The sequence below is a fragment of the Pantherophis guttatus genome, chromosome 1 (genome assembly GCF_059756535.1).
Source record: "Pantherophis guttatus breed Tessera chromosome 1, ASM5975653v1, whole genome shotgun sequence".
NCBI classification, from domain to species: Eukaryota; Metazoa; Chordata; class Lepidosauria; order Squamata; family Colubridae; genus Pantherophis; species Pantherophis guttatus.
The window spans coordinates 340339090-340461754 of NC_142063.1; the positions used below are offsets into that span (position 1 = coordinate 340339090).

Here is a 122665-nt window from a genome sequence, read left to right on the forward strand (position 1 = left end):
ATAATTAAAAAAATATTCCTTGACAATCTATTTCATCAACCCTGTAATCCTTATGACATATGTGCTCAGTTCTCATTCTTAATTATTAATTTAAATAGCTAATACGGAAGGCTCTCTTATTTATTAACTGAAACAATACTTTAATTTTTAAGCTCAATAAATCTATAGAAAAGTGTTTATCATTCAAGGCACATACACATATGGCATCACGCACAAATACAAAAGTGTAAGACTATATTTTATTGACTACATTTGTGTGAGTGTGTGTTTGCACGCATTTGTGAGAGATGGTTCAAAGACAATCAATATAGTAAGTTGTATTATTACATACATGGACACATGTTACTTATACAAAATAACCTTCACTGGAAGACTGATCACAGCATGCTAATAAATCCACTTTATGGGATTTTAATTTCCAATGATCTTCTGAATAAAAGCAAGTGAATTGTACTTCCCTTTGTTAGATTCATTCTGTACCTAACTTCTACAAGGAGGAGAAGCGGTCTGGCCTCTTCAAATCCCTACCAGCAAAAATAATTAAATATATTAATAGCTCTGGACTCATACAAAAATTCACGAGTATTTATCAGTTAGAGAATGACAGATAAGTAGACAGAGCTACTTCCCTGAGCCCTTCAATGGCCTCGGTTCCAAAGATGGATGCGAAAAGCATTTCAGATTTTTTAAGTAGTGGGTTTCAGTTCAAAAAACAGTGTACTGGTGATGTCTCAAATTAGGGGAAATTTTGATTTTAGAAACACGCCGATTTAGCTTCCAAATATTTCACCCAACGTTTTTGGAAGGTGGGATGGAGGTTACAGTGCTGTCCAAAGAGATGTTCAAAAGTTTAGATTTCTACTTTCAAACTTCAGGAAAGGCACAGCCAAACAATGGAGGTAAGAATTAAGAACAAAATAAAAAGGGCTTAACTGTTTGTCCTGTAGCACTCGCTGAGATTGGCAGCTCTTTCTCTATAAGAAACACATGCGCATACACACACACACACATACATATAGAGAGAGAATCATTATTTTTCTAAAAAAAAAACTAAAAAAAAAACCAATTTTATTCGACGACTTTTGGGGCCAATGTCATAACATCCACTTATGCAACATGTCACCAAGTTTTTTCAGGAAACGTGAAGGCCTTTTTTCATCAAGCAAATTGCTTTGGCATCCATCCATCCATCCATCCATCCATCCAATCCATCTATCCCTCATCCATCCATCCATTCTCCATCCATCCAATCCATCTATCCCTCATCCATTCTCCATCCATCCATCCATCCATCCATCCATCCAATCCAACCTCCCACCATCCAAACCATCCATCCATCCAATCCATCCATCCATCCAATCCATCCATCCATCCATTCTCCATCCATCCAATCCATCTATCCCTCATCCATTCTCCATCCATCCATCCATCCATCCATCCATCCTCCATCCATCCAATCCATCCTCCCTCCATCCAAACCATCCATCCATCCAATCCATCCATCCATCCAATCCATCTATCCCTCATCCATCCATCCATTCTCCATCCATCCAATCCATCTATCCCTCATCCATTCTCCATCCATCCATCCATCCATCCTCGATCCATCCAATCCATCCTCCCTCCATCCAAACCATCCATCCATCCATCCATCCATCCATCCATCCATCCAATCCATCCTCCCTCCATCCAATCCATCCATCCATCCTCCATCCATCCATCCATCCATCCATCCATCCATCCATCCATCCGGATGCAGTGACAGTGGTGATCTTTGGCAACAGTCTTGCCCTGCCAGAATGATGAGGAAAATCCAAGCTGGCTTCGTGCTCGCTGTGTCCTTGAAGATCCCACAGGAAACAGCCTGACTGAATTGACATGGCTCATCTTGAGGGGAGTTCAGAAAGAGAGATGGGGGGAGGGGAGAGTAGGACAAAAACATTGTCCCGCTTCCCAAGGTGATCATGGATGGCAGCTTCCTTAAGGTTCTTCTCCATCAAATGGACAGACTCTACCTTGGCTCTCCTGAGCGAGGCCTGTAGGGTGGTGGGACTATCCAAACAGGAAAACTTCTCCCACATTCCAGAACCTCCAAAGGTCTCCTATGGATCACTAGGTTTGGTGTCCTTCTTCCAGGCGGGCCTGCTTGCCAAACAGTGACCGATATAATTCTGTCCTGGAGGGGAGGGGAGGGAGAGACAAGAGGCAGAGAAAAGGAAACAATTCGAAGTTATTAGAAAGTTATTCACATTTGTAAGCCTTAGCTCATTCCAGAACCAGGAGAAAGCAAGAAAAGCAACAAAATAAAGTCAATAAAATAAGGAGGAGAAAGAGAGACCGGTTTCCACAGATTTCGGCACCTGGTCCACTATGTATTTGGGATAAATAGGATTGGACCCAGTTAATTCTTGTTGCTAAAATTCTTGACAGCATTCCAGAGTTGCAGAGGCAAGATTGAGAAATCAAAATATCTTCCAGATATAAATGCACTGACAGTCTGTAGAGATTCTTGGTCATTCGGGTCATGATTGTCTCGGGACCTGGATGACTGAGAATCTCTACAGTAGGGGTCTCCAACCTTGGCAACTTTAAGACTTGTGGACTTCAACTCCCAGAATTCCTCAGCCAGCTTTGCTTTGCTGGCTGAGGAATTCTGGGAGTTGAAGTCCACAAGTCTTAAAGTTGCCAAGATTGGAGACCCCTGCTCTACAGACTTTTAGCTATACAATTTGGGATGAAGGCCCTTTGAATAGTGCGGGAGTAGGAATGGATTTCCACAGGGAAAAAATAAAAATAAAAAATTGCAGACTACAGGAACTGGGAGCACCACTCCGATGACCCTGAGGACACAGATAAACCCCCAAGTGCTTCATCCTCTAAAAGGATGCAAATGACCAGCTGTCTGCAAGGAGTATAAATCCTTCCTCCACCATCCAGTCGGAGCCGAAGAAGCTTCTTCGAATGAGAAGCAAAATGTCTTCAAAAGAAAAAAACAAAAAAGTCCAGTTGCCTCTTGAAAAATTCTGGGAGTTGGAAGTCCGCAGGTCATAAAGGAGCCGTCTTTCCCCACCCCTGCTCTAGAACATGGCCGATTGGGGAATTCTGGGAGTTGAAGTCCACAGGTCATATAAAGGGCCATCGTTTCCCACCTGCCGGGAACGACAAGATCCAGAGACTCCCTGAACGAACGCGGCTATCGGGTGGCTTCTGCCCTTTGCGATTGTGGTGACATGCAGACGACGACACTTACGTATACCTGCTCTTAGCGCCCTGATCAGTGTACACTTGAGGAATTCATGGCAGTTGCAACGGAACGCAATTAAATGTTGCAAGTTTCTGGGCAAGAGCTGTTCAATTTGTACCTATTTTAAACTTGTATTTTAAATTTTTATGTCGTATGGTGTGCCCTTATTTTAATTGGGATGCTTCCGACACGAATAAACAAGCAAACAGCATCTCCACAGCCCCCGTGAAAATGATGTTGCTGTAGGCGCCTTCTGAAGGGATTGGAGGGGGGAACGACAGGAAAAGTAACTTCTCAAGGACAATTTGATACAAGGCAGGACCTGCCACCTACGTCATCTGGTTCTTCGAGCAAAAAGGCCACCCGATAATTAAAAAGGCATCTTTATTAATAAACACCAGGACTGCAGAGACCTTGCGCAAGGCATCTCTCTCTCTCCCCTCACTCTTTCTCACTTTCTCTCTCTCCTCTCACTCTCTTTCCTTTCTCCTCTCTATCTTTTCTCTCGCCTCTCACTTTCTCACTCCCCTTTCCTCTCACTCTCCTCACTCTTTCTCTCTCTCCTCTCTCTTTTTCTCCTCACTTTCTCTCTCTTCTCGCACTTTCTCACTTTCTCTCCCCTCTCGCTCGCACGCTCTACTCTCACTTTCCTTTCTCCTCTTTCTGTCCTCTCCCCTCACTTTCTCTCTCCTTTCTCTCCCCAACACACTTTTTCTCCTTCTCTCTTCCTCTCTCTCCCTTCTTTCTCCTCACTCATTCCTGTCTTTCCCCTCACACTTTTCTCTCCCCCTTTTCTCTCTCTTCTCACTCTTCTCTCTTTTTCTATCCTCACACTCTTTCTCTCCCTCTCCCCTTTCTTTCTCCTCTTTCATTCCTCTCTCTTTTTGTCTCCTCTCTCTCTCCACTTCTCTCTCCTCTCCCTATTCTATCTCTTTTTCTATCCTCACACTCTCTCCCTCTTCCCTCTTTCTCCCCTCACTCTCATTCCTCTCTCTCTCTTTCAGTCTCCTCTCTCTCCCTCTCTCCTTCCCTCCCCACTCCTCTCTCTCACACACACAGCCTCCCAATATGTAAATACGACACGAGCCTTAGATCCCATCTCTCCAGGGAATGGCGTTTTTTTGTTCCTCCTCTAAGTTTGCCCTTTCCAAACAAGGCTTTTCAAGGAAGGAACAAGATTGAATATTTTAATAGGAATGTATGAGAACCGGGCCATGAAAGGACGGGCGATTCAATCAGCCAGGTTGTATGGGATTGTAATTTCGTTTTCATATATGTTATCCTTTCTTCCTCGAGACTGACATGATACTTGAAGGAGAGACAATCAACTGAAGCCCGCAACGATGTTCAAATTGATTGCGGTTTTGGACAAGCGGAATGTTGCTCGCTGAATTAAAATAAAAATTGGTTTGTTTTTTTCGGGGGAACAAAAAGTTACGTGCGATAAAGAAGTGGTCATAGGACCAAATGGCAGGAAGGTAGAACAGATTCAGGAAAACAATAGCTGTGCAGATATCATATAAAACATATAAATATGCAATTGGAGATACTATTTAGGTCAGGGGAATCCAAGCCTGGGGACTTTAAGGCTTATGGATTTCAACTCCCAGAATTCCCCAGCCAGCATGGCTGGCTGGGGAATTCTGGGAGTTGAAGTCCACAAATCCGACATGTGTCTGGCTAAGGAATTCTGGGAGTTGAAGTCCACAAATCCGACATGTGTCTGGCTAAGGAATTCTGGGAGTTGAAGTCCACAAATCCGACATTTGTCTGGCTGGGGAATTCTGGGAGTTGAAGTCCACAAACCCGACATTTGTCTGGCTAAGGAATTCTGGGAGTTGAAGTCAACAAATCCGACATTTGTCTGGCTAAGGAATTCTGGGAGTTGAAGTCCACAAATCCGACATTTGTCTGGCTAAGGAATTCTGGGAGTTGAAGTCAACAAATCCGACATTTGTCTGGCTGGGGAATTCTGGGAGTTGAAGTCCACAAATCCGACATTTGTCTGGCTAAGGAATTCTGGGAGTTGAAGTCCACAAATCCGACATGTGTCTGGCTAAGGAATTCTGGGAGTTGAAGTCCACAAATCCGACATGTGTCTGGCTAAGGAATTCTGGGAGTTGAAGTCCACAAATCCGACATTTGTCTGGCTGGGGAATTCTGGGAGTTGAAGTCCACAAATCCGACATGTGTCTGGCTAAGGAATTCTGGGAGTTGAAGTCCACAAATCCGACATTTGTCTGGCTGGGGAATTCTGGGAGTTGAAGTCCACAAACCCGACATTTGTCTGGCTAAGGAATTCTGGGAGTTGAAGTCAACAAATCCGACATTTGTCTGGCTAAGGAATTCTGGGAGTTGAAGTCCACAAATCCGACATTTGTCTGGCTAAGGAATTCTGGGAGTTGAAGTCAACAAATCCGACATTTGTCTGGCTGGGGAATTCTGGGAGTTGAAGTCCACAAATCCGACATTTGTCTGGCTAAGGAATTCTGGGAGTTGAAGTCCACAAATCCGACATGTGTCTGGCTAAGGAATTCTGGGAGTTGAAGTCCACAAATCCGACATTTGTCTGGCTAAGGAATTCTGGGAGTTGAAGTCAACAAATCCGACATTTGTCTGGCTGGGGAATTCTGGGAGTTGAAGTCCACAAATCCGACATGTGTCTGGCTAAGGAATTCTGGGAGTTGAAGTCCACAAATCCGACATGTGTCTGGCTAAGGAATTCTGGGAGTTGAAGTCCACAAATCCGACATTTGTCTGGCTGGGGAATTCTGGGAGTTGAAGTCCACAAATCCGACATTTGTCTGGCTAAGGAATTCTGGGAGTTGAAGTCCACAAATCCGACATTTGTCTGGCTGGGGAATTCTGGGAGTTGAAGTCCACAAATCCGACATTTGTCTGGCTGGGGAATTCTGGGAGTTGAAGTCCACAAATCCGACATGTGTCTGGCTAAGGAATTCTGGGAGTTGAAGTCCACAAATCCGACATTTGTCTGGCTGGGGAATTCTGGGAGTTGAAGTCCACAAATCCGACATTTGTCTGGCTGGGGAATTCTGGGAGTTGAAGTCCACAAATCCGACATTTGTCTGGCTGGGGAATTCTGGGAGTTGAAGTCCACAAACCCGACATTTGTCTGGCTAAGGAATTCTGGGAGTTGAAGTCAACAAATCCGACATTTGTCTGGCTGGGGAATTCTGGGAGTTGAAGTCCACAAATCCGACATTTGTCTGGCTGGGGAATTCTGGGAGTTGAAGTCCACAAATCCGACATGTGTCTGGCTAAGGAATTCTGGGAGTTGAAGTCCACAAATCCGACATTTGTCTGGCTAAGGAATTCTGGGAGTTGAAGTCAACAAATCCGACATTTGTCTGGCTGGGGAATTCTGGGAGTTGAAGTCCACAAATCCGACATGTGTCTGGCTAAGGAATTCTGGGAGTTGAAGTCCACAAATCCGACATGTGTCTGGCTAAGGAATTCTGGGAGTTGAAGTCCACAAATCCGACATGTGTCTGGCTAAGGAATTCTGGGAGTTGAAGTCCACAAATCCGACATTTGTCTGGCTGGGGAATTCTGGGAGTTGAAGTCCACAAATCCGACATTTGTCTGGCTAAGGAATTCTGGGAGTTGAAGTCCACAAATCCGACATTTGTCTGGCTGGGGAATTCTGGGAGTTGAAGTCCACAAATCCGACATTTGTCTGGCTGGGGAATTCTGGGAGTTGAAGTCCACAAATCCGACATGTGTCTGGCTAAGGAATTCTGGGAGTTGAAGTCCACAAATCCGACATTTGTCTGGCTGGGGAATTCTGGGAGTTGAAGTCCACAAATCCGACATTTGTCTGGCTGGGGAATTCTGGGAGTTGAAGTCCACAAATCCGACATTTGTCTGGCTGGGGAATTCTGGGAGTTGAAGTCCACAAACCCGACATTTGTCTGGCTAAGGAATTCTGGGAGTTGAAGTCAACAAATCCGACATTTGTCTGGCTGGGGAATTCTGGGAGTTGAAGTCCACAAATCCGACATTTGTCTGGCTGGGGAATTCTGGGAGTTGAAGTCCACAAATCCGACATGTGTCTGGCTGGGGAATTCTGGGAGTTGAAGTCCATAAATCTGACATTTGTCCGGCTGGGGAATTCTGGGAGTTGAAGTCCACAAATCCGACATTTGTCCGGCTGGGGAATTCTGGGAGTTGAAGTCCACAAATCCGACATTTGTCTGCCTGGGGAATTCTGGGAGTTGAAGTCCACAAATCCGACATTTGTCTGGCTGGGGAATTCTGGGAGTTGAAGTCCACAAATCCGACATTTGTCTGGCTGGGGAATTCTGGGAGTTGAAGTCCACAAACCCGACATTTGTCTGGCTAAGGAATTCTGGGAGTTGAAGTCAACAAATCCGACATTTGTCTGGCTGGGGAATTCTGGGAGTTGAAGTCCACAAATCCGACATTTGTCTGGCTGGGGAATTCTGGGAGTTGAAGTCCACAAATCCGACATGTGTCTGGCTGGGGAATTCTGGGAGTTGAAGTCCATAAATCTGACATTTGTCCGGCTGGGGAATTCTGGGAGTTGAAGTCCACAAATCCGACATTTGTCCGGCTGGGGAATTCTGGGAGTTGAAGTCCACAAATCCGACATTTGTCTGCCTGGGGAATTCTGGGAGTTGAAGTCCACAAATCCGACATTTGTCTGGCTGGGGAATTCTGGGAGTTGAAGTCCACAAATCCGACATTTGGCTGGCTGGGGAATTCTGGGAGTTGAAGTCCACAAGTCTTAAAGTAACCAAGCTGGGACACCTCTGACTGAGATAGCTGTCCAAAATTCCCAAAGAGCCCACAGATAATTAGCCGAGCGTTGCAAAGCATAAGGTCAATAATCTTCAGGAATTTATAAATTTAGCCAAGCCTGGTTTTTAAATCCTCAGTTTCCTAAATGTTTTCTTCCACAATAAGTATTTGGTTTGAATGTTTTATTGTGGTATGGAAAGAGGTGCAACCCATTTGCCGGGAATAATTCAAACATTATTCATAGGAAGCCATCCCCGACAAGCCAAACTACACACTACGCAAACAAGACATGTTTTCTATTTTAAAACTAATGAAATCCGGATGAAAGGTACTTCCAAAATTACTTACAACAGCAGTGCTGGAATAAAAAAAGAAAAGCAGTGAACCGACCCAATCTTCCCAACTTAATAAATAAACAAGGGTGCAGGATGGAGAGAGAAATCTTCTATTTTTTAGGCAACTCCCGTTTCCAAATTGAAACTGGAAAGGAAGAATTCTATGTTTGCTTCTTTGCCCTCTCTCTACTACAGTGACTTTGGGTGGCTTACAAAAATGACAAAAATGAGAATACAAAACAATTAAAATTAAGAAGATTAAAAAAAGAAACCATAGGGATTAGGTTGAGGGAAGAGATGTGGAAAGGATGGGATCTTTCAGAAAAAATATATATATGAAACTTTATTTTTTAACTTCCTCAATCAGGTCCAAGGTAGCAATTATGAAATTAAGTCTAGGTCAACATATTGGACATGTTGACGTAGACTTGTTGCTGCTATCAAGGTCAACAAATCTGGGCTGATAGTAGCAAGATTTCTTACAATGATAGCCTGGGAACCTTTGAATCAAGGGTGGGATTCAGCTGGTTTGAACGGATTCTGGCGAACCGGATGCTAAACCGGTAGTTGCAAGGACTGGTGGCCCCACCTACCCCTCCCCGAAATTTCTGGGAGGCCCACTCCGGAGCCTGGGGGAGGCCGTTTTCGTCTTGAGGAAAGCCTCCAGAGGCTGGGGAGGGAAAAACCGGGCCTCCCGGAAGTGAGCCCATTTCCGGCCTCTGGAGCCTGGGGGAGGCCGTTTTCACCCTCTCGGAGGCTCGAGGAAAGCCTCCAGAGCTTGGGGAGGGCAAAAAAGCACCCCCCCGCCATCGTGCAGGAAGCCAAGTAGGCCATGCCCGCCATGGCCACGCCCGCCGAGCAACTGGGCAGGGAACTGATTTTTGAGTTCCCTGCTTTGAATATCAACATGTTTCTTTGAGGCACAATTTTGGCACTCGTGTTTCACTCTACAAAGAGAAAGATGAGAACGAATTGAGGGGTTTTACGATAGTTTTACAGCTTCAGAAGGACTCAGCTATATTCTGAGTGGCAGGAGAAATCCTTTTATAGACCTACACGTCTGCCCTAAGGAAAGCGCGCAAAACTCTGGAAATCAAGCTGTTAAGTGAATCGCTGCAGTTGTTAAGTTAGTAACATGGTTGTTACTAACAACCATGGTAAGTGAATCTGGCCTCCCCGCTGACTTTGCTAGTCAGAAAGTCGCAAAAGGGGATCGCGTGACTCCAGGACACGGCAACTGCCATAAATACAGGCCAACTGCCAGGCATCCGAATTTTGATCATGTGTCCATAGGGAGGCTGCCAAGGTCGTACCGTTTCCCCTAAAATAAGACATCCCCTATAATAAGTCCAATCGGGCTTTTGAGCGCATGCACTAAAATAAGCCCCCCCTGAAAATAAGCCCTCCTCAAAAATATTTAAACGCATGTGCAGCCAGTCCCCGCCATTTCTTCTGGTTTCCTTCATGCCCCCCAAAATAATAAGACCTTCCCAAAACTAAGGCCAAGTGCTTATTTTGGGGTTAAAAAAATATAAGAAAGGGTCTTATTTTCAGGGAAACACAGTAAGTGTGAAAAACGGACATAAGTCACCTTTTTCAGTGCCATTGTGACTTTGAACGGTTACTAAACGAATGGTTGTAAGTCAAGGACTACCTGTATTTTAATGGGATTGGAGCCTCATTCCCCTTGAATTCTCGTTTACAAAATGTCAGACGTACGTAGTGCAGGAAACTAAGTGCAGGGTCTGAATCAGCAGAATTTTTATGTTCTTAAAGAGATTGAAACAACTGCTTCTAACTACATGGCGGTAGTCCTCGATATACGACCATAATGGAGCCTGCCCATTATGTCATAATGGTTGCAAAATGGGTTGGTCACACAAGCAGCACAATTCTACAATCCGTGTGTGTGTGTGTGTGTGTGTGTGTGTGTGGTGGTTTTTCAAGTGAACGCCACAGTTCATTAAGTCAACCAATAAACACGGGTAGCGGTTTTGCCGAAAACAGGAAGTGCCAGTTTTCCGGCAAAACCATTGTAAAACGTGATCACATGACCGTGGGACGCCGGAAATGGCTATAAATGTAGCTGTCTTGCCAGGTGCCCGAAATTCAGTCACATGACTGCAAAAGAAGGTCCGTCAGAAATTTGAAGCAGGGTCGTAAATCCTCTTTTTTGGATCGGTCATAACTTCGAACGGTTGCTGAGTGACCGGTCGTAAGTCGAGTACTACCTGTATGGAGGACAAACCTTTGATTTATTAGCAGGACTGCACCTCTAACAAGCTTAGTATACTAGCTATGTTTCACTTGTTTTTGATTTTCTGGAGGGGGGGGCAGGAGGATGGGCCCCCCATCAATTTGCCAATCTCCGTTTCCTGTCCAGACAAAGGGGCAGGGACCATTAGTAGCCACGAGGGGTGAAGGGAGGAAGAAAAGAAGGAGTAATAAGACCACCCAAAGGCCAGGAGGAACTTACAACGTCCGTAATTGCTGGGGCTTTCAACTGGGTGGAAGGCCCGCCCGGGGGTTGAATCGAGACTCGCCTGAATTAAAATTTAACTTTATCACAATCTGAGAACGCAAGTAATGAGCAGTAACATTTTTATTTCTTTTAAACTGTCATTTTAGGCTGAGCTGGGAATAATTACCTATTTCCACTGCAGTAAGGTTTTATCACCTCGAGTGAGGCATTTTCTAATTTAATATTTTTACTATATTATCATAAAACCTGGTTCCGAGGAGAGGCGGGGAAAGTTATCGTGAGTCATTGGCTGTAAAACTCAGTGAGTGCCTGGGCTTAATTATTTATGTCAGCGTTTCCCAACTGTGGCAGCTTGAAGATATGTGGACTTCAACTCCCAGAATTCCCCAGCCAGCGTTGCTGGCTGGGGAATTCTGGGAGTTGAAATCCACACAAACTACCACAGTTGAGAAACATGGATTTATGCCTTTACTAAAGCCTGAGGAGAGAGAAGCTTGGACCAGTTACCTGCATGGGGGCACTCTTGACATGCCCCACAGCCCACAGCAGTGAGAGGGTCGTGTATAGGCCAGAAATGTTGACAGATTAAAGGAGAGCAAATTTTTCCTGCAATTTAGGCCTAGCAAAGAAACTGATAACAAGGAGGAAGGCCAGTTTGGTGTGGTAGTTAAGGTGCTGGACTAGAAATCAGGAAATGGCGAGTTCTAGTTCTGCCTTAGCTGTACAAGCCAGCGGGGTATCTTTGGGCCGATCACCGGGAGACGGCGAGTTCTAGTTCTGCCTTAGCTATATAAGCCAGCGGGGTAACTTTGGGCCGATCACCGGGAGACGGTGAGTTCTAGTTCTGCCTTAGCTATACAAGCCAGCGAGGTAACTTTGGGCCGATCACCGGGAGACGGTGAGTTCTAGTTCTGCCTTAGCTAAAGCAAGCCAGCGGGGTATCTTTGGGCTGATCACCAGGAGACAGTGAGTTCTAGTTCTGCCTTAGCTATATAAGCCAGCGGGGTAACTTTGGCTGATCACCAGGAGACAGTGAGTTCTAGTTCTGCCTTAGCTATATAAGCCAGCGGGGTAACTTTGGCTGATCACCGGGAGACGGTGAGTTCTAGTTCTGCCTTAGCTATACAAGCCAGCGGGGTAACTTTGAGCCGATCACTGGGAGACGGTGAGTTCTAGTTCTGCCTTAGCTATACAAGCCAGCGGGGTATCTTTGGGCCCATCACCGGGAGACGGCGAGTTCTAGTTCTGCCTTAGCTATACAAGCCAGCAAGGCTTGGGCCGATCACCAGAAGACGGTGTCTTGCTTAGAAACAGAAATTTTGGGCTCCATTGTGGTCGTAAGTCAAAGGCTATTTGTTTTCCAGATTTCTAAAGCTTGCGGTCTTTGTGGATTTCCGCTACCACAGATTTTAAACGTTGTTTAGACGAAGCAGGCAGTTTGTTCCTGGCGAATACAATCTGCTTACTTTCCGTTTTCCTTTCTGCTTGCGCTCTTCCCATCTCTTAAATTTATATCCAGGCTCTGGCCTAAATCTATTCCTTCCCATAAATTCTCTGGTTCATTGATCTCCTTTGTTTTTGCATTTTTCAGACAAAGGGGCGAAGACTTGGGAACGCACTGAACTCCGCTTGCAGAACGGAGCCGAGGCGGCTTCCCTTCATATCTGCATATGCGGCTTTGGTGAATCACATCCACAGAAGGCAGTTAAGACTTTCGATTATTACTCAGGATGAGTTTCTACACATTTTAAAAATCCGAACGGAGATGAGTCTTGTTTTTGTTGTTGTTGTTGCCGCTGCTGATGTTGATTTGTTACAGTGATTCTTAGGCCATTATGTTCCCATGCTTTTGGGACAAGGCAGAAGATTAAGCCAACTTCCAATTGTGGTTTTATAAACCCTGATCTGTTCTGAAAACTTCCAACACCTTTTCCCACTTCAAATGGACTAGGAAGCTATGATTAACTGAACCTGGCTTGTTCTTCAACTCATGGGAAGAACGCCTCTGTTTGTGTATCTTAATTTTGGGATAAGTTCGTTAAACAGAAATCTGAAGCCAAGTGCAGAAAAAACAATTAAGGCCTGTGAAAATATCTACAGACCCCTCACATCCTGGACATAAACTGTTTCAACTCCTACCCTCAAAACGACGCTATAGAGCACTGCACACCAGAACAACTAGACACAAGGACAGTTTTTTCCTGAACGCCATCACTCTGCTAAACAAACAATTCCCTCAACACTGTCAAACTATTTATTATGTCTGCACTACTATTAATCTTCTCATTGTTCCCAGCACCCATCTCTTCCCACTTATGACTGTATGACTGTAACTTTGTTGCTTGTATCCTTATGATTTATATTGTTAGTTTCCTGATTGCTTATTTGTACCCTATAACTATCATTAAGTGTTGTACCTTATGATTCTTGACAAACGTGTCTTTTCTTTTATGTACACTGAGAGCTTATTCACCAAGACAAATTCCTTGTATGTCGAATCACACTTGGCCAATAAAAAATTCTATTCTATTCTATTCTATTCTATTCTATTCTATTCTATTCTATTCTATTCTATTCTATTCTATTCTATTCTATTCATTCCTTTCCTTTCCTTTCCTTTCCTTTCCTTTCCTTTCCTTTCCTATCCTATCCTATCCTATCCTATCCTATCCTATCCTATCCTATCCTATGAAATAGCTAACATGGGACAGGAACAATGATGATGATGATTTCTATGCTTGGAAAGCGAATATGCCAAAAGCACACTCCCTCTGCCTTTTAACTTTGCAATTATTCTTTTTAATCCTGTTTTAATATTGTTTTTAACTTCGGCTTTTATATCATTTTATCTGCAAACTGCCTAGATTCACACAAGTGTGGCGGGCAGCACAGAAATTTGATGGAAAGATGGATGGATGGATGGACGGACAGACAGACAGACAGACCAGAGAATATAGTTTGTCTGCCCAAGCTAGAGAAGACAGATTAAAACTTTTCTTGTCTCACTTGCCATTCTAAATTATATTTAGATAATTAATCACTGCTTCTGTTTTAGGTTTAGAATTTTTCTGTTCCGTGTTGAATTTTTAATATTTGTAGCTGTGAAACTTTTGCAATGTGGCACAGATTCATTAATTTAATTTATTGCAATCGGAGCTTAAAACCATGAGGCCGCCTCTTGAAAAAGGTGCTTTTTCAAGAGGCAACTGGATTTTCTGGTTTTTCTTTGAAGACATTTTGCTTCTCATCCAGGAAGCTTCTTCAGTTTCTTGGATGAGAAGCGAAATGTCTTCAAGGAAAAACAAAGGAAGTCCAGCTGCCTCTTGAAAAAGCAGCTTTGGGACAACAAAGACCTGGATGACTGAGAATCTCTACAGACATGAGGCTGAGTTGGGTTTTCCTGTTTTGTATCACACATTTTACAACTGATTTTAAGGCTTACGTTATACATTTACTTTTGACTGCTGGTTATTGCAAAACCTAATAGTGAGAGGTATAATCCCCCTTTTAAAAAAGCGTTTCAGATTTATCTATAAAAGGTGCTGTAGATACGTGGGACTGCAAAAACAGCAAAATCTGCACCTAAAACTTTAAAGCATGTGAGCCTTTTCTTGGGATTACAGAGTTACAGAACATTAAACGGAGACCGAAATCAAAGCATTGCACAGTCCTACTTAAAGTATGCAATAAACAGGACAACCCCAAATTAGTAAAAAAAAAAAATTTTTTTTAAAAAATGACTTCCTACTAATGCATGATCTCATTCTTTGAGTCCCATGCTCACCTGATCCCCTCTGTCTTCTCTAACTACTAGGAACTACTGAGGATAATTCTAAGTGCTATGGATAATAAAAGTGATTTTCAGAGATTCAACGTTTTTATAATATGCAATTCTAGACTAGAGATGACAAACTACATTTAAGGCTACATTTCGAATATAGAGAGTTTAAATTTTAGTTTGCTACACATACCGAAAGCCTTTGGTTAACCCTTGGTTTCCAGTTCTCTTCCAGACTTGAACAGCACAAATAATGGCAACTGACAATTTTGCCCATGTTCGCCAGTAAGTCAAGCTTCCTATTATTCCTAAATATAAACTAGGTCAGGTTGGTTTCATGGGTGCCAAGGATGACCCCAGATTGTCAAAAGGACCCTAACTGAAAGCCATTTAGTTATGTTCACCACCCAAAGCGCTGTTTCTCCACCTTGGTAGCTTTAAGATGGGTGGGCTTTAACTCCCAGAATTCCCCAGCTAGCATGCTTAAAGGTAAGATGATAAGGACAGCAATAGCACTTAGACTTATACACTGCTTCTCAGTGCTTTACAGCCCTCTCTAAGCGGTTTACAGAGTCAGCATATACAGGCCCTCAACAATCCGGATCCTCTCTTTACACACATTCGGAAGGATGGAAGGCCAAGTCAATCTTGAGCCTGGTGAGATTTGAACCGCCAAATTGCCGGCAGCCGGCAGGCAGCAGAAGTAGCCTGCAGTACTGCACTCTAACCACTGCGCCACCACAGATGAGGTGAGGTGAGGTAGGCTAGGTTAAGTTATGCTAAACCAGGGGTCGGCAACCTTAAACACTCAAAGAGCCACAAAGGTCCTAACCAGAAGCCCCCCATTCAATTCTGGAGCCGACTGGAAGTCCGGTTCCCCCACCATAGAGTCTCCTCCTAGTGTGGCATCCTTTTTCCTCTGTCGACCGGAAGTCCGGTTCCCTCACCATAGAGTCTCCTCCTAGCGTGGCATCCTTTTTCTTCTACCTGTCCTAACCAAAAGACCTATAAATTGTGGAGCCGACCAGCAACAGGGAGCCACAGCAGAGGGATGAAAGAGCCACATGCGGCTCCAGAGCCGCGGGTTGCTGACTCCTGGGCTAAACTAAGCTAAGCTAAGCTAAACTAAGCTAAGCTAAGATTCATTGTCACTTTTTTCTGTGGATACCCTGGCACACATTAAGAAATGAAATTCTGCTGCCTGCTGTCAAAAGAAATACACACGCACAGAGCATAAATGCCAGAGTTCCAAGTAATACGCCCATAGCAAACAGAACTTCAGCAACACTGAAGCCCCCAAGATGGCCTCAGTCAGGCCCACTTCAGAGTTGACAATATATATCCATACACATACATGCACATACAGTGCATATATATCCATATGAGTCACGGTGGCACAGTGGTCAGAATGCAGTACTGCAGGCTAACTCACTGCTCACTCCAGGAGTTCGATTCTGACCGGCTGAAGGTTGACTCAGCCTTCCATCCTTCCGAGGTGGGTAAAATGAGAACCCAGATTGTTGGGGGGCAAGATGCTGACTCTGTAAACCGCTTAGAGAGGGCTGTAAAAGCACTGTGAAGTGGTACAGAAGTCTAAGTGCTGTTGTTATATACATATGCATTTACATATGTATATCTACTGGTATACACACACATATATTAATTGCAGTCCACTTTGAAGAGATAGTGGTGGGAAAAAAGAGTCTTGAGAGTTAACAAGGTTGATACTATATGGCACAAAGCTATTACAGAATCTAGTTGTTCTGCTTCGGACACCGCGAAGAACCAGAGAGGATTGTGTAGTGTCCCTGACAATATTGTGGGCCCTGCTCAAGCAACCTGTCCTGGATAGAAGGAAGGGTCCTTCCAATAATCTTTTCTGCTGTCCTCACCACTCTCTGCACTGCCTTCCTGTCCGATACTCCCAAACTACACAATAATACAATGTGACAGGATGCTTTCAAAGCGCCACACATCTTAAAACTGCCAAGGTTGAAAAACACATTGGCCCAAAATATATTACCCAATTCCTATCTACCCAATTCCTCCACTATTTTGATGCGCTCATGTTCCGAAGACTGAGATTATGCAAGCTACAATCCTGCCCATATGAAGATGACTTGACTAGGGGAAAACTGAGGCAATACCGTAGGAATGCTTGGTTTTTATACCCACTTGGACTTCTCCAAGCTGTACCGATAGGTTTTACAGTCTCTCTTCCAAGGTTACAAATCAAGGGGAACTGGACAGCCATTCTTGGATGGATTTTTATACATCCCTCTCCTAATGCTACCCGTTCACTTTTCTGTAACCTATCCATAACAAACTAATGGGAGATGGTAGATCGTTGTTTTATTTACAACCAAGTTGTTCCCCAGCTAGAAAGAAAGAGAGGGGGGGGGCGGAGAAGGAAGAAAGACTGAGAATAAAGATTTTTTGTTAATAGCTGCTTCGTTATAGGAACATTTTCTAGAGAGCTGCACTGATGCGCAGGTAAGTCCCATTGGTTAAGTCCAGGGGTGGGCTTCAAAAATTTTAGCAAGGGGTTCTCTGCCCGGTTTCTGGGTGGGCGTGGCCTAGTTGGCCTCCTGCACCACAGCGGGGGGGATGGATGTTTTTGACCTCCCCGGGCTCCGGAGACTTTCTTTGAGCCTCTGGGAGGGCGAAAACAGCCTCCCCAGGCTCCAGAGGCCCTCTGGAGGCCAGAAACAGGCCCGTTTCCAGACTTCCTGAACTTCTGGTAGGCCCGTTTTTCGCCCTCCCCAAGCCTCCGCACATGCCCTGCACTTACCTGCATCCAAAATGGGCCACGTGGGGACTCCTGGGAGGGGTGGGGGGGCGGGACCAGCCAGGAGTGGGATTTGGGGGTTCTCTGAACCGCACAGAATCTTAGCTAGAGGTTCTCCCGAACACCTGCGAACCCCCAGCAGCCCACCCCTGGTTAAGTCTCGAAAGGCCCTAAAATCAGCCCAATAACTATTTTCACGGGACTTCAGGGAGGTACTTAACAGAATAGCAGATTTGGAGATCTTCTAGTCCAACCACCATCCACCCCCACCCCCACACTCAAGCAGGGGAGGGAGGGAGAGAGAGACACCCAAAGCAAACAGCAGCCCTACATCCCAGCCAATGGGGTGATCCCCGCTGCAAGGAAACCTCCGACACATAAGGGAGGAAGTGAATTTTCCTCCTCCTGCTTTCCAGCTCACCTGTCTTCCCCAACTTTGAAAAGAAAAAAGAAATGAACGCTAGGTGGCACTGTCACCCTCGGGAAGCCACGGCAGCTTCACAATTGCACACACATCCACAGAGAAACCCACGGAAGAACGTGGTCAAAAGAGGGGCCATAAATTAATCCACAAACTGCCTAGCCCTGCAGGATCTCTAGCTCCCCAAGGGAAGGCTGATCTTCCCAGCCCCACACAGATCTGCTCTTACAGATCCCCAAAGTCAAGCCCTGACCTCCCATCGGCCTGGCATTCCTGCCTGGATAAAGAATAAGATTTATATGGACTTTGCTGAAAAGAGAAATGGGGAGGGAGGGAATGAGGGACCCTTATATTCCAATGATGCTGCACAAAGGGGAAGTGCTGGTTATGCCAAGTGCTCCTTTTCCCCCCCTCCCCACCGCCCTTCACGCTTCATGCAATTTTACCCTCCAACGTGTCTCGTCCCACCCCAGAGCCATGATTTCTTCGCCAGCTGGGCTGCAGGGCACCCGAGTGGGCTGCCGTCCCACTCTAATTATAGACTTGCACATGGCCATTCTTGAAATCGCCTGCTTCCTTTCACTGCTTTGGAGAGGGGAGGGCTCCTGGTCGGGGACAGGGAGAGCAAAGTAAAGAGGACTGTCCAGGGGTGAAATCCAGCAGGTTCTGGAGAACCTGTAGCGGAAATTTTGAGCGGTTCGGAGAACCGGCAAATACCACCTCTGGCTGGACCCCGAGTGGGGTGGGAATGGGGATTTTGCAATATCCTTCCCCCAGGAGTGGGGAGGGAATGGGGATTTTGCAGTATCCTTCCCCCTGGAGTGGGGTGGGAATGGAGATTTTGCAGTATCCTTCCCCCCGCCACGCCCACAAAACCGGTAGTAAAAAAATTTGGATTTCCCCACTGGGACTGTCGGTCCTCTTCGTTTCTGTTTCCCAACCCCCCACCCCACCCCTTACGGAACTTTGGCCTAAATGATGTGACTGAAATTCGAACCCAGGGCTGGGCTCTCCTTCCCCACAGCGGTGGATTCTCCAGGACAAAATTTGGGGACGGGCGAAAGATGTCTTTCCTTCCTTCTAACTTTGATCTCCCGCCTTTCAGCTTGGCTGATGACCCTCGCGGTGGTTGATTTGGTTTGAAATCAGGGTGCAACGCAAGCTGTTTATTTATTTAATTTGTGTCCTGCATTTTCAAGGTGGTAAACGTATCCAATATTCCTCTTTCCTCCTATTTTGTCCATAACGACAATCCTGAGGGGTAGGCTGGACAGAGAGAAGAGTGGTTGGTATAAAGCAGGGGTGTCAAACTGGTGGCCCACGGTCCGGATGCGTCATGCGCAGGCCACGCCCACCTCAGCTCCGTGAAGGGGGAAAACATCATGAAATATCACGTGACAGAGTGTGACACCCATGGTATAAAGTCACCGAGCTGTCATTAATGCCTAAGGCAGGTTAGAACTCACGGTCACCGGATGATTGGCCCAAAATCACCTCATCGTCTCCTGATTTCTAGCCTTGTGTGATGATTTCCCCGGATGCTTCCCCAGTTATCTCCCCAGATGTCAGCTCAGAGGAAGATGAACCAGTTGAAGGCACATCTGGAGGGGAGTTAGTCAATGAGAAGGATTTGGCTGAAGCACAGCTGCAGCGGGGCAGCCCAGAGGCTTCAGATGGGGAAAGCATGCAGCTGCAGCCAGTCAAGTGATGAAGAAGAGGAACTGCCTGCTGCACCTGATCCAGCAACACGTAGGGCAGAGAAAAGGCAGGAGCAGTGAAGGTCAGCCTGATTGCTCACGAGGAGGCAGCCTCACCCCTATTAATGGGCCGCAGCAGAAGCTGGCTATTTAGCACAGCAGACAGATGGAGGCTTCTGCGCATGTGCAGATCACTCATGATGACATCATGGCGGGTGGGCAGAGCCTCCCGCCGGTTTTACTACCAGTCCTATAGAACCGGGGGCAACGCACCACTGATGTGCGCCAGAAACCCGGAATAGGAACAGGCGATGCCGTGCGTGCCAGGCAACATGGCTCCATGTGCCACCTTGGGCACGCGTGCCATAGGTTCGCCATCACGGTCCTATCCCAAACAAGGAATGGTGATTTGGAAGTACAGGTAGTCTTCGACTTACAACAGTTCATTTAGTGACAGTTCGAACTTAAAATGGCACCGAGAAAGTGACCTGATTATTTTTCACATGTACAAGTTTTGAAGATCCCCAACGGTCATGTGAGAAAAATTCAGATGCTTGGCAACTGACTCATATTTATGACGGTTGCAGCGTTCCCAGGATCGTGTGATCACTTTTTGCGACCTTCGGACAAGCAAACGTAACGGCAAAAGCCAGATTCACTTAACAATAGTGACCCCCCCAAAAAAAGAGTCGCAAAATGTGGCGAAACTCATTTAAGAAATGTCTTGCTTAGCAACAGTAATTTTGGGCTCAATAGCGGTCGTAAGTTGAGGACTACCTGTACTTCCCTGAGAGATTTCTTTTTCTCTCCTTCTCTTTTCCTTCCCTTGCACTGAAATTTGGATAGATTAATCACTGTAAAGAAATGGCCATGTCTAAAGAGATGCGGAGGGGGGGGGGAGAGAAGCACCTTCCTTTGTGTACTTTAATATCTCCTGTGTCCGGGATGAATTCTCCTTTTCACAGCTTGACTGTTTTGTTAACAGATTCCAGGCAAAGGGATGACAAATTGTCTCACTGGGAAAAGATGACAAATCACGTCGGCCGTTCTTAAAACAGGTTAGCTTTTTATTTATTTTATTCTTATTTGTTTTTTTCAGGCTTTTAAAGGATAGAAATCACGGTAATGAAAAAGGGGTTTGGCAAATATGTATGGCTGGATTTTTACCAAAGGGAGGGAGGGAGGGGGGGAGAGAGAGAGAATGAGAGAGAATGAGTGTGTGAGAGAGAAAGAATAAAAAGAGAAATACAGAGAAAAGAGGGAGAGAAAGAGGGAGAGAGAAAGAATAAAAAGAGAAAAAGAGAGAGAGAAAGAGAGAAAGAGAAAGAATAAAAAGAGAAAGAAAAAGAGACAGAAAGAGGGAGAATGAGAGAGAATGTGTGTGTGAGAGACAGAGAAAGAATAAAAAGAGAAATACAGAGAAAAGAGGGAGAGAAAGAGGGACAGAGAAAGAATAAAAAGAGAAAAAGAGAGAAAAAGAGAGAAAGAAAAAGAATAAAAAGAGAAAGAGACAGAAAGAGAAAAAATAAAAAGAGAAAGAGAGAGAGAATGAGAGAGAGAATGTGTGTGTGAGAGAGAGACAGAGAAAAAATAAAAAGAGAAACAGAGACAGAAAAAGAGGGAGAGGAAGAGAATGAGTGTGTGAGAGAGAAAGAATAAAAAGAGAAATACAGAGAAAAGAGGGAGAGAAAGAGGGACAGAGAAAGAATAAAAAGAGAAAGAGAGAAAGAGAAAGAATAAAAAGAGAGAGACAGAAAGAGAAAGAATAAAAAGAGAAAGAAAAAGAGACAGAAAGAGGGAGAATGAGAGAGAGAGAATGTGTGTGTGAGAGAGACAGAGAAAGAATAAAAAGAGAAATACAGAGAAAAGAGGGAGAGACAGAGAAAGAATAAAAAGACAAATAGAGACAAAGAGACAGAGAAAGAGGGAGAATGAGAGAGAGAGAGAATGTGTGAGAGAGAGACAGAGAAAGAATAAAAAGAGAAATAGAGACAGAGAAAAAGAGAGCGAGAAAGAGGGAGAGGGGGAGAGAGAGAGAGAGAAGCCAACAACTTCACAAATAATTAAATAAACAAATTTACTGCCTTCTTTATTAGGTCGGGTGAGTTTACTCGGTCAGGAACAGGGGTTGGTCAGGACCAAGAATCTTGTTTTCAGCATTATATGACACAGAGAAACAACACAGTCTATTTCGGATTTCTCTGACCCAGTCACTTTTATGCCACGGAAATGTATTGAGGCATTAAAGGCTTGGATTTGGGGTATAGGTCCTGACTTTACAGCAGGGGTATCCAAACCTGGACTTCCAAATCCCAGCTGGGGAATTCTGGGAGTTGAAGTCCACAAGCCTTAAAGCTGTCAAGGTTGGCCACCTCTGCTTTACCGTAAAAGGACAGGACAGAAACAATGGCGAATCATCACCCGTTTTAAAAACAGGATCAGCTCAATTGGCACCATCGTGCTCCATCAGTGGACGGTGTAGCTAAAATCCTCCAGGCTCTCCTGCCAGGGATTCTGCCCATGAGCCCTCTCCTCTCTATCTCTGCCCTTCAGGATACCCCCAGGATCCCAACCAGTGGAGGGATTCAAATAATTTAACAACCGGTTCTCTGCCCTAAATGACTGGCTGGGTGGGTGTGGCCATGGTGGGTGTGTGACAGGTAGCACTCGGCCTCCTGCACCCCCCCTGGGAGCAAAAATGGGGCGTGGGGGGGATGGACGGATGTGCCACCCCCCCGTGCCCCATTTTGGGCCTAGTAGGCTTCCCTGCAGCCTCCTGGGAGCAAAAACGGGCTGTGGGGGCCACGCCCCCCCCCCCGTGCCCCATTTTGGGCCTAGGAGGCCTCCCTGCACTTACCTGGGACCCACCACTGAGCCCAACCTTAAATGGCGAAGCACAATTTGGAGCACAGAAGAGTCATTCTGTTGGCATGATTGATAAGCCATGAGGATTCAGCTTCCGAGCTTCCTGCATCTCACCTAGCAAATCTGAGGCTAGATCCAGAATTGCCTTCTGCCCAGCCATGATTTAGATCAGCTGCCAACTAAGGCCATTCAAGAGACCACCTGTTCTCTATAAAGCAGCACCCAGAAGCCAGCGTGCCACTCTCCCGAAGCCTCCGGGGCTTTGGGGGAAAACATCTGAGTCCTCACCTGTGATGCTCCAACCTGCTTTAAAGCCCCAGGTTGAAGTGGTTTCTTGACCTCTCGGGCAGGTGAGGGGAGAGGGTACCTCTGTGCTTCATCGCTTGATTGGTTTTTTTATCTCAGCTGTTTTGGGTTGTTGCAACTTCTCCCACCTGAATGCCTTTTGCATCTTTGTCCTTTAAAGCAAGGGTGAAATGCTACTGGTTCAGGCTGGTTCGCCTGAACCGGTAGTAAAAAAAAATACTAAAAAAAGTAAAAAAAAAGTTCCGATGATCAGCTATGCGACAATAAACTGTCACCACACTATAAAAAAGATGTTGAGACTCTAAAAAGAGTGTAGAGGAGAGAATCCAGGATGATTAGGGGACTGGAGGCTAAAACATACAAAGAACGGTTGCAGGAACTGGGCATGGCTAGTCTAGTGAAGAGAAGGACCAGGGGAGACAGGATAGCAGTCTTTCAATATTTGAGGGGCTGCCACAGACAGGAGGGGGTCAAGCTGTTTTCCAAGGCACCTGAAGGCCAGACAAGGAATAATGGATGAAAACTAACCAAAGAGAGATTCAACCTAGAAATGAGGAGGAACTTTCTGACAGTGAGAACAATCAACCCATGGAAGAGAAGTTGCCTTCGGAAGTTGTGGGGGTTTCATCACTGGAGGCTTTCAAGAAAAGATTGGACTGCCATTTGTCAGAAATAGCGTAGGGTCTCCTACTTGAGCGGGGGGTTGGACTAGATGGCTTATCAGGTCCCTTCCAACTCTGTTATCTGTTTTTATATTCGCTAGAAAGCAGGAAATCCTGCTTTCTAGCGAATCTAAATCGCGCGGCACAGCTGTCCGTCCCCGTCCCCCCCATTGCTGTTTTACTTATCTTTGCAGACTCAGTAAAGGCTTCTTAACGCCTGCGGTGTGCAATGCACCCGAAGCAAACCGGTAGCAGACCTCAGAGCATTTCAACCCTGCTTTAAACCGTAACTCCGGGGTGGGGTGGGGTGGGGAAGCAACCACATAATATATTATTCCAATTAACGTTTATTAGTAACCAGAGTGGATTGCTGGAAAAAGTGAAATTGTAAAGTCTTTAGGAAATACAGATTCTAATCATTTCTTCCAGAAAATCAGGAGCCCTGGCAAGGGGAACGTTGGCAAGTATGCACGTGCCAGAAACCAGGAGAAGGTGTGGCTTGAAGCGCTACAGCCAATCAAGCGTTGCAGGACATGTTTATCAATCACAGAGGAACTTTTTCCCCTTTAGCTGCTCCTTCTCTCCAGCTCTCTTCTTGGTCCCCAAAATCTATCCACCTTGCAGGTATACAACTCCCATTTTAGTCATGCTTGGGATTTTTAAAACTCGCTAAGCTCCTTTGACCTAAGTCGGGGAAGCTTGCTGTGGGGGTGAAGTCCTTTGTGAAGATGATGATCCCCTTTTAAAATATCACTTTTTAAGCCATCATGTGAAACTCCAAGGAATTCCCAATGCACTCCATTCTGCAATTAATAATGACTTATTCTATATAATGGGGTTTTAATGGGAATTTTAGTTTTTATTGTTGAATTTTAATTGGACTTGTTGTTGGTTATTGCTGTGAGCTGCCCTGAGTCCTTGTGGAGAAAGGGCGGCATATTTATTTATTTTTTATTTTATTTTGAATTTGTATACCGCCCTTCTCCCTGAGGACTCAGGGCGGTGAACAGCCAAGTAAAAACATCAAATACAAATATTAAAATACAGTTAAAATATACATATATAAATTTGGCCCCATTAATTAAAAACAATAAACAAAACAGTTAAAAACACTTAAAAAAAATTAGGCCAGCCCGGCTTGCTGGAAAAGGAAGGTTTTAAGGGCACGGTGGAAGGCACCGAGGTCTTGGATTCTCCTTATCTCTGGAGGCAATTGATTCCAGAGGGTAGGTGCCCCCACAGAGAAGGCCCTCCCCCTGGGGGTCACCAGCCTGCACTGTTTGGCTGATGGCACCCCGAGGAGGCCCTCTCTGTGGGAGCGCACGGGTCGATGGGAGATCGTCGGTGGCAGCAAGCGGTCTCGAAGATAGCTAGGCCCTATGCCATGGAGCGCTTTAAAGGTGATAACCAACACCTTGAAGCGCACCCGGAAGACCACTGGGAGCCAGTGCAGCTCGCGCTGGAGCGGTGTTACATGGGAGCGCCAGGCTGCTCCCGTCACTACCCGCGCTGCTGCATTCTGGACCAGTTGGAGCCCCATGTAGAGAGCATTGCAGTAGTCAAGGCGAGAGGTGACGAGGGCATGAGTGACTGTGCACAGGGAATCCCGATCAAGAAAGGGCCGCAACTGGCGAATCAGGCGAACCTGACAAAAGGTCCTCCTGGTTACAGCCGTCAGATGTTCCTCCAAGGACAGCTGCCTATCCAGGAGGACTCCCAGATTGCGAGCCCTCTCTGTGGGGGCCAACGACTCGCCCCCAATAGTCAGTGATGGAGTCAACTGACTATATCGGGATGCCGGGAGCCACAGCCACTCAGTCTTGGAAGGGTTGAGCCTGAGCCTGTTCCTCCCCATCCAGATCCGCACAGCCTCCAGGCACTGGGACATCACTTTAAGGGCATCGTTGGGGTGGCCTGGGGTGGAGATGTACAACTGGGTGTCATCAGCGTACTGGTGGTATCTCACCCCAAAGCCACGGATGATCTCGCCCAGCGGCTTCACATAAATGTCGAACAGGAGGGGCGAGAGGACCGACCCCTGAGGCACTCCACATATAAGAGGCCTTGAGGTCGACCTCTGCCCCCCTGCCAACACGAACTGCGACCGGTCGGAGAGAAAGGAGGAGAACCACCGTAATACGGTGCCCCCCATCCCCAACTCTTCCAACCGGTGCAGCATGATACCATGGTCGATGGTATCAAAAGCCGCTGAGAGGTCTAACAGGACCAGAACAGAGGAACAACCCCTGTCCCGAGCCCTCCAGAGATCATCAACCAACGCGACCAATGCCGTTTCCGTGCTGTGTCCAGGCCTGAAACCCGACTGGAACGGATCTAGATAGGATGTTTCCTCCAAGAATTGTGGAAACTGTCGCGCGACCACACTCTCAACAACCTTCGCCAGGAAGCGAAGGTTGGAGACAGGACGATAGTTGGCCAATATTGCCGGATCCAGGGACGGCTTCTTGAGGAGAGGCCTCACCACCGCTTCTTTCAAGGCGGCGGGGAAGTGACCCTCACTCAACGAAGCGTTGATAACACCCTGGAGCCAGCCTCGTGTAACCTCCCGGGAGGCCAGTACCAACCAGGAGGGACACGGGTCCAGTAAACATGTGGCCGCACTAAGTCTCCCCAAAATCCTGTCCACATCATCCGGAGTCACAGCATCAAACTCCTCCCAGGTAACATTCTCAAGACTATTCCTCGTCACCCTGCCCTGATCTACCCAGTCAGAGTCCAAATCCCCCCGGATCTGAGCGATTTTGTCATACAGGTATTGTCCGAAATCCTCCACCCTGCCTTCCAAGGGATCCTCCCGCGCTCCCGGATGGAGCAGGGAGCGGGTTACCCTGAACAGGGCGGCCGGACGATTCCCTGATGACGCAATAGAGGCGGAAAAGTAGTTAAACTTTGCCGTCTTTATCGCCACTAGGTAGGTCTTAATATGCGACCTTACCAGCGTTCGGTCAGATTCAGCGAGACTGGCCCTCCAACCGCTCTCTAGGCGTCTTTTCCGGCGTTTCATCTCCCTCAGCTCCTCGGTGAACCAAGGAGCCGCGAGGGATCGACACCGGGTCAGAGGCCGCAAAGGCACGACTCGATCCAAGGCCCCACCAGCCGCCCGATCCCAGGCAGCTACCAGGTCCTCGGCCGAGTCGTGTGCCAGATCTTCAGGAATTGGCCCAAGCTCCGTCTGGAACCTATCAGGATCCATCAGGCGCCTGGGGCGGATCCATCTAATTGGGTCCGCCTCCCTGCGGACCCAATTAGATGGATCCGCCCCAGGCGGGGTGTAGCGGTCCGATAATTAATTAATAAATAAATAAATAAATAAATAAATAATGCTCAACCTGAGCAACTTTAAGAAGTGTGGACTTCCAGAATGCCCCCAGCCAGAATGCTTTAAGAAGGGTGGACTTCTACTCCCAGAATTCCCCAGCCAATATCCTTTCAGAGTTGCGGACTTCAACTCCCAGAATTCAGCATGGCTGAGGAATTCTGGGAAATGAAGTCCACCCATCTTAAAGTGGGCTGGGTTGAGAAACAGTGTTTAGAATGCTTTTTACTATTAGTATAGTTATCTACCTCAAAGGCACCCTTAAGCAATAAAGGTTTGGCTTGGTGGTCTTTCCCTGGACAACAGTCTAATTCAGTGATGGCGAACCTATGGCATGTGTGCCGGAAGTGGCACGCAGGACCATCTCTCCGGGCATGCCAGCCGTCGCCTGTTGCTCTTCCGGTTTCTGGCACATGCATACATGCTGGCCAGCTGGTCTTCGCGTGTGCATGCCTGCCAGAAACCGGAAGACGAGGTGACCGGTGCGCTTGTACATGGCGGAAACTGGAAGCTGAGCTTCCTGGCATGCGCATGCGCACCAGGGAACTGCTCTTCCGGTTTCTGGCGCTCACGCACATGTGCACCAAGGAGCTGCTCTTCCGGTTTCCCGCGTTCCCGGCACTCGGTGCCGAAAAGGTTCGCCAACACTGGTCTAATTTATATCATGGCTTAGATCAGGGGTGTCAAACTCAAGGCCCACGGGCCGGATCTGTGGGGGACTGGCCATGTGGCCCACCCGAGCTCTGGAGGCCGTCACAGGCGCCCCCAGAGGGCTTGGGCCGCCACAGGCGCCCCCAATGTGAGTGACATTGAGCTGGCCACACCCATTCTCCCCCCCCCTTTGAGGTCAAGCACAACCCTGATGCAGCCCTCAATGAAATAAGAGTTTGACACCCCTGGCTTAGATGGTTCATTAACCCCATATAGGTTTTTCGGCTTCCCCACGTTTCAGTCTCTGGGAACAATCTCTGGTTTAAAATCTGGGCAAAAGGGAACCATTCATGAGTAACTGTTTTCCAACAAAGGGCTCCGGTCCCAGATGGATTGCTCCTACATCTGAAGATTATCTGGTTTTCCTTCTTTAGTTGGAATTCGGTGTTGTCAGCCATCCCGGTACAATTAATTTATTTTATAGGCAGTAAGCACAACTCTGTTTTTCTGATTTTTCACACTATAAACATGCAGCGCTCCCCGCTGTACGAGACTTTATTTGTTTTGGGGTGAAGCCTCCAAACTAACGGAGCAAAAGGCTGAGTGCATGATCGCACCACTGTGAAATGTGTATTTGCATTTTCAATCTAGTAATTCACACTTGCAAACAATGAAATTACCTTCCACTGCCGCTAAAGAAAGCAGTGTTATTATTATTACTGTTCATGCATATATGAGCTTTGCATTACCACACACACACACACACACAAACATACAGGAACGGAAAGGTATAAACTAGAATTTAAAATTGGACAGTTGTCTTCACATGCATTGTAGACATCAACAGCACTGGCTATACATCTCACAATTGTATCGTGAAGCAAAAACCAGTGCATGGTTAGCAACCAGCATCATTTAGCATTGCCGATTTTTATTTTTAATTTAAGGTCTCCCTGGCGAGCAGCTGTGTTAGTCTGCTGAAAACACAACAGCCATATTCAAATGACACCTGAGTCACTGTTAGGAGTTGCTGAAAACAGTGGTTTGTTTCAAACACCATTACACAAAGTTTCCTGGGTTGGCTAAAACAAGGAACTGTAGTTAATGAAAGACTTCATGAAGACCTGGTTTTATTATTGGATAGTTCACCAAAGAGAGAGGCAGGGAGGAAAGAGAGAGGGGGAGGAGAGGAGAGAGAAAGAGGAGAGAGAGGGGCAGGAGAGAGAGAGAGATAGAGGAAGGGAGAAATAGAGAGAAATGAGAAAGAGGGGGAGGAGAGAGAGAGAGGAAAGGAGGGAGAGAGAGAGGAGAGAGGGAGGAATGAGAGGAGAGGACAGAGAGGTGGCGGGAGGGAGGGAGAGAGAGAGGAGGGAGATGGGGGAGGAGAGAGGGAGAGGAAGGGAGGGAGAGGAGGAGGGAATGAGAGGAAAGGACAGAGAGGTGGCGGGAGGGAGGGAGAGAGAGAGGAGGGAGAGGGGGAGGAGAGAGGGAGGAAGAGAGGGAGAGAGGGAGTGGGAGGAAGAGAGAGAGGAGAGAAGGAGAGAGGGAGGAGGGGAGAGAGAGGAGGGAGGGAATGAGAGGAGAGGACAGAGAGGTGGCAGGAGGGAGGGAGGGAGAGAGGGGGAGGAGAGAGGAAGGCAGGGAGGGAGAGAGAGAGGAAGGAAGAGACGAGGAGAGGGGGAGAGAGAGGAAAGGAGAGAGAGGAGGGAGGGAATGAGAGGAGAGGACAGAGAGGTGGCAGGAGAGAGGGAGAGAGAAGAGAGAGGGGGAGGAGAGAGGAAGGGAGGGAGAGAGGGAGAGGGAGGAAGAAAGTAGAGAAGGGGGAGAGAGAGGAAGGGAGGGAGGAAGAGAGAGAGAGGAGAGAGGGAGGGTGGGAGAGAGCGGAGGGAGGGAATGAGAGGAGAAGACAGAGAAGTGTCAGGAGGTAGAGAGAGAGGAGAGAGGGGGAGGAGAGAGGAAGGGAGGGAGGGAGGAAGAGAGAGGGGGGGAGAGAGAGGGGGAGAGAGGGAGCGCTCTTAAGCCAAGAAATTATTGTCTGATCTTTCGCAAAGTGTCTTATGGCACCTTAAAACCTAATAAATTCACCATGCCAGGAGCTTTCACGGACTAGAATCCATTTTATGCCTTTGATTAAACGGACTAAGCCCACAAGAGTCGCATATGTTTATCTTGAACTTGCAACAATATCCTGTCCAAAAAAAAAGAAAAAAAAAAAGAAAGAAAAAAAGAAACCCCCCCTCCCCCCACATAATCTAATCCCAGAGGGATCACCACAGGTAACATCTGTTCCAGCCAAAGAAAGGAAGGATGGAAGAATTTGGTGGCAACTTTGAATGGAAATAATTGGACGCGTGCATTTTGCGGGCCTCGCGCTTACGTCCTTGTAAATCTCTTCTTTTAAGATGTCACAAAAGGCGCTATAACGCTGCAATCCTCCGCCCCACCCACCCACCCCGCTGAGGAAAAAAAAAAAAAAGGAAATTAAAAGCACACGCGCGCCACAAACTCAGCTCTCCCTGAAGCACTGAAGCGGCAAATATCAAGGGCACAGGCCGGGCTGAACTGTGGAAAAGCGCCGTGGTGACTATTTGGCAGGGGGTGCGGGAGTGTGTGGGAAGCGCAGGCGGCTGGCTCAGCCTGGATAAAAGGGGCGGCCTGGCCTGTGACAAATGGCCGGCTGATACAAAAGAACCCGAGACGGTGACAGGCTGAAGAACAGGTCAATATCAGGCTGTCACAAAGCCCTTCCAGAAGCGTAATTAACTGCTTACTAACCTGGCATCATCATTCATTGTGCAGTGGTCAATGGGTGCCATGAAGCTCACCAGCTTGCTGTGGACATGATACCTGGAAGGCCGGGGAGGTGGGTTGTGGGGGGGGAGGGATGAGAGGAAGGAAAGGAAAAAAGAGAAGAGAAGGCGTTAAAGGAAGATCTTCCAATAGAAAAAGCTTTGCCCATCCTGGGAAAAAGGGGGCTTTGAGGTGGGGGCTCCGTGGAAGAGAACGTTTGGGGCTCCCGAGTTGAAGGGTGGGCTCCTGGGTGCTTCCTGAGCGTGGCTGTTTTCTTGCAGAGGTTTCATGAGCCAACTAGGTAACAACATCGGGGCTAGAAGGGAGTGCAGGGAAGAGGAGGAGGGGAACGGGGAGGACTCCTCTGGGATGCTTGGTGCTCTCTGGGTTTGGTTGTTTTCTTGCTAGACGTTTCATGACCCAACTAGGTAACATCATCAGGACTAGAAGGGAGTGGGGTTTATGGAAAGGAGGAGGAGGAGGAGGAGGTGGAGGAGGAGGAGGAGGAGGAGGAGGAGGAGGAGGAGGAGGAGGAGGGAGAGGATGATTTTGGGATCCCTGATGCTCTCTCAGCTTGGTTGTTTTCTTTCAGATGTTTCATGACCCAACTAGGTAACATCATCAGGACTAGAAGGGAGTGGGGTTTATGGAAAGGAGGAGGAGGAAAATGACTCTGGGATCCTTGGGGCTCTCTTAGTTTGGTTGTTTTCTTGCTAGATGTTTCATGACCCAACTAGGTAACATTATCAGAGCTAGAAGGGAGTGGGATTTATGGAAAGGAGGAAGAGGAGGGAGGAGGAGGAGGAGGATTTTGGGATCCCTGATGCTCTCTCAGCTTGGTTGTTTTCTTTCAGATGTTTCATGACCCAACTAGGTAACATCATCAAGTCTAGAAGGGAGTGGGGTTTATGGAGAGGAGGAGGAGGAGGAGGAGGAGGAGGAGGAGGAGGAGGAGGAGGAGGAGGAGGAGGAGGAGGAGGAGGAGGAGGAGGAGGAGAATGACTCTGGGATCCTTGGTGCTCTCTGTTTGGTTGTTTTCTTGCAGACATTTCATGACCCAACTAGGTAACATTATCAGAGCTAGAAGGGAGTGGGATTTATGGAAAGGAGGAGGAGAAGGAGGAGGAGGAGGAAGAAAAGAACTATGGGATCCCTGATGCTCTCTCAGCTTGGTTGTTTTCTTTCAGACGTTTTATGACTCAACTAGGTAACATCATCAGTTACCTCTCTACTTACCTACAACAACTTCAATTTGCGAACCTGAATCCCTTTTAACACTGGTGGTGCTACCTAGTTGTGTAATGAAAGGTTCCTTATACATATTATTGTGGTTCTCCAGGCTCAATCAGATCAATATCCTCACAAGAGTCCAGAAATGGAGTCTGACTTGTGGCACTTGAATTCTGTGAGGTTGTTTTGGGGGGCGGAGAGTTCGCTGGATGTTTTTTTTTTGGAAAGTTTTTGACTGATGGTTTGGAACGATGCATCCCGCAAAGATTAATAACGCGGATGGTTTGGCTGAGGTCAATTTGCTCAAATACGAGGTAAAATGTCTACAGAAAACCTGACCTTGGTGTTAATCTTTCCAACCATGAAGGACCCCAATAAAAACCATGAAGTTTGAAATATTTCATCGTTTATTTCAGGGGTCTTCAAATTTGGCAACTTGTGGACTTCAACTCCCAGAATTCCCCAGTTGGCATGGCTGGCTGAAGAATTCTGGGAGTTGAAGTCCACACGTCTTAAAGTTGTCAACTTTGGAGAACCCCTGATCTATTTTATAGCACTCACAGAAAACCAATGATTTAAAGAACTAAACAGAATTGTTTGTCACAGAATTATTTTTTATAAAAGGGAGGGGGGGGGGGCAGAATCCAGAAGTTGAGAGAACAGAAAACGGTTGTGCCTCTTTCTACTCACCGGATTTTTCTTCCTTTACTGGCCTTGGTGTCCACTTTCTTCCGAATTTTACTCCTCAATTTCTGGATAGCCAGCCATTGTCTATGGAAAAAGAATGACAGGGTGGCATTCGGGCTGCACGGTGAAGAAAGGGCCTTCTATCTCCTTCTCAAAAGTGATGGAATCAACAATTGCAATCCAGTCAGCTGCTGCCTCCATCTTCTGAGGCGCCTTCGCGGTATAGGTAGTCCTTAATTTATGACTGCTTCAAATTTATGACGGATCTCCCTTGGGGATACTTAACAATCCAGTTCCAAAGTTCTGATAGTCACGTGTCCCCCCCCATGGTCATGTGACTGCAGGTGGGTTGCTTGGCAACGAACGTGTGTTTGCGGCCATTTTCAGCGGCCCATGATCACGTGACTATATTTTATGATGGTTTTGTTAAAAACTGGCATTTATTTTCTGGTTTTCGGTGAAACGGCTGACAGCGAACAATGGATTCACTTTAGAACAGTGGCATTCATTTAACACGTCGCAAAAAAGATGGTAAAATTGGGTCAGGCACAGGGGTGACTTGCTTTGCAGACACATTATGACTTGCGACCATAATGGGCTCCATTATGGTCGCAAGTCGAGGACTATCTGTGTTTCCTTCTCAGGACTGTGACATTGTGGGTTCAAGATCAGGGCTGTTAGAACTCAGCACCTGCAGCAACAGCCTCAGTGGCTTGCCCTTATGCCCACAATTCCAGGTAGTCCTCGATTTACGACCACAATTGATCCCGAGATTTCTGTTGCTACATGAAACAATTGTTAAAGTCAGTTTTCTTGCCACAGTTGTTAAATGAATCACAGCGGTTGTTAAGATAAGAACAGAGTTGTTAAGTGAATCTGGCTTCCCCACTGACTTTGTCAGAAGGTTGCAAAAGGAGATCACATGACCTGGAAGACTGGAACTGTCATAAATATGAGTCAGCTGGCTGGACATGCGATAAAGCAAAGAAATACTGGAGTAGGATTCATATCCGAATACAGAAGAGTCTTAAAGTGAATATTAAGATAAAACCAGAAATGTTTCTTTTGGGTTTAATGGAAAAAGACTTGGAGAAAAAGATTGGGAACTTTGATTTTATATACCCTGTTGCCTCGAAAATAAGACCCAACTGGAAAATAAGTCCTAGCATGATTTTTCAGGATGCTTGTAATAGAAGCCCTACCCCCAAAATAAGCCCCAGTTAAGATTGTCAGCTAGATGGATGCATTTAGTATCGTATTTCCCCCAAAATAAGAACTAACCAGAAAATAAGCCCTAATGTGTCTTTTGGAGCAAAAATTAATATAAGACCTGGTCTTATTTTCGGGGAAACATGGTATGGCAGCAAGATGAATTTATGCACAAAAATGGAAGGACACTTCAATTCCCCCAATGGACAAATGTCTGCTAAAGTTGGTGAAGCAGACATTAGCAGAGATGGCTAAACCAACTGTTTTGATATAAGAAAAAAAAAATACAAGTAATTTTATTTCTACTTGGAAACCGCTTCTGGACTTTGTGCTTGAGGAGGGGAAAAAAAATGAAACTTTGAAATGGCTAGTTGATACTGCTATGTAAAAGTAAAAAGTTGAAGTTTGATATTACTATTTTATTTTACTGCACCAAAGGGAGTTGGAAGTTAACTCCCTTTCTTTCTTTTTCCCTTCTTTTCTGCACTTTTCCCTTTCGTTTTCCCTCCCCTATTTTTCCTACTACCTATTTGTTTTTGTATTTTATACTATAAACTAATAAAAAATAAATATTAAAAAATAATAATAAATATAACTCAGTTACCAAGCATCTGAATTTTGATCACAGGGATACTGTAAACGGCTGTTAATATGAAAAATGGCCAAAAGTCACTTTTTTCACTGCCGTTGTAACTTCTGTCACTAAACAAACCGTTGTAAATTGAGGACTACCTGTAAAAGTTCTTTTAAAAATGAAAAAACAAATGCAATGCTATGGGGCAAATTCTCTATATTCCCAATTCTAAGAGGAAGAGGGGGAAAAAAACCCCACAATATACATACACCTGTTTTTTTTAACTCGTGTTTAATTAAGGATATTTATTTAATAACAGCCGCTGGCTAATGCATAGGAAATGTGTTAAAGGAAACCCAAAATGAAATTAAAAAAAAAAAAGATTCAAAGGGCTGAAACAGCAACTCACTGCTGCAAAAAAAAAAAAAAACACCACAAAACTACTGGATGCATTAAAAAAAAAACCAGGTGCGCTGGCAAAATGGTTTCATTCTTCTTAAAATATTGCCTGAGTTTCAGCTGCTGGGTGTCAAATATATTTGGTGGTTTGGCTGGAATAGCTCAGGTAACTTTACTCGGCTATAATTTAATGGGACAGAGACCAAACCACCACCACCCTGCACTTAAGCAGTTATTACACTGCACATTTATCTGACTTTACAATAAAATAGATTACAGCAATTAAGATTATATTAAGATTGCGGTAATTGGATTTTGAGATTTGCCTCCCTGATCTGGGGCTCCCCAACAAGTAAATCAGATGAAAGCAGTGCCATTTGGGGTCTTAAAATAAAAATGTCTATAATTACAATTCCTCTTTCTTCGTGGTTTTACTCTTTGGCGCAACGCTGAAGGTAAAAAGAAACTTTTTAAAAACATCTGTCCTATTTTTCTCCTTGACCCAAATGTCAAAGTGATGTACCAGAATTAAAAAAAAAAAAAGAGAGAGAGATTTGCTTTGCAGGATAGCCAAAAAACCTGAGTTCTGAACAAATTATACACACCATGTTCAAAGTGTTGTTTTATCGTTGAGCTGCAGGACACTCAGCTCCAGAATGGTCAAACTCTAAAGAGATGTGAACCTGCCTAGTTTTTTTTTTTAAAAAAACTGGAAGTTTTTAAGATATGGTATAGAGAAGGGGTGTCAAACACAAGGCCCAACGGACCAGATATGGCCCGCGATATGGTCGGATCTGGCCCGCGGGGCCGTCCTGGAAAATGTAAGGGGCCGTCCCAGTCTACCCAATTCGAAGAGGAAACATCGAGCCAGCATGGCTTTGGCCCAGTCTACCCAATGCGAAGAAACATACCAGCAGTTTGGGGAGTGGTGTCAAGCTGGCCACGCCCCCCCAATCTGTCACACCCTCCTATCTGCCACGCCCACCCAATCGGCCACACCCACCCAGCCCCCCCAAGGTCAATCACAGCCCTGATGCGGTCCTCCATGAAATAGAGTTTGACACCCTTGGTATAGGGTATCCTGCCTAAGCAGGGGGTTGGTCTAGAAGACCTCCAAGGTCCCTTCCAACTCTGTTATTCTAAATTCTACTTTAAGGGGGAAAAAAAATCATGCCAGCTGTTAACGTTTTACCCTCAGCCCTTTAAGTTAGCAAACAGTGATTTGCTTGACAACTGTGGCAAAAAGATCATAAAATGGGGGGCAACTCACTTTAAAACTCACTTTGCTTAGCAATGGAAATTTTGGGCTCATTTGTGGTTGTAAGATGAAGATTGCCTGCAAAATTGCATGTTAAGCATATAGGCCCGTGATGGTGAACTTATGGCACGCGTGCCACAGGTGACATGGAGAGCCATATCTGTGGACACGCGAGCGTTGCCCTAGCTCAGCTCCAGCGCGCATGCGCGTGCCGGCCAGCTGATTTTCAGGCCTTTCAGGCCCACCGGAAGTTGGGAAACGGGTTGTTTCTGGCCTCCGGAGGGCCTCTGGGGGGGGGGGCGTTTTCGACCTCCCCAGGCTCCAAAAAAGCCTCTGGAGCCTGGGGAGGGTGAAAAATGGGCCTACCGGGCCCAAAGGTAACCTTTTTGCCATCGTGTGCCAAAAGCGGGGGGAGTGCGGGGGATTGCATGCGGATGCGCAGGGCGGGCATTGAATTATGGGTGTGGGCACACACGCACGTGACACCCTCCCCCCCGCACTTCCCCTGCTTTTGGCATGCGACAGCAAAAAAGTTAGCCATCACCGATATAGGCCCATGGGATTCTGCAAAGATTAAAACTGACCAGTTTGTATTTTTCACTGCAATTTTTACAGAGATGCTCATGAACTTTACATAGCACCTAGTCTTCAGAAATTTCCAGGAAGAACAGATAAGCTTTACACTAAACCTTTTTTTAAGATATGCCCATAAGACACAAGGAGTATAGTGAAACACTTGCCTTGTTGCAATGTAAACGCAGGCAGTATTGACCATCAAATTAATATGATCCTTTCTTTCCAATTTACATTTTGTGATTATGCCTTTAACTAAGTGGATTATGACATACTGGTAGTCCTCGTTTAACGAATACTTACTCGGGGATCATTTTAACTTGCAAACGATGAACGAGTGGTTTTTAGGACCAATCCTTGAAATTCTGGTTGTTGCAGTGTCCCTGTGGTCACGCGATTGCGGCTGGCAATTTGGTGCCCAGTTCACAATCACAATGTTGCAGTGCCCTCATGGACATGTGGGAAGAAGCCTCATGGACTTCACTGCCAGCTTTTGACAAGCAGTCAATGGGAAAGCCAGCAGGAGGTCCCAAACGATGAACATGTGACACTGCACTTAAATCACAACACGGGATTCATTCAATGACCACAATTGGAAGTGCCGTTGCTAAACTGTGCAGTCACGTGACATTGTGCTTTCAACCGTGTCATTTAATGACAGAAATTCCTGTCCTGGTTGCTATTGTTAACCAAGGACTATTTATATTTATATTTTCTCTTTATTTTTTGTGGTTTCTAATTTACTGTCTGATCCTTGCATGTAGAATAGAATAGAAAAACAGAGTTGGAAGGGACCTTGGAGGTCTTCTAGTCCAACCCCCTGCTTAGGCAGGAAACCCTTCACCACTTCAGACAAATGGTTATCCAACATCTTCTTAAAAACTTCCAGGGTTGAAGCATTCACAACTTCTGGAGGCAAGTTGTTCCACTGATTAATTGTTCTCACTGTCAGGAAATTTCTTAGTTCTAGGTTGCTTCTCTCCTTGATCCGTTTCCATCCATTATTCCTTGTCTGGCCTACAGGTGCTTTGGAGAATTGCTTGACTCCCTTTTCTTTGGAGCAGCCCCTGAGATAGTGGAAGACTGCTATCACGTCTCCCCTAGTCCTTCTTTTCGTTAAACTAGACATACCCAGTTCCTGCAACCGTTCTTCATATGTTTTAGCCTGCAGTCTCCTAATCATCTTTGTTGCTCTTCTCTGCTCTCTTTCTAGAGTCTCCACATCTTTTTTACATCGTGGCGACCAGCACACTGCTGGCTGATATTTAAATGATTGAAGATCCCTCTCAGAGTTACTACTATTGAGTGAGGTACCACATATACTTTACCTGTGCGTTTTGTTTTTCTTGCCTAAATGTAGAACCTTACTTTTGTAAGGTTCTTTATATATAAATATATATTCAAAATGTGATCATTTTGTGTACCAACCCTTCTCTGTACTGTAGCAACTCAGAAGCTCAATGTGTGGACAGGATGTCTGGCTGAATGTAAAGTATTTTTCAATCTAAGGGCAATTTCCCTGATTTGAGTAGGAATAGATTCACTTCATGAATCAATCCGTGTAGACATACGACGTCTGTTTTTTTTAAAGGATATAAACTCCCTGCCTTAAGCTGAAAGATGGACCGCCTGACTTGTATTCTTTGTTCTCAATAAACTGCAGGGTCTGTTTAGAAGTGATAGGGCCCTGGAGCTGATAACGTTTGTGCTATGGGTGACCAGCTGTAGGGAATACACGGTCTGAATCTGCCCCAAAAAGCTTCCAATCAAATACCGTCTTGAATTCTGCATCTTTTCACTTGCGTCGAAAAAAGAGGGAAAGTTTTGCCTTCCAAATTGTGAGCTCTAGTCTACCATCTGCTGCCACCCAATTTTAAAAAAGGCTGCCTGGTCCTGGATTTGTTTCTCTTCCTCTTCATTCATCTCTGCCTCCTTCCCACATCGGCTCTGACGGGGGCTCGTAATTAATATCGAAGGCAAGTTAGTATAATAAATAGCAACAACATAAAATATAAAGACAAGCAAATTACCAAGAACGAAGTATGATTCAGTGAGGTAGGGGTGGATGGGAGAGAGTTTTATTCTTATTTATTTTAGGTGGGTTTTTTTTTACCCTGCCTTTATTATTTTTATGAATAACTCAAGGCAGTGAACATACCTAATGTTCCTTCCTACTTCTGTTTTCCCCACAACAATAACCCTGTAAGGTAAGTTGGGCTGCAAGAATGACTGGCCCAAAGTCACCCAACTGGCTTCCATGCCTAAGGCAGGACTAGAACTCACCGTCTTCTGATGATTGATCCAAAGTCATCAAGCCAGCGTCCGTGCCAAGTTGGGACTAGAACTCACGGTCTCCTGGTGATTGGCCCAAAGTCACCCAATTGGCATTCATGCCTAAGGCGGGACTAGAACTCACCGTCTCCTGGTGATTGGCCCAAAGTCACCCAACTGGCATTCATACCTAAGGCAGGACTAGAACTCACGGTCTCCTGGTGATTGGCCCAAAGTCACCCAACTGGCATTCATGACTAAGGCGGGACTAGAACTCACCGTCTCCTGGTGATTGGCCCAAAGTCACCCAACTGGCTTTCATGCCTAAAGCAGGACTAGAACTCACCGTCTTCTGATGATTGATCCAAAGTCATCAAGCCAGCGTCCGTGCCAAATTGGGACTAGAACTCATGGTCTCCTGGTGATTGGCCCAAAGTCACCCAACTGGCATTCCTGCCTAAGGCGGGACTAGAACTCACCATCTCCTGGTGATTGGCCCAAAGTCACCCAACTGGTATTCATGACTAAGGCGGGACTAGAACTCACTGTCTCCTGGTGATTGGCCCAAAGTCACCCAGCTGGCTTCCATGCTTAAGGCAGGAATAGAGCTCAATTTGCTGGTTTCTAGCCTAGTGCCTTAACCACTAGACCACACTGCTTTTAAAAGCAGAGCCTCTGCAAAAGAAAGGTCTAAAATGGGAGGATTTACTAAATTTATTTGAGACATATTTGTCAACATTCAACCAAGATGGACAACGTATATTTAACATTGGTTTGATATACAGCTAATCCTTGATTTACAACAGTCCATTTGGTGACCATTCAAAGTTACAACGGCACTGAAAAATGTGACTTATGACCATTTTTCACACTCACGACCGTTGCAGCATCCCCATGTTCCTGTGATCAAAATTCAGATGCTTTGCAACCGGTTCATATTTACGACCGTTGCAGTGTCCCAAGGTCACGTGATCCCCTTTTGCGACCTTCTGACAAGCAAAGTCAATGGGGAAGCCAGATTCACTTAACAACCAGGTTACTAACTTATCGACTGCAGTGATTCACTGAACAACTGTGGCAAGAAAAGTCGTAGAATGGGCGTAGAATGAAAAGTCGTAGAACTCACTTAACCAGTTTCACTAAACAACAGAAATCTTGGGCTCAATTGTGGTCCTATGGACTTGTATATTGTGCTATTATTATTATTATTATTATTATTATTATTATTATTATTATTATTATTATTATTATTATTATTATTGTCTTGCTTGCAAACTTTGTATTTTTGTTTCTGTGGAGGTTTTTTAACAACTTATCTTTAAAATACATAAAATGTATTAGAAAAAAAAGGGTCTGAATGCGAGCTATTAGTCGCAGAGCCTCTATCTCTTGTTAAAGGCCTATGACAGGGGTCAGCAACCCACGGCTCTGGAGCCGCATGTGGCTCTTTCAACCCTCTGCTGTGGCTCCCTGTCACCAGTCGGCAAAAGGAAAAAGGATGCCGTCCTAGGAGGAGAGTCTATGGTGGGGGACCCGGACTTCCAGTCAGCAGAGGAAAAAGGACTCCATGCTAGGAGGAGACTCTATGGTGGGGGAACCGGACCTCTGGTTGGCTCCAGAATTGAACGGGGGGCTTCCGGTTAGGACCTTTGTGGCTCTTTTGAGTGTTTAAGGTTGCTGACCCCTGGCCTATGATATCGAAGCACTTACCTGCCCATCGCCACTTGATCGTTTGGATCCAAGGAAGTGGTTTTGCGTTCAATAAGTTCCCGGAGCAGCTGGAAGCAAGAAAAAGGGAAATGACGTTGAGAAAGAGCAGATCGAGACAAAGCTGGAAGCCTTTTGAATGGGCAGATAAGAATCATGATGATGGTTTGCATCACGGCTTCTGAAGCTAGGAGCTATGCTTTCCAAGAGCTGTTCTCCTGATTTTTCCTTCTACATTCTAGAGAGAATTGTTCTGAGTTATAGCTTCTCGGTTTAGGAAAACAACTAGCTTATATTCCATTGCTTGACTCTTACTAGCAAATCTGTATTGTTATCTTCTGATGTAGCTAAATTAGGGGGATTTGGATCTCTGTCATATATTTACGACCTGGTTCCGAAAATCAGACAGCACCAGCCGTGGGTTTCACATTAGGTTACTACCAGTTCGCCCCGCACACACATGCTTCGTGCACCCGGCCTTCTGTGCATGCGGCCAGCCTCAAAAACGTGCCTAAATAGGATGGCATAGAGCAGGCCCACCCACAATTTCTGCTACCGGTTCGGGTGAAGTAGTCCAAACCGACTGAATACCAACTCTGTACAGCACACCCCCTCCGCACATAAACAAAACCATAGCAAATAATGGATTAATTTAACAACCACGGTGTTCACTTAACAACTGCCACACACACAGACACACACAAAAAAAAAGCTCACAAAATTGGGTTGGTCATTGGGGTGATCCCCTTTACGATCATGACTTGCAACTGTATCGTTCTTGATTATATTGCAAGCCAGGGTTTGTAAAACTCAGCCTGGCATTTCCTCAGCCGGTTTGTCACCTTTCAAAAAGAATAACAACTAAAACGATGTAGTCTATTTAGCTGAAGAGACATTTTGCAAACGGCTCAGTAAGATACAAGTCTTCAAGGGTCTCCAACCTTGGCAACGTTAAGACTTGTGGAATTCAACTCCCAGGATTCCCTAGTCGCTAGAAACCAACTTGGAACTCAGGAAAAATTTCCTGACTGTTAGAACAATTAACCAGTGGAACGACTTGTCTCCAGAAGTTGTGTGTGCTCCAACACCGGAGGCTTTTAAGAAGAGATTGGACAGATATTTGACCAAAATGGTATAGGACCGTGATGGCGAACCTATGGCACGTGTGTCACAGGTGGCACGCGGAGCCATATCTGTGGGCATGTGAGCGTTGCCCTAGCTCAGTTCCAACACGCATGCGCGCGCCAACCAACTAATTTCTGGTCCCACCAAAAGTCAGGAAACAGGCTGTTTCCGGCCTCTGGGGGGCCTCCATAGGCTCCAAAAAAGCCTCAGGAGTCTGGGGAGGGCGGAAAACGGGCCTACCAGGCCATCATGTGCCAAAAGCGAGGAGAGCGCCGGGGGGAGGGGTCGGGATCCATTGAATTATGGGGGTGAGCACGCATGCACGCGACCCCCCCTGCTCCCCCCACTTTTGACACGCAATGGCAAAAAGGTTAGCCATCACTGGTATAGGATCTCCCGCTTGAGAAGGGGGTTAGACTAAAAGACCTCAAAAGTCCCTTCCAACTCCATTATTCTGTCATCTCCGGTAGCTTTCGGACATGGTCATAGATACTCTACACTGAGCTTATTCTTTATTCTGGAGGTTCTGTCAAAAGCATGTCGGATATAAGAACCAGCTTGCCTTCTTCATTCCCTGCCAAGGTATTGAACAAACATGGGATCTCATCTCATAGGAGATGAGAAACTAAGCTATACTGTGGAAACACCGTACAAGCTTATCCAAGACAAGCCTTGAAGCCCTAAAGGAGTTCTCACAAAGAAGAGGAAGTCAACCTATTTTCCAAAGCACATCAAATCAAGAGACAATGGACGGAAACTAATCAAGGAGAGAAGCAACCTGGAATTAAAGAGAAATTTCCTGACAGTGAGGACAATTAACCAGTGGGACAACTTGCCTCCAGAAGTGGTGGATGCTCCAGCACTGGAAGCTTTTAAGAGATTGGACAACCATTTGTCTAAAATGGTATAGGGTTTCCTGCCTGAGCAGGGGGTTAGACTAGAAGACCTCCAAGGTCCCTTCCAACTCTGTTATTCTGTTCTGTTCCAGAGATTCTATGGAGAGTCTCCATCATCCAGGTCATGGTTGTCCCAAAGGTGCTTTTTCAAGAGGCAACTGGACTCAGGAATTCTGGGAGTTGAAGTCCACAATTCATAAAAGGACCCATGGTTCCCCACCCCTGATATAGGGTCTCCCTCTTGAGCAGGGGGTTGGACTAGAAGACCTCCAAGGTCCCTTCCAACTCTTATTATTCTTTATTCTGTCATCTCCAGTAGCTTTCAGCCCTGGTCACAGATACCCTGAAAGGAATCTTAGGCGAGTGGGGAAATCTTTGGTGTGACAGAAAGCGGGAGGGGAAAAAAAAATGAGGAAAGCGGAATCCACTTGGGAATGCAACACAGAACGCCATTAGGAAGACGTATTGTACTACAGTTAATTTCAGGCAAATCAATGAGCGTTGCGGCGTTCCCTTCATCATTTTATGATTAGTTTAATCCGCCCCGTCTATATCAGCTCAGGTCCCTTTGAAAGGTCAGGCAGGAAACACAGGGAGAAAGGTTTGGCAAAGCATCCATCTCTGCCCCGGTGGGGGTGAAATAAGTTAACACGCATTAAATTCCCGAGCGAGAGGATGGGGTGGGGGGGGGGATCCTGGATTAGCAGAAGCAGATCAGCTGAGTCAGTGAATGGGTAGGAGATCATAATTGTAGCTCGGGGTTGAACTGTGGGGTCCATGGTGCTCTTATGAGCTTGGTTGTTTTCTTGCAGACGTTTCATGACCGAACTAGGTAACATCATCAGGGCTAAAAAGGAGTGAGGTTTGTTCTCTTGTTTGTAGACCGGTGCTTTGCCCTGTCAAGTGTAGGTAGTCCTCCACTTATAACAGTTCATTTGTTGACTGTTCAAAGTCACAATGGCGCTGACTTAGTGACTTATGACCATCTTTTGCACTTACGACTGTTGCAACGTCCCGTAGGAGTGGCGTAGGAGGCTAATGCCTCCTACTAAGGCAGCATTTAACATCCAGCTGCCTGCAATTACTGCGAGTTCAATTCTCACCAGGCTCAAGGTCGACTCAGCCTTCCATCCTTTCTAAGGTGGGTAAAATGAGGACCCGGTTTGTGGGGGCAATAAGCTGACTTTGTAGAAAATATACAAAAGTATGAAGGCTATTGCTTAACGCATTGTAAGCCGCCCTGAGTCTCCGGAGAAGGGCGGCATATAAAAATAAATAAAAATAAAATAAATAAAAAAATAAATGGTGACGCGATCAAAATTCAGCCGCTTGGCAACCGACAAGTCTGATAAAGTTGCCAAGATTGGAGACCCCCTGCCTTACAATATCGGCTGCCAACTTTGCCATGCTTTTCAGCCGAGCCCTCCAGGGCTGCTGTTTATAGAGCTCAGCTGTCCTTACATCGGTTTGCTGTGTTACCCAACTGCGTATGGGTGGGTTTGGACCTTGTATTTAGCTGCCAAGAGTGGCTGTGATGAAGTGGAGGAGATAGAGTGATAAATTGTGTGCCAGGAAGAGGTGGAAGAATCAATCAGAGAGCCGGCATGGAGGGAGGAAGCTGGTTGGGTTTCCAGGTTTCTCTTCCTAGCCTTTGCGAACAAAATTGTTGTCCCTTTGCACTTAAGAGCCCTGAATATAATTGCTACAGTCATAATAATTTGGTGGTAAAATAAACTGAATAACCATCATGGGATGCTTTTAAAATGGCTGGCTATATTTATTTTTCTTTAAAGAGAAAAATAAACAGAGAACTTAAAGAGGAAGAGTTTTATGGTTTTGCTTTATTAATGTATAATATTTGTTCAGCAAACATTAATGGGTAGAGATGCCAGACTAGTTTCCCCCCCCCCCCAATCTTAGCAACTTTTAAGATGTATGGACTTCAACTGCCAGAATTCCCTAACTAGCCATACTGGCTAGGGAATTCTGGAAGTTGACGTCCACGCTGGCTGGGGAATCCATGTTGCCTGGGAATTCTGGGAGTTGAAATTGTGCTGGCTGGGTACTCTGTGCAAGTTGGTGAATTCTGGGAATTAAAGTGCACGACTAGGGAGTCCATGCTTGGCTGGGGAATTCTGGGAAATTGAAGTCCATGCATCTTAAAGTTTCCAAGGTTGAGAAAGTTTACTAAGATTTGAATGTTGTGGTCCGCCAGCAGCCTGTGGAGCTGGCAGCGGAGTCAGACAGTGAGGAGGCTGGGGAGGACATGGGCCAATCCTGGAATCTGGGGAAGGCCCGGACAAGGGCTCTGCGTCGGAGGCAGAGATGGGGCCAGGGCCATCTGGGAGTGATGTGCGGACTCCGGAGCCTCCAGAGTTGGACAGCAGAGAGGCAGAGGAACAGGAGGAGCCTGTTCCTAGTGAACGCATGCGCAGAGCTGCCAGAAGGCAAGAACAGCTAAAGCAAAAAGGACGACTCAGGAGTAAGGCCAGGAGATGATTGGCCCCTCCCATAAGGCTTAAAAGAGCAGCAAAGGCTCTTGGGCTCTTTATAGGAAAGCAACGTTGCTAAACCTGTTTTCCAGTCGGCGTCTCTTGTTTCTGAACTTCATGGGGCTTTGCCAAGAAAGGCCTTTGGCAGGGTGCCAAAGAAGATAAAGCTTTGTGATATGCCGAAGGACTTTTTCTGAAGGACTTGTTTTAGAATTTAGAATTTGGACTAAGCTGGGAATGAAGTAATTCTCAGCTGTTATAATAAAATAGTATTTTTTGAGATTGTGTCCTGTAATGACTAAGTGAGCCTAGGTCACAACATTGAATTACAGTTATCAGACAGGGAGCAAAACTATTACTTCTCTCTTGGCCCATCTCACCCCATCATAATTTATTTATATTTATTCATCAAATTTTAAATAGGTTCCTGGAGAATGATCAATAGAGTTATCTATATAGAACCGTGATGGTAAACCTATGGCCCACAGACCCCTCTCTGTGGGCACGTGCGCTGTCGCCAGCTGCTCTTCCGGGTTCCGGTGAGCACATGCAAGGAGTGACTGGGAGGGGAGGGTGAGGGGCGGAGCCAGCCAGTGGTGGGTTCAGCCGACAGGGAGCCACAGCAGGGGGACGAAAGAGCTGCATGTGGCTCCAGAGCCGCGAGTTGCCGACACCTGATGTAGTCATATGACCATGGAAGGGAGATGTTGTAACTTCAGAACTGGATCATAAATCCAGTTTATGATCCAGTTTTGGGAGAGTCTGTTGTAATATCAAATGGTCACTAAGTGATCAGTCATAAGTCGAAAGCTACCTGTAATAATATAACATTAAATGTACCAGCATGGAAGGGAAGTTACCCACAGGAAAAAAATAGATTGCTTGCACATAGTCGCACACACACACATACAATCTTGTAGCATTCCATTTTTTGAAAAATATAATTAGATTTTCTGCCTTTTGGTTCACGGCCTCCCAGCCAGCCAGCTTTCCCCTCTCCCCTCCCCAGATGGATTCCAGAGCCAAGCAAGGGCTTCGAAATACAGGATAAATGATAAACTAATTTACTGAAAGAACTGGTCCTCTCTTTTTTTCATTCTAGTACGGTGTCTAAAAAAAAAAAAACAGGAAGAAGAACGAATATCCCCTGTCCTCCTCCTGAAGTTGTAATATTTCATAGGGCCTCAGCAACTCCGACTGGAATTTATTAGCCAAAACAGTGTAAAAAAAAAAAGAAATGTAGCCAGGCCCACGCATATTCCGTTAGGGATGACAAATATAAGGAAATCACACCCACACAGCATTAAAAAAATAAATAATAGTAAAAACAAAAAAACAAAAAAAAAATGCCTGGGAAAAGTGACTGCTAAATCCAATTGGCTTCTCGTCTCCTAGGTTCCTGCAAAATGGGCACCATTTGACTTTTTCTGTGAACCAGGCAGCTTGGCTCACTTGCATGAGTCATCTTTGTCTGAAACGGTACAGGGCTTGGCTTGTCAGAAGGTCGCAAAAGGCGATGACGTGACCTTGGGACACAGAAACGGTCATAAATGTGAAACAGTTTGCCAAGCATTTGAACTTCGATCACATGATCATGGGGGTGCTGCAAAGGTCTTAACTGTGGAAAAACAGTTATAAGTCACTTTTTTCATTGTTGTTATAACTTTGAATGGTCACTCAATGATCTGTTCTAAGTCAAGGACTATCGGTAGTTGACAAGCGCCTGGATTTTAATCGCTGCAATGGGTGTTAAGTGTGAAAAATGGTCATAAGTCACTTTTGTCAGTGCCATTGTAACTTCAAACAGTCACTAAACAAATCTGTCTCTCTCTCTCTCTCCCTATTTATCTATTCCATCTATATCTATCTACCTACCTATCTATTTATCCATTCCATATCTATCTATCTATCTATCTATCTATCTATCTATCTATCTATCTATCTATCTATCTATCTATCTATCCAACCATGCATCCATCTCCCTCTTTCTGTATCTATGTCTCTTCCTCCCTCTCCCCCCCCTCTCTCTCCATCCATCATATATCTATCATTTATCATTTCACAATGTAAAAAAGATGTTGAGACTCTAGAAAGAGTGCAGAGAAGAGCAACAAAGATGATTAGGAGACTGGAGGCTAAAACATATGAAGAACGGTTGCAGGAACTGGGTATGTCTAGTTTAATGAAAAGAAGGATTATGGAGACATGATAGCAGTCTTCCAATATCTCAGGGGCTGCCACAAAGAGGAGGGAATCAAGCTATTCTCCAAAGCACCTGAGGGTAGGACAAGAAGTAATGGGTGGAAACTAATCAAGGAGAGAAGCAACCTAGAACTAAGGAGAAATTTCCTGACAGTGAGAACAATTAATCAGTGGGACAACTTGCCTCCAGAAGTTGTGGATGCTCCAACACTGGAAATTTTTAAGATGATGTTGGATAACCATTTGTCTGAAGTGGTGTAGGGTTTCCTGCCTGGGCAGGGGGTTGGACTAGAAGACCTCCAAGGTCCTTTCCAACTCTGTTATTCTAATAGTGCTTTATCCATCCATCCATCGATCTGGAAAATTTATATGGCCGCCCACTCTCTCCCAGGGATTCTGGACAGTTAAAACCCAATATAACCCCCCCCATCCCCCCCCAAAAAACCCCAATCACCCCTCCCCACCCACCCCGGATAATCAGCCACTTGATGAGCTCCATCCCACCCCTAGATTTCCCAGGCCCATTTGACAAAACCAAGGCTTCACGGTCGTTAAATGGAGGAGTACCTGTAGCCGGTCACTACAGGATGTTGGATGGCACAAGCCAGCGGAGTTTCTTCTTTAATCCCAACTTTACAGAGACGACGGGAAGGCTGCTCTCTCTCCCCCCCACCCCACCGCCCCGCTGGGGGAGATGTATTTCTAGTTCAGCAACAACCTTGTGGGGGAAGGGAATCGCCTCCCGCTGTTGATGGGTCGCGGTTCTTGCTTGTTAACTGCCCAAAGCGGTTGACAAGGTACCGTTTTCTTCATAGACTATTAAAAGAGACACCCCCCCCCCCAAACGAAGCTTTAAAACGTGCTATTAACCATCTACTCAGCCATTCTGGAGATGCACGCCGATGATAATATTCCTGCCTTGCCATTAACCTACGCGATGGCTGCAGGCGTTGCCAATTTCTGCAAAAAAAAAAAAAAAAAAATCCTAAACGCCCGCCTAATGAGAGCCACAAGATCAACTGTCCATATTAATCACTCACCAGTTTAATTAAGGTAAACCGGCTTGTCAGAAGGAAAGAAAGCCAGGGGGTGGGTGGATGTGTGGAGGGGGTGGGGGGGTGGGTGGATGTGTGGAGGGGGTGGGGGGGTGGGAGAGAGATACAAGCAGATTTCTCTCCATCTTTTACTAACATCGCCTGGCAGTCGCCGGCTGGGTTTTTGTTCACCGCTCCTTGAAAATGCAAGATCGGACACTTCCGATCCAGAAATGAGGACCCGGATTGTGGGGGCAATAAGCTGACTTTGTATAAAAAAGAACACCGTTTGGGGGGGCCCAAAAAGCCCTACTAAGCAGGTATATACAAAAGTATGAAGGCTATTGCTTAACGCATTGTAAGCTGCCCTGAGTCTCCGGAGAAAGGGCGGCATATAAATCGAACCAATAAATAAATAAATAAATAAATTTCATATGCGGGTAATAGAACATTTGCTGCTTTCAGACTTAAAATTCATTCAACATTTTCCACACGCCCACGAGTCACGACTGGAGAGAAACCCAAATCGATTCACAAATATAAAAACACACACACACACACACACACAAATGGTTGCGACGTTATCGCCAGGAATCGGTTGCTAGTGTTGTGACCCAGGCCCAAGTAGGTATTATCAGACACAAACAGTTCTAAACAAACAGACTTTATTAGAACAGCTGAGAATTAACTCATTCTCAGCATAGTCCAAACTAATTTGAAACAAATTCTTTATAACACAATTCTTCAGCCTTATCACCAACCTTGGTCTAATTAGGCAACCTGCCAAAGGCTTTTTTTGGCAAAAGTTCAGGAGCAGAAGACGCCGACAAGAAATAAATGCAGCAAGACAAGAAACAAATCTATCAACGTTGTTTTCCGACAAAGAGCCCAAGAGCCGTTGCTGGTCTTTTAAGCCTTATGGCAGGGGCCAATCATCTCCTGGCCTTACTCCCAAGTCGTCTTTTTTGCTTTAGTTGCTCTTGCCTTCTGGCAGCTCTTCTCATGCGTGCACTAGGAACAGGCTCCTCCTGTTCCTCTGCCTCTCTGCTGTCAGCCTCTGGAGGCTCCGGAGTCCGCACATCACTCTCCAATGGCCCTGGCCCCATCTCTGCCTCCGACGCAGAGCCCTCATCTGGGCCTTCCCTAGACTCCAGGACTGGCCCATGTTCTTCCTCAGCCTCCTCACTGTCCGACTCCGCTGCCAGCTCCGCAGGCTGCTGGCAGACCACAACAGCTAGCTATGATCACACAAAAGTTCCTGCGGCAAGGGTAGGCAGAAGCAGATCGAGACATCAGCTCTGAAGCTCGCCTGACTGAGGCCATTTGGGGACTTCAGCACTGACATACCGGAGAAGAGGGCTAGGGAGGGGGGAATAGAGATAGCTGGGGTGTTGTAGCCAAAACAAAATGCTTTCTGTGAGAACCAAGGACATTCCTGCAGGCACTCAGGAGGAGGGGACTGGAGTCAACCGGACAGTATCCTGATTGGACTGTATGAGTGATTATTTTGAGAAAGGGACAACTTTTACTTTTACTTTTAATTAGGTGAAAACCGCGGGAATATTCAGTCAGTTTTCATCAGCCTGTGTCAATATGACATAGCCAATAAACTTATTCTTTAAGGAATATACTTGCCTCAGAGTTTTGTTTGCTACAGGTATGTTACTTGGAACCCTGACACAAGATTCACCATTAGCATTTTTAACATTTTGTAGAAATTCAACAATTTTAACTTCCCTGGTTTTTCTACCCTTGAATGAAAGATGACATCAAGTCATAGGTAGATTTTGGGACATGTATATATTAGGTCAGTGGTGGTCAGGAAGCATATTGTTGCCATTTTTGACCAAGCTCAAATAGCTAAGCCAAATAGAACCATTTTAATACCTGAATGGGAGACCACAAAGTGATCCTGAGACTGAAGGTTCAGCTGGGAAATCCATCAAAAATGCCCAGAAAATTGACTGTGTGTTGTTGCCACAGAGATGGGTGGGTGAGTAGTTATTGTTTGTTATTTTTCTATAATGTGTTTTAATTATTTGTAAGCCGCCTGGAGTCATTGTGAACGAGGAAGCGGCTATATAAATTTTCTAAATAAATAAATACCGTATTTTTCGGAGTATAAGACGCACCTTAGTTTTTGGGGAGGAAAATAAGAAAAAAGCTGATTGGTAGATGGATCGGCCTCCCGGAATACTCCCAATCAGCTGTTCCCAGAGGTGAATTTTAGCAACAGGTTCCTTGGTTGTGAGCTCTGTGCCTTGCTTTTTTTTCTGCCTCTGAAACTTCTGAAACTCCATTTCAGAAAAAAACTTCTTTCCTGCCTCTGAAAGCCTCCAAAACAGAGCTTCAGAAAAAAAGTTTTTTTCCTGAAGCTTTGTTTGGAGGCTTTTTTTCTGAAGCTTCATTTCTGATGCTTCTTTCAGCCTCTGAAACCCCCGTTTGAGAAGCTGGGCGGGGCTGCATTTGGAGTATAAGACGCATCCAGATTTCCCACCCACCCCCCTTTTTGGGGGAAAAAGGTGCGTCTTATACTCCGAAAAATACGGTAAATTCTTCAGACTGCCCAGGAATCGACATTGACATGACCATGAAAATTGACACAAGTTGAGCTCTACTCAAAATGTTGAGACTTTTTTTTAAAAAAAGGCTATATTGATAAAAATGAACGGAGACAGAAAATGGAGGAAATTTTTCATGATACAAGATGTTCAATGCTGCTTCAGTGTCATGTGCTTTTTTTTTTCATCCTTGAGCAAGGGTTCCAATTATAGCAAAAAAATTCAGAAGCCACAGAAACAGGGAAGCCAAGGACCTTCCAAAGTTGTTATCAAATCAGGTTTAATTAGATGTAAACATAAAGGCATGTGTCACGTTTCTCTCGAAACAGATTTGGCTCCTGGTGACTTCAAAGACCCATTTCTATAGTGCAGAGAGTTTAGTCCAGTGGTTAAGGCACTAGGCTAGAAATTACCCTATTTCCCCTAAAATAAGACATCCCCTGATAATAAGCCCAATCGGGCTTTTGAGCACATGCACTAAAATAAGCCCTCCCCTGAAAATAAGCCCTCCCCAAAAATATTTAAATGCACGCACAGCCGGTCCCTGCCATTTCCTCTGGTTTCCTCTATGCACCCCAAAATAATAAGACCTCCCTGAAAATAAGGCCAAGTGCTTATTTCGGGGTTCAAAAAAATTTAAGACAGGATCTTATTTTCGGGGAAATACAATAGAAGACCTCCAAAATAGTTTGCATGGGCTGGTTCTCCTCCAATAAAGTTTCTGGCATCTGAGCATAAAATAAAAGCCTATAAATCCAGGGACGTGATATTGGGGGCTCCATTTTTTAACAGGGAAACAAGCAAGAAGGGGTAAATCAAATCCCCAACAAGCATAATATATACGTAACTTAACGAAGAAATCAAACTTGCAGGAAAAAAAAAAACCTCGGTCCCAAAATGAAATAAGGCTCTAAAAAGTTGACCCTAACCCAAGGATGGATTAGTCCAGCTGGGTTACTTTGGGCCAATCACCAGGAGACTGTGAATTCTAGTACTGCTTTACGAATGACAGCCGGACGGGTGATTTTGGGCCAGTCACTCTCTTTCAGGCCAGTTCACCTCACAGGATTGTTGTTGTGGGGGAATATAGAAGGAGGGAGGAGTACTATGTACGTTTGCTATCTTACTTTTTTAAAAAATCTAATCAATAAAATAAATAATTGCAAATCAGTATGTGCTTAGGGGGAGGGAGGATTAAACTAGGGCCCCCATCCCCTCTCTCTTGCCTCCCAAAGCCTTTCTCCACTCTGTTTTCCTCCTCTGGCAAATAAACGGTTTACATGAAGTCCGTTTCATTGGGAGGAGAGAGGAAACACTCCCCCCCCCCACTTTTGCTACTTATCAATACCTAAGATTTGAGCTCCAATCTGTCTGCCAAATCCTGCTTAGCGGTGGAAGAAAATTAACCCGGTCAGAAAAAAAATGGGTACTGCACCGCTGTCCATCAAAGAGGGGTGTGTGTGTGGTGTCCCCGATCTCCACAATTACACAGTCAATACAAAGAGGCAATTTTTACTGACTGTCTCTTCCAAGAATCCATCTGGGGAAGAGGAAGGAAAGAGAGAGAGAGAAAGAGAGAGAGAGAGAGAGGGAGGGAGGGAGGAGGGTGGATTTGATTTAAATCGAGTTGATTTAAATCACAATTTAAATCAAGATTTAAATCACTAGTAAAAAGGCTTGATTTAAATCAACTCGATTTAAATCCTAATTTTTAAAGAGCAACTGTCATCTCTGCTACTCCTTCGACCCGCTGTTGACTCACCGATAGTCCCAGTGTTGCAGAATATACAGCCTCATGCTACATGAGTAAGCTCCATTTCATGCTGAATAAACTAAATTATTTATGTATCTTAAATAGAAAACTATCTTACGATAGATTTTTACCCCAAAAGTTTTTTATTAAAATAAATTTGATAAAAATCAAAAAAATCCGATTTAAATCAAAAAATCTGATTTTTTTGATTTTTTTTTTAAAAAATCATTGATTTTTATCCATCCTGGGAGGGAGGGAGAAGCAGGAGTATCAAAAGTACAGCTGCCTCTTTGCTGAGCAGATGTCTACCTGTGATGTACGAGGAGCTGCTAAGCTGTCACCAACCCGCTGCTAGATCCAGGTAAATGACGGAAGCCACCACAGCTCCGTATTTAAAGATAGCAGGGCATCCCAAAGTCAAGCCTGCTTCACGTTCAGCTGCCAGATGTTGGCATCTGGGACGTTTCCTCCTTTCTCTGTTTGACAGAGACGGCAGACACACCGTCGGAGCGCTGAGCAGGCAAGCACCAAGCCGCTTCCTAAAGAAGGGGGTTAAAAAAAAAACAACCAACACCCCCAAACTTCAGACTGGAAGAGCTCTTGTTTTAGTCGATGCTCTCGACCTGCGTGCCCAAAACCTATGTCAGAAATCCCTAAGCAAGCAGGTGGCAACTCCTGGGAACTGAAGGTGTTTCGATTCAGATCGTTCTTCGCTTTAATTTGGATTAACCTTGGCACCCCTGCTCCCTGGAGGAGGGATCACACAGCTGTGACACGTCTCAAGTCTGAAGCCAGGGAACAGCAAATTAAAAGTGTGTTGGGGGCAGAGGGCACAATACGATTCAAAGTCCCAACACTGCGAAACTTCACCGGCTCTTGTATCCCAGCAATCGATTGCCTGTCTGTTTATTGATTGACACGATCTCCTTTAAGGCAGTGATGGCAAACCTGTGACACACTTGTCGAAGGGGAGACACCGCGACGTTTTGGGTGACACGCCAGCGTTAACCAGCAACCAGCCACAATTATTCTGAATGGCATGCCTCATTCTAGTTTATGGCTATGTCTAGTTTATCTCTTATGTCTAGTTTGATGAAAAGAAGGACTAGGGGAGACATGATAGCAGTCCTCCAATATCTCAGGGGTTGCCACAAAGAAGAGGGAGTCAAGCTATTCTCCAAAGCACCTGAGGGCAGGACAAGAAGCAATGGGTGGAAACTAATCAAGAAGAGAAGCAACTTAGAACTAAGGAGAAATTTCCTGACAGTTAGAACAATTACCATATTTTTTGGAGTATAAGATGCACCGGAGTATAAAACGCACCTACCTTTTTTGGTGAGGAAAAGAAGAAAAAGAAATCTCCCTCTCCCTCTGAGCAATTTTGCTTCCTTGCAGCAAACAGCCTGCTTTACTTTCATTTTCATTTTCAGCATAGCTTGATTAGCTATTAGGAAAAAAAATCTGCTCCAGCAATTTACCTCTTTGCAGCAAGCAGCAGAGCCCTGCGCAAAACAGCTGAGAGCAAATCAGCTGAGAATCGGGAGGCCGATACAATCAATTTATGCTAATTAGCCTGTGCTGAAGCTGAAAGGAGCTGGTTTTTCTTGCTGTTTGCTTGCAAGGAGGTAATTGCTGCGAGGCAGAGGCCAAAGGGTGGGGGCCAGTGGGTGGGCGGGGCTACATTTGGTGTATAAGACGCACCTAAATTTTCACCCCCTTTTAGGGGGGGAAAAGGTGTCTTATACTCCGAAAATACGGTAATCAGTGGAACAACTTGCCTGCAGAAGTTGTGAATGCTCCAACACTGGAAGTTTTTAAGAAGATGTTGGATAACCATTTGTCTGAAATGGTGCAGGGTTTCCTGCCTAAGCAGGGGGTTGGACTAGAAGACCTCCAAGGTCCCTTCCAACTCTAATTCTCATGCAATTTTCTAATTATCTCCTTCCGGCAAGCAAATTCGATGGGGGAACCAGATTCACTGAATCGTGTTACTAATTTAACAACTGCAGTGATTCACTTAACAAAGTAACAAAAAAAGTCGTAAAATGGGGCAAAACTCACTTAACCAATTTCTCACTTACCAACACAGATTTTGGGCTCAATTATGGCCATCTGTACTCTACTGCAGGAATGGACAACATTTTGTCCCTGGGTTCAAATACACCCCACTTTTTTTTTTAAGGAAAGGAAAAAAAAGAAAGGAACATTTAGGAGGCTTTTAGAATGCAGAATTGCAGGCTAACTCTGCCCACAGTCTGGAGTTCGATCCTGACTGGCTCCAGGTTGACTCAGCCTTCCATCCTTTGGTAAAATGAGGACCCAGATGCTTGAGGGCAATATGCAAAATAATGCTTCCACATTGTAAAACACCAGGAGAACGCTGAAACACCATGAGGCAGGATACAAGTCTAAAATACTGTTGGCTATTGCTATTTATTCACAATACAGATAGTCCTCGACTTATGGCCAGTCACTTAGCGACCATTTGAAAGCACAAAGGACGAAAGACCTGCCTCGTGGTACTTATGAGCCAGTTCTGAAGTTTCGATGGCCACCTTCACCCGCCGTCACGAGATCACGTGTCGGATACTTGGTGATACATGCAGCATCCCACGGTCACGATACCCCCAAAAAATGGCATTTAGACTTCTGGTTTTCGACAAAACCAGTCCACAGTCAGGCCTTGGTTTGTTTAATGATCGCAACAGTCACTTTACAACTGTATTGGTTCACTTAGTGACTGTGGCAAAAAAGATCGTACAATCGGGTTGGTTGTATGAGTGGCCCAATTTATGACTGTTGTGACTTACGGCTGTGATGGGCAGGCTCCATTACGGTCATTAGCCAAGGAGTACTGTGTTTCCCTGAAAATAAGACCGGAATCAGATCGGCTTACTATGATACTGAAAGGATGGGGGGGGACACAGATTACTATATACCTTGGAGTCAATGGTATAATGGGATTTCAAATCGAGCTACAAATAGAGGTATTGGATAAGCATGTCAATTGGTATATGTAATAGACTTTTGTAGGTTACCCTATATATGTAATGGGACAAGTTTATTTCCTTCTCGCGTTGTGATGTAGACCGCTATAGATTTAACGTTTGTTGGATGTATAAGATAAAATAAATAAATAAATTAATTAAATTAAATTAAAAAAAGACCGGGTCTTATATTAATTTTTGCTCCCAAAGATGAATTAGGGTTTATTTTCTGGTTAGGTTTTATTTTCGGGGAAATACAGTACTAAATGCATCTGTCTGGCTGACAATTTTTAACTGGGGCTTATTTTTGGGGTAGGGCTTATATTACAATATCCTGAAAAAAATCATGCTAGGGCTAATTTTCCGCTTGGGTTTTATTTTCAGGGAATGTTGTGACCTGTCAGCAGCCAGTGCAGTTAGTAGCTGATTCCGACAGCGAGGAGGCTGGTGTGGTGGTGCGCCAGCAGCCTGTGCAACTGGTGCTTGAGTCAGACAGTGAGGAGGCTGGAGAAGATGTGGTGCCAGAGGCGGGGATTCAGTCAGGGCCTTCAGAACCTCTAGAAGCTCCTTTAAGTGAAGAGGAAGAAGAGGAGGAGCCTCTTCTCGATGCACGAGCACGCAGAGCTGCCAAAAAGCAGGAGTGGCTCCTCAGGAGGAAGTCTCCCCGAGAGTAAGGCTTGGGGCTTATTGACCACTCCCCTAGCCTATTTAAGGAAGGACAACGACTGATGCAATTTGCAGGAAACAACTTCGTTCATATTCCTTCGCATCTTGATTCCAGAAACGTTTGCTTTGGCTCTTGTTTCTCTCTTGTCAGTTTTCCTGCAAATTGCTTCTGGGCATTCTGCCAACCACAGTAAGATTACGGTTATCTGAAATACTGTGCCTCAGAATTGAGTTATTATTCTTTGGATTGTCAGCTGTTAATGAAGTTAAATTAACAGCCCTTGCTCAGAAAAGACTGATTTAAACTGTACTTGTGTTCGAACAACTACTAAGAAAGCTCATTAGTAGTCCTTAATTAGTAAACTAAAGTTTGTACGGACTTTGTGTGTGCTGCGTTCTTTGGGGTCTGTAGCTGGGACAGAACAGGGAAACACGCTATCTAGTAACGCTTTTCAGTTCATTCGCATGTGAGTCAGGATGGAAACGGGCATCCAAGGAGAACATCTGAATGTGCTTTTAGAGGGATATTTTCCCCTACTCATGCCCAGCTATGCTGGCCTCAGCAGCAAGCAGATGAGTTGAGAGGGGTGTGTGTGTGTGTGTGTGTGTGTGTGTGTGTGTGTGTGTGTGTGTGTGTAAAACTCTCTTTCACACATTTCTTCTGGCTACTGCATCCCTGCCATAAACTCTTCAACTGGATGATGAAAACAACAGTAGAGGACACTTAACATGTTCAGGTGCCTTTCCTTCAACACTCTGCACTTGTCAAGTGGGACTCACCTGATGATAAAAATCATCGTCATCGAAGATCTCCTCGTCCAGGTCTTTGAGGTGGGCATTTGACATCGCTGGAGGAAGCGTCTCCTAGAAGGCCGAGAAAGAAAAGAGACTTCTGTGAGGACCGTCTCAGCTCCAATCTAGAACGGTGGTTCTTAAACTGGGGTGGGTGAGTGGGGGATAATCCAGGCATACCCTGGGAGTAGCGGAGCCATTTGTGTTTGCTTGTTTGTGAGTCAACGGTAAAGTTTGAGAACGCCACTGCCAAAACTTGTGTAAAATAACAGTTCCTGGGGGGCTTGGGGGTGAAGATAATGACAGTATTTGAGACTGGGAAAAGGAGTTATTGAGTCAAACGGTTTAAGAACTACCGATCTAGATTCACAGTGGCTTTTGTAGATAGCAATAGCACTTATATACCACTTCACAGTGCTTTATAGCCCTCTCTAAACAGTTTACAGAGTTAGCATCTTGCCCCCAACAATCTGGGTCCTCATTTTACCCACCTCAGAAGGATGGAAGGCTGAGTCAACCTTGAGCTGGTGAGGATTGAACTGTCGAACTGTAGACAGCCGGCAGTCAGCAGAAGTAGCCGGCAGTATTGCAGTATGTAAGTCTAAGTGCGAGCCATTCTGGCTTCCTCCATTTGACCTGCCAGGCCAAAAGATGTAACCGGAAGAAAAGCAATGTGTAGTTCAGACATTTGAAGAATGTCTCCTTACCAGTGGTGAAATGTAAAATTTGTTACTACCGGTTCTGTGGGCGTGGTTTGGTGGGGGGTAATATGACTGGGTGGGCGTGGCCAACTTTTTTTTTTAACTTTTAAAAGCATTTTTTCTACAACCTCTTCGGGGAAGAGGTTGTAAAAAAATGCTTTTAAAAGGCTCTGAAGATCTCAGTTGAGTTGCCTGATCGTCAGAGGCTTTTTTTTCTTTTAAAAGCAAAAAAAAAATGCTTTTAAAAGAAAACAGGCAACTCAGCTGGGATTGTCAGAGCCTTTTAAAAGCATTTTTTAAAATAACCTCTTCAACCGTAGAAAAAAATGCTTTAAAAAAAAAAGTTGGCCACACCCACCCAATCACATTAATCCCGCCACCAAGCCATGCCCACAAAACCGGCAGTAACAAATTTTACATTTCACCACTGTGTTGAGGGCAATATGTTGACTCTGTAAACCGCTTAGAGAGGGCTGTAAAAACACTATGAAGCGGTATATCTAAGTGCTATTGCTATTAAGGTACCACAAGCGTCAGATTTCGCACTACAAGTCAGGAACAAGTAAGCAAGGACTAACCAGATTTTATTCAATGCTCCTCTGGGATCAACAGAGAATCTTGGGCAGCCTAAGCGGAATTTCCTACCCTCCTTTCTGGTGAGTTCATTAAGATGGAGATGCTTAAACACATTGAAATGCTTCTTTCCAGCTTTCCCTCCATCCTGGGCTGAGTTGCCATTTAAGAGCTAAAGCAGAATCTCCTTGGATAATTTCAATTTTTTTCTTCTCAGCTTTCTCGTCACCTGGACTGAAAGGCTGTTTATGAGATAAGCTGCCAACAAGGCTCGCTTCCTTTTTTGGGAGGAACTGTCTACTCTTCCTTCCTTTTCTAACCTCGCCACAACTCTCTCGCAGTGCTTGCTATTTGTTGCTCCAGAAATCTTAAGAATATGCAAAAATGCTTCGTTCTGAGTGTGGAAACACCATGAAATCTCCCATTTCAAAAGGGCTGCTGCTGCCTTGAACTTTAAATCAGCTGTTTTGAGCATCTGGGGGCATGCTTTGACTTCAAAACCAAGAGACGCTTTCGTACATACACAATTCATCTCTAATATATGTATACTCAAATGGACACCGAAGGCAGGGCTGGTCTGTTCCCTTTCATATGTGCTATTCTTTATGGAGTGAGAAGGTCCGAGAAGACCATCATCCATCAAAAGTCTTTATGCAGCTCAAGCAAACAAGTCCTTGATTTTTCAAATCAGATGATAGCTTATAAACGTGACATATTACTCTGGTTATCCGGGATTTGAAAGGGGGACGGAGGGAAGCGCATGCAAAACAGGACAGTTCACAAGATGTGGCTCTTCAAACTAACATGTCACCCAGCTGTACCGAACAGTCCTTTTACCATAAAGGAAACTGGTAACGCTGCTCCACCTCGGCCCACCTAACTAACCTTGCAGGAAGCAATTTACAGACAGTTCTCGCTAAGCAACCGGTCACTTAAGTGACCATTTAAAGTTCCTTGTTGCCTTCTGAGAGGAGGCTTCGGGTAGCCCTAGAACACCTAGATTCAGTCACAGTTTTGTTCCATAGAGCATCGACCTTGTGAACTCTCAAAGTTCCCTCTTTCCTCTATGTATTCAAAATGGACGGTGTGTGTGTGTGTGTGTGTGTACAGAGAGAGAGAGAGAAAGACACAGAGATGAGAAAAAAAGAGGAGAGAGAGAAGATAGAGAAAGAGGAGAGGAGAGAGAGAAAGAGGAGAGAAAGAAGAGAGAGAGAGAAAGAGGAAAGAGAGAGAAGATAGAGAAAGAGGAGAGAGGAGAGAGAGAAAGAGGAGAGAGAGAAGAGAGAGAGACAGGAGAGGAGAGGGAGAGAGAGAGAGAGAGACAGGAGAGAGAAATAGGAGAGAGAGGAGAGAAAGAGAAGATAAAGACGAGAGAGAGAGAGGAGAGAGAGAAAGAGAGGAGAGGTGAGGGAGAGGGAGACAGAAAGAGAAAGAGGAGAGACAGGAGAAAGAGGAGAGGAGAGAGAGAGAGAGAGAAAGAGGAGAGAGAGAGGAGGGACAGAGAGAGAGACAGGAGAGAGAAAGAGGAGAGAGAGGAGAGAGAAAGAGGAGAGAGGAGAGAGAGAGGAGGGACAGAGAGAGAGACAGGAGAGAGAAAGAAAGAAAGAGGAGAGAGAGAGAAGATAAAAACGAGAGAGAGAGGAGAGAGAGAGAAACTATATATGTATATAGCATGTGTATATGTGTGTTATGTGTTTGGTTAGATATATACTTTCTCTTGAGAGTAGGCAACAAATTTTCATATTCAATGTATACCGGTGTACTCACAGTAAAAAAAAAAAAAAAGACAATAAAGTTATCTTAGCTTAAAGTTAAACAGACCTGGAGTTACGACAATTGCAAGCACATGCCTGCGCACACATTGTGGTCATGTGGTTACATTTGGGGCTCTAAGCAACCATCTTGCATTTATGGCGACTTGCAAATATCCCGCGGTCACTCGACCACAAAAAAAAAAATGCCCATTAAATGGTTTAAACCGATTCATTTAACAACCACCAGAGTCATATAACAGGGCATGACAGGGAGTCCTTGGCTTACAAACACCACTGGGACCAAAACGTCTGTTGCTAAGTGATGCAGTTGTTAAGTAAGCCAGGCCCAATTTTGCAACCTTTTCGTTAAGTGAATCACGAATCCGGCTTCCTCCCCATTGACTTTGCCTGTTGGAAGCCCCCTGGATAGGTTGCAAATGATGATCATGTGACCCAAATGTCACATGATTGTGCTCATGTGACTATGGGGTTGCTATGATGGCTGTAAGTGCAGGGACCTGTTGTAACTCACTTCTTCTTCTTTTTTTTTTTTGCACTGTCATAACTTCAATCGTTAAACAAATGGTCGTAAGATGAGGACTACCTGAAATTTGTTGCAATCGGCTTTTCTTCCCCCCCGCCCCAAAATCAATTTCCTCCAAATAAAAGAATCAATTTGTTCCCCCTGCTTGGTCCAATCTGTGTCATTCCTTACCGTCTCGTCCAGTTCGGTTTGTGGAAGCACCTCAGCAGCCGAGGGGTTTTTTCCCAGCACCCTGTATGCTGACCTCTTGGTCTGTGTCCGTCGGAGTAACCTCCCTTTGTCCATCAAAATGTGATCCACTTGAGTCAAGATGGATCGGTCAAAGGCACCAAAACCCTGGAAGAGCATCAAGCAATGTCAGGGAAAGCAGAAAAAACACTGAGGTTTCTCCCAGCCACGGCCCCCCCCACCCCTACCCCAACTTTATCTTTATTTATCTTTATTTGATTTGTATACCGCCCTACTCCCGAAGGACTCAGGGCGGTGAACAGCCAAACAGTAAAATACATAAATACAAAATTTAAAAACAGGATAAAATCAAATTAGACAATTTGGCCCAGATAGATTAAAACACCCCAATCATTTAAAAAACAGATTAAAATTTGCATATTAAAAAGAAAAGAGGGAAAGGATTAGGCCAGGCCCACCTGGTGGAATAAAAAGGTTTTAAGAGCACGGCGGAAGGTGCGCAAATCCGGGATCCTCCGTATCTCCGGGGGGAGCTCGTTCCAGATAGTAGGTGCCCCCACAGAGAAGGTCCTCCCCCTAGGGGCCGCCAGTCGACATTGTTTGGCTGACGGCACCCGGAGGAGCCCCTCTCTATGAGAGCGTACCGGCCGGTGGGAGGCTGTTTGTGGTAGTAGGGGGTCCCGTAGGTAACCAGGTCCTAAGCCATGGAGCGCTCTAAAGGTGATAACCAAAACCTTGAAGCGCACCCGGAAGACCACCGGGAGCCAGTGCAGCTCGTGCAGGAGAGGTGTTACATGGGAACACCATGTCGCTCCCATTACCACCCGCGCAGCCGCATTCTGCCTCCTTTACCAGCCAATGAGCAGAATATCTTTCCTGCCATTATTTATTTATTTTTTTAACACAGTCATGACATTGTTTGCTTTTGGGAGGGTATACTGTATTTTTCGGAGTATAAGATGCACCTTCCCCCCCCCCCCCCACCAAAAGAGGGTGAAAATCTGGATGCATCTTATACTCCGAATGCAGCCCCGCCCAGCTTCTCAAACGGAGGTTTCAGAGGTGCGAAAAAGCATCAGAAATGAAGTTTCAGAAAAGAAGCCGCCAAACAGAGCTTCAGAGGCTTTTTTTTTTTTTTTCCCTGAAGCTCTGTTTCGGAGGCTTTCAGGGGCAGGAAAAAAAGTTTTTTCTGAAACGGGGTTTCAGAAGTTTCAAAGACAGAAAAAAAAGCAAAAAAAAGCAAGGCACAGAGTTCACAACCAAGGAACCTGTTGCTAAAATTCACCTCTGGGAACAGCTGACTGGGGGTATTCCGGGAGGCCAATCCACCTGCCAATCAGCTTTTTTCTTATTTTCCTCCCCAAAAACTAAGGTGCGTCTTATACTACAGTGTGTCTTATACTCCGAAAAATACGATACTTTTACTTGTAAATTTTTCTTCAAGGTAATCCATCCATCCATCCCTCCCTCTGCTTTATTTGTATAAATAAGGGGTCCCCAACAGTAGTGAAATTCAATTTTTTTTACTACCGGTTCTGTGGGCATAGCTTGGTGGGTGTGGTATGGCTTGGTAGGCGTGGCAGGGGAAGGATACTGCAAAATCCCCATTCCCTCCCCACTCCTGGGGGAAAGGTATTGCAAAATCTCCATTCCCACCCCTCTCCAGGGGAAGGATAATGCAAAATCTCCATTCCCACCCCACTCTGGGGCCAGCCAGAGGTGGTGTTTGCTGGTTCTCCGAACTACTCAAAATTTCCGCTACCGGTTCTCCAAAACCTGTCAGAACCTGCTGGATCTCACCCCTGGTCCCCAACCGGAGGACCGGAGACCACTACTGGGTCATGGCCTATTGGCCACTGGGCCGTGTGAGTAGCCCCACTTGCGACAGCGTCGCTGCGAGCATCACGGACGCTAGCAGCCCCACTCGCATGGGTGATCACGGCCCCACTTGCATGGGCACTTGCAGTCCATTCACGTGAGCATCGCTGTGGTGTGGGCACTTGTGGCCCACTCACGCAAGGGTCTTTGTGGATGCTCATGTCCCCACTTGCACGACCAACAGGAGCACCCACATGCGCCTGTCCGTCCCACAAAACTATCCCCTTTCCCCACTCCCCCCACTTTGGACCGCCAACCAGGAACTCTGGTTGGTGTCAAGCCTGAAATTGAGTGGGGTGCTGGGGAACTCTGGTATAAATAACTCAAGGTGGCAAACATACCTCTTTCCTCCTCCTATTTTCCCTACAACAACAGCCCTGTGAGGTGGGTTGGGCTGAGAAAGAGTGATTAGCCCAAAGTCACCCATCCGGCTGTCATACCGAAGGTGAGACTAGAATTCACAGTTCCCCGGCAATTGGCCCAAAGGCACCCAGTCAGTTTTCATGCGAAGGCAAGAATACACTTCAACACAACCTGGTGATTAGCTCAAAGTCATCCAGCCAGCTTTCATGCCTGCGGCAGAACTAGAACTCGCAGACTCCTGGTAACTGGCCCAAAGCCACCCAGCTAGCTTTCATACCTAAGGTGGGACCAGAACTCAGTCTCCTGGCTGGATTGGCCCAAAGTCACCCAGACAGCTTTTGTGTCTAAGGTGGGACTAGAACTCACAGGCACCAGGCTTCTTGCTGGTGAGTTCATACCATGCATCACTCCCCAGCACCTCTATAAAGAAATAATACTTGCCTTGCCCAGTTTGCCAGAAGCCAGTCTGGTCCTGTCGTGCCACTTCTGTAAGGTGTTGTTTCTGTAGACCCGAAACTCAGCAAACCTCTTGGACGCGAATTCGGGGTAGTCCTCCATCTCCAGCTTCCGTTTGGGTGGCCTCTGCACAACCCTCTTCTCTTCCTCAGCTTCATCGCTGCCACTTGAGATCTCTTCATCGCTGACAATAAAGATGGTGGCACAATTAGCCTACAGAGCTGTCCGAGCATCTCCCGATAGCTTTCTTTCTTTAGTACGGCTTTATCACTAAACCTGGTTAGCAACGGGCAACCTAAAGGCAAAGCTGTCAAGCTGAACCAAGGGATGGAAACTAACCAAGGAGAGAAGCAACATGGTTTTTTTTCAAGAGGCAACTGGACTTTCTTTCCTTGAAGACGTTTTGCTTCTCATCCAAGTAGCTTCTTCAGCTCTTCAACCGTTCTTCATATAAAGAATGGGTGCTGGAATTGGGTATGTCTAGTTTAGAAGGACTAGGGGCGACATGATAGCAGTCTTCCAATATCTCAGGGGCTGCCACAAAGAAGAGGGGGGTCAATTTATTTTCCAAAGCACTTAAAGGCAGGACAAGAAGCAATGGATGGAAACTAATCAAGGAGAGAATCAACTTAGAACTAAGGAGGAATTTCCTGATAGTGAGGACAATTAACCAATGGAACAACTTGCCTCCAGATGTTATGAATGCTCCGACACTGGAAGTTTTTAAGAAGAGACTGGACAACCATTTGTCGGAAATGATATAGGTACGTGATGGCGAACCTATGGCACGCGTGCCAGAGGTGGCACGCAGTGCCCTTTCTGATGGCACGTGAGCCGTTGCCCCAGCTCAGCTCCACCGTGCATGCGCACGAGCCTCCTGCCGGTCAGCTGATTTTCGGGTCTCTGCTGCGCCTGCGCTGGGGGGGGAGGGGGAAGCATGCAGGAGATGAGTGTGCACGGGGTCTCACTTACATGCATGGGGTCGCGCACGTATGTACGGGGGTGGGGTCACACGGGGTGTCGTGTGTGCATGCGCAGGGGGCAGGGGTCCCGCGAGGGGGTCGTGCATGCATGCACGGTGGTGGTGGGAGCACGGGGGGGGTCACACGTGCATGCGTAAGTGGCCGGGGCCCGCGGTGAGGTGGTTGCACACGCATTGCATAATGGGTTCATGCGTGCAACGACACAAAGGTTAGCCAACACTGATATAGGTAGTCCTAGACTTAGGACCACAACGGAGGCCCAAATTTCTGTTGCTACGTGAGACAGTTGTTAAGTGAATTTTGCTCCATTTTACGACCTTTCTTGCCACGGCCGTTAAGTGAATCACTGCAGTTGTTAAGTGAATCTGGTTTCCCCATCAACTTTGCTTGTCAAAAGGGGATCATGCGACCCTGGGACACTGCAACCGTCATAAATACGAATCCGTTGTCAAGTGTCTGAATTTTGGTCAAATGCTGCTTATGGTCGTTAAGTGTGAAAAATGGGTCATACCTCCCTTGTTTCAGTGCTGTCGTGACTTTGAACAGTCATTAAATGAAGTGTTGTTAAGTCGAGGACTTACCTGTATAGAGTTTCCTGCCTGAGCAAGGGGTCACATTCGAAGACCTCCAAGGTCCCTTCCAACTCCGTTAGTCTGTTAAAGCAGCGGATTTATCCTTTGCTGCTTCATATCATCTTGGCCTTCAATGGTATACTGCCCCTGAATATGGCATTTCCATTTAGCCTTATGGTCAACAGAGGCTGATTGCATTTCTCTCCCCCCCCCCCTTATGAATAGCTAATCCCCCGTTAAAGCCATGTAATCACACAGGCAGATAATACCCTATGAAACGGGAACAAGCCTTTCGACAGCTCTGAACCTTATCCCTGGATAAGCCTTAGGCCTAATGCAAAGGGGAGAATGGAAATGTATCTATATAAGGGACGCGGTGGCTCAGTGGCTAAGACACTGAACTTGTAGATCAAAAGGTCGGCAGTTCAGCGGTTCGAATCCCTAGTGCCGCGTAACGGGGTGAGCTCCCGTGACTTGTCCCAGATTCTCCCAACCTAGCAGTTCGAAAGCACGTTAAAAAATGCAAGTAGAAAAAATAGGGACCACCTTTGGTGGGAAGGAAACAGCGTTCCGTGCACCTTTGGCGTTGAGTCATGCCGGCCACATGACCACGGAGACGTCTTTGGACAGCGCTGGCTCTTCGGCTTTGAAACGGAGATGAGCACCGCCCCCTAGAGTCGGGAACGACTAGCACATACGTGCAAGGGGAACCTTTACTTTTATATATAACTGGGCAAGCGAGGTATTATTTCAGAAGCCTCATTGTAGTCTTCCAGTGCCTTCCCACCCCTAAATCAAGACATTGCTGTTGCCAGATTTTTTCAGAATTGGCTCCTTTTCGGCCTCAATCAATAAGGCCACTCATGACCAGGTTTCTAAGTTTAAATCACAGGTGGGGGGCCACTATGGCAATTTTACAACCTGCGGACATCAACTCCCAAGAATTCCTTACACGAAATTAAATTTCAATTTCTCTTAAATTAGCTTAAATGAGACTCTAGAAAGAGTGCAGAGGAGAGCAACCAGGATGATTAGGGGACGGGAGGCTAAAACGTATGATGAATGGTTGCAAGAACTCGGCATGTCTAGTCTAGTGAAGGAAAAGGGGAAACATGATAGCAGTCTTCCAATATTTGAGGGGCTGCCACAGAGAGGAATAAGGGGTCAAGCTATTCTCCAAAGCACCTGAAGGCTAGATAAGGAATAATGGATGGAAACGGATCAAGGAGAGATTCAACCTGGAAATAAAGAGGAATTTTCTGACACTGAGAGCAATCAACTATTGGTTGCCTTCAGAAGTTGTGGGAGCTTCATCACTGGAGGCTTTCAAGAAGAGAACTGGACTGCCATCTGTCAGAAATGATGTAGGGTCTCCTGCTTGGGCGGGGGGTTGGACTAGATGACCTACAAGGTCCCTTCCAACTCTGTTAATCTGTTCACTTGCCTGTAGCTTCGGGCCACCAGATGCTGAACATGCCTAAGTCAATGGGGAATCCAAATTCACTTAACAACCGTGTTACTAAATTAGCAGCTGCGGCAATTCACTTAACAACGTTGGCAAGAAAGGCCGTACAGTGTGGCAAAGTTCACTTAATGACCGTCTCACTTAGCAACATAAATTTTTGGCTCAATTGCGATTGCAAGTTGGGTTCAAGGGATGACCCCCATCTCATTTTTTCCTGCCCTCCGCCCCGATGTTGGAAAGGTGTTTTGTGGCCTTTGCCCGCCCGTTGCTTGGCCACCGCCATCGGTATCTTTTTTTACCTCTCCTCTTTCTTTTGTCCTGTTACCAAATGTCTGGTCCCCGAGTTCTGGTGCCACAGCTCATCCTGAAGATCCACCAGGCTTCTCAGCAAAGCCTTTAACGCTTTGTAACCTGCGGAGCAAAACGAGAAAGTGCGTTAAGATGACTCTGCGAGAAATGTTACCCACTTGATAGGAGAAGAGGTTGTTGAGAACCTGACAGGTTGGGATATTGCTCAGAGGAAGACTTCTCCACCCCTGAAAGCCTGTAGAGATTCTCTATACATTTCTTTAACTTTCTCTTAACGCAGATAAGAAAACGTATTTTTCCTTTATATATAATGCTTAGGTAATTCCTAAAGTTTGTAAAATATTATCCAAAGTATATTTGAGCAGTTCAGATTCTTGCAGAGACCGTTAACATGCAATTAACCTACAGTCACTTGAACTATCTTGTTTCCTGATTTTTTGCACCTAACCAGGTTTAATTATGGTCCCATAAGTCAAGACTACCTGTTGTTCATCATAGACTACCTGTACATGTTTCTTATCTGGACTGCCTCGCAAAGCTGACAACCTATTCAGAAGAATTCTGGAATGGCCAATTGTCGTAAAGGAAGTTGACAGAGAATGAAGAGAGAAAGAAAAGACAAAAAGCTGCCTTCCGCTAAATTAGATCACTAGTCTCATAGTTCCATACCGCAGGTAGCTCCCGAAACACTTATGAAGAGCTCGTGCCTCAAGCTATTAAACTGGAACCAAAATTATTAAGCTGGTTTGAAAGAGGAGTCAAAGAAGCCATCTATGTCAAAATTGAGCAGCCCTCTCTCGACAGAGGGGGACTGTAAGACATCATCTATCTCCAGTCAACAGGGTCCTTTCAGCAGTTCCAAGAAGGTTCCACACCCATTTGCACCACTCAGGTGACTCTGATGCCACAGACAAACCTCCAGGTGGCCTCCACAACTATCTAAAAGGATGCAAATGACCAGCAGTCTGCAAGGAGTATCGAATCCTTCCGTTCCCCACCATCCAGTCAGAGCTGAAGAAGCTTCTTGGATGGAGAAGCAAAACGTCTTCAAAAAACAACAACAAATTCCAGTTGCCTCTTGAGAAAAAACACCTTTGGGACAACCATGACCGGGATGACTTGAGAATCTCCATAAACATATTAAACTGGAACAACATTTCTTAAACTTTCCAACTTTAAGCTGTTTGGACTTCAACTCCCAGAAGTCTCTAGCCAGCTGGAGACTTCTGGGAGTTGAAGTCCACATAGCTCAAGTTGCCAAGGCTGAGAAACACTGAATAGAGACAATGAGATCCAATGAAGGGCTTCCTATATCTGAGAAACATGCAATCTTGATGAATTATTAGTGGAAGGTTTGCAAAGCCTAAGAAACGACTTTGAGCCATCAGTTCTGACAGGAGATTCTGGAGGTGGAAGGTATGGCCTTCTCCATGCAAAGAAATACTATTTCCCAAATTAGGGCCTCCTCCATACCGCCATTAGGGGAAATGGATAGACTTGTCTGTTTATATTTAAATCTAGAAGCCACATTTCTGGATTAGCGGTAAGAAAATAGCCCAGAACACATTTCCCATTTATCCTGTGCCTGCATGCCTCCCTCCCTCTTATTTTTTTAATTTTTTTTAATCTTATTTTAATACAAACATTTCATCTTTCATTAATCAGTGTGTCGTCTGGGTACAAAATCTTTTGTGCAATAACAATTAAAATTTACAGCCATGTTCATTATTTTATCTATTCTTAAATTAATACTAATACATAGCATACCTAGCATTATGACAATCCTCAACTTATTTAACTTTGTTAATACATTTTCCATATTTCACTCCTCTACTTTTATTTCTAATTTTCATCATCTTTATTCTCTAACCATTGATAAAAAACCTGCCATATATTATAACAGTATAGTCAAGGCTATGGTTTTCCCAGTTGCAATGGATGGCTGTGAAAGTTGGACCATAAGAAAGGCTGAGCGCCAAAGAATTGAGGCCTATGAACTTTGGTGCTGGAGAAGACTCCTGTGAGTCCCCTTGGACTGCAAGGCGATCCAACCGGTCAGTCCTAGAGGAGATCAACCCTGGCTGCTCTTTAGAAGGCCAGATCCTGTAGATGAAACTCAAATACTTTGGCCACCTAATGAGAAGGAAGGACTCCCTGGAGAAGAGCCTCATGCTGGGAAAGATGGAGGGCAAAAGAAGAATGGGACGACAGAGAATGAGGTGGCTGGATGGAGTCACTGAAGCACTAGGCGTGAGATTAAATGGACTCCAGAGGATGGTAGAGGACAGGAAGGCCTGGAAGAACATTATCCATGGGGTTGCGACGGGTCGACACGACTTTGCAACTAACAACACCACTATAATAGTCAGATTCTTCCTTTTCTTCTACTAATTGCTTGTGTTAATCTATTCATTTCTGCACATTCTAGTATCCAGCCTGTCTCCCTCTTGCCAGCTTTAGCAAGTCGAAAAGAGCCGGCCCATTCATTCCGAACAGTGGTTTTAGCCAGCGACAAGAAGGCCACAAAAGGAGGCATCATATCACCGTGCCGGAGGAATGGCAGGCAAGCTCTCCAGAGGAACAAAGCCGAGATAAAAGTGGGGGGAATTATTTTTGCCATCAAGCACATTACATATTTATTCCTGAATGGTGAAGGCACTGGAGATGTATTAAAAGGGGGAGAGGGAGGGAGGGGAGGCATCCCTGCCGCTGACAACTGGCACACGCAGAGAGACGGCAACATATGTATTACTTCTGCTCTGGATGCCAGTTTCTGAAAGGGCTAAGAGAGAGGGACCGAGTTGCCGTATTACCCCTACTATCATCTCTGTTCATTGTGGGCTATGGGCCTACAGACTGGGAGGTTGGGGAAATTGTCATTTTATTAGACGAGCAAACAAAGATGATTAAGGGACTGGAGCTAAAACATATAAAGAACGTCTACAGAGATTCATCCAGATCATGGTTGTCCCAAAGGTGCTTTTTTTCCCCCCAAGAGGCAACTGGACTTTCTGGGTTTTTCTTTGAAGACGTTTATTTATTTTATTTATTTAGTTCAATTTATATGCCGCCTTTCTCCAGAGACTCAGGGTGGACGTTTCGCTTCTCATCCCAGAAGCTTCTTCAGCTCTGACTGGAATCCTTCCATTCCCCACCATCCAGTCAGAGCTGAAGAAGCTGCTTGGATGAGAAGCGAAACGTCTTCAAAGAAAAATCAGAAAATCCAGTTGCCTCTTGGGGGAAAAAAAGCACCATTGGGTTTTTACTGGTAAAGTTTTCTTCAAGCTGATCCTATTCATCCACCCATTCCTCTGCTTTATTTGTATAAATCAGGGGTCCCAACCTGTGGGTCGCGGATCACCACTGGGCCACAGCCTATTGGCCATCGGGCTGCGTGAGAAGCTCCACTCGCGACAGCGTCACCGCAAGAAAGCATCACAGGCACTCACGGCCCCACTCCTCCAAGAAGCTTCTTCAGCTCTTCAACCGTTCTTCATATAAAGAACGGTTTGCTGGAATTGGGTATGTCTAGTTTAGAAGGATTGGGGGTGACATGATAGCAGTGTTCCAAAATCTCAGGGGCTGCCTCAAAGAAGAGGGAGTCAAACTATTCTCCAAAGCACCTGAGGGTAGGACAAGAAACGACGGGTGGAAACTAATCAAGGAGAGAAGCAACCTAGAACTGAGGAGAAATTTCCTGACAGAACAATTAATCAGTGGAACGACTTGCCTCCAGAAGTTGTGGATGGTCCAACACTGGAAGCTTTTAACAAGAGATTGGACAACCGTTTGTCTGAAATGATATAGGGCAGTGATGGCTAACCTTTTTGCAGTCGTGTGCCAAAAACAGGGGGAGTGCGGGGGGGGGGGGTGTCGCACCCTCGTGTGCCCACATCCATAATTCAATGCCCCCCAGTGCCCCCCCCCCGCATGCATGCGTGACCCCCGCCCACATGTACGTGCAACCCCACTGCGCTTTTGGCACACGATGGCAAAAAGGCTACCGGTCGGCCAGGTAGACCCATTTTTCGCCCTCCTCAAGCTCCAGAGGCTTTCTTGGAGTCTGGGGAGGGGGAAAATGGGCTTCCCCCTCCCCCTGGAGGCTGGAAACGGCTTGTTTCCCGACTTCCAGTGGGCCCGGAAGGCCTGAAAATCAGCTGGCCGGTGCACACTTGAATGCTGGAGCTGAGCTAGGGTAATGCTCGCGTGCCCACAGATATGGCTCTGCATGCCACCTGCGGCACGCGTGCCATAGGTTCGCCAACACGGATATAAGGTTTCCTGCCTGAACACAAAGTTAGACTAGAACAGGGGTGTCAAACTGAAGGTCTGCAGGCTGGTTCCAGCTCTCAAAGTGGTTAGATCTGGCCTGTGGGGCTGCCATGGAAACAGCAAAAGATCGGCCCCCGGCCCCAGTCCAGGCCAGCTGAGTGCTGACCTACAACTTGGTGGCGGCCATCCAGGCTAGAACACAGTCAGATCCACGGGGGCCCCCTGGAACCAGCAAGGGGCTGCCCCCACCTCGCCCCCTAGGTGCGTGCTGGAGATAATGGATCCCCCAGGCCTGCTCGGGCCACCACAGGCACCCCGCCCCGACATGAGTGACATCGAGCTGGCCATGCTCACCCTGGCCACACCCACGCAGTCTGCTGTGACTACCCGGCCACGCGGACCCGGCCTCCAGAGGTCAACCACAATCCTGATGTGGCCCTCAATGAATTCGAGGTTGACACCCCTGGACTAGAAGACCTCCAAGGTCCCTTCCCACTCTGTTATTCTATTCTGTATTAATGTCACGGGAGAATTGCGTGCTAAGAATAGCAGTTCCCCCAGTTTCAAATTATTTCTCTTGCACAGTATTTCTCTTGCAAGGGACAATAACCCTTGCACCACAGTTATTTAAGGATAAGTGTGGATGTCAAGAGGAAGTCTAACCTAAAGCAGCAGAAGAATTAATGGAGGAGGGACGAAGGCAGCCGAGATTCATCAATTCAGAATGCAGCCTCGATGCCACACCGACTGCCAAAGGCAACCAAACCGGCCCTCTTTCTGTTATCTCTGCCCGTTGACAGGACATTTTTATTCAATTTTCAAAAGCCCATCTAAGCCTGATGAGTTCTATCAATCGGGGCGAGTCCCGCTGTTTAATTTTACTGCTAGGCCTTTTATTCCCAGGTTTCCATCTCTTGCATTTTCAAGGTTTTGTTTATCCTATTGCCTCTTTTATTAAAGACCCTGAGCACCGCATTTAGCCCTCAGTCTTTTCGCTGGTGAGATCTCAAGGCGGCCAACAATACTGGAAGGAAGGAAGGAAGGAAGGAAGGAAGGAAGGAAGGAAGGAAGGAAGGAAGGAAGGAAGGAAGGAAGGAAGGAAGGAAGGAAGGAAGGAGGAAAGAAGGAGAGAAAAAAAGGAAGGAAGGAAGGAGAAAAGAAAGAGAAAGAAAAAGAAAGAAAGAAAAGGAAAGGAAAGAAAGAAAAAGGAAGGAAGGAAGGAAAAAAGGAAGGAAAGAAAGACAGGAAGACAGACAGAATGAATGAAGGTACTGGAATTGGATCACAGCAAACCAAGGAGTGGAGTTTCCACTTGACCACAAAGCTCAGCAAGTAACTTGTACCGTCCTTGCTGAGCCTGCTGAGACGGAGCAGAAGCCTTCCCATTTTAGGGAGGGAACGATTAAAAAAAAAGGGAAGTCTTGTCGTGAGGACGTTCCAGCGTGCACCTTACGTTTCTGGTAAAACACAGCAGTAGTGAAATCCAATTTTTTTTTACTACCGGTTCTATGGGCGTGGCTTGGTGGGCGTGGCAGGGGAAGGATACTGCAAAATCTCCATTCCCTCCCCACTCTGGGGCCAGCCAGAGGTGGTATTTGCCGGTCCCCCGAACTAATCAAAATTTCCACTACTGGTTCTACGAACTTTTCAAAATTTCCACTACCGGTTCTCCAGAACCTATCAGAACCTGCTGGATTTCACCCCTGAAACACAGTGATATTGTTCCTTCCTGATGGGAAACCTGAGGGGGGGGAAGGAGAGAGAGAAAATAGAGACAGTCCTTGACTTACAACAGTTCATTTATAATGACTGTTCAAAGTTAACAGCAGCACTGAAAAAAAGGGACTTGTGTGATTTTCATACTTACGACCGTTGCAGCATCCCCGTGGTCACGTGATCAAACTTTGGACGCTTGGTAGCTGTTTCATATTTACGACGGTGGCAGTGTCCTGGGGTTCCTGCGAGATCCCCTTTTGCGATCTTTTGACAGGCAAAGGCAATGGGGAAGCCAGGTTCACTTAACAATCGTGTTACTAACTTTAACAACTGTGGCAAAAAAAGGATGTAAAATGTGGCAAAATTCACTTAATGACTGTCTCACTTAGCAACTGCCTCACTTAGCAACAGAAATTTTGGGCTCCATCGTGGTCGTAATTCGAGGACTACCTGTTACCTCCAAGGAGGGGCATTTCATGGTGTTCCAACTCCAGCATGGAGGGTGATATATCTGAGAGGGTTTCTAACGTTTGTAAATCTCCTCCTCACACACATCCTATAAATACTAGCAGGCCCCTAGTAAGTCATAAGGAGTACATACATGTAAGCTGTACATACCTAACTAGACTACTTGGACAGGGGGGAAAGTATCTTGCTTTTAGACGAAAGTAAAGGTAAAGGTTCCCCTCACACATATGTGATAGTCGTTCCCACCTCTAAGGGGCGGTGCTCATCTCCGTTTCAAAGCCGAAGAGCCAGCGCTGTCCGAAGACGTCTCCGTGGTCATGTGGCTGGCACGACTCAACGCCAAAGGCGCCCGGAACGCTGTTCCCTTCCCACCAAAGGTGGTCCCTATTTTTCTACTTGCATTTTTTACATGCTTTCGAACTGCTAGGTTGGCAGAAGCTGCGACAAGTCACGGGAGCTCACCCCGTTACACGGCACTAGGGATTCGAACTGCTGAACTGCCAACCTTTTGATCGACATGCTTAGCATCTTAGACAACGAGCCACCGCGTGGCTTTTCGACTACAATTGAGGAAATATCACAAATGTGGATAAAGGTCCTTTCAGATCTTCCCTTCGGAACAAGTTACTGAGGCCCAAAACACCTGCCCTTCCTTGCTAACTGATTTGAACATTCAAGAGAAAAACAGGGAGCACAAGTAGTCCTCGACTTACAACCACAATTGAGCCCCAAATTTCTGTTGCTAACCGAGACATTTGTTAGGTGAATTTTAACCCCCCTCCCCCAATTTTACGACCTTTCTTGCCACAGCAGATAATCGAATCACTGCGGTTGTTAAGTTAGTAACACAGTTGTTAAGTGAATCTGGCTTCCCCGTTGACTCTTGCTTGTCAGAAGAGGGCAAAAGGGGGATCGCGTGACCCCCGCGGGAGACTGCAACCGTCATAAATACGAGTCAGTTGCCAAGCTTCTGGATTTTGATCATGCGACTGCTGCAACAGTACTATGTGCGAAAAAAACAGTCATAAGTCGCTTTTTTCAGTGCCACTGTTAACTTCGGTCACTAAATGGGTTTGGAGGAGCATATAACAACCGTGACCAGGGGAGCATTTGCCCAGGTTCGCCTGGTGCACCCATATTTGGACCGTGATGCCCTATGCACAGTCACTCATGCGTTAGTCACCTCCCGGATTGACTACTGCAATGCTCTCTATCTGGGGCTGCCCTTGAACACCACTCGGAGGCTTCAGCTGGTGCAGAATTCGGCCGCACGGGTTGTAATGAGAGGATCCCGATACTCCCATGTTACACCTCTCCTGCGCGACTTGCATTGGTTGCTGGTTGCCCTCCGGGTGAAATTCAAGGTGCTGGTGTTAACCTATAAAGCCCTTCATGGCTTAGGCCCAGGATATCTGTCGGACCACCTGCAACCAGCATCGACTTCCCATCGCCTGGTGCGTTCCCACAGAGAGGGCCTACTCAGGGTGCCGTCGGCTAGACAATGTCAGCTGGCGACCCCGAGGGGTGGAGCCTTCTCTGTGGCCGCGCCCACCCTTTGGAATCAACTTCCGGTGGGTCTTCGGCTGGCCCCCGACCTTCGTACCTTCCGCCGCGAGCTTAAGACCTGGCTGTTTAAACGCCCTAGCCAGGACTAATGAGGTCCACTGTTTTAAATTGGGTTTTAGTCTGTTTTAATTTGTATTTATTGGGATTGTTTCGTTGATGTAAGCCGCCCTGCGTCCTTTGGAGAGAGGGCGGCATATAAATCCAATGAATAATAATAATAATAATAATAATAATAATAATAATAATAATAATAAGAAGAAGAAGAAGAAGAAGAAGAAGAAGAAGAAGAAGAAGAAGAAGAAGAAGAAGAAGAAGAAGAAGAAGAAGAAGAAGAAGAAGAAGAAGAAGAAGAAGAAGAAGAAGAAGAAGAAGAAGAAGAAGAAGAAGAAGATGGAGAAGAAGAAGAAGATAAAGCAGCAAGAAAAAATCACAAAGTACCGGGACTTGCAAATTGAAGTTGAGCGACTGTGGAAAAAGAAATCGTGTGTTGTCCCGATTGTAATTGGAGCCCTTGGAGCAATACCCAAAGGGCTACCCTGCTATTTAGAAATTCTAAATTTGCCGGACTTGAACATTTTGACTCTACAAAAAACCACCTTACTCGGAACAGCTTACATCCTCCGACGATACCTTAACAGTTCCTAGGTCCTTGGTTAGGACTCGAGCTGCTGAGCTATTAACCAGCCTCAAAGGCTGTGAATCTCACTAAAGATTAACCAATAAATAATAATAATAATAATAATAATAATAATAATAATAATAATAATAATAAAAATAATAAAAATAAATAAATAAATGAACTGAGGTAAAGCGAGGACCACCTGTATCCTTTCAAAGGGAGCCTTCTCCTTCACCAACTGCTCCAGAAACAAGTTAAAACATAGGTCAAACACAATGCCCAATACGTTGGCCCAAGAACAATACTCCTCATTCAAACCCCAAGCCAGCCCCCTCCCCACTTTACCCGCCTCTCTCTCTCTCTCTCTCTCTCTCTCTCTCTCTTCCTCCCCCCCCCGTCATCCCTGACAATTAATCCCCCAAGAAACACGTTTGATTAAATCTTTTCAAGCAAATCCTTTGCTTTGCTTTTGTTAGTTCACTTCTTGTCAACATCTATTAAAATATGCCTTTAATTCTCCCACAATCTTAAAAAACACTGATTCCACTGTCTTCAACTTTAATCAACTGTATGGCCGGCATTTTTCATTTCATAATAATGCGCTGCTTGGAATTCAAGAGGCGAGCTCCACATCAATCATTCCGCGAGAATTTTTCCACTGCAATAAATATGCAAATGAGCAAAAGCCAGTCAGTCGTATTTCAGGCCCGACTTGCTAGTGTTTTTTTAAAAAAAAAAAAAAAGACACAAATTTATTAATTGCCGTTGGCCAGCGGAATCCTATTACTTTGGGCATTGATTACAAAGCTGTGTGAGTGATTATCGTGCAACTCACGGACCATCCAGGCATGAGGAAAAATTATTAAAGCAAAGGAGAGATTATCAACTCGGAATAACAATAAGCTGTAACATTTTAAGGCCCCTAACTTCGGCGACTGAGAAAATTATGCCACTGCTTTAAAACATCGCCATTCCCAGAGATTTTTGCACCTTGTTCCTTTCCTGTGGCCGATCATCTTTCGGCTTTATGTCAAAAACAAGAAAAAGTCCTCAGTGCTTTCCTCTGCCTTTGTATTGGCCACCACAAGGGAACTAGAATGAAAAGAAAATTATTGTGTTTTCCTGAAGTTTTTTGATGAACTCCAGGGAGAAGAAGAAGAAAGAAAAGGCCACTGATGTTCAAGGGATGTATATTTCTGCTTCTAAATATAGGTTTAGAAATATAGGTTTCTAAATATAGGTCGGGCCCTAAAAAACTAAATTATGGGCCAAATTTATTAATTATTTTAAATCTGTTTTTAATTGTAATGTTATGTATAAATGTTTTTATTTTGGCTGTTCACCACCCTGAGTCTGAAAGGAGAAGGGCGGTATAGAAGTTTGAATAATAAATAATAAATAAATAGGTTGTCTTCGACTTACGACCCAAATTTTGCTGTTAAGTGAGATATTTGTTAAGGGAGTTTTGCCCAGCAATGAAATCCGGCCGGATCCGGTTCGTGTGAGCCGGTAGGGCCGGTGGTGGGAAGCTCCGCCTACCGACTGGGATGTTATTGTCCCGTTTTTTGACCCTCTGCGCATGCACAGAAGAGGCGTGCACGCTCACATTTCTAATCCGGTAGCAAAGGTAAGTGCATTTTATCTCTGGTTTTGCCACATTTTACCACCTCTCTTGCCTGAGTTGTTTAAGTGAATCGCTGCAGTTGTTAAATTAGTAACTCGGTTCTGGCTTCCTCACTGAAGGTCGCAAAAGGGGACCACATGACCCTGGGTATGACTGAAGCGGTCATAAGTATGAGTCAGTTGCCGAGCATCTGAATTTTGATCACGTGACCATGGGGGGGGGGGTTTGCTGCAAAAGTCGTAACTGTGGAAAAACAGTCCTATGTCACATTTTTCAATGCTGTTGTAAATTTGAACGGTCACTAAATGAACTGTTGTAAGTCAAGGACTACCCGTAAAGGTTTCCATGACAGTAACAAGCACTTTTTGAAAGCTCCTTTCCCCCCCCCCTCCAAAAACTGCTTCAAATTTCTAGGCACCAATGTAAAATAAAAAGAACAAGACATGCTCAACAATAGCAAAAGACCAGAATTTTCTCTTTTTAGATCGATGCTTTATATGGTTTGAAGTTTCTCTCTTGAACAATATTGTCATTTTTTGACAGTATGTGATCTTAGGCCGGATTCTCCTTGCTCAGGGGGCTTTCTTCCCATCTACCACATTTGTTAAACAAAAATGAAGTATATTATTACAACAGATTGCCTGGGTTAATGATAAAAAGTCCAGATTAAGGAAATAAATAGGTAATCTTTAAAAAAATCTATGCTTAGGTATGCTTATTGTTATATTATGATGACCCTGGTCTTGCTGGTAGGATAAAATGTGTAGACACAGTGAAATTTGAAACAAAACCATGCATTAAATAAAACCTCGACACCGTAACTACTGGGTTAACATTCTTTGCCCATTGTGTTCTGTCACAGAGTTAGAATAAGCTACAAACAAACCCCGTTTCCCCATTTCCTCAGTAATCAATATATCCCTAGGAATTTCTCTACCGTGGTGACCATGTGCTGATTCTTTATGTTGTGTAGGAATGTTTTACCACCAGTTTTATAGTGAGACCACATGTGGCCATATTAAACCTTTTCTCCATCTCATGTTAGAGTAGAGTAGAGTAGAGTAGAGTAGAGTAGAGTAGAGTAGAGTAGAGTAGAGTAGAGTAGAGTAGGGTAGGGTAGGTAGGGTAGGGTAGGGTAGGGTAGGGTAGGGTAGGGTAGGGTAGGGTAGAATAGAATAGAATAGAATAGAATAGAATAGAATAGAATAGAATAGAATAGAATAGAATAGAATAGAATAGAATAGAATAGAATAGAATAGAATAGAATAGAATTTTTTATTGGCCAAGTGTGATTGGACACACAAGGAATTTTGTCTTTGGTGTATATGCTCTGAGTGTACATAAGGAGAATAAAATACATTCATCAAGAATAAAAAGATACAACACTTAGTGATAGTCAAGGTTACTATCAAATCGTACTATCAAACAAGTAAAAACAATATTAATTGAAAGGTACACGCACGTGGTTATAGTAATAAGTGGGAAGAGATAGATACTAGTAAGGAAGAGAAGAAGAATAGTAATACAGTCTTAGTAAATTATTTGACAGTGTTGTGGGAATTAGTTGTTAAGCAGATGACATGGGGAAAAAACCTGTCCTTCTGTCTAGTTGTTTTGGTGTGCAGTGCTCTATAGCATCGTTTTGAGGGTAGAAGTTGAAGGAATTTATGTCCAGGATGCGAGGGGTCTGTCGATATTTTCTCAGCCCTCTTTTTGACTCGTGCAGTATCCAGGTCCTCAATGGAAGGCAGGTTGGTAGCCATTGTTTCTTCTGCAGTTCTAATTATCCTCTGAAGTCTGTGTCTGTCTTGTTTCAATGCAGAGCCAAACCAGACAGTTATGGAGATGCAGATGACAGACTCAATGTTAACACTGAGATCCACAATGTTAGTCAAGGTGGAGAAGAGTAGGGGAAGATTCAAAATACAATACAAATTTCAGAGTAATGAAGCCAGTTTGGTCTAGTGGTGAAAGTACCAGGTTAGAATCCAGGAGACCGGTAGCAACCCACCACTGTTGTAAGTCGAGGCCTACCAATAAGGCAGGGGTGTCAAACTCGATTTCATTGAGGGCAGCATCAGGGTTGTGTTTGACCTCAGAGGACCGGGGGTCGTGGTGGGGGTGTGGCCATGGTGGGCGTTTGACACAGGCTCAAGATGCATTTTTTCCTTTTTTTTTATTCAAATCAGCTATGTGTTTCCCCGAAAATAAGACCCTGTCTTATATTTTTTTGAACCCCGAAATAAGCGCTTAGCCTTATTTTCAAGGTCTTATTAATTTGGGACGTGTGGAGCAAGACGGGGCTCCTCTTGCCGTCTTACCTGATTTCCAGCTCTGTCTCCCTAACTCTAACCAGAGGAAATGGCGGGGACCGGCTGTCCATGCAGTTAAATATTTTGGGGGAGGGCTTATTTTCGAGGGGAGCTTATTTTAGCACATGCGCTCAAAAGCCTATAGTACGGTGGACTAAAGCACTGTTATTAACAGATTAACATCTGCTGCCTGCAATTACTGCAAGTTCAAATCTCACCAGGCTCAAGGTTGACTCAGCCTTCCATCCTTTCAAAGGTAGGTTAAATGAGAACCCAGATTGTGGGGGCAATAAACTGACTTCGTCTAAATATGCAGAAGTATGAAGGCTATTGCTTAACGCATTGTAAGCCGCCCTGAGTCTCCGGAGAAGGGCGGCATATAAATTAAAGCAAAAAAAAAAAAGCCCGATTGGGCTTGTTATCCGGGGAGGTCTTATTTTTGGGGAAACAGGGTATTCCAGACAAAGGGAGATTTACTTTTTGGCATAAACAGTCTCAATTCCATAATGTAGAGATTAAGGACATGTAGAGTCTCCAGCCGTTTTTGGCTGGCAGAGGCACTGTGGGCCGGTCCTTTTGATATTTCCAGGCTTGTCCCGTGGGCCAGATCTAAGCAGCCGGTGTGCCGAATCTGGCCCGCGGGCCTTGAGTTTGACACCCCTGCTGTAAGGGGAAGAGCCTCGGTGGTGCAGCGGACTAAAGAGGCCTTACTGAGCCTCAGTGGTGCAGCGGACTAAAGTGCTGTTAAGTGCTAGCACTTAGCTGCCAGCTGCCTGCAATTAGTGCAAGTTCGAATCTCACTAGACTCAAGGTTGACTCAGCCTTCCATCCTTTCGAGGTAGGTAAATTGAGGACCCTGATTGTGGGGGCAATAAGCCAACTTTGTATAGAACAACACCGCTTGGGGGGGGGGCGAAAGCCTTAATAAGCAGGTATATACAAAAAAGTATGCAGGCTATTGCTATAATGCATTGTAAGCTGCCCTGAGTCTCCAGAGAAGGGCAGCATATAAATTGGACAAAGAAAGAAAGAAAGAAAGAAAGAAAGAAAGAAAGAAAGAAAGAAAGAAAGAAAGAAAGAAAGAAAGAAAGAAAGAAAGAAAGAAAGAAAGAAAGAAAGAAAGAAAGAAAGAAAGAAAGAAAGAAAGAGAACGACAGTTAATTTTGAGCCTCACATCATTCTAAGAAAAAAGAAGAAGCAACTTGAGAATTTGCAGGACAGTTGGAGAAAGCAGCAGATGACAGACGATGAGACAAAAGGAGACGGATGCTAGAAGCACTGATGCACTGATGATGTTACCTAATCGGGTAATGAAACGTCTGCAAGAAAAATAACCAACCTCGGAGAGCACCGAGGACCCTTCATCTCAACCCTGAGCTACAAATAATTCTCTTCTATCGCTTCGCTTAGAAACAGCTGCTTTTGCATTTTAGTACAGTACAAAAACTGCCGGTTCCCATTTGCATCAAGTACAAAAAAAAGAAGAAGCAAATATATGCAAATAGGCCCAAATAAGACAGGATGCTAATCTCCCATTTCCTTTAATGCAAGTTTTTAATTCCTCCAACCTTCGGAGTTCACAAAGCTGCGATCGGGGAGGGTGTCTGTGTTTCAAACAGACCCAGCTACACTTCCGATAGTGAAGACATGAACTTTTGCACTGCTTTTTTCTTTAAAAAAAAAAAAAAAAGGTCCTATTGAGAAATCTGACTGCCACCTCCCCAAATTAAAAGACAAAAATCCCCCAGCTGCCCTGCTGTTTCAATTCCCAGCGGGCGTCCGGCTATGGCCTGCATTGATACTGTCATTTCAAAACTCCAAGAGCCATTTCCCTCATCCTCTGCTCCCTCAGTACAAGATTAAATGATTTATATATTGTTTAAATAGCTAGGATTCCCAGCTGTTTCCCCAGCAGCATGACGTATGGGGCTTCCAGTCTGAGCACGGATTGAAACCCTACCCTCCGAAGATTAGCTATAAATAAAAATAAAAAGATTGGAACTGTAAATGGAGGAGGGGAGGGAGGGAGGGAGGAAGGAAAGAAAAGAATTTGTAATTAAGCGCTGTCAGGTCTTGCAAATTGACAGGATTATATTCTGTGCAGTTCAGAGAACCCCCAAATCCCACTCCTGGCTGGTAGTCCTCGACTTACAACAGTTCGTTTAGTGACCATTCAAAGTTGCAACGGCACTGAAAAAAAGTGAATTATTACGACCTTTGCAGCATCCCTATGATCATGTGATCAAAATTCAGATGCTTGGCAACTGGTTCATATTTATGACCGTTGCTATGTCCCAAGGTTATGTTGTAGAGATGGGAAAGCCTGGGGAAAAAAAACCCATAACAATTTGGGGAAAACCAGTCCCCCCCCCCAATTTTTCCGGGTTTTTTCCAGGCCTTCCCACGTGATCCTCTTTTATAACCTTTTGACAAGCACAGTTAATGTGGAAAGCAGATTCACTTAACAACTTACTAATTTATCAATTGCAGTGATTCCCTTAACAAGTGAGGCAAGAAAGGTTGCAAAAGGGGACAAAACTCACTTAACAAATGTGTCACTTAACAACAGAAAATTTTGGGCTCAATTGTGGTCGTAAATTGAAGATGACCTGTATAGGGGACACCATGTCCGATCTACTCTGCATCCAGAAATGATTACCTTGATTAGGTAACTGTGTTCCAGGACTTTGGATAGCCACAGAAACTTTCTGACCATCTCAATTGTTTTCAATAAACTTTGGGACCTTCTCTTTAGCTTCTCTCCATGTACACAGCTCGCTGATCCTTCCAGTTAGTCGGTGTTTGCTGTGATGGGCAGAGTTTTGCCCAAATCTCTGGCAATTTCTCCGTTTGGTTGCTATCTAGCTCTTGAATAGGTGTTGTGGCCCACCAGCAGCCTGCGCGGATCGTGGCTGATCCCGATGACAAGGAGGCTGGTGTGGTGTTGCGCCAGCCGGCGCTCGCGTCAGACAGCGAGGAGGCTGAAGAGGATGTGATGCCAGAGGCAGAGACTCAGCCAGGGCCTTCAGAAACTCCAGAGGATCCTTCAAGTGGAGAGAGCAAAGTGGAGGAACCTCTCCTCAATGCTCAGGCACGCAGGGCTGCCAAAAGACAGGAGTGGCTACTCAAGAGTAGGAGGTCTATTCGAGAGTAAGGCTTGAGGATAATTGGCCACTCCCTTAGCCTATTTAAGTCACATGCAGCTAGTGCTTTCTTGCTAGAAACAATGTCTCATTACTACAGAGCATCTTGGAGAACGAGCGACTTCTCGTATCTGGTTTTCTGGGCTGATTGCCAACCTTTGTCGGACTTTGTTCTTAATAACTTTGATAAGGACCCTTTGCACGGGAAGCCTGCATTCTTGAAAGGGGTTTGTTTGGAATTAAACAGTGTTTGCGAAGCTTGGTGTGTGTCACATTCTCTGGGAATCCGAAGCTGGGGCAGAACAATAGGATATGCTAGGGTTGAATGTGGAAAGGGTGCAAAGAAAAGATGTTCTGTGGGGGTCCTTGGTGCTCTCTGAGCTTGGTGGTTTTTCTTGCAGACCTTTCATTACCGAACTAGGCTACATCATCAGTGCTTCGAATGAAATGTCTGCAAGAAAATTTCTCCTTATTTCCAGGTTGAATCTCTCTTCGAGATCAGTTTCTATCCATTATTTCTTGTCTGGCCTTCAGGTGCTTTGGAGAATAGTTGACCCCTTCCTCTCTGTGGCAGTCCCTCAAATATTGGAAGACTGCTATCATGTCTAACCTGGTCCTTCTTTTCACTAGACTAGCCATGCCCAGTTCCTGCAACCGTTCATCATATATTTTAGCCTCCAGTCTCCTAATCTTGGCTTAGGACCTGGTTATCTATGGGCCACATGGCTAAGCCACATGGCTTAGGACCTGGTTATCTACGGGACCACCTGCTGCCACCAATAGCCTCCCACCGGCCGGTAGGCTCTCATAGAGAGGGACTCCTCCGGGTGCCGTTGGCCAAACAATGTTGACTGGCGGCCCCCAGGGGGAGAGCCTTCTCTGTGGGGGCACCTACTATCTGGAATGAGCTCCCCCCAGAGATACGGAGGATCCCGGATCTGCGCACCTTCCATCGCGCTCTTAAGACCTTTTTATTCCATCAGGCTGGCCTGGCCTAATCTTTTCCCTTTTTAAAATGTAAATTTTAATCTGTTTTAAATTATTGGGGTGTTTTAAATCTGTCTTGGGCCAAATTGTTTAATTCGGTTTTACTTTGCTTTTAAATTTTGTATTTATGTGTTTTATCTTGTGGCTGTTCACCGCCCTGAGTCCTTCGGGAGTAGAGCGGTATATAAATCAAATAAAAGACAAAGAAAAGATAAAGATAATCATCCTGGTTCCTCCTCATTTCTAGGTTGAGATTGGACAACCACTTGTCTGAAATGGTACAGGGTCTCCTCCTTGAGGGGGGTGGGGGTTGATCTAGAAGACCTCCAAGGTCCCTTCCGACTTTGTAATTCTGTTATTTCCCCGCTTCCCTTCCTTTTTTTCCTAATGATCTGAACTGTGCTAATCAGCTAGCTTTAATTTAAAACTGAACAGGGACATGTTTTGATTCGAAAATGGACATTATTATATTACTTAAATTTATTACAACCGCCCCTTTTCCAAAACACTCTGGGCAGTTTGTGGTATCCAAATACATAATTAAAAAAAAAAACCTAGTTTTAAAGACATAAAATAAGACACGGCGGACCAAACTAAAAACAACCGCATCAATACAAACAATAAAAACACGATAAATATAATAAGGGCTCCTCAGGCACGCTAACCCCCCAGGTCTGGAAACAGGAGCAGGTCCTAAGAGCCACCCAGAGGAAAGTGGGTGCCCTAAGTATTTCTGGGGGATGTTGTCCCAGCGGGCAACAACAAGAGAAGGGACATTTCTTTGATCTCACAAAATGACGGTGTTTAAGTGGAGGAACCTGAAGCAACACTCATTGGGCCTGAATGTAGTAGGCAAGCAGGAAATTAGAGACAGACAGTGCCTCAAATAACTAGGGCCATAAAGTCCATCAATCAACACTTTGAATTGTGCCTGAAATCTGACTGGCAACTATGAAATATTTCTGTTGGGGATCTTACCAGAAACTTATAGTAAAGAAAATGTATATCTGATTATTCATGTAATAACCACAGCTAGAATTGTATTTGCACAAAACTGGAAAAGTGAAGAGATTCCTACAGAGGAGAATATGATAAGGAAAATATCAGAATGTGCAGAAATGAACAGATTAACAGTGGCAATTAAAGAGAAAGAACAAACTGGTTATTATGCGATATGGGAAACGTTTTATCGATGGTTAGAGGACAAATATAAAAATTGGAAATAAAAGTAGATGAGTAAAATATAGAAAATAGTTAATAGAGTTAAGCAAATTAAGAAGAGGATGTAAAGTGTTAGATATTTAATGTATTGGTATTAAGATAAGAATAGATTAAATAATGAATAGGATTGTAAAATGATTGGGGTGTTTTAATCTGTCTGGGCCAAATTGTTTAATTCGATTTTACTTTGTTTTTAAATTTTGTATGTATGTATTTTTACTGTTTGGCTGTTCACCGCCCCTGAGTCCTTCGGGAGTAGGGAGGTATATAAATCAAATAAAGTAAAGTAAAGTAAGTAAAGTAAATTTTAACTGTTATTGCACAAACCTTTGTACCCTGATGACACACTGTTTAATGGAAGATGGATTATTTGTACTAAAATAAAAAATGTGTATTTAAAAAAAACCCTAATACAGCAAGAGTAGCAGTCACAAATGGACATAAAAAGAGAGGCGCCGATTACTGCTTGCGCTGCTGCATACTGTAACTTCTGGATGGTCCTCAAGGTGGCCTCAAGTTCATATAACATGCAAGGTAAAATGATGGGTTAGTTCGTAGCTGGATGGCTCCTTGTATACTACATTCAACCAGACAATGCAACTACAGGTAACCCTTGAGTGTCCGAAGACCTGAAGAGTCCTTGGCTGTTCACGTTTATGGCAGACCCCAAAACAACAGAGTAACACAGTTGGAAGGGACAGATTAACAGAAGGGACCTTATAGCTCATCTAGTCCAACCTTCCCCGTTCAAGCAGGAGACCCTACACCAGTGATGGCTAACCGTTTTGCCGTTGCATGCCAAAAGCAGGGGGAGCGTGCCAAAGCAGGGGGAACCCATAATTCAATGTGCCCCACGCATGCAACCCCCCCGTGTTCCCCCCGCTTTTGGCACACGATGGCATGGTGGGCCCGGTAGGCTCTTTTTTCGCCCTCCCCAGGCTCCAGAGGCTTTCTTGGAGCCTGGGGAGAGCAAAAACAGCCTTCCCCACCCACCCAAAGGCCCTCTGGAGGCTGGAAACGGCTCGTTTCCCGACTTTCGGTGGGACTGCAAGACCCGTTTTTCGCTCTCCCCGGGCTCCAGAACCTTTCTAGGAGCCTGGGGAGGGTGAAAATGGCCTTCCTCACCCCACCAGAGGACCTCTGGAAGCTGGAAACAGTCCGTTTCCCGACTTCTGGTGGGCCCAGAAGGCCCAAAAATCAGCTGCGCGTGCCGAAGCTGAGCTAGGGCAACGCTTGCGTGCCCACCGATATGGCTCCATGTACCACCTGTGGCACGTGTGCCATAGGTTCGCCATCATGGCCCTACACCATTTCTGACAAATGGCAGTCCAATCTTTTCTTGAAAGTCTCAAGTGATGAAGCTCCCACAACTTCCGAAGGCAACTTCTGTTCCATCGGTTGATTGTTCTCACTGTCAGAAAACTCTATTTCTAGGTTGAATCTCTCCTTGATCAGTTTCCACCCATTATTCCTTTTCTGGCCTTCGGGTGCTTTGGAAAAGAGCTTGACCCCCTCCTCTCTGTGGCAGCCCCTCAAATATTGGAAGACAGCTATCATGTCTCCCCTGGTCCTTCTCTCTTTTGCAGGATACCGCAAAAATCCCCATTCCCACCCCACTCTGGGGCCAGACAGAGGTGGTATTTGCCAGTTCTCTGAACTACTCAAAATTTCCGCTACCAGTTCTCCAGAACCTGTCAGAACCTGCTGGATTTCACCCCTTGCTGCTACCTGGTTGCTCTTTTGCACATGTTTCATTATAAATAAATAAATAACTTTATTGTCATTGTACGTGTATACACAGTATACCCATACAACGAAATTCACTTAACACCAAAGACCAGGTCCAACACACATAACAATCCCCAAACACACTCCCACCCACCGCAATTCTCCACCCCTAAACCGCCCAAACATCCACACAACAGACCAAGTAATACTGTCCAACAGCTCACTGATGGTGGCCCTTTAGTTCATTGTTGAGTGCAATTATAGCCCTATTACCCAAACTAGCAACAGCAATACCAGATTTATATACCACTTTATGGTGCTTTACAGACCTCTCTAAGCAGTTTACAGAGTCAGCATTTTGCCCCCAACCATCTGGGTCCTCATTTTGCCGACCTCGGAAGGATGGAAAGCTGAGTCAACCTTGAGCCGATCAGGATCGAACTGCTGGCAGTCGGCAGAATTAGCCTGCAATCCTGCATTCTAACCACTGCGCCACCAGGGCTCCTCTAGTCACTGATGATATTACCTAGTTTGATAATGAAATGCCTGCAAGAAAGCCACCAAGTTCAGAGAGCACCAAAGGATCCAATATTCTTCCTCCTCCTTCTCCTCCACCACTCCAGACACATCACTCTCTTCTCATACTGATGTTGTTACTTAGTTGGGTCATGAAACGTCCGCAAGAAAACCATCAAGTTCCGAGAGCACCAAGGACCCCTCATTTCCAACTGAGATACAAATATTTTCCTGCTGTTGGTTGCCAAACACCTGAATTTTTGACCCTGGGGAGGCTTTGATGGTTGTAAGTGCAAGGAATGGTTCTAAGTCAGGGGTGGGCAAATATGGTCCCTTTATGACCTGTGGACTTCAACTCCCAGAATTCCTGAGACAGCCAAGCTGTCTCAGGAATTCTGGGAGTTGAAGTCCACAGGTTGTAAAAGGGCCACAGTTGCCCACCCGTTATAAGTTACTTTTTTGAATGCCATTGTGACTTCGAATGGTCACTAAACGAATGGTTGTAAGCAGGGGTGAGATTCAAAAACTTTAGCAAGGGGTTCTCTGCCTGGTTGCTGGGTGGGCGTGTACCACCGGGGGGGGGGGGGTTCACACTCCCCAGCCTTCAGAGGTTTTTGTCAAGCCTCTGGGATGGTGAAAACCATTTCCCCCGGGCTCTAGAGGCTGGAAACGGGCCCGTTTCCGGGCTTCCTAGAGGCCCATTTTTCACTCTCCCAGAGCCTCCGCGTGGGTCCTGCACTTACCTGGCATCCAAAACGGGTAACATGTAAACTCCTGGGAGGGCGGGGGGGGGGGGGGAGGCAGCTGAAGTCAAAAAAACCATATTTATAATACAGGTAGTACTTGACTCACTAAGTGATGGAGTTGTTATGTAAGTTGCACCCTGTCGTACGACCTTTTTTGACACGGTCTTTAAACGGATCATCATGGTTATTAAGTGAATCTAGCTTCCCCAATGACTTTGCTTGGCGGAAGCCCCCTAAGATAGGTTGCAAATTGTAAATACGTGTGGTTGCCAAGCATCCAAAATTTGATAATGGGATTGTATGGATGCTCTAACATTTGTTAAGTGTGAGGACTGGTTGTTAAGTCACTTTTTTCAGTGCCATCCTAACTTCCAACGGTTGTGAAATGAAAGAATAGAATGGAATATAGAATATTTATTTCAGCTAGCTGGGCTGGCTTGAGTTAAATTTTAAACTGATTTTAAATTGGAATTTTTTAATTTTTTTGGAATTTTTTAATTACGGCCAGAATATTTAATTATTTTACACAGTTTTTAGATTTTGTATGTCTTGTTTTTACTTTGGCTGTTGTTATTTACTTTGGCTGTTCACCGCCCTGAGTCCTATATTGGAGAAGGGCGGTATAGAAATTTAAACAAATAAATGAAAATAAAATAAAAAAATAAATATAGAATATAGAATATAAAATATAGAAAATGGAATGGAATGGAATAAATAGAATAGAATAGAATAGAATAGAATAGAATAGAATAGAATAGAATAGAATAGAATAGAATAGAATAGAATAGAATAGAATAGAATGAACTGGAAGGGACCTTGGAGGTCTTCTAGTCCAGCCCCCTGTTCAAGCAGGAGAACCTATATCATTTCAGATAAGTGACTGTCTAAACCAGGGGAGTCTAACTCAAGGCCCACGGACCAGATCTGGCCCGTGGGGTGCTTAGATCTGGCCCTGGGAACAGCAAAGGACTGGCTCGTACTGCCTCTGCCAGCAAAATGCGGCCCTCCCGTGCTCCGTTTTCGCTGGCAGAGGGTTGCAGGAGGCTGTGGCAGCTGGAAACGGAGCTCGGGAGCCCATTTTTACCGGCAGAGCGCTCGGGCCACCCACAGGCGCTCCCGACACGAGCAATGTCGAGGTGGCCATGCTGCCCCCCTACGCCCCCCCCCCAAGGTCAAACACAACTCTGATGCGGCCCTCCATGAAATCGAGTTCGACAGCCCTGAAAAACATCCAGTGATGGTTATAAACCGAGGCCTTTCCTCCACAAGAGCTGAGCCTTCCTCTTAGCATCAAACCCGTTTCAACTTTATATATATAGGATTCCTATACTCTGCCATGCTACGGTTTTGTTTTAACCATGGCTGTTGGAATAAACTAGGTACCCACGATTATAACGACCGGCCCACATACACGACCGGCCACCTCCAAGGTAAGCAAAACGCAACATAGCTTAGCACAATGTGTAAATCCAATGATTAGCTTCCAATTGACCCACAACGGCCTGTTCTTACAAAACCACCCAGCTTTGCCTCCTTCAGCGCAGTCGGCTGAATTTGTATTTAAGGGGGGGGGGGGTGTGTGCACGTGCGTGTGTGTGTGTGTGTGTATGTGTGTGCGCACATGTGCGATATGGACAGCCCCTCTGTTCTCAAGGGTTTAAAGCCTAAACAAAGCGACACTGCCTCTTTAAAAAAAAAACAAAAAGCTATCCTATATAAATTATGGCCATAAAGTTTTTTTTTTTTCCCTCTCTTCACCCCGCAGTGCAGCCTAATTAATTCCTGTTCCATACACAAAGGGAAATGCTGGGTGACAAATGGGTGCGAAGCTTGAAAGCTGCCACGTCGGCAAAACACTTTCTACTTCAATTTATAAGCCATTTTGCAGTAAATCATCCGCCAGAATCCGGAGATCCACAGGCCGGTGACAGGCAGGCCGTGCTGTGGTACGTAAAGCAAGGCGGGGAAAAAGGCGCTGCTAGGAGAGGAGAGGAAGAGTTCCCCCCCCCACACACACACACGCCCACCTCCCCAGTTTAAAATTATGTGCAGCCCAGTCCCCCTCGTTCAACGGATCTCTCTCCCATGCTTGTAGTTCTGCACACAATAGCTTCACAACCACAACTGAGCCCAAACTTTTTGTGGCTAAAGTGAGACAGAGGTTAAGTAAAATTTGCCCCATTTGAGGATCTTTTTGCCATAGTTGTGAAGTGGACACTGCAACTGTTATGTTAGTGACACCCTTGTTAAGTGTCTTAAGCGGACTTTGCTTATCGGAAGATCTTGCTTAGCAATGCAAATGTTGGGCTCAATGGTGGTCGCACGTCGAGGACTACTAGTCCTCGAGTTACGACCACCATTGAGCCCAAGCTTTATGTTGCTCAGTGAAACATTTCTTAAGGGGAGTTTTGCCCCATTTTACCGCTTTTCTTGTCACAGTTGTTAAGCTGAATCATTGCACTTGTTAAATTAGTAACCTGGTTGTGAAGTGAATCTGGCTTCCCCGTTGACTTCGTTGCCCAGAAGGCCGCAAAAGGGGAATCACATGACCCCCCCCGGTCATAAATATGAACCACTTGCCAAGCATCTGAATTTTGATCACGTGACCATGGGGATGCTGCAACAGCCGTAAGTGTGAAAAACGATCAGAAGTCACATTTTTTTCCAGTGCTGTTGTAACTATGATCTGTCACTAAACGAACTGTTGTAAGTTGAAGACTACCTGTGATATACAGCAGTGTTTCTCAGCCTTGGCAACTTTAAGACGCATGGACTTCAACTCCCAGAATTCCTCAGCCATTCTGGGAGTTGAAGTCCACGTGTCTTACAGTTCCGAAGGCTGAGAAACTTCGATATACAATATGCAATCGTATACAACGCAATATATATATATATATAATACACAATAATATACAATGTTAGGATATGGTTTGAGCCTAACTAAGTTGTCCAGGCAATATAAGTGTACTGTAACTTTAATCTGTAAATGTATTATGTTACTTTAAAGGTATTCATTGTAATGCTGAGTCATGCTGTAATTAGGTAATGACTGGTTGTGAAAGTATTTAAGCAAGGTACTGTAATGTATTCAGTTTGATGATGAAGCTGCTATGATATGCTGCCATTAATGATGAAGCTGCTATGATAAGCTACCATTGAGAGGAGTTGTTATCTGTAATCATCGTTTGATGGATCTGCTACCATCGTGGTTTGTGAACCAGAGTGAGTTTGTTATTCTAACCAACTAATGTTTGTTTGGTAAGAAGATATCTGTAACTACTGGACTGATTTAACTGGCAAAGACTTGGAATTTGTTTAAAGACTATGAGACTGTTTTTCTACTATCAAGTAAGCTTTTGATAAACCAGTTTGCATAACTCTTGTTCATTGCTCTCAGCAACGTTTCCTTGTGCATACACTCTGCTGGTTGGTAACACAACAATATCCTTAACATACAATATTCAATAAACTCTCCTTTAAACATTTCTTAATAAACCACTGAAGAGCAAAAGTTGGTTTCTTAACCACCGGCCTGCCATAAATCCTGCTCTTTTGCACTTCCACATTTTATACACTGTCCCCTCTAGTGCCCTTTCCACCTAAATCATGGTGGAGAGTTGTGGACTTCAATTCCCAGAATTCCTCAGCCCGCTTTGACAGCTTTAACCTTCGCTGGCTGAGGAATTCTGGGAGCTGAAGTCCACAACTCTAAAAGTTGCCAAGGTCGGAGACCCCTGACCTAAATGATGCTAAAAGTATCCCAGACACCCTTAAATGAACAACCAAACACACGACCTACTGACCACACTGGCACACAAGACATTTATAAGCTAAAGGGGAATAGAACAAGAAAACCCTACTGATGATGTTACTTAGTCTGGTAATGAAAAGTTCAGAAACTAAATTGAAACAAGCTTGGGGAGCAAAACAACTGCCAAGATCTAAAACCTGAGCTAAAGTATTTTCTATTATTTCACACCTAAACTGGCGGCATATAAAGGGCGCCAGTTTAAAGGGCGGCATATAAATCAAATTAAAAAAAAACACTAATCCCTGTGCGTTCACTTTTGCTTTGGATGGGGAAACAATAACGCTAATTAAACAAGTTGGACGGCTACAAGCAGATTGCATCCATGTTTTAATATTTCTCCCATTACGTCATCTACCCCCAGTCTCACCATTTTTCAACATTGGCACAGCATTTATGCCTTCCTCGCCCCGATTTTTAAGACACACAACATTTGTTTCAATTCCTCTATTCAACATGTCACTATCATTCCATTTTATGTGGCTTAATAAAATACCCGACGTTAAAGATCAAGATTTTATAAGAGTTGGAAGCAGCAACGAATTCTAAATCGTTCTGCCAAGCTAGTTACTGAACTTTGAGAAGAGATAGGATGATGGTATTTTTATGGTTGAACTGCTTCTATGGAAGGAACAGGACTTCTGGGTGATTTTCACAAAAGTCTGTGAGGCAATTAATTTTTTTTTTTAAAAAAATTTAAATTTAAAAATCCATTCTTTAAGGAATTATTTAACAAGCAGTGTTTTGAAAGCAACAAATAGAAAAAAGTTCCATATTTATCATCTTTTATCATGATATCGTTTTTTTGCATGAAGAAGAATGTATTAAAAACTGATACCTGAAGAGACAATAATTCATGTAGGTTGCAAGAAAATTATTAATCAGAAAAAGATGAAATCCTTCAAAGTCTCTCTTCAAAATAGTGAGAACTAAAAACCTTTCAGTATCTACAACAGTTGCAGTCCAAAATTAATTACGAAAACAAAGTGGCATTCTAAGAGATCTGATTAAGTTTGAAACATTTATCACAGAAAAATGCAGATAATTTATATGCTGCGATTAAAGTCTGGTTCAAAAAGTAAAGAAGTAAAATACTATATGATTAAATAAATAGAGGCAGAATTTAAATAGAACAACTGAAAGTCAACAATGGGCTATCAATGGCGAAATGGCAAACTCACAATAAATATTACCCTTAGAGAAATATAGTAAGAGAATTTGTACTGTTGGTGTAAACCAATATTGATTGTGAAAAGAGACAATTCCTTTTCTAAAAATGTCGGAAATTAGGAAGCATTTTTTTCTTCTTTTTTTTTAAATTTCTGGTGGCAATCTTGCAAAGTTCAACAATTTTGGAAAATGATTTATTAAAGGATAAAACAAACTGAAAAGTAGATTTCTCTTTTCAGCTAGCTATTTTCTTATTAAATATTTCTAAACCTCCTGTTCCTTCAAACTACATAGAACTGGCTTTGTACATAGAAATAGTGGCTGCAATTTTTTATGCCAGTATCCCCCTACCTGGTCACGTGACCTTTTGGGTGGTTGGCTTGGATTTATGGCTGTCTGCAGCATCCTGTGGTCATGTGACCGTGGTTTGTTTTTTTTTTTTTTGCCAAAAACCAGCACCTCCTTCCAGTTTAAACACTCACAGCAAACAATGTGTTGACTTAGCAACCGCCGCAAAAAAGATTGCAAAATCAGGTTGATCACATGATGACCTGCCTTACGACCGTTACAACTTTATGATTGTAATTGTCAGGCTCTATTACAGTCCTAAATCAAGGACTACCCGTAGGCAGATTTTATATCGCTGTTATTTTGATATTTTATAGCACACTTTACTATGCCTTTTATTTTCTTTTTTCATTTTTCTTATCTCTTCCCTATTTTTTCTGTGCTCGCATCTGTGAAATTCATCACCCGTAAATTATGTTTTACTTTTTATTTTTCTTGGGCCTTTTAACCTCTTGTATTTCCATAACTGTGACCTGATTTAAATGTAGTTTTATTTTTATAATAGTTTATAATACTTTCTATAATAGTGTTTTAGCCACTGCCGTTTAACTGACTGCTTTATTATGCTTCCTTTTGCTTTGGTTTCTACAGATTTGTGTTTTATTTGTGTTTTTATCATGCATTGTTCTGAGCGCTATTAACTAGAAAACAAATAGCGTCTTGAAAAGGTTTTGTGAGATCTATGTTTGAAACGCAGAACTTTCTCAGGTAGCAATAGCTGGTTAAGACAGTCAGGATTTTATTTCTAAATCCTTTAAATATTTAGCACTTACTAGCTGAAGATACCATCAGTGGAAGCCATGCTAGAGTGCAGAATCTTCTTTTATCACCCTGGCAAAGCTTTAAAAAAAAAAAAAAGTCCTATATGTGAATTTCTAGCTCTTTACGGGATTTATGTATTAAACTCCATGTTCATAACTGAGTTTTGCTTATGGGAAATATCAAAATGTCAACCATTGTTTCTGTTAAAGGTCTTAACGATATCACCGTTTTTGGACCAGTAATGAAACACGTCGTTTGCTGTCGTTTGTAATGCATCTCATTAAATACGTTAATAGCATACGTTTTACTAAAAGGTCAGGCTTCCTGTTGCTGGGACTTTGCCTTTTAAACCAAAAAAAAAAAAAAAAGGGAGGGGGGAGCCTTGGTTTAAAGAAGCAGCAAGCTGTGTGTGCATGCGGGTATGGGACAGTCCTTGACATACAACTGTTTGTTTAGTCACTGTTTGAAGTTACAGTGGCACTAAAAAAAAGTGACTTATTTTTCTCACGCTCACAACCAGTGCCGCATCCCTGTGATAAAAATTTGGATGCTTGACAACTGGCATGTATTTATGATGGTTGCAGTGTCCTGGAACTGGTAAATCATGTAATTTACCTCTCGCGACCTTCTGACATGATGCTAAGCCAAAAAGAAGCAACCTTCACAAGATACAGTGAAGGTGTACAGAGTGGCCAAAATTGTGGAAACCTTTTGGGAAAAGTGTATTTTTGAGGTTTGATAGCTAATAACACCACTTTTTTTTTTGGCGTTTCAAGATAATCATATTCCATTGCTGGAATGGCTTGGGAATAGTCCAGACCTTAACCCAATTGAAAATCTATGGAGCCGACTAAAGAAACTTGTTAGTTAGAAGCCACCCAGCAATAAAACCCAGTTAATAGAAATGTATTTTCTAAAACTAGCTAATAACCCCACTTTTTTGGGGAGTAGTGCCATAAAATTATATATCAATGGGAAGATAAATTAATCAAGAATGTAATGCAATAACTTTTATGAAGGATTTGCTATTAGAATAGCAGTTACAGTATAAAGAAGAAAAGTGAAACACGTAGAAAAAACGAGATATACAAAAATGATCACCATAGAAAAAACGAGATATACAAAAATGATCACCATGTCAGTAAATCCTTAGTTGGGTAACCTTTAGCATGAATGACGGCCTTACAACGTCTTCCCATGGAGTGAACCAAGTCTTTTAGTTCTGCAGCTGTTAGATTGAATGATTGCTTTTCCCAAAAGGTTTCCACAATTTTGCCCACTACTGTATATCTCTCTGGTCTAGTTCTTTCTTGCCTGTCTATTATGGTTGTATTGATTATTAACCCCTGGCTGTTTAAATTACAAAAGCAATGGACAACTTGTTTCCTTAATCCCCAGTTGGGCCATGATTTAAATGCTCTTTGCATCTGAATATTTTGACATATAATGAACATTTCAGGGACGTGACTCCGACTGCTAAATAGCAAAGTCAATGGGGAAGCTAGATTCACTTAACAACCGTGCTACTAACTTAACTGCAGTGATTCACTTAACAATGATGGCAGGAAAGGTCGTAAAATGGGGCAAACTCACTTAACAACTGTCTTGCTTAGCAATGGAAATTTTGGGCTCAATAGTGGTTGTAAGTCGAGAACTACCGTATTTTTCTGAGTATAAGACGTACCTTTCTCCCCCCAAAAAGAGGGTGGAAATCTGGGTGCGTCTTATACTCTGAATGTAGCCCCATCCAGCTTCTCAAAGGGACGTTTCAGAGGCTGAAAAAAGCATCAGAAATGAAGCTTCAGAAAAAAAGCCCCCAAACAGAGCTTCAGAAAAGAAGCCCGCAAACAGAGCTTCAGAGGCTTTTTTTTCTGAAGCTGTTTTTGGAGGCTTTCAGAGGCAGGAAAAAAAGTTTTTTCTGAAAGAGTTTCAGAGGCAGAAAAAAAAGCAAGGCACAGAGCTCACAACCAAGGAACCTGTTGCTAAAATTCACCTCTGGGAACAGCTGATTGGGCGTATTCCGGGAGGCCAATCCACCTGCCAATCAGCTTTTTTCTTATTTTCCTCCCCAAAAACTAAGGTGCGTCTTATACTCCGGTGTGTCTTATACTCTGAAAAATACGGTACTTGTATGAATGGGTTCATAAGCAACACAATCTTTTCACAAAGTACTGATGAAATCTAGCTGCCTTGGCATCAAACAAATTCTTCCATGAGGCAATGTCATGAAAAATCTGCCTGGACTGAAAACTTTTTTTTCCGGAAAACTCAAAAGCTTCCTCTCTCATTTGGTGTTCAGGTAGTCCTCGACATATAAATGGAACCTGCCCATTGCAATTGTAGGTCATGACGGTCATAAAACAGGTCAGACATGGTTTCTTATGGCAGTAAGTGAAAACCACCATGATTAAGCAAACCAAATGTGTGTGGCTTTGCCAAAAACAGGAAGTGCTTATTTTCAACACAACTGTCATAAAATGTTGATACGGGACTGTGGGACATCTCAAACAAGAGCAACAAAGATGATTAGGGGACTGGAGGCTAAAACCTATGAAAAACGGTTGCAGGAACTGGGTATGTCTAGTTTAATGAAAAGAAGGACTAGGAGTGACATGATAGCAGTGTTCCAATATCTCAGGGGTTGCCCCAAAGAAGAGGGAGTCAAGCTATTCTCCAAAGCACCTGAGGGCAGGACAAGAAGCAATGGGTGGAAACTAACGTGAGGAGGTTGAAGAGGAACCTGGCCCAGTCCTGGGGGCTGGGGAAAGCTCGGACGAGGGCTCTGTGTCGGAGGCAGAGAGGGAAGTAGACAGCAGTGAGACAGAGGAACAGCTGGAGCCCGTTCCCAGTGCGCGCATGCGCAGAGCTGCCAGAAGAACTCAGAAAGCAGGGTCGACTCGGGAGTAAAGCCACACCTTGGAGGTGATTGGCCCTTCCCACAGGAAATAAAAGAGAAGTGAACAGGGAGTGGGCTTTTGCAGGAAACAATTAGTTTATTCCGTGACTCTGAGAGACTCTGTGCCAAGTTTGGCTTTGTACTGCGGTTGGAAACAAGTTAGGTGGCAGCTTGCCAAGCGAAATAAGATGTGTTGAGAAATATTCCTTTGAAAAACTGTTTGGATAAACCTTGGTGACTGTGAATGAACGTAATTCATAGTTGTGTAAATAAAAGAGGTTGTGCCAGGATCAATCCCTGCCTCCTTCTTGTTAAGGGAGCCTAGGTCAGAGCACTCTCTTAAGTATGCAAAATATCAACCTGTCTGTAAGGAAGCTCATAATGCATGATCAATACTGTCAATAATTATTGATTATTGCTTGAATGCTATAAAAATACACAATCGCAGACAGATTCTTACTGTTCTTGAGCACGTTAGAATATTCCTGCCCTCCTTTCTTCTTGAATTCGGAGAAGGTATCTGGCTGGGGAAGTTGGTTGGCTATTAAGAGGGCCTTCTGAAGCTTGATTCGGCTTTCCAGGAGCTGATCCCACAGGGCTTTTGGGAGAAACAAAGAAACGGGAGGGGAGAGAGAAATGAGGGGAGGGTAGAGAAACACAAAACATTCACTGTCATTCATTTGTCGTAGCCGTAATTTTAAATAGAGCGGATGCCTCACGGAGAGAGGTTTCACAATTCCAATTTTTTTTCCTTGTCTTATCTAAATTCCTTGGAGGGAAAGCAGAAACTGCCTTTCCGAGCACGGTAGTCCTTTTTATTCAATCCAAGCAAAAAATACAAACAGCTTAGCTTTCTTCCATTTCTCTCCCACTCCATCCCCATGTATTTTAAATGATTATAGGTGAATTTCCCTCTTGAGGCAGTTAAAGCAACAAAGCCGTATCAGAACAAGGAAAGTAAAATAAAATAAAATAATTTAAAAAAAAAAAAGGCAGGAAAGAAAAAGCAGCCTGCAAAATCTTCTACAGAAATCTTCTCGGCAATTTTAACGGAATACGGTATTCATTCTATCCTAGCGTTGCAGGTTGTCCTCAACTTAGCAATAGCAATAGTGCTTAGACTTATATACCGCTTCACGGTACTTTACAGCCCTCTCTAAGCGGTTTACAGAGTCAGCCTATTGCCCCCAACAATCTGGGTCCTCAGTTTACCCACCTCGGAAGGATGGAAGGCTGAGTCAACCTTGAGCCTGGTGAGATTCGATCTGCCAAACTGCTGGCAGCCGGTGATGAGCAGAAGTAGCCTGCAGTACTGCACTCTAACCACTGTGCCACCGCAGCTCTTACGATCACAATGGAGCTCAACATTTCTGCTGCTAAACTGTTTGTCAAAGCCTCACTTCGCGACTTTTTTTTTTGCCACAGTTGTTAAGCAAACCACTGAGGTTGTTAAGTGAGTCACGTGGTCAGTAAGCGAATCTGGCTTCCCCCAGTGACTTCACTTGTTAGAAGCTGGCTGGAAAGGTCAGACCCTGGGACAATGTGATTTGTTGAAAATACATTCTAGTTTCCATGGGATCCCATTTTGATCATGGGGATGCTGCGACTTTCAGAACTGGGAACAACTGTCATATGTCACTTTGTTCAGTGCTGGTGTAACTTCAAGCGGTCACTAAATGAATGATTGAAAGTTATAGATGTGATCCATTTAATTAATATTTGACAGATACTGTTAGGCCTCGACTTACGACCGGTCACTTAGTGACTGAAGGTACAACAGATCTACCTGGGGGTAGTTGCGACCTGGATCCAAATTTCCGAGGGTTGTCCCCACCCCCAGAGTCATGTGATCACATTTCAGGTGCTCAGCAACGGGGCTGCCTTTACAGCTATTTGCAGCATCCCAGTCATGTGACTGTTTTATAATGGTTTTGGCAAAATAAAACCCCAGTTGTTGTGACCCCGACTCCCGAATCTGTCCTAACAGAGGAAGAGGACTCAGAAGGTGATGGGGAGGAACTGACAAGGCCTCCCTCTCCAGGACCCTCCTCTCTGGCAATGCCTCATATTCCATCTGAAGGCCAGGAGGAACAGCCTGGGATGTGCCAGGAGGAAGGCATATCGGAGCAGCCAATTGATAGGGAGCGAGGATGATGAATCCTGGCTTGATCCCAGGCAGCGTTGGAGGGAGAAGCGTGAATAGCAACGGAAGAGGCATGGGAGGGCCAGAGATTGAGCTGAGTCACGGAGCCACGCCCCACCAGGAATAAAAGTGGGTGGGATTGCTCTTCAGGCTTTGTGACGGACAAAGTTAAACCCTGAAAGTCACATTGTGATCTCTGAAATTCGGCTTGGATATATTTTGGACTGAACATTGACTGAACTCTTGTCTCGTGGATAATTTGATGCTCCTGGAACGGACTGAAGATAAGTCCTCTTCTGCTTTATGTGAGTGAAAACGGTCTTGGCAGGCATTCGGCAGTTTGCTGCCAAAACCTTGGTCTGCCAAGAATTCTAATCTGTTTACCTAATAAAATATTGGCAGGCGTGCTTGGTATTATGTTTGCCTGTGTGAGGAAGGGGGACAGAACACCAGTAGTTACTTCTGGTTTTTGGCCAGAAGTGCCATCTCCATGCAAACTATTGCTTTGCTTAATGACCCTGGTGTTTGCTTAACAGCCCTGGCAAAAAAGGTCATAAAATCAGGTAAGAATAGAACAGAATAACAGAGTTGGAAGGGACCTTGGAGGTCTTCTAGTCCAACCCCCTGCTCAGACAGGAAACCTTATGCCAGTGATGGCTAATCTTTTTGCCGTCGCATGCCAAAGCAGGGGGAGCCCAGGGGGGTCGCGTGCGCATGCCCACCCCCATAATGCAATGCTCCACCCACCCCCGTGCATGCGCGCGCGACCCCCACGGATGTGTGTGCGTCTCCCGCATGTGCCCCACCCCCGAGACCCGAAAACCAACTGGCTTGAAGGAGGAACACGTGCATGCGTGGTTGAGCTGAGCTGGGCGACGGCTCGTGTGCCCGCAGAGAGGGCTCCACATGCCACCTGTGGCACGCCTGCCATAGGTTTGCCATCACGGCCCTATGCCATTTCAGACAAACGGTTGTCCAATCTCTTCTTAAAAACTTCCAGTGTTGGACCATTTACAATTTCTGGAGGCAAATTGTTCCATTGATTAACTGTTCTAACTGTAAGGAAATTTCTTCTTAGTTCTAGGTTGCTTGCCAGGTAACAGTATCTGGTTGACCAGGGTGGATAAAAATCAATGATTTTTTTTAAAAAATCAAAAAGATCAGATTTTTTTAAATTTAAATTGGATTTTTTTGATTTTTATCGAATTTATTTTAATAAAAAACTTTTGGGGTAAAAATCTATCGTAAGATAGTTTTCTATTTAAGATACATGAATAATTTAGTTTATTCAGCATGAAATGGAGCTTAGTTATGTAGCATGAGGCTGTATATTCTGCAACACTGGGACTATCGGTGAGTCAACAGTGGGTCAAAGGAGTAGCAGAGATGACAGTTGCTCTTTAAAAATTATGATTTAAATTGTGATTTAAATCAACTCGATTTAAATCAAATCCAGCCTGTGGTTGACCCATAGTCAATCCTGAAAACAGGCACAGCTGGGTGTAATTTGTACTGGGATGGGAGACCACCAGAAAATCCCACGGTTCTGGATTGGACTGGGGTGTTAGAAAACCTGGGAAGAGGCCAATGTGAAGCTTCCAAATTGCTGCCAAGAAAAGTGCATGGCTATGAAATCTTCAGGAGTGGGGCTTGAATTATAAGAGACATTAAATTTTGTCTTTTGCAGCTGTTCACAGTTTAACAGCCACATTTTAACATGTCTTTGAGGGAGACGGGCGGTTCAGCGGTGTATACAATAAATATGTAAATAAATTAAAAAGTTGTTTTGCAGTGTCATTTGTGCATCTCATCCCCAGCAGTGACTGTTCGAATTAATTAATTAATTAATTAATTAATTATCCTGACTAGGTGGCTCAGTGGCTAAGACACTGAGCTTGTTGATCAGAAAGGTTCGGCAGCTCGGCAGTTCGAATCCCTAGTACAGGTCTCCTGTGTGAGCAGAGGGTTGGACTAGATGGCCTTCCAAGGTCCCTTCCAACTCTGTTACTGTTATAATTTTTAAACACTTGGCTTTTGGTAGTCCTTGACTTATGGATGACAATTGAGGCCAAAACTTCTCTTGCTAAGCGAGACAGTTGTTAAGTGAGTTTCGCCCCATTTTACAACCTTTCTTGCCTGAGTTGTTAAGTGACTCAGCTGCAGTTGTTAAATTAAAAACACGATTGTTAGGTGAATCTGGCTTCCCCATTGACTTTGCTTGTCAGAGGGTCGCAAAAGGTGATCACATGACCTCGGAATACCGCAACCGTCATAAATACATGCCAGTTGCCAAGTATTATCTGAATTTTGATCACTTCACCATAGGGATGCTGCAACGGTTTTAAGTGTAAAAGCCGGTCATAAGTCAGGGTGACCGGTCCTAAGAGCCACGGTGGCGCAGTGGTTAGAGTGCAGTACTGCAGGCTACTTCTGCTGACTGCCAGCTGCCTGCAATTTGGCAGTTTGAATCTCACCAGGCTCTGTACTTTGAAAAAAGTACAGAGAAGAGCAACTAAGATGATTAAGAGCCATGGTGGCACAGTGGTTAGAATGCAGCATTGCAGGCTAATTCTGCTGACTGCCAGCAGTTCGACTCTGATCGGCTCAAGGTTGACTCAGCCTTCCATCCGTCCAAGGTGGGTAAAATGTGAACCCAGATTGTTGGGGGGCAATATGCTGACTCTGTAAACTGCTTAGAGAAGGCTGTAAAGCACTGTAAAGCGGTATATACCAGTTCGTTGACGTCAGATAGTCACCGCTACCGGCTCGGCCGAACCGGACCGAACTGGGAGGAACCCACCACTGGTGTGGGGTCTCCGGGGAGTGGCCGGGCGGGCGAGGAGTGGGATTTGTGGTTTCTCCGAACTGCACAGAATCTTAGCCAGAGGTTCTCCCGAACCTCTGAGCCCACCCCTGATCTACACACCCCTGATCATGTCCCATCACTGAAACAAGGCCCCTGCTACCTTTCAAAGGGGTCTCTATTGACTCTCAACCCAGGAAGCCACGAAGACCTCACCTAGAAACAAAAAAGAACCTCCTACTCACCTATTTGATTTTTCACCGCTTTTCCCTTTGCTACTTCTTCCGCTGCTTGGCCTTGAGAGTGAGTCAAGAGGATTTCACTTTCTGGATCTCTATTAACGTCTGCCATTTCCTCCTCCTCGCTCTCCTTCACGCTTTCCTGTGAGTCACTTTCCCCTTCATCGTCTTCTCCAGAGCTGGCTTCCTCCTCTTCTTCTTCTTCCTCACTCCCAAGCTCATCCATCCCTTCCGCAAATTTCTCAAAATCGTCAATGGCTTGGAAACTGAAGGCTGGTTTTTTCAGCTTGTGGGACAGCTTTTTGTCTTCTTCAGCATCACTGGCCGCCTCTTCCTCCTCCTCTTCCTCCTCTGTTTCTGGACTCTCATCTTCAGCCAGAGATTCACTGTCAAGATCACCTTCATCTGACTCCTCACTTGATGTTTGTTCATCTACCAATAAGAAAACACAATGGTTAGGATTGGTGAAAGACGGACTTAGACCTGCAGCTACTCGTAACCTACAAGGTAATTCTTGACCGAGAATATGATTTTTTAGAAGCCGGAAAGTAACAAGTGAGAATATTTATAATTCTTTTCTTGTTTATTTCAGGAGCAATAACCTACACGTGAGATGCAGGATGAACCAGCTCCCCAATTATTAGAGATTAGGCTTTATAAAGATTCTAGTGACACCAACAGTTTTTTTCTCCTGATTGTAACATTTAATGTGTTAAGTAAATAAATGAACTACACTTGTACAGGCAGTCCTCGACCTACAACCACAATTGAGCCCAAATTTTATATGGCTACATGACACATTTGTTAAGTGAATTTTGGTCTGTTTTACAACATTTCTTGCCATAGCTGTTAAGTGAATCATTGCAATTGTTCGGTTTAACAGCATGGCTGTTAAATGAATCTGGCTTCCTCACTGACTTTGTTTGTCAGAAGTTTGCAAAAGGGGATCACATGTCATAAATATGAACCAGTTGCCAAGCATCCGAATTTTGATCACATGACCATGAGGATGCTGCAACGCTCATAAGTGTGAAAAATGGTCATAAGTCACTTTTCTCAATGCTGTTGTAACTTCGAATGTTCACTAAATGAACTGTTGTAAGTCAAGGACTACCTGTATATTCAAACACAAAACAGGGACTGGTTTCTGAATCCAGGAAAGTTACTGTAAGGAAATATGCTTTTGGTGAAAGAGGTTTAACGCCCACCACCTTTTCAGAAGGTTGTAAGTCAAGGACTGTACACAGAACACAAGAGTATTTTACACCACAACTCCAGGATCACATGCAACTAAAGATACCAACAGCCAGGGCTCTCCAGCTGAAATCTACCAGCAGATTCTTATCTGCATATCTCTCTCTCTTTTTAAATTGTCCTACCCCCTACCTCAAAAACTATAGATGTTTCTTCCCTTACAACAGAGGTGTCAAAGTCAAGGCCTGAGGGCCAAATCCGGGCCCACAAGGTGCTTAAATCTGGCCCGTGGGGCCTGGAAATAGCAAAGGATTGGCCCGCGGTGCCTCTGGCAGCCAAAACGGGGCACGAGGGGGCTGTGCGAGGCCCCCTGAGCCCCGTTTTGGCCAGCAGAGTGGTGCAGGATGCCGTCCAGGCTGAAAATGGGGGTCAGGGGAGCTACGTGAGGTCCCCCCCCACCCTATTTTGGCCAGCAGGGTGTTGGAGGCCATCCAGACCAAAAATGGGGTGCAGGGAGGGGGCCTACACAAGGCCTCCCGTGCCCTGTTTTGGCCAGCAGGGTACTGCAGCAGATGTCCGTCCTGTCTCCCACTCCCCGGCCGATGGAGAACTACAATGCTGATCCGGCCCTCGAAGAAATCCAGTTTGACACCCCTGCCTTACAATGTCAACAAGCATGGAAATTTCAAGAAACTTCATTAATCATACAATACCATCTGGAAATTTGGGACTATTAAAAGTTAAAAGAAATGATACAGACATTCCACACATCTCTTCCCAAAAGCATCACTTCTCATGGTTTCCACCTTACAAGGCACATAGAATACCAATCTCTGGGTTTTTGGCCCGAAGGGACCACTGGGAAAATCTCCAGCAGATTAAAATCTCAAAGTCACGCTTATCCACAGCAGGAGCTGGACTGATTATCAGACCCATTGATTAGCTGACAGCCTTTCCCATTAAATAATGAGATAATGGGTGAGCATTACAAAGCGGGGTGGATAAAAATCATTGATTTTTTAAAAAAAAATCAAAAAAATCAGATTTTTTTTATTTAAATCGGATTTTTTTGATTTTTATCGAATTTATTTTAATAAAAAACTTTTGGGGTAAAAATCTATCGTAAGATAGTTTTCTATTTAAGATACATAAATAATTTAGTTTATTCAGCATGAAATGGAGCTTAGTTATGTAGCATGAGGCTGTATATTCTGCAACACTGGGACTATCGGTGAATCAACAGTGGGCCAAAGGAGTAGCAGAGATGACAGTTGCTCTTTAAAAATTATGATTTAAATCGAGTTGATTTAAATCAAGCCTTTTTACTAGTGATTTAAATCATGATTTAAATCAAATCCCTGTTACAAAGTGATCACGTTCCCTTACCCACGTCTTCATAAAAAGAGTAGGAGAAGATGTTGTACATGAGAAAGATACAGTTCCTGCAAGATCCATCAGTGTGTGTGTGTGTGTGTGTGTGTGTGTGTGTGTGTGTGTGTGTGTGTATATATATATATATATATATATATAAAAAATGGGCTGCCAATTTCTTTCCCACCAAACTGATGTTCCTTGTGACAAGAGGGTCCCCCACTGATAAAGGTTAGATTTCCCATGGTTCCCCGAAACCATGTAGGGGGCGGTGCTCATATCTTTTTCTTAGTCAAGAGAGCCAGCATTGTCCAAAGACAATGGTCATGTGACCAGCATGGCTATACGCCAAAGGCGCACAGAACGCTGTAGCTTTCTCACCAAAGTGGTACCTATTTATCTACTCTCATGCTTTCAAACTGCTGTTCTGACTTAGGTTTCCCAAGAGCACGAAGCAGATTCTTTGTCCCGACAAAAACCCCTTTTTATTAAGTTACTGTGAATTCCTCTCATTCACATCCAGCAAAGTCTTTCAAGGGAGAATTTACAATCACAGACCTTATCTGGCTTGGAGAGCTGCCAGGCCGATATCTTCAAAACTTGGCAAGGAGTCTTAAGAGAGTCACGAACCGATTAAGCAAACTAATTGTCTGTTGCAAACTCCACTCCCCTTTATTCCCTATGGGAGGGCCCATTCATCTTCCCCCTGTGGCTTTACTTCTGAGTCGACCCTTGTTCCTTAGCTGTTCCCTTCTCCTGGCAGGTCTGCAGCATGCGCACATTGGGAACAGGCTCCAGGCTTCTGCCCCACTGATGTCTGGCTCCGAAGGCAGCTGACAACTGTCAGACAGCCCTGGCCCCATCTCTGCCTCCAACGCAGAGCCCTCATCAGAGCCCTCCCCAGACTCCAGGACTGGCCCATGTTCCTCCCCAATCTCCTCACTGTCTGAGTTTGTCTCCTGCTCCGTTGGCCGCTGGCGGGCCACAACAACTGCTAGGTTGGCAGGAGCTGAGACAAGGACAGGAGCTCATGCCATCGTGTGGCATTCGGGTCTCGAACTCAGGCTGTCAGCTTTCCAGGTGATAAGCTCAGCGTCTTTACCAACTGAACCATCGCGCCAAGAATGTACCCATCTTCGGTTAATAGCTACGCTTTTCTGCTAGAACCTCCAAACTATGTCAAAGTGCCCACAGATACCATGGGGCAATTAAGAACCGGGCTGAAAAGACCAGCTCACAAAGTCCTTGATTTATGGCTGGTCACTTAGCAGTCACTTCAAATTACAGTGGACCTCCCTAGGAGTACTTACAATCCAGTTTCGAGCTTCCAACAGCCACTACTCCCTGGTCATGTGACCAGTCTTTAAGTACTTGTCAACCAGCCCACATTATACCAGTTTGTAGCGCCCCGCAGTCATGTGATGGCATTTTACAAAGGATTTGCCAAAAACTGGCATTTATTTCTGGTATTTAGCAAAATCACCCATTGCCAACCATTGGTTCACTTAATAATTGCCATGTTCCCTTAACAACTACCACCAAAAAAAAAAGGATATAAAATCAGGTTGGTCACATGGGTGATCCACTTTACGACCGTCACAACTGAAGACTATAAAGGGCAGGCTCCACTACAGTTGTAACTTGAGGACTACTTGTAATTTCTAAGGAAAATCTATCCAGGTAGTCCTCGACTTACGACCACAATAGAGCCCAAAATTTATTCTGCTAAGTTACAAATTTGTTAAGTGAGTTTTGTCCCATTTTACTTAACATTTTGTTAGTTGAATCACTAACAGTTGTTTAAGTGAGTAACATGGTTGTTAGGTGAATCTGGCTTCCCTGTTGACTTTGCTTGTCAGAAAGCTAGAAAAGGTGACCCCGTAACCCTGGGAACTGTCATAAATATGAAGCAGTTGTCAAACATCTGAATGTAAATCACGTGGCCATGGGGATGCTGCAACGGTCGTAAGTGTGAAAAATGGTCATAAGTCACTTTTTTTTCAATGCAGTTGTAACTTTGAATAGTCACTAAATGAACTGTTGTTACGTCGAGGACTACCTGTATAGACTCTACAGATTTACTGGTAAATTTTTATTTTTAATGTGTAAACGTCTGGCAGGGCACCAATCACAATAAAATCTACACTCTTGAAAAGAATAGGGAACTTATGTAATTTGTATTCAAGACTGCCGGCGTGGTGTGACTGATCAGAGAATGGGGCATGGGAGAGAATGTTCTCTGCTAGTGCTTCACATCATAACATGGTCAATTTATGTCAATAAGAAAACAGGCCTCTGTTATCCTTTTATTATTTAAAGTGTTTGCATACCATCCGTTATGCAACAGATATTACGACACCGGAGGAATAACTCAAATATATCATAAAAGCCATGCCATTAATAAAACGAGGCAGCGAGGAAAGGCGTGCGGCAAGAGAAGACATTTTTCAAATTAAAGAGCCTGGAAAGATAAACACTGTTTTAAACCTGAATATTTAAAGAGAAAATTGTAATGAAGGACCCCCGAGACCCTTCCCTGCCTCAGAGGTGTCAAACCCGATTTCATTGAGGGCCGCATCAGGGTTATGTTTGACCTCAGGGAGCCAGAGTGGGTATGTCCAGGCTGGGCGTGGCCAGCTCGATGTCACTCGTGTCGGGGGCACCTGTGGTGGCCCGAGCACTCTGCCAGCGTTAACGGGCTCCCGAGCTCCGCTTTTGGCAGCGACGGCCTCCTGTAACCCTCTACCAGTGAAAACGGAGCTCGGGAGGGCCACCTGCGGCCCTCCCGAGCTCCGTTTTCGCTGGCAGAGGCACCGCAGGCCAGTCCTTCGCTGTTCCCAGAGCAGCCCTGTGGGCCAAATCTAAGCACCCCCATGGGCCAGATCCGGCCCCTGGGCCTTGAGTTTGACACTCCTGCTTTAAACACACAGAGCAGTCTGACTGGATAGAACAAGCTATCATTTCACACTGCCCACTGTTCCAAACAATCCTGAACAAACTTCAGCTAAAAAACCATTGCTAGCAACCTGCCTTTCATTGAGGACCTGTATACTGCACGAGTCAAAAAGAGGGCTGTGAAAATATTTGCACATCCCTCGCATCCTGGACATAAACTGTTTCAACTCCTACCCTCAAAACGACACTATAGAGCACTGCACACCAGAACAACTAGACACAAGGACAGTTTTTCCCCAACGCCATCACTCTGCTAAACAACTAATTCCTTCAACACTGTCAAACTATTTACTAAGTCTGCACTACTATTAATCTTCTCATCGTTCCCATCACCCATCTCCTTCCACTTATGACTATATGATTGTAACTTTGTTGCTTGTATCCTTACGATTTATATTGATAGTTTCCTGATTGCTTATTTGTACCCTATGACTATCATTAAGTGTTGTACCTTATGATTCTTGACAAACGTATCTTTTCTTTTATGTACACTGAGAGTTTATGTACCGAAGACAAATTCCTTGTGTGTCCAATCACACTTGGCCAATATTCTATTCTATTCTATTCTATTCTATTCTATTCTATTCTATTCTATTCTATTCTATTCTATTCTATTCTATTCTATTCTATTCTATTTTATTCTATTCTATTCTATTCTTCTATTCTCTGAACGAATTGATGCCAGATGCCAGCCACTGGACATAAATGGGGTACACATCCTGCTCCCTATTTAGTCATGCCGGCCACATGACCACGGAGACATCTTCGGACAGCGCTGGCTCTTCAGCTTTGAAACGGAAATGAGCACCGCCCCCTAGAGTTGGGAACGACTAGCACATATGTGCAAGGGGAACGTTTACCTTTACCTAAAAGCAATAAGCTTTTGCTATAGCTATTTTGATTTTTCCTAAAAAAATAATAATAATAATAATCTTGGATCATTTTCTTAAAGACTTACATGCTACTTTATGCAACACAAATCCCTGAAATTGTTTGAGCCAGGACAGTATGAACACAGCAGTACCTTGGTACTCAAGTACTTTGAAATTCATTGAATTTGGTACTCATTGCTTTTTGATGCAATTTTTTTTTTGTCCTGGTACTCATTGTCATCATTTGTTTGGTATTCAAAGCACAAGCTAGAACTTGTCAGTGTCGGCTGCCTTGTGACTCATTACATTATTCCTTATGGCAGGGGTCGGCAACTTTAAACCCTCAAAGAGCCACAAAGGTCCTAACTGGGAGCCCCCCATTCAATTCTGGAGCCAACCGGAAGTCCAGTTCCCCCACCTGTCCTAACCAAAAGCCCTATCAATTGTGGAGCCGACCGGAAAACCCGTCCCTTGCCATAGAGTCTCCTCCTGGCATGCCATGCTTCCCCCCCCCCCCCCGAACTGGAAGCTCCTCTCAAAATTGTGGCGCCAACCAGCGACAGGGAGCCACAGCAGAGGGATAAAAGAGCCACATGTGGCTCCAGAGCTGCGGGTTGCTGACCCCTGCCTTATGGGAAAAAATTTATTTGGTACTCAGAGTTTTTGGTACTCATCACACCTCCTGGAACCAATTAACGATGAATACCGAAGTACCACAGTTTTGCAAGATAGATGCAACCTGTTCGTGGGCTGTCAAAACCACAGCAGTTTGGCTAGAAAATAAAAAAACAGGTAACAACTCACCTGGCAGTTTAGCTGCACCCCACAACTCTTCTTCTAAGGCTTTGCGGGTTGTGGCTTTTCCCTGGTACCGCTTATCAGCATCCAAAAGCCGAGAGGCAATTCCTTTCCGTATTTGACCAACAGAAAGGACATCTTCATCAAGGTTCCCTTCGTCAAATTTGTCGATTACTTTGGCTGCCGTAGCTGTACAGAGGAAAAACCAAGAGGTGGTTAGTTCGGGTCCCGGCTCATCCAATCTCCTCCTTTCTCATCAGACCCCTGTGGCAGGGTGCCATGGGTCCATCAATTCACAATTCACAAGCCTTCTTGGTTACTTTATGATCCAATATTATCTTACAACTCCAGAAAATAGGTTAATTCAGTTATCAAGCTGAGTGCGGTATTACAAAGGTAGCAATCAAATCTCAAACTAATCCAGGGGTCTCCAAACTTGACAAGTTAAAGACATGTGAACTTCAACTCCCTAGAAGTCCCCAGCCAGCATATTTCCCCCTTCCAAGATTTGTTTAATATAATCCTATCAATATTCAGCACTCAAGTTCCCGATCAAAGAAGCATGGAAATATTATACCAGGAAAAGACAATCTGGCACCCCTGGATATGTTACCTGCTAACTCTGCTGGACTCCCCAAAAAAGATATACAGATAGAATAGAATAGAATAGAATAGAATAGAATAGAATAGAATAGAATAGAATAGAATAGAATAGAATAGAATAGAATAGAATAAGAAAGACAATAGAATAAGAAATAGAAGAGAAGAGAAGAGAATAAGAAAGAGAATGGAATGGAATGGAATGGAATGGAATGGAATAGAATAGAATTATTTATTGGCCAAGTGTGATTGGACACACAAGGAATTTGTCTTGGTGCATACGCTCTCAGTGTACATAAAAAGAAAAGATACATTTGTCAAGAATCACAAGGTACAACACTTAATGACACCTTAAAGGAAGTCCTCGACTTACAACAGTTCATTTAGTGACTGTTCAGCACTGAACAAAGTGACCTGACCGTTTTTCATACTTACCACCGCTGTAGCATCCACACGATCACATGAACAAAATCCAGATGCTTGGCAACTGGTTCATATTTATGACGACTGCCGTGCCCTGCAGTCAAGTCATCAGCTTTTGCGACCTTCTGACAAGCAAAGTCAATGGGGGAAGCCAGATTCACTTAACAACCGTGTTGCTAACTTAACAAATGGAATGATTCCCTTAACAACCGTGGCAAGAAAAGTTGTAAAATGGGGGCAAAAATCACATGTTGTTAAGTGAGACATTTGTTAAGTGAGTTTTGCCCCATTTTGCGACCTTTCTTGCCCCAGTTGTTGTTAAGGGAATCACTGCAGTTGATCAGCTAGTTACCCGGTTGTTAAGTGAATCTGGCTTCCCCGCTGACTTTGCTTGTCAGAAGGTCGCAAAGAGGGATCACGTGACCTACCTTGGGACGCAGCAACGGTCATAAGTATGAACCAGTGGCCAAGCATCTGAATTTTGATCACATGACCCTGGGGATGCTACAAAGGTGGTAACTGTGAAAAACAGTCTGAGTCATTTTTTTCAGTGCCGTTGTAAATTTGAATGGACACTAAATGAACTTGTTGTTAAATCGAGGACTACTTGTATTAAATGATTAGATTTGTTTGCCATCATCTTCACTGCAATAAAAAACCTTCCTCTACCAAAACTTCATAAAATTGCTCTCGGGGTTAAAAGCTTGACCTGGATTGCTGGACCTGATGTAAGATTATTATTTTTTCCCCCTCACTTCCCAGGAAGTCATAACAAACTTTTCCAATCTAACATTATAGTTTTGAACCACTGGAGAAAGAATTTGCATCGGAGAGGCAGTGCTGCTAACTCTTAACTGGTTCAGACACAAAGGATGTAAAGCATGAATATCACTCAAACAGGGGAGCCTCGGCTGATTAATTTCAATCATGCCAGATGAGTTGTCGTAAAACAGCCTATGATTAAAATGCCATTTTAAAAAAGGACAATACATACATTTGTCGCATCCAGCGTGATTTGAGAAGAGTCATTCTTCTTCATGAGGACAGAGAGAAGAGGCCTCTTCTAATAAAAGGCCTGACCCAGCCATTTTTCATATTATCTTTGTAATATCTAGATATCTTTGATAATCAGCTACCCCATTTGCTAATTAAAAATAATGAACCTTTTAATCTAATCAGCCGTCAATTAAACACTGATCTATCCAAAGACCAGCGTTTCACGCCAGGTGGCAGCAGCCAATCAAGCTTGCTGATCATGGAAAAAAGCTAAGAGTTGAAGATGGTTAATATTTATTTGGATATTAGGTCATCAGAAGACCTCAAGGCCTTCTGAAAACTGGAGTAGAAAGTTGAAAAATAAACCTTCATGCAATAAAGAATACTTATAGAATTATAAGAGCCTTGGTGGTGCAGCAGACTAAAGTGCTGTTAAGTAGCACCAGCTGCCTGCAATTACTCTCACCAGGCTCAAGGTTGACTCAGCCTTCCATCCTTTTGAGGTAGGTAAAATGAGGACCCGGATTGTGGGGGCAATAAGCTGATTTTGTATAAAAAAGAACACCGCTTAGTGGGGGCTGAAAGCCCTACTAGGCAGGTATATACAAAAGTATGAAGGCTATTGCTTAACGCATTGTAAGTCGCCCTGAGTCTCCGGAGAAATGGCGGCGTATAAATCAAATCAAATCAATCAATCAATCAATCAATCGCTAGCTAGCTCTGGGTTGAAATGAGGGGTCCTTGGTGCTCACTGAGCATGGTTGTTTTCTTGCAGACATTTCAATACCCAACTAGGTAACATCATCAGTGCTAGAAGGGCATGGGGTTTGCAAACTGATGTTATCTAGTATGGTGATAAAATGTCTGCAAGAAAACAACCAATGTTAGAGAACACCAAGGACCTTCTCACAATACAAAGCCAACTCCATGGTATTACTCCAACAAAACCTACATGGCCAGCCTCATGAAGTCGAGCTTGATATAAAATAAAGTAACTAATATACCTGGAACTTGTATTCTTAGAATAGTTTGTAATAAAATAAAGTTTATATTTCATTAATTTAATTTAATTAATTAAATTTATATGCCGCCCCTCTCCGAAGACTCAGGACGGCTCACAACACATTTAAAAAATCATCATAAAAAGACATTGAAAAATTAAAAAACATGAAAAACAATTAAAACCCATTCACACCATTCATGGCCGGATCTCGCCAGATCACAAGAGTGAGATCAACGGCCCCAGGCCTGCCGGAAAAGCCAGGTCTTCACCACTTTTCGGAAGGCCAATAGGATGGGGATGGTCCAGACCTCAGGAGGTAACTGGTTCCAGAGAGCTGGGGCAGCCGCAGAGAAGGCCCTCCCCCACGGGCCCACCAACCGGCATTGTTTAGCTGACAGGACCCAGAAGAGACCAACTCTGTGGGATCTTACCAGTCTCTGGGAGCTATGCGGCAGAAGGCGGTCTCGAAGATACCCTGGTCCTGAGCCATGTAGGGCTTTAAAGGTAATAACCAACACCTTGAATTGTGCCCGGAGACCAATAGGGAGCCAGTTCAGCTCGCGGAGAATTGGTGTAATGTGGGTGCACCCACGACAGCTCGCGTGGCTGCGTTCTGGACCAACTGTAGTCTCCAAACACTTTTCAAGGGTAGCCCTATGTAGAGCACGTTTCTTTCTACTTGTGGGTTACCGTGTTTGGTTGATGCATTATTAGTAAGAGGTTTGGATAGCAGTGGTACAGTACATTAAATAAATTACAAGTAGTCCTCGCTTAACAACCATTCATTCAGCGACCGTTCAAAGTTATGATAAATAAATAAAGTTTATTTATTAAATTTGTTTGCTGCTCATCTCACATGGAAATTGTGATTGTGCTGCTTAACAAAGGCAGTACTGGTAGTCCTCAACTTACGACCACAATGGAGCCCCAAGTTTCTGCTGCTAAGCAAGACAGTTGTTAAGTGAGTTGTGACCCATTTTATGATTCTTTTTATCACAGCTGTTAAGCGAATCACAACAGTTGTTAAGTGAATCACACTGTCGTTAAGCAAATCAAGTTCCCCCATTGACTCTGCTTGTTGGAAGCTGACTGGGAAGTTACAAATAGCAACAGCACTTAGACTTATATACCACTTCACAGTGCTTTACAGCCCTCTCTAAGAGATTTTACAGAGTCAGCATATTGCCCCCAACAATTTGGGTCCTCATTTTACCCACCTCGGAAGGATGGAAGGCTGAGTCAACCTTGAGCCTGGTGAGATTCAAACTGCCAAATTGCAGGCAGCCAGCAGTCAGCAGAAGTAGCCTGCAGTACTGCATCCTAACCACTGCGCCACCACAGATCTTAAGTGCTCTTAATAGCACTTAAAACTTATATACCACTTTGTAGTGCTTTACATATGTTACGTGTGATGATCATCATTTGTAATATATGATCTCGGGACAGAGCAAGTGTCATTAATACATGTCAGCTGTCAAGTACCCGAATTTTGATCGTGTGACCTTGGGGATGCCACAACGGCCGTGTGAAAACTGGACATAAGTCACTTTTTTTCAGTGCCATTCACTTAATGGATGGTTTTAAGTCAAGGACTATCTGTAATTGAAATCATGGCTGTTGCAGAGCATAGCTAAAAATCTATGGAGATTCTCAGTCATCCGGGTTGTTTGTCCCAAAGGTGCTTTTTCAGGAGACAACTAGATTTCTGTTCTGTTCTGTTCTGAAGACATTTTGCTTCTCATCCAAGAAGCTTCTTCAGCTCTGACTGGATAGTGGGGAATGGAATAAGCTATGCACTTTGACAAAAACACCCTTTGAATGGTTTGGGAGTATGAACGGATTTCCAGAAAAACTGCAGAGCAGTTAGCACTACTCTGGTGACCCTGAGGACACAGATAAACCTCCTAGTGCCTCAAGGACTCTTTAAAAGGATGCAAATGACCAGCTGTCTGCAAGGAATATAAATCCTTCCATTCCCCACCATCCAGTCAGAGCTGATGAAGCTTCTTGGATGAGAAGCGAAATGTCTTCAAAGAAAAAACAAGGAAGTCCAGTTGCCTCCTGAAAAAGCACCTTTGAGACAACCATGACCTGGATGACTGAGAATCTCCATAGATTCTTACTACTGTCATACTAATGGATATCCCCAGGGAGTTTCCAGGGAATGGCTATTTTAATTCTCTTGGTATGTTGTGACGCTTTCTCCCAAAGCAGAATACTGTAACTCTGAAACCCATCACTGCCCTTTCAACTGCCCCGTCCCTATAGCTCCTTGGGGGAAATATAGTTCCAGCCCCAGTCTATGCTTTCCCTCCCCATTCTTTCCCTTTCACACACAAAGGTGCTTATTTTCAAGAGGCAACTGGACTTTCTGGTTTTTCTTTGAAGATGTTTTGCTTCTCATCCAAGAAACTTTTTCAGCTCTGACTTGGATGGCGGGGAACGGAAGGATTTATATTCCTTGTAAACAAATTTGCAAATTTCCAGCTGTCTGCAAGGAATGCCACTATCCAGTCACAGCTGAAGAAGCTTCTAGGGATGAGAAGCGAAACGTATTCAAAGAAAAACAAGAAAGTCTAGCTGCCTCTTGAAAAAAAGCACTTTTGGGACAACCAGGACCTGGATGGTTGAGAATCTCTACAGACTTTTAGCTGTACAATTTGAGATAAACACCCTTTGAATGACGTGGGAGTAGGAATGGATTTCTAGAGGAAAAATTGCAGACTACAGGAACCATTTACACTACTCAGGTGACCCTGAGGACACAGGTAAACCTCCAAGTGGCCTCAAGGACTCTCTAAAAGGATGCAAATGACCAGCTGTCTGCAAGGAGTATCAAATCCTTCCATTCCACACCATCCAGCCAGAGCTGAAGAAGCTTCTCGGAGGAGAAGCGAAACGTCTTCAGAGAAATGTCTATGGAGATGCTCAGTCATCTAAGACATGGTTGTCTCAAAGGTGCTTTTTTTCAAGAGGCAACTGGACTTCCTTGTTTTTCTTTGAAGATGTTTCGCTTCTCATCCAAGAAGCTTCTTCAGCTCTGACTTGGATGGCGGGGAACAGAAAGATTTATATTTCCTTGCAGACAAATCTGCAAATTTCCAGCTGTCTGCAAGAAATGCCACTATCCTGTCAGAGCTGAAGAAGCTTCTTGGGATGAGAAGTGAAACGTCTTCAAAGAAAAACCAAGAAAGTCCAGTTGCCTCCTCTTGGGAAAGAAAAAAAAGCACCTTTGGGACAACCAGGACCTGCATGACTGAGAATCTCCATAGATTCTCAGTCATAGATTCAGTCATAGATTCTCAGTCATAGATTCTCCATTTAAATCGTTTAATCTGTTTTACAAATTGGGTGTTTTAAATTTGTTTTCGGCCAAAATAGTTAATAATTTTAATGGACTTTTAATGTTTGTATTATCTGTATTTTATCTTGGCTGTTCACCGCCCTGAGTCCCCCAGGAGTAGGGCGGTATAGAAATTTGATAAATAAAATAAATAATAAACAGACATTTCCCTTCCACATATACCCATCGCCTCTCCTACCCTCACAAGTTTATCCATCCCTTGCTCAAGCGCACCAGCGTGCCTACAGTCCCTGTCCCAATGTCCCTTTTTACTTGTACCCTTTTCAGGTATTCAAATTATGTTTATACTTTTATCTGTTATCTTATATATGCTTGGCAAAATAAATAAAAAAAATAAAAAAATAAAAATAAAATAAAATAATAGAATAAAATAAAATAACTAAAATAAAAAATATAATAAAATAATAAAATGAAATAATAAAATTAATTAAATAAAATAAATTAGTTAAATAAAGTGGGAAGGCACCGACCTCTCCCAGGGCCAAGATACGGGTTTTCAGCCCATAGGGTGGGGGCAGAGTTCGAAACAGGCGCCCCCCCCTCCGTCCCAGCTCTCTCACACACGACACGTGTACAGAGGCAACGTCGGAAAGCCACGTGGAAACACAACCACCACCACCCCTCCAAATTCTCAACCCAACCCCTTTAAGAGTCTAAGAAGCCAAACCCAGCTCGGGGGCTTCCGCACCGGCCCCGCAGGCGAGCCCTCACCCTCTTCGGGGTCGTCCTCCGGGTCAGGCTGGGCTCGGGGCAGCGGGTTGAGGAGACGCTCCAACTCCGCCGCTAAGGGCGCCGCCATCTTGTCCCGTCAGGAGGAGGAGGAGGCGGTGATTGGGGCAGCGCGAAGGGCGGGGCCTCTCTCCACGGAAACGGCGGTGGGCGGAGCCTCGAGGCCCCGCCTTGCCCGGGGTCTGGCGCGCGCGAGCGCGCGCGCACTATACGGACGCTGCAGCCTTTTGAATAAAACAGAGCACCTCTTAATATGTTTTTAATGGCAGTGTTATGGAATGTATTTTCCGGGTCTTCGTTGGCAAGAGGATTAAAGCGAACAACAGTGGAACAACTTGGCTGCAGAAGTTGTGAATGCTCCAATAATGGAAGCTTTTAAGATGATGTTGGATAAGGGGCGTGCATAAATGCACCAGTGTGCCTACCGTCCCTATCCTAATATTCCTTTTTATTTACTCTTTTCATGTATTCAAATTATGTACTATATTATATTATATTATATTATATTATATTATATTATATTATATTATATTATATTATATTATATTATATTATATTATATTATATTATATTATATTATATTTATTATATTCTTTTACCAGTTATCTCATATATGTTTGACAAATAAACTTATGATTATGATTATAATAACCATTTGTCTGAAGTGGTGTAGGGTTTCCTGCCTGAGCAGGGGGTTGGACTAGAAGACCTCCAAGGTCCCTTCCAACTCTGTTATTCTAAAGCCCTCTTCGGCGGAGGCCTTGAATTAAAGAGTGTTCCGGAATAACGGGATTTGTAAAGCATGGGGTAGGTTGCTGGAGGTAGAAAATGGTGGAGAAGCAGCAACTCCAGGAATGGGGTGCAAAGAACGGAAAGGAAAACACTAGTGTCAAGGCTGCTTTTTATACAGGTAGTCCTCGATTTACCACAGTTCATTTAGTGACCGTTCAAGGTTTACAACGGCACTGAAAAAAGTGACTTAGGACCGTTTTTCACACTTAATGACCGTCGCAGCATCCTGGTGTCGTCATGTGATCAACATTCTGATGCTTGGCTAACTGATTCATATTTATGACGGTTGCAGTGTCCCCGGGGTCATGTAATTGCCTTCTGCGATCTGACAAGCAAAGTCAACGGGAGAAGCCAAATTCACTTAACAAAGGGGCTACTGGTTTAACAACTGTAGGGATTCACTTAACAACTCTGGCAAGGAAGGTCGTAAAATGGGGCAAAACTCACTTCACAAATGTCTCACTTAGCAACCTAAATGTTGGGCTCAATTGTGGTCGTAGGTCGAGATACATTTCTGAATGGGCAAGTCATTTCTACTTCCCTCTGCAGCCTTGTTCCTATGTCTGTTTGGGTTGCATATATGTTGGATAAGTTGGCTGCCTTATTTGTAAAAATAAGGGCAGAAAATAAATAGAATTTCTATCGGGTGATCTTGCATACATTTGAATCCTGGATTGCTGGCTTAACGGTTCTGTTTTAACCTTGCATTGATTACCCAGTTTTATTTATTTATTTAGAAAACTTACATGGCCTCTCAATTCACTCTGTGAAGTGACCCGGAGCAGCTTATAAAGATAAAAGCCCAATATGAAGTCCAGTAAACACCACTCCCAATCCCTTGGCGACAAAACTCTGATAAACCATTTGATGGGTTCCATATCTACTCATTGGCAGATCTGTGTCTTCAGGCTATTGGAAAGAGAGTCAAGAGTGGGAGCTCAATCTTACCTCCACAGCAGTGGTGAAATCCAAAATTTTTTACTACCGGTTCTGTGGGCGTGGATTGGTGGGCGTGGTGTGACTTGGTGGGCCTGGCAAGGGAAGGATACTGCAAAAATCTCCATTCCCACCCCACTCCAGGGGAAGGATATTGCAAAATCCCCATTCCCTCCCTACTCGGGGGCCAGCCAGAAGTGGTATTTGCCGGTTCTCTGAACTACTCAAAATTTGTGCTACCGGTTCTCCAGAACCTGTCAGAACCTGCTGGATTTCACCCCTGCTCCACAGGGATGATGTTTCACAAGGAGGGGGCCATCATGGAAAAGACCCTTGTTCTTGGACCCTCAAGATGGACCTCCTTAGGAGTGGAGACCCGTAGCATTCCCTGCCTCCCTGCTCTGGTGGGTCCAGTAGATATGACTGGGAAATATAGTCCAAATAGCTATTGTCTGAGTTGAAAGGTCATAAAGGATTTTTAAAAATAAATAACCAAAAGTTTCTTGCTGGCCCAGAATCATTCAACATATGTGGTACCTTGCTCAATAGTAGTAACTGAGAGGGATCTTGGAGTCCTAGTGGACAATCACTTAAATATGAGCCAGCTGTGTGCAGCAGCTGCCAAAAAAAGCCAACACAGTTCTAGGCTGCATAAACAGAGGGATAGAATCAAAATCACGTGAAATGTTAATACCACTTTATAATGCCTTGGTAAGGCCACACTTGGAATATTGCATTCAGTTGTGGTCGCCATGATGTAAAAAAGATGTTGAGATTCTAGAAAGAGTGCAGAGAAGAGCAACAAGGATGATGAGGGGACTGGAGGCTAAAACATGAAGAACGGTTGCAGGAACTGAGTATGTCTTGTTTAATGAAAAGAAGGACTAGGGGAGACATGATAGCAGTCTTCTAATATCTCAGGGGTTGCCACAAAGAAGAGGAAGTCAACCTATACTCCATAGCCCCTGAGGGCAGGACAAGAAGCAATGGATGGAAACTAATCAAGGAGAGAAGCAACTTAGAACTAAGGAGAAATTTCCTGACCGTTAGAACAATAAATCAGTGGAACAATTTTGCCTCCAGAAGTTGTAAATGCTCCAACACTGGAAGTTTTTAAGAAGATGTTGGATAACCATTTGTCTGAAGTGGTGTAGGGTTTCCTGTCTAAGCAGGGGGTTGGACTAGAAGACCTCCAAGGTCCCTTCCAACTCTGTTTTTCTATTCTATTCTATTCTATTCTATTCTATTCTATTCTATTCTATTCTATTCCATTCCATTCCATTCCATTCCATTCCATTCCATTCCATTCCATTCTTGATAAACATCTCTACAAATCTGAGACATGGGGACAAACCTGAAATAAATTAGCAAGGCCATTCCAAATGGTACAGGGATTAATGGTTTTAATCCAGGGGTTGGATTAAAAGACCTCCAAGCTCCCTTCCAGTTCTGTTATTCTGTAATTCTGTATGCAAAGAAAGGGTTTTGAAGGGCAGATTTGGGATTGAGTAGATCAGAGACTAAACCAACATGATGGATTGCGGGATCAAAAGCTTATAGGACCCTGAGACTTTCTCCATTAGTCTTTAGGATTCATCTTTACCCCTCCCATCAAAAATAGAATGGCTGCTGTCACACAACAGTCTCAGCCCTATTGACTGTGTCTTCTCCCAGTTGCGAGTCAAATGTAGTCAAAACACCTCCATCCATTCCGTCCTCAACTGGGAGATTCTTGAATTCAGAACTACAAATTGTGCAGAAGTTGAAACAATCTGAAAGAGTCGGAATGCCGCGAGAACATCTTATCTCTTGAAAAGCAAGGCAGTTTGAAAACAAGGTGAGCGTGTATAGTACATGTAGTCCTCGACTTGCGTCCACCATTGGGGCTGGAATGGATCTCACTGAAAAACAAGGTCAATATATTGATCCACGTAAAATTTGCATTTCTACATGCCCCTCAAGGGTACTGCTTTTCTTTTTTCCAATCTAGAAAAGCAGTAAATATTATGGCAAGGCATGTTGGATGGGAATCACTCTCCGATTCAATTAACATTTTTTGCCAGTTGTGGGAGAGATTTATTCAGAAATAAGCTCCTTGCTATGCCAAGGGAACCACCCACTTCCTCATTTATTTAACCATTTAAACTGCCAGACTCCCAATGACCCTGGGCAACTGACTGTCTAAAAAGTTTTTTTTTTTAAATTACAGAGACCCAAAAAATAAAATCATAACTCTGCCCCAAAAATATATAGAGCAGGGGTGCCCAACTGTGGCGACTTTAAGTCCTGTGGACTTCAACTCCCAGAATTCCTCAGCCATCCCTGCCCATGAGAAATTGACATTATATTCCCTCCTGCTGTTATTTGTGATAGATCATAGCCTCCTTCACTGCAGTTAGGAGAGTCCAAGAGTAACCATGATTGCTGGATTGATACACAAACATGGTCACAGACACCGCAATCCTAAGGCAGTGTTGAGCAGAGAAGCAAAGACAGAGAGGCATCGGTAGAGCAGGTTGATATAAACAAGATAGCATCACTACATGTAATCCAAGCTCCACCCCTTTTAATGAGCATGCAAAGCTCCTCCCCTTTTAAAATCCAGATGCATAAAAGGGGTGGGGTTTTGCTGATCGGTCTATCTTGGCCTATGAAGTATGCATTGATTCCAGGGGCAGGTTCCAAATCCTGTTGGTACCGGTTCGCTTGTGCGCGTGGCACTTCTGCACATGCGCAGAACTTTGCTGCCGCTACGGGTTTGCCCAATCCGGTGCGAACTGGTAGCATCCCACCACTGATTGACTCCCATGTGCACATAGAGATTTGTGCATGCACATGTTGATTGTACACTTGCAGTTCTTTGCTGAGGAATTTGGGGAGAAGCTGTGGGATGTCCCATAAAATGGCTGCCAAGACAGGAGGGGGTGTTTATGACTTTTTCACAAAATGGCTGCCATGCTAAGCACCAAAAGGCATGCTGGCTTTTTCCAGCAGGCCCAGCAATCATCTTTACCACATCCAATTATTTTTGCCTTCCCCACTTCCAGGCAAGGGACAAAGTTCCACACACACTACTGGGAAAGGAACCAGCAACCGGTTATTATTTTCTAAGCAAGCCTGTATGGGGCCTGTATGGAGTTGAGCAGAGTTGATACAGATTATTGTACATCGGGCTTCTCTTTTTCAGATCTATGGTTTCTAGGCTGCAAAAATGTGGATCACCACTAGGGAGTGGCAAAGTCATGTTTTAGAGCAGGGGTGGGGAACGATGGCCGTTTTATCACTTGTGGACTTCAACTCCCAGAATTCCTGAGCCAGCCATGCTGGCTCAAGTATTCTGGGAGTTGAAGTCCACAAGCCATAAAGGGGCCACAGTTCAGTTTTAGAAGTTTGGATTTTTGCAGTCATGATATGGCCAGCCCAGTTGCATGGCACATGGTGCCATCTTTGAAAACCTTAACAACTGTGGCAAACAAGATCGTAAAATGGGGCAAAAGCTCACTTAGCAAATGTCTCACTTAGCAACAGAAATTTGGGACTCAATTGTGGCCAGTTGGTACCTGTATTTATTCAAGCTTTCCCTCACCACAACCTCACCCACTGAGTTTCCATGGATGGGGCTCAGTTTTGTTTTAGGCATTAGAGGTCCAACGTTGCCTTTGAAGGTGTACCCAGAACCAATCAAATCCAGTATTGGCCATAGAAATCCACTTATACCAGATCTTACCGCAGGGATGGCTCACTTGTTAGAAATCTGGAACATATTTAATTTCATGTCTTTAACACCTTCAGAAGGTTGAAACTGCTGATTTTTTAAATCAGTATTTGCAGTTGTAAATACTAAGAGAAGACTTTTCTTAGGTTTCCCTTCAAAATTTCACAAAGATGTCCACCGTCACATTCCAGCTGAGTGTGATGGAAAATGATAAAAAAAAAAATCAAACTCAGCTTTGGATTGTCTTGAAAGCTGGCTTTAGATTCTTACAGAAATTTGAAGGAGAACCAATGATGTAAAACAGTGTTTCTCAAACTTAGCACCTTTAAAAAGCGTGGAATTTATTTATTAGCTGACTGGGGAATTCTGGGAATTGAAGTCCACACATCTTAAAGCACGTTGGCTGAGGAATTCTGGGAGTAGAATTCCATCCTAAACAAGAGGAACTCTGGGAATTGAAGTCCATACATCAGAGTTACAAAGCTTGAGAAACAACTCTATAGCAAATTCCCTAAAATAATTCCACATTTTTTTTTAACCTATTTGTTTTGGATAGTCTCAACGTAACCTTGTCGAAAGCACTGAATGAAACACGGCTGATCTAAATATCAGATTTTCTAGTTTTATTAAAAATTCACAAATTCTTTTAATCCAACTTTTCCCCCCTTTCATACAGTGAATGGTCTAATATGCACTGGAGGTCACACGAGCTTAGTTTTATTTGAACAATAAAAGACCTATGAGAAATTTAATATATAAAGAAAAAAAAAAGTAGCAGCTGTTGACTGCATATTTGATCATAAAATTTAAATATTTTGGACTTTCTTTTAAAGACACAAAAATAAAACCTGTGGGGTCTATATAAGTCATATTAACAATTCCATTAATGTTCAACAGGACTAAACATTAGCAAAGATGTTAATTCCCCCCCAATTAAGCTTGTAACACTTGGTTTAAAAGATTTTCCTGGCCTGTTGGGTAGCTACACCCAAGTATTTTGTGCTATAGAATTGTTTATTTGGCAACCGTCTGGTTTTTTTTTAAAGGTATGTCTTCTTTTGTCTTGTGTAAACACCATCTCAACAAACTAGCAGAGTGAATCATAAGCCCTGTAATGTCCTATTACATCTACAGGGTGGGTGGGTGGGGGAAATCAAAGGAAAAATAAAGCAAAGATGACACGATTTTGGTTGATTGCTCAAAATACTTTGCTTTTGAACAAGAGGTTCTAAAACAGGATTATTATTTTTTGTAAAACATTGAGCTCCTGAATTTTAACATTCGACGTAAACAGTTGACTGTTTTTTTTTTCCTAGTTCCATAGAGTCTTTATTTGTTATTTGTTTAGCTTTTATTTTTATTTTTTTTGTGAAGGTAGAACACTTTATTCATTTTTTTTTTCAAGTCATTCTTTTTAAACATAAAAGCCAAAGAGGACTTCTGTCTTTTGAGGATTATTGGTGTGTGTTGCTCGGAGAAGGTAGAAAGT

General features: G+C 44.5%; 1 protein-coding gene across 1 annotated transcript; it reads right to left on the minus strand.

The window, feature by feature from the left end:
* Positions 1-1634: 1634 nt before the first annotated feature.
* AATF (apoptosis antagonizing transcription factor) lies at positions 1635-115830 on the minus strand. Its single transcript, XM_087883453.1, has 12 exons — positions 115716-115830; positions 108625-108807; positions 101435-101860; positions 96704-96841; positions 66332-66443; positions 62998-63196; positions 60298-60462; positions 56543-56626; positions 40050-40117; positions 32059-32139; positions 30124-30195; positions 1635-2176 (listed from the first exon to the last, which is right to left on the minus strand). Exons 1-12 carry the CDS (start codon positions 115801-115803, stop codon positions 2113-2115), a joined length of 1680 nt encoding a protein of 559 aa, XP_087739579.1. The 5' UTR covers positions 115804-115830; the 3' UTR covers positions 1635-2112.
* Positions 115831-122665: the final 6835 nt, after the last annotated feature.

What these genes read in the sequence shown, in the direction of transcription:
- AATF (XM_087883453.1), bottom strand. Translation starts at nt 115,803, where the DNA reads ATGGCGGCGCCCTTAGCGGCGGAGTTGGAGCGTCTCCTCAACCCGCTG. An exon ending in GGAGGACGACCCCGAAGAGG is followed by an intron (nt 108,808 to 115,715) that starts GTGAGGGCTCGC and finishes TCCTCTGTACAG; the next exon opens with CTACGGCAGCCAAAGTAATC. An exon ending in ACGATGATTTTTATCATCAG is followed by an intron (nt 40,118 to 56,542) that starts GTGAGTCCCACT and finishes TCTTGCTTCCAG; the next exon opens with CTGCTCCGGGAACTTATTGA.